Here is a 114,874-nt window from a genome sequence, read left to right on the forward strand (position 1 = left end):
GAAAACAGCCAAAACAAATACAACAATCCAACACAAAAATAAAACCGAGTTTAATGTTTGAAATGAACAACCAATTCAACTAAAAACAAAATAACATAAAGAAAAACAAAAACAGGTGCTCCAGTGGTCATTCTTCTCCTCCCTCGTCTTCCTCATCTTCCTCTTCTTCCTTGGAGCCCATCCACTCATCTGAGTCCCAATCAGCCTATTGGAATTCCATAGTGTCAACGTTGAGCTTGCCGAAACTGCTCTTCTGCATATCATACATCATCCGGTTCCGATCAGCCAACCAATCCTGCCATTTTGTCAAACATTTCATCATACCCATCATCTGCTGCATCATCTCTTTTTGTGTAGCTGTGGAGCTGGAGGATGTGGCAGGGCCTTGTGTGGTTCTCTGCCATTTTGTCCCCGCTCTTGGTTGCTCAGCTGCTGGACGATCAAGATGCTTTTGATAAAAATCTAAATCTAGGATGGGGGCAGCATGAATACGTTGCTCATCATCATTAACGTTGACTCCAGCTTGAATGCACAAAGCTATAATAAGATGTGGGAAAGCGTAACTTGTTCGCCTTGGTTTGGCGGCATGCTAAATGCTGTTCCAGATAATTTCTCCCACATCAGTAGTCTTTCCTGTGGCAATGGAATAAAGCAATACTACCTTCTCTTTAGTTATTGTGCTATAGTGTGTTTCTGGCATCATCTTCGCACTAAAAAATACTGCCACAGTCGAGCCATTGGTGTCAAATCTGTTCCCTTGAGGGTTTTCTTTTGTTTCTTCGACACTGCCCAAGTTCCACCCGGTTTTGCAATGACCGGAAGAATGATATTATTCTCATATCTTGACGTCTTAAACCTCGTGTAATCATCCTGGTCAATCCTAGGCAGTTTAAAGAACTCATTGATTACCTTTTCTGAAAACGGCACATCAACCCCTCTCACAAATGTTGTACCCTCTTCACAATCCGAGAGGTTGGCATAAAACTCCCTCACTAGCGGCTCTACAGCCGGTTGTGCAGGAGCACTCATAAACACTTCCCACTGTCTCCCTCGACTCCAGTCCAAGGCCTGACTCGCGGTCAACCAGCGCTCAAGAACAAAGCCCTTATCCTTTCTTGTGATAGCCCCTTCATATCTTTTCTGGGCCTCCTCACTCATGAAGCAGTCATCAACTTTCTTTCCTTTTCCCTTGCCCTTGTATGGATGCTTGACTTTGACCAGCATTTTATCCAAAATTTAAGTTCAACTCAACCAACAATTCAAACCTAAGCATCCTACAACAACCAATTATATCCTGTAAAAATTGACAACACTTCCAAAAATTTGCACTTCAACCCCCAAACTACAAATTTTTCAAATTCAACCAAAACACTTCAAAACTCAAAACCCACACTCCTCAATATCACCACACGCACAAACAACCCTTCCTCAAACAAAATCGAACTCACAAGCACCACAAATTTCACAACTCAACCACAACCAATTTTTTTTCAGATCTACAAATTAAAACTCAAAATTGTGCGATAAAAAGTTTAGGGAACTTGAGATCTTACCAATATGAAGGAATATTTGACACTAATTCGACTAGAATTAGCCTAGATTGGAAAGCCCCAAATTTCTTGACCTAAAAATTTTGTAAAATTTTCGCAAAATTTGTTGTTGAAATGAGTTGTTTTGGTGTTTAGGAGGGTTAAGGAGTAAGAAATTTGGTTGGGAAAATACTGAGAATGCAATGGATTGAAGTTTGAAATTTTTTCTCTCAAGTGGATATGAAGAGTCGCGTGAAGAATGAAAAGAAAAGTGGGTATTTATCGAAAAGACTCGTCGCCGCAATGAAGAACAAGCTTCGCCGCGGCGAAGTTCTTCATTCAAGAACCCTAAAAAAAAAACCCAGGTTTCGCTGGGGCGAAAACACACAAAGGCTACACGCTCTTCTTTCAGCTTGCTTCGCCTCGGCGAAGAACAATCTTCGCCGCGGCGAATTTTGGGAGTTTCAAAAACATATTTCCTACAAAATGCTTCGCCACAGCGAAGAATACTTCTTCACGCCGGCAAAGTTTGGAGCATTTTCTGTCCTTTTCTTTACTGAAAACTTCACCTAAAACAACCAAAAACATACCAATCAAAAATCATTCAAACAAATTCAAACACAACAAAATGAAAAACAAATAATTAAAAACACTTGGGTTGCCTCCCAAGAAGAGCTTGTTTATAGTCGATAGCTGGACTCTCTCAATCCTTCAAGTTGGTATGTCAAGCCGGATTGGGACGGATTTGTAACTCAGCATCCTATCTATGTGGGGCTTCAATCTCTGTCCATTGACCGTAAAGGTGCCCTTTTCTTCATGTGACACTTCTACCGCTCTGTATGGGTGAATTCTTGTCACTGTGAATGGTCCGAACCATCTAGACTTAAGTTTTTCAGGAAAAAGCCTAAGTCTAGAATTGAACAGCAACACCTTCTATCCTACTTCAAAGTCCTTCTTCCGGATATGCTTGTCATGCCACCTTTTTGTCTTTTCCTTGTAAATCCAGGCATTCTCATATGCTTCGAGACGAAACTCATAGAGTTCGTTCAAAGTCAACATCCTTTCTTCTCCAGCAGCTTTCAAGTCCATGTTTAGCTGCTTGACTGCCCAGTATGCTTTATGCTCGAGTTCAACCGGCAAGTGGCATGCCTTCCCATAGACCATCCTGAATGGAGACATACCAATCGAAGTCTTAAAGGCGGTTCGATAGGCCCATAATGCATCATCTAGCTTCCGTGACCAATCTTTCCTAGATGCATTAACTGTCTTTTCTAAAATTCCTTTAAGTTCTCTGTTAGACAGTTCTACTTGCCCACTCGTTTGTAGATGTTAAGGTGTTGCAACCCTATGTGTCACTCCATACTTACTCAACAGCGCATCCAATTGCCTATTGCAAAAGTGGGATCCTCTATCACTAATGATTGCCCGTGGTACCCCAAACCTTGAGAAAATATTCTTTCTCACAAACTGAATCACTACCCTAGCATCATTAGTCGGTAATGCAACTGCTTCGACCCACTTCAACACGTAATCCACCGCAACCAATATAAATGTGTTCCCAAAAGAACCTGGGAAAGGACTCATTAAATCAATCCCCCACACGTCAAAAAGCTTAACCATCATGATGTTGTTCAATGGCATCTCATCTCTTTTTGAAATATTACCCATCCGTTGACATTGGTTACACTCCTGAATCATCCGGAAGGAATCCTTAAAGAGGGTTGGCCAATAAAACCCCGATTGTAAAACCTTGGTTGCTGTCCCAGCTCCTCCAAAGTGGCCACCTACTTCCTTCTCATGACAATGCCGTAGAATGCTTTCCATCTCTTCCTCCGGGATACATCTCTGTATTATTTGATTAGCACAGTGTCTGTATAGGAATGACTCTTCCCAAAAGTTGTACTTCAAACTTGAGAAAAAATTTCTCTTTTGTTGGAACTTCATACCACTTGGGAGCACCCTTGATGACAAATAATTTACAAAATCCGCATACCATGGTGCTTCTTCCACGCTCATCAATTTTTCATCAGAAACGTTTCTCTAATTGGCATTTCCTCCTCAGTTCCCTTGATTGGTCTCTCAATCTTTGACAAGTGATCTGCCACAACATTTTTCAACCCCTTCTTATCTCGAATTTCCAACTCGAACTCCTGAAGTAGTAAGATTCATCTTATCAGCCGAGGTTTTGCTTCTTGCTTTGCCAAAAGGTGCCCGAGTGCTGAATGGTCCGTGTAGATGATCACCTTTGCACATAAAAAATATGAACGAAACTTGTCAAAAGCAAAAACTACAGCCAATAATTCTTTGTCAGTGGTGGTGTAATTCAATTGTGCATCAATGAGTGTTTTGCTAGCATATTGAATTACGTGCAACACTTTGTTTTTCCTCTGTCCTAAAACTACCCCTAAAGCAAAATCACTAGCATCACACATTAAGTCAAATGGCAGTCCCTAATCGGGAACTACAATAATAAGTGCAGATACTAATAATTTTTTTAGAGTTAGAAAGGCATGCATGCATTCACCATTAAAGTAAAAAACAACATCTTTATTCAAAAAAATGCAAAGGGGTTTAGAAATCTTAGAAAAATCCTTGATGAAACGTCTGTAAAACACCACCTGGCCCAAGAAACTTCAGACCGCTTTGACATTTGATGGTGGTGGCAGCTTCTCAATCACTTCTGTCTTTGCTCGGTCAACTTCTATTTCGTCCTTTGAAATCCTATGCCCAAGCACTATTCCCTCTTGGACCATGAAGTGACACTTCTCCCAATTGAGTACCAAGTTCGTCTCCTTACATCGCTGCAAAACAAGAGAAAGATTAGTTAAACAATTATCAAAAGATGAACCAAAAACTGAGAAGTCATCCATAAAGACTTTTATGAACCGTTCCACCATGTCTCCAAAGATCGACATCATGCATCTCTGAAATGTCGCTGGTGCATTGCATAGCCCAAAAGGCATCCTTCGGTAAGCAAAGGTGCCATAGGGGCAAGTGAAAGTCGTCTTCTCTTGATCCTCAGGAGCAATGGCAATTTGGTTGTATCCTGAATACCCATCCAGGAAACAGTAATAGGCATGTCCTGCCAACCTTTCCAACATCTGATCAATGAAAGGTAGTAGAAAATGATCCTTCCTTGTTGCCTCATTCAATTTCCGGTAATCAATGCACACTCTCCAGCCCGTCACCATCCTCGTTGGTATCTACTCATTGCTCTCATTCCTTACTACCGTGATACCTCCTTTCTTTGGAACCACTTGTACCAGGCTCACCCATGGACTGTCGGAAATAGGATATATAATCCCCGCATCTAGGTGTTTCACCACCTCCTTTCTCACCACTTCCTTCATCGAAGGATTCAATCTCCATTGTGGTTGCACCCTAGGCTTAATATCTTCCTCCATGAGTATCTTCTGCATGTAAAATGATGGTGAGATACCTCTAATGTCTGAAATGGTCCATCCAATTGCTAGTCTATGTTCCCTCAATACCCTAATCAACTGCTCTTCCTCCAGTTTACTCAAACCTAAACTAATGATCACCGGGAAGGTTTTAGAGTCCCAAGATATACATATTTGAGGTAGGAAGGTAAAGGTTTCAACTCAAGCTTTGGAGGTTCTTCATTTTCTTCCTTCTCCCTCTCTTTGTCAAAATCAAACTCCTCAAATTCTACATCTTGACTCTCATCAATCGGTTAAAGTGCTTCTAACATCCTAGCACATTCATTACTAGTTGACTCATCTACTCTACTATTTTTTATTTGGCTATACACATTTCTAGAGGTAATTGTTGGGTGTTTTTTTCTAAAGATTCCTCAACCAATTTGTCCACTACATCAACACTAAAACATGAATCTGTTTCGGATGGAAACTTCATCGCCTCAAAGACATTGAAAGTTACTGTTTCATCTTGAACTCTCAACAGTAACTTCCCTTTCTACACATTTATAAGTGCTCTCCCCATGGCCAAGAATGGTCGGCCCAAAATCAGAGGAATTTCCTTATCCTCTTCCATGTTCAACACCACAAAATCTGCTGGAAAGATTATCTTGCCCACCTTCACCAACACATCTTCTACTATTCCCCTAGGGTGTTTTATGGACATATCTGCTAGTTGCAACGACATGGTCGTTGGCTTTACTTCACCAATTCCCAATCTCTTGAAAATAGAAAAGGGCATTAAATTAATACTAGCTCCTAAATCACACAAAACACGATCAAAAGTAATATCTCCTATAATGCAAGGAATAGTAAAACTCCCTAGATCTTTGAGCTTCGGGGGTAACTTCTTATGGAGAATGGCACTGCACTCCTCCATGAGCATCACTGTTTCCTCATCTTCTAACTTCCTTTTGTTCGATAGGATTTCCTTAAGGAACTTCGCGTAGCTCGACATCTGCTGCAATGCATCTGCAAAAGGAATGTTAATATGCAATTTTTTTAATATTTCAATAAACTTTGAAAATTGCTTATCCTGATTCTTTTTCTTCAATCTTTGAGGAAAAGGCATGGGTGGGGTGCGATGTGCCAACTCTGGTGGTATCTCGGGAAATGGCAATTTCTCCTTCTTCTTTTGCCTTTCTTCCTTCTTCTTGTTCTCTTTCTCTAAACTGCTTGGTTTCACCTCAACAATGATCTCTTCATCAACTTCCTCTTCAGAATCTTCCTTTCCAGCTTGCTCAACTTTTTTCAAAACTGTCCCACTTCTCAAAATTATGACGTTTGCTTGCTCACATGGGTTAGTCACCGTGTTGCTTGGTAAAGACCCCTGAGGTCTCTCATTTAGCTTCTCGGCCAATTGGCCCATCTGTACCTCAAGATTCCGAATGGACGGCCCTTGATTTCTAAAATTTGCCCTCGTCTCATTCATAAAACCCGTGGTCTCCTGCATGAATTTTCCAAACATGTCCTCCAACTTTGTCACTCTTGGATCTCCTGGTTGATTATTCACCCCTTGTTGGTTATTTGGAACTGTCCTCTGGTTCCATTGATTATTTTGCTGGTTCTGATTTCCCCAAGCCAGATTTGGATGATTTCTCCACCTCAGGTTGTATGTGTTGGAGTACAAGTTGTTTGGTTACCTCTGATTTCCTGCCAAGTAGTTCACTTGCTCTGATGATGAAGATGACGAAGCAAATGTGTTCTCCACTTGACACTCGCTGCTCACATGATTTCCTGCGCAAAAATCACAAGTTAGTTGAGGTACTTGTATAGAGTTTACCTGCATACTTCCCAACTGTTTCTGAAGTGCCGTGAGTTGGGCTGAGATGGCTGTGAAGGCATCAACTTCATGAAGACCCAAAGATTTTCTTGGTATTACTCTTTCATTTGGTATTTGATAGTTGTTGCTTGCCAAAACCTCAAGCAACTCATAAGCCTCTTCTGGTGTCTTATTCTGCAAGGCTCCCCCTAATGCTGCATCCACCATGGTTTGCACATTACCCATCAATCCATTGTAAAATGTTTGGACTTGAAGCCAAATTGGCAACCTATGATGTGGACATTTCCTCATTAACTCCTTGTACCTCTCCCAAGCCTCATACAATGACTCGGACTCATCTTGTAGAAATGATGTGATATCATTTTTGAGTTTTGCTGATTTAGCTGGAGGAAAGAACTTGGTAAGGAACTTCTGTGCTAGATCATTCCAAGTTATGATAGTTCCCAACGGTAGTGCCATTAACCACCCATTTGCTTTATCCCCCAATGAGAATGGGAATAACCTAAATCTAATGGCGTCATTTGATACTCCGTCCGATTTGAAGGTGTCACAAATTTCCAAGAAATTTGCAATATGTTGATTCGGATCTTTCTTTAAATCACCATTAAACCTTACCGACTGTTGGATCATCTGGATGATTGTCGGCTTAATCTCAAAGTTGTTGGCTTGCACCATAGGCCTAGTAATACTCGACCAACTGCCATTAACCATGGGAACTGAAAATTCCTTTAATGCCCTGTTCTCTGGTTCTGCCATCTCAACAACTATTTCTTCTACTTCAAGCACTATATCCTCTCTTTCTCTTCTCTCTCTGTTAAGTCGTCTGACGGTTCTCTCAATCTCAAGATCAACAGAAACCATTGATTGACGTCTCGCTCTTCGCATAAACTGCATGAAAAGAAATGAAGGAAAGTAAGATCACAAACCAATTGAAAATTAACAACGAGAATAAAATAGACAATGATAAAAACAAAAATAAAAACTCCAATCTAGCTAACTATAAAAAAACTCAATGTTAACTTAAAACAAAATCCCAGGCAACGGCGCCAAAAACTTGATGCTTTTTTTTCATAAACATGCAACGTGTAGCAAGTATACTAGTCGCACAAGTAATAGAGTGATGAGTGAGTATCGTTCCCACGAGGATTGTTCGCTAAGCACTAAGTTTCCTAATGTTCTCAAGTTGGAGCAACCGAATTCTTTTGGATTAATGGGAGCAATTTAACCTATTACTAAAACAAAATTACTAAACTATGATTTAACTATGAATGCAAGATGTAAAACACGGATAAAAATCAATTCAAACAAACGGGTAGGGTTTTGACTTCATTCGGACTCTATGGGTTAAACCTAAAGAATTAAGCTAAATTCATATTCACATGCATTGATTGTAAATCGAACTCCCTAAAGTGTCAAACATGCCTTCTCAGGCTATGTTTTCCTAATCTTCCCTATTAACCTTTGGCACCCAACAAAATGAAAGTTAATAATTCTAAGCTCATTAAGCACAAGAGTCCTAAAATGATTTCATTGGTTCTTGAATCTATCTCTAGCATCCAATACTACAATGGTGATTACCGAAGAAGCCTAACATGATTCATTTCTCAATCTCATCATGTTCATCACATAAAACCAGTAAATGCAGAGTAAACACACAATCAAAGCAAAATCATATGAAAAGAAAATAATCAATAACTTAACCCATAAAAATCCCAATTACAATCAAAACCCTAACGCAAAATGGGTTAGTTCATGGCTAAATCAACAACACAAATGAAAGAAACGAAAATACTAAAGTTGAACATAATGAAAAAAAAAAAAAAAAAGATAAGAAATCTCCCCAAATGACGAATCCCCTGGTTCGAAATTGAATCTTTACCCTTGTTCAATCTCAAAAATTCCTCAAAATGAAACTAAGGAAATGTAAAAAGCTGCTCTAACCCTATTCGAAGACCTCCCAAAAAGGCTAAGTGTTTTCATTTATACCTCGCCCCAAATTCCTTAGGAAAACACACAAAAGTAAAACTATGCGTTTTACAAAATGGAAATTACAACCGTCGCCGTGGCAAAGAAGAAATCACGTTGCGGCGAAGAAAGAAGTAGACTTGGTGCGTGACTGGCGCACTTCGCTGTGGCGAAGAACAACCTTCGCCACTGTGAATCTTCCTGACAAATTTGAATTTACATAATTACCCCTTTGCTTGCATCTTCGCTTGATTCTTCGATCTTCGGTGCTCTCCCTTGGGAACAAGCTTCATAGTGCTTTACCCTGCTTCAGAACTCTCCCAACTTCTGAGATCCGCTTACTTCTGAGTCCAGAATTTTCAATTCTGTCTTTATTAGCTCAAAATGTCCATTTTAACATGAAACATGAAATATAAAGAATTAAGCAACAATTCAGGTCAAAATGAACTAGAAAGTACCTGAAATCCGACTAAAAAGTCTAATAAAAACGGTATAACCCATGGATTATCATCGCTATCGATAGGATTTCTTGCGAGGGGCCCGTTGGGGGGTCCTGCACCAGTGAGCTCGTTCTCTCATCTGTTCGGGTTGCTGAAGGGTCCATTTCTTCTGCAATTTAAAAAAGAGCGATACACAAGAATCACTCAGTCGTCATATAAATTTTTGTACGATGACATGGAAGGACAGATAAACAGTGTCATCCTTGAACCCTAGAAAAACCCTAAGAATCCTTGGGGACCACTCCCAAAGATTCAAACCCTAGAGAAAAGCTTATTTTCTGATCAACCACCCGTAAATGTCCACCGTTGTCGCATGGTTATCATCAAAACAGAAAAAACAAAGTAATGAAAGAATCATCTTTACCTATTGAGTATGACGATTGAGCTTTTTGTTGAGAATGTCAAATGCGCACCAATCTAGGAGGTGGAAAATCTGGTCTCACGAATGCTTTTTGCTCTTTCTAAAAAGGGGAGTATTGTGGCATTGCTTGAGGAGAGCCTGAGATTTTATAGTGAAGGAAATGGCATTTGATTTTCCCAAAGCCAAGTGACGTTTGAACGAAAATCATCTCCAGCCATTGATCGCAACCACATGTAGTCAATCAATGGAAATGAGTAACTGTCACACTTTGAGAAACCAAATCGTTGCTTCCCTTCATTGAAATAATTGAGCGACTGCTCGTTTCCCTCCTTTACATTAAATGCGCTCTCATCTACATTTAATATTCTGATAAGGAATGTCGTTTCAGTATTGCTTACATTTAATGCTCATGGCTGGCACTTATTGCACATAGGATATGTTTGTCACAGCAAAAGGTATTTCATTAATGTATTAGCTACCAAAGCGCAACGGATAACATCTGAAGAGGTCATTAGATAAAACACTTTTCGTCGCATGTTGGTTGCAAAGCGATGTGACTCCTTAGCTTCAGAAAAAAATACGCTAAGTGTAATCAGGTCATGAACCTCGATCAAGATAAGAGGCTCATCAATACAACACTGAATAAGGTATGGTCCAGGTCATAGACCTTGCGGAAAGAGACCATTTTAGGTCGCCTATATAGAAATATCTTGCGACCTCCTTGCAGTCAGGTCGATTCGATCGAGCGTCATTCAGAACATACCAAATCAAGGCATAATTGTGTAGTTCTCAAGGTTCGATTCTCAAACCTTAAAAACTAGGGGACTTCTATTATGCTTGGAAGAGTAGGGCTGATGTGGAGTCTTGTCAGCATGGGTGGTCAGAACCTAAGAAAATTCTACAACCACTCAGATGTAGCCATGTCGCGTGATGACGTAAGTGGCATGCTCCTGCCAGTGTAGTGGGTGCACACCAGGTTGGCGAATGGTTGGAAATCGTCCACGTGTCCAATCCCTGCACAAGTCGAGCAAATCACTCGGGTAGGTGAGCAATAGGATGCAGAGAAGGATTTGCACGGTATCTACCCCACTTGCAGATTTATTAATCATTACCTTAACTCATCCCACTATAAATAGGGGACTTCTTTCCCATTTGTGGGATTGGCTACTTTCACTCTAGAATAGCATACTCTCTCTCTCTTGTAATCTCTAAGCTGTAATTCAGCTCGCTAAATGCAACTTGACTTTACTCATTAATACAATATCAGTGGACGTAGGATTCGCCTTTTGGGCATCCAAACCACTTTAAACATTGTTCTTCACCCTTTATCCAACAAAATACTTCCAAAATCACATGTGACTTTTGAGCCCGCTCAGCATTTCTCACGTGCGAATAGTTGGTGTTAAAATCAAGCATCATCAAAAGGTAATTGATGCAATGCGAAGAGACTTTGACATCTTTCACAATCATTTATTTTAAGTGCTATGAGATTTTTCAAGATGGAAAGCCAATTAGGAATCGTCACACCTAGAAAATAAAATATTCTAAGTTGCCTTAGATTTTGATATGGTTGAGTGCTTTCTAGCACATCCTCATTCATACTACGGTAATCATGAAAATCGAGAGCCACTTGTATTATTTGGCCAAGAAAGTCTACAGTACCATATAAGTATTGTTGACGTGGTACCACGAGACAATGCATATATGCTAAGAAGTTATTACATTTAATAACAACTAATCCCAATTAATTTAAAGATAAAAGAGACAGAAAAAATTCTCAAGTGGCATAACTTTATTGGATGGTGGTAATACATATATTGTATTCTAGATTTTTTCTATCCCGCATCGTCCAATTCAATTCTAGGAAGTTACATGTTGCTTAGCTTTTAAATTGCCCAACGTGGCTTCCGAGGTGATATTTTTCAATCCTTATGGTGCTTTTGGTTCAAGGAATGTTATATTAACAGAAAGTTAGATTACTAGGAATGTTTAGGAAAACGTATTTGGTTGATTGGAATAAATTGGTGGGTATGTTATATTGATATATTTGGTTGGGATGAATAAATTGTTGGGTATATTATATAAAGTACTAAATTGCTCTCCTTTTAAAATATTAATATAATATTATTTTTATTATTATTTTTTGAATAATTTTTTTAACCCTTTACATTTGAGATTTTCCTAAAACACCCCAACCACATAAAAGTTTAATTTTTGACAAAAACACCCCCACCCACCCAAGCCACTGTCGGGCCCCTAAACCACCGCCAGTTGTCGATTGAGAAGTGTAACAGAGATGTTCTTTGAGGTGTTTTGAAGAGGAGGTGAAGGGGAGTCAATCGTTGCAAGTAAGGGTGATTTTCGATAGAAACGCGACTGGAAAAGCACTGCGAGAAAAAAGAAAATCGCAAAAAAATAGTGGGCTTTGCTGGTGATTGGGTGTAGATCTGGTGATGGGGTTTGGTGGGATTTGAAGAGGAAAATGAGAGGAGTAAGATAGTGGTGGCTGGGGCCGACGGTGATACCAAAATCAGCCCAGATCGGGCTTCATACTGGTGGCTGCCCAACCCAAAAAATCCTAGATCCACGGCCATCGATATGGTCGGAAAAGGCCATATTGGTGCACGGTCAATAGATCGGGCCAGTCGCAAGCCATTCCGATGACGTTGGCCGTCGGTGGTGGTGGTAGTGGCGGCTAGCTGCAACAGTCCTCTTGGGTGACTTGTAAATTGTTTTAAAAACAAGGGCATTACTGTCCATAACTCTAATTATTTAGGGCTAAAATTGTAATGGTAGAGTTCATGTAAATTAATTTCAAAATAAGGGCATTATTGTCCAAAAATTTTAATAGTGAAGGGTAAAATTGCTGCAAAATTAAGATAACCAGGTAATCTTATAATACCTAAGAAAATGGAGATAATCAGATTACCTCCTATATTACCAACAGTAACTAGTATTAGTATTGGAAGATTACCAGAATCTTATATTACTTGACAACCAAATGTAGTAATCAAGTAATATAAGATGATATTACCATAGTAATCTGATATGACCCCAACCAAACACACCCTTAGAGTTTGTAATTTTCTGCTCAAGTTGTTTAGCTTATCCATTTCACTTAGGTTAACATTTTTCATACTTTTCTCATCTAATACAAACTTGGATAGAGTTCAAAGGCTAGTCAGCAACTTCAGTCCACGAGACACTCCAATCAAAGAAGTACATTCATTATTCATAATACATCTAAGGCTCACCGTTTTTTTAATAAAAAATGCTTGTTGGATCAATTGATCCAGATAAAATAGGGATATATTTGACTTTTTGTAGGGTGATCCATGTATAAAAAGACCTATTTGTCTTGCTGAATTAAAAAGTAAAGAATGTTTTAATGGTGAGAGAGAGAATGAAATAAAATTTGAAATATATTTTGAAAACATTGGATTTGTTACCAAGAACAAATCCAATATTTTAATTTAATTATGCTTCCAATACAGCGTTATGCTCTCCGAATTCCATAGTCCCCTTCCAAATCGAACAACGAATAATGCTTTCCTTCCAACAAGAAAATTAGCACTTATTAATAAACAAAACTAGACCAAAAGAAATATGAACACTTGGATTACAATGGTTGGCTTAATCAAATTTTAAGTTGTCTGTGCATAGACAAAAAAAATCTCTTATACAAAATCTATGAACATTCTCTGAATAGAGATTAATAAATATATGAACACTTGAATAATTCAATGGTGGAGCAACGCATAGCTCGTAGCCCACCATTCATTGCCTAGATACTCTTCCACTATCTATGCAAAAGGATGCGACACATTCTCTGAATAGAGATAAAAAAAAATATTAATATTTTTCATTCATTTTTAAAATTAATACAATCTAATTTTATTAAACAAATTCAAAGAAAATGACTTTTATCATAATGACATAACATACTCATTTTATACGAGACTTTATACTTGATTACCTATATAAATATATATTAAAACATTCTATACGAGACTTTATACACATGATATTGTATATATATATAGATATATATAATCATGATTTAAGGTGATTAAGAGTATTTAAGAAAAAAAAATACTTTGTTATCAATATTCAGAATTCATATACATAAAACATTGATATATGGAAAACATTTATTTTACAATTCTCTCTATTTTATCCACATAACATTCAAATCAATATACAGAAAACATTTTTTTATCTAGCTTTCTCTTTATTATCCACACAACATTCAGAGCAATATACATAAAACATTTTTTATCCACACAACATTTAGATCAATATACACAAAACATTTTTTATCTAACTCTATCTATTTTATCCACGCTACATTTAAATCAAGTACAAAAAACATTTTTCATCCGGCAGCTATTTTATCATGATATGAACTAGCATATTCATTTGTTTGCAAAAATGAGATAAAAGGGAGTAGCTTTGTATGAAAATGTGTTGAAAATCAATGTTTGGCAAACGATTCTTACACTTGCAATTTTGTGAGATAAAGGTTCTAACACAAGAAAAAAGCATGTACTTGCAATAAGGGATTAGACTCCCAACTTTGGGTGATAAAACGGTATACCTTTACATTTAAAAAAAAAAAAAAAAAAGCTATTTAGTTAAATTATTACAATAAATTAATTTCTACCTTCCAACTTTTCAATAAATTAATTCCTATTTTCCAACTTCTATTCTTGAAAACATTGAAGTAATAATTACTTCTCTCTCACCTTTTCATAATTTCAATGGGTGTAAATTGTTTTCCCTCCAAAAAGCAGGGTTTGGGAGCCAAAAATAATTTTATTTTACCAAATGGTATATTTGTAAATTATTTGTAAATCTACCTTCCTAAAAAATTTTTTGATCCGGATCCATTGATTCAAATAGCACTGTCCGTTTTTAATATTTCTTGGTAGCTTCTTCAGGAATTCACAATGATTAAGCATTAATATTTGCAAATTTTTTAGTATTTGTATTGAATTAGGGAGTCTTTCAAGACTCCTATTATTAGACAAGTTAAGAAAACGTACTTAGATGTTTCAATTTTCCGATTGAATTTGGTAACTTCTTGACATTTGAACTCTTCAAAATTAATGTACGCAAGATCTAAAATCTGATAATATTTTATAATAATTGGACCTATCAACTCATGTATGACATCTAAATTATCTAGCAATAAAAATGTTCTTCTATGATTGACCATAAGGAGTGTTGTTAGAATATTACATGATTGCTCCTACTGGGAATCAAATGAAATGTGACAAGCTCTAATGTCAACATTTATTGAATCCAATTTGCCAACATGCTCTCAGTTTTGGCAACTATGTTGCAAGGTCATGCATGAGATCATGTATTTTGAATTTGTTGCTTCCTTTCCACTCATCCAATTTTACATTTTGAAGAAATGATCCGAGAAACTAAAATGCTCTTTACCAACATCTTCTGGACATAGATTTGTGTTTGATGTCTGAAGAAAATCCTTGCGCCATCCAAAGTTTAATCAATGACTCTTTGTCAATCTCATAATCTTTGGGAAACAATGCATAATAAGCGAAACATTGTTTCAAGTATAAGGTGAGATGGTCATAACTCAATTTAAGAGTCGGTAGGATATCGTTTTCTGCTTGATCTATTTTTGAAAATTCATCTGCCATAAAGTATGACTTATATACCTCATAATTTATTGTAGTATGGTAAACATCTTGTTGATGTCAAAATTCGCACCAAACATGGGATTATAGTCTTGTTCATTGGTCTACCATAATCTTCCTATTTTGCCTTGGATTAATTTAGGCTACGGTCAAGTTTCATTTGGAATGCTTAGTAAAAGGCTTTTCCATATGAATTAGTGTATATCATTCCATGTCATTAGTCTCCTTTATATAGAGAAGTTGAGAGAGTTTTAGGAGAATGCTTCTTTTGGTGGAATAGGAGACTGAGTAGAGGAAGGAATGTGAGTGTTCTACGAGAATATGAGATCTTATTTCTCTTTGGAATTGGATCCTTGTCATATTAACTTTCTACTTTAACTTAACTTCTTATATTCCCTAGATTCATTCTTTAATATCGATTCTACTTCTTACAACTACAAGTATCTATCATGCCTAAAATAAGGGCTGACCTATGTTGATGTCATCGAGTACCAATCAGAATCTAGGAAAGCATTCCACTGACTAGACCATGACACGTCTCTACAAGCAAAAGGAATATAGCTGTCACAGACCCAAACCGACTCAAGAATTTGTGCCTAGGTGAATTTGGTTTGCACATTTGTCCAAGCCCTATTTAATTTAAGGATATTCTTTGAGTTCTCAACCAATGGGAAGGCAGGAGAGATCTTCACGACACCAGGTCACTTGCAAAAGTCTAATCATTACCTTGAGCTAAACAGGTATAAGTAGGTTTCTCTCCCTCATAAAATCAAATATGACATTCACACATTCAACAAAGATAATAGCAAAGACACACTACTAGAAATAGAATGACTTGATATTCTCTAAGAACACTTAGAACACCAAACATTTGTAATCCTAAATCGAAGCTCACGACCTCTTATAAGCTTGTCTAGCAATAAGAAAGTAATCCTTATATAAACGAACACATTAGATGTAGGATTTGCTTTAAGTATCTAAATCACTATAAAAATTATCTTCTCGGCTTCGTTTGGTTGGATTTTGGGAATACTACTTTTAGTATTCCCAAAAAAGTTAAACAGTAAAATACCCAAAAACTCACAATATTATTCAACTTTATTCAACATTTTTTAAACCCCCTAAATTTGTTAATTCAATTAAATACCCCTAAATATTTTTAATGTTTTTGTTACGGCGACTCCGACCACCCTCCGGCGGTGGTGGCTGACTGTCCGTATTTGAGGGTGGATTGGGGGTGTTTTTGTTAACTTTTAATGTTTTATTATAAGGGGTATTTTGTAAAAAAACAAACATAGGGGGTATTTTAGAATTTGTAAATCCTACATCGTAATACCCGCCCAATTCAACTTTTTTTTTAACTTTTTTCAAAAACATTTTCCCAAAAACACACAATCGTGAACCAAACAGAGCCCTCAACTTTATATTTTCGTCTTTGCATGCTACTGTGCCCACAGTACCTCATCCACTTGTTATAATCAAGCTCATGTGTGACTTCTTCGCACTTTACATGTACGAAGTCGTTAATGTCAAAATCAAGCATCAACAATATCAATGATAGGTATTTAAGTTTTTGCCTTTGGAGAAATTCGGGCACTACATGTCGTATAGTTCTTATGACAAGAGAAACTCCAACACACTTTTTTACAATGGACTTTCCCATTTCATCACGGCTTGGTTTCATTCAACTCTATTCATTTTCAAATGCCATTTGTGCAAACAAAAATCTTATATCAAAGCATAACGAATTGAAACAAAGGCTCATTTAAACTGGACATAGAAAATTCAGTATAAAATGAGATCAAGTTTTAATTTTCTTAGAATTTTAGTCATTAAAAGTGTTTTTTATCTAATATTTCAAAAATTGTATCATAATTTATGTGGAGAACATGTTCTTAAAATCATGAGTTTTTTTACTCTTTTTTTTCTTAATATCTAAATAGTGATTAGCTGTTACGTATAAATTTAAAAAAAAAAAAGTAATGATACACTTAAGTAATATTTACTTAGGTAAGTAATTTAAATAAAATCGTAAGAATAATATTTAATTTTTCTTCATACTTTTAATGATATTTTATGCATCAATTATAAAGATCTGAGCGAATAATTTCAAAACCTTTGGAAATGTTGGTATCTATTTTAATCATTAGTGTGAGATTTGGATGATTTTGAGATTTTGCTACTAACATTATTAGTTTATATTTCTTTTTAATATCATGCATCTTGGCGCTCATATTTTATTATTATTTTAAGGGTAGAGATACAAGAATTTAAATGCCAAAGTAAAAAACTGTTATGCCTAAAAAATCAAGGCTGACATGGGCTTACATCGGCGGGCACAATCAGAGTTTAGAAAGGCTTTGTGCCGCCCAGAATCTACCACATCACCCCAAGACAGAGAGAATATGGCTGTCACCAACTCAACAAGTTCAAGTTTTACCTATGAATGAATGTGGTCCACACACCGTCTAAGCCCCATATAATTTAAGGATATTTCCTAAGTTATCAACCAATTGGATGCAAGGAAGGACTTGCACAATAACTACGCACTTGCAGGCTTATAATCATTACCTTGAACTCAGCGGCTATAAATAGAGGACACCCCCTCACAAAATTAGGATCTTTGACTTCAACAAAACAAATAGCAAAGACAAACCTATGGGAAAGAGGCTAGCTTAATATTCTCTCAGAATACCAAGCTCTTGTATTTTTGTTCACTGTTTGTGACCCCTTTGTAATTAGGCTAATAACCAAGAACAATCATATAATAGATAACAGTGGATGTAGGAATTGCTTTAAGCATCTGAACCACTATAAAAATTCTCACTGTTTCCTTTATTATTAAGTCTTTGCATGAAACTGTGACCTTAATCCAAATCCCATATTAATCACTTATAATTTTTAAGACCTTCTTAGTACTTTGCACATGCGAGGTCGTTGGTGTCAAAATCACTCATCAATAGTTTGGCGCTAGAGGAAGGGAGAGATTTCACATCAGCTCTTCATCTAGTAATCTCAACTAATCAATCAGTTCTACCTGTAAACTCAAGGCTCGTGGTCTTGAAACCAAGCGTGCTAGTACCAACAACGAGGAGGTTCCCCGCACTTAGGAGACTACTCCTTCTGAAGTAGCTCCACCTCCCTAAAGTACTGCGGCAGACATCCCCTCGACTTCTCAGCCAAATCTGGTTGTGATGAACTATCTGGAGAGGTTCCATAACACCCTCCAAATGATGAGCCAAAGGCTAGATCGTTTGGACCAGGTCGTGCTGCCAAATTCTAACAAGGTGGTACCACCTCCAAAAACGCCTGTAGGTTGCACTAAAGCATGGAAACAAGCAAAAGTTCATATCAGATGCTCTACAACGTGTAAAGACAAGGGACAACGAGTGGCCGAGCATGGGTAGAAAGGTTCTAAAGGGCAAGTGAATACTGGTCATGAGCTAGAAAGAAAACTTATGGCTCTACAACTTGGCAGTATGTCGCATCAAGAACCTTCCCACACCGCATCGCAAGGGCACCCCTATAAGAGTGCTCAGTAGGGAGATTCCCACAATCGCCAAAATAATGGTCCCAACCATCACCACGAGGGATGTACCCACTGTTAGTGGGTCAGTTTTGACTACCGTAAAGGTAGGGAAAGCTCCCTAAGCCATTCAGTGCCTTTACAAGGCTCCGACCAGCATGTGTCAAGGCATGCTAAAGGCTCCGGCCAAGGCAAGGAAAGTTCCGACCTACGTCTTTCCTTAATCGCAATTGTAGGGAACATACCTACATTGTAAAAAATGATCCCCAAAGGGTTCTGCTTCCTCAAATAGAGGAGTTACAGTGAGCTCTAGATTAGCTTAGAGCTCAAAAAAATGAGCAAGGGCAGGTCGTTGAGGCATCTCCCTTTTCTCTAATAGTTTTGACTACTTCTCTCCCATCAAGATTTAGAATGCCCGATATGAGGGCATTTGATGGGAATTCTAATCTGTAAGATCACCTCTATGAGTTTAACGACCTAATGGAGCTTCACCAAGTTTCAAACTTGGTGAAATGTAAGTGCTTAGCAATGGCTCCAATTGCCCATGCAAAACTTTGGTTCAGATCTCTTCTACAAGGGTCTATCAACTCGTGGCAGCAGATAAGCTCGTTGTTCTTGAGACACTTCCAGGCTAATCGGAAGTTCTCAATGCCATTAAGCTACCTCAGCAACATATGGCAAGAGAAGAATGAGACTCTCCAGTACTATACAGACAGATTTCATAGGGAACTGGACAAGGTGGCTAATACACCCAAGGAATCAATTCGAACTCTGATTATTGTCAGAGTTTGCCGGCAAACCAACCTGTGGAAGAAACTACAATCAGAGGACGATATTTTCCTCATTGCTTCTACAATCTAACAAAGAAATATCTGCGGATAGAAAACTCAGTGGTAGCTTTAAATCGCCACAACCCCGAGCCTTTGACCAACACTCCCAATCGGAAGGGGAATACTGGGGAGAGAGTAGTAGAAGATGTGATCGTAAATGGGCTCATGACGATCAAAGAAAGGGAAAGAAACAATGGTTTAAGCCAAAGAAATCCTATGCTCTAGTTCCTCATCACGATCATGACCGAGATATGTTTACTCCACTCAATGCATCAGTTTTAGCCATTTTGGATAAGTTAGAAGAGTCTAACTTGCTCGGAGAGCCAAAACCCATGAAAAACTCTGCATCTAAAAGGAACGACAAGAAATATTGTCGTTACCACTAGGATAATGGGCACCACACCAATGAATGTCAAGCTCTTAAGTAGGCAATTGAAGACCTCATTCAAAAAGGGCACATAAAAGAGCATGTTGATGGTCCAACTCCCACTAGGGAGAAGAATCAAAATGGCAATGGGAAAAGGTGCCAAGGTTGCAAAGGTCTTTATTTGGTAGGGACCATCTTTGGGGGACCTCATATAGCCGAGAACTCTTCAAATGCACAAGAAAAATATGCTCGAGAGGCTCGGCATAAGCCTTTAAATGTTCTAAATTTGTAATTGTGACCTAGCAAAGTGAGCTAAGAATAGGAGATTACCTTCTCTGAGAAAGATGCAAAACGAGGGCACCACCCTCATGAGGATACACTTGTTGTCTTGGCTGCGCTAGGAAGGTGTGAAGTCCATAAGATGTTGGTGGATAATGGTAACACCGTGAATAGAGGTGGAACAAATAGGTTGGGTTAGGCAGGTCAACCCTAACCCAGACCATAATGAAAGGGGTTCAACCCGGCTCGCCAGTAACCCCCAGGCGGGCTCGCCAGCAACCCCCAGGCGGGTCGGGTTACAAAATGGCAACCCGACGGCTCGCGGGTTGCTATTTTGTCCTCTCTGCAAAAGGACCGCCAACCCGACGGGTTGGCTGTTAAACCAACGGCCAACCCGCCAGGTTGGCCCAAAAAAAAATAAAAAAAATTGTAAAATTTATTTATTTTTTCAAATTACCTTTTTACCCTTGAAATATAGCCGTTTTATAGCTGTTGGAGGGGTCTTTTTAGACATTTTCTTTCCCTATTTTTTTCTATAAATTGGCCCTAAACTCTCATATTTTTCTCACAACTCAAATTCTCTCATTCTCTCATATTCTGTAATCTCTATTCTCTCAATTATTCATTTATTCTCTTAATCTCTTTGTTATCAATTTGCTCTTATTTTAATTTTTATTACTTTTTGCAATTTTCAATTCATATTTCCAATTTTCCAAATTCCAATTTCCATATTCCAATTCTCTTTCTTTAATTTTTATTTCTTCTACATCAATTTTTTTTTTCAACTACAATGGATTAATTTTTATTAGTTTTTGCAATTTTTAATTTATATTTCCAATTTTCAAAATTCCAATTTCCATATTCCAATTCTCTTTCTTTAATTTTTATTTCTTCTACATCAATTTTTTTTTTTCAACTACAATGGATAGATATTTCTCTCCCATCAATTTCAATGATGAAGGAAACTCCTTTCCTAGTCCTAGTCCTGCTGATTTTACTATGAATGCAGGAGATTCAAATAGTCCTGTTGTCCCAATCTCAGAATCCAATACACCTCAAAATATGCCCTCGATTCCAACAGCCCCCGGTGGTTCTAGAAGTCGTCCTCATAATCGTCGTCCTCGTCCAACTCCATCTCAAGCTGAGGCGGGTTCATCAACTGCCGTCAAAACCGAGGACAGGCACACATCAAACGTTTGGGCCCATTTCGACAAGTTTTATGAGACAGAAAATGGCGTTCAAGTCAAGAAAGCAAGATGTAAATATTGTGGAAATGTTTATAAAGCTGATTCAGGTAATGGTACTATTACTTTAAAAAGGCATGCTAATAAACATATTAATCAACATGGAAATAGAGAAAGCAATCAAACTCAAATAACTAATATGGGTACTACTTGACGTTATAATTCTGATATATATAGGGAATAGTTAGCTTTATATATTGTTGCAGCTGATCAACCTATTAATATGGCTGAAGATAAATATTTTGAAACATTTGTTCAAAATTCATTTTTTCCAGGATTTAAAAGTTATTCTAAAATGCAACTAGAAATTATTTAATAAAATTGTTTAAAAAAATGAAATTAGAATTAAAAAATAAATTACATACTTGTCATGTTAGTATAGCTCTAACTACAGATATTTGGAGTGGTAGAGCTAAACAAGATTATATTTATGTGACTTGTCATTATTTTGATAATGAATTTAAATTAAATAAATCTTTATTAGGATTTAGATTAATGGATGTGGATCATAGTGGTCAACAAATTAATAATAAAATTGTTGAAGTTTTAGAAGATTATGATATTATTGATAAAGTGATAAGTTTAACTTTAGATAATGTAAGTTCTAATTATAAAGCTATAGATTTTTTTCAAATTAATTATCCTTTATATAACAATTTGAAGTTTTTTCACCAACGTTGTGCATGTCATGTTATTAATTTAATTGTGAAAAGTGGTATGAAAACAATTAAACAAAATATTGATAGAATTAGGGAATCTTTAGCTTTGATTACTAGTAGTAATAAAAGAAATGCTGAATTTCAAGAAGCTTGTATAAAATCAAATATATCTCCTAGAACTTTTGCATTAGATATGTCTGTTAGATGGAATAGTACTTATTTAATGCTTGATTCATGTTTACCTTATGCTAATATAATTAGTTATTTTGTAGCAAATAATAAAGGTCCTCATTATTTGGTAGAAAATGATTGGCAGATAGCTAAAATATTTCATTCTTTTCTTAAAAATTTTTACCAATCCACTTTACAACTTTCTTGTGTGTATTATCCTACTAGTCCATTGGTAATACATACAATTATAAAAATTTCCGAGTTATTTACAAAAAACAAAGACAATGAAATTTTAAATGCACCAATAAAGGCAATGCAATTTTTTTTTTTTGAAATATTGGGAACCCATTCCTTTTCTTTATTGTTTAGGTGCTATATTTGATCCTAAAATTAAATTAGCACATTTAGAAAATGGTTTTGACAGTTTAAGTGAAAATTTACAAACTGAAGCATATGTCAATCAAATAGGAGAGGTAAAAAATAGTCTTTTGGAAGTATATTTCCAATATGAAAACAGGTATGGGAACCCGCAAAGAGGCGAAATATCCAGAGAAGCTGCACTAGAAGAAACAACAAATGAAGACTTCTACTCTTGGAATGCACTAAATAGGTCGAAGAGGACCCGAATCCGAAGCACAACCTCCTCTTCAGAAGCACCACCACCAACAACAACAACAACTAATATACTATCCTCCATGGAGTCGCAGAGTAATGAACTTTAACAATATTTGGCAACCCCCGAAATGTTACCAGCAGATCACTTTGATATCTTAGAGTATTGGAGAGCCAGAAAATGTATTTTTCCGGTATTATCAAGACTTGCCTTGGATGTTTTTGCTGTTCCTGTCTCAACTGTCTCATCCGAACAAACATTTTGTGCAAGTGGAAGAATTTTAAATGAAAGGAGGACTAAACTTTCTCCAAAAATGATTGAAGTTCTCACATGTCTTCGAGATTGGGAACGATCGTGCCATCAAGATCAATATGAGGTTGTCGACAATACTTTGATAGAATCATTTCAATTTTGTAATATAGATGATACGGATGAGGGAGGTCCTAGTTAACCACCCCCAAATTAGTTGTTTTGTAAAATGTAATTTGTAAATTAATTGTCAATTATTGCACTCTTTTTTCTTTACCAAGTTTTTCTCCCATTGGGTTTTTGTTGGTGAGGTTTTTAACGAGGCAATAATTATTGTAATTTCTTATTTTATTTTTTGATAAATGAATAAGTCTAATTTTTCTTATATTACAATTTTATTGTCTTAAAATTTAATTAATATTTGAAATGTTAACAAAAAAAAAAATTAATTGAATTGAATTATTGATATTTGAAAAGTTAACTAAAAACAATTACATTTATAAATTGTTAATTATTTATTTCAAAAGTTAAATAAAAAAACAAAAAAAATAAAAAAACCGGGCTAACCTGGCCCGGATCGCCGCCTAACCTGGCGGGTTAGGGTTAGCGGGTCGGGCTGGGCCAGCCATTTCCCCCAAAATGGTGGGCCTAACCCGGCCTGCCTTTGTTGGTGGGCGGGTTGGGCCCGGCCCGCCAAAGTTCGTAACCCGCCGCGGGTCGGGCCAGGCGGGTTACTTTTCCACCTTTAGCCGTGAATATCCTATTTCAGTAGGCATTTGAGGAGATAAAATAGGAAGAGACAGATCCGAAGCCTATCGCCACTCTTCTTTGTGGTTTTACGGGGGACCGTCTAACTTCTTGAGGAATGATTTCCCTCCTAGTCACTTTGGGAGATACCCACAAAGTGACTAAAATGATAGAATTTCTTGTAGTGGACTGTCTATCAGCTTTTAATGACATCCTCAAATGACCTCTACTTTGAAATTTCAACGCTGTTACCTTAATTTACCATCAAAAGATGAAGTTTCCCACTCCAACAAGGTGTGGGAAGTTAGGGGATCACAACTTGAATATCGCAACTGCTATAATAAGGTAGTGCAAATGGCATGCAAAGGGAAATAGAAGCCTATGGGCATTCCCAAACAGGCAATAGCGATTAGCAGGATCGAGCCATAGCTTGGTCTATTGAAAGACAGTATTGATCCTCGTGTTCAAGAGGAGTATTCCCACAGTGGGCCATTGAGACTTTATCTAAGGTTTCTGTCGACAAAAATGAGATGACTCATGTGTTAAGAATCGGAAGCAATCTCAGCCATTAGCTCGCAACCAATTTAATGAGTTTCCTCAGACAATATATATATGTTTTTGTATAGACTCATGTTGACATGGTCGGGATCAACCCAAATATAATAAGTCATGCACTCAACATCAATAGTGCAATCAAGCCAGTTTGCCAAAAGAGAAGTGCTATGGACCTAGAGCGCTATGCAGCTCTTAAGGTTAAGGTGGATAAGCTCCTCTCAATCGGGTTCATTCAGGAAACTCATTACCCCAGTTGGGTCGCCAATCATGTTTTAATGAAAAAGCCCAATGATAAGTGGCAAACCTATGTTAATTTCACCGATCTCAACAAAACTTGCCCATTGATGTCTATTTGGGATATAATCAGATTTTGATGTTCACATTTGACGAGGAGCATACCTCGTTTATCATAGATCGAGAACTGTATTACTACAGAGTTATGCTCTTCGGTTTGAAAAATGTTGGGTGACCTATCAACGTTTGGTTAACTGTATGTTTTTCGAGCATATCAGGAAAACAATAGAGGTCTATGTTGATGACATGCTGGTCAAGTCGCATGTAACGACTCCATTCTTATAAAAACATGCATAGTAAAAATACACGTAACCATAATATAAAAAGTTGGGCCCAAAATTTTTCTTTTATTAAACATATGCATTCTTTATACAAATATATACAAGGCTTGTGACATATGCAAAACTATCAACATAGGGTGGACAGTGTAGCCATTTCTCTTCGTGTGCCGATGTCCATCCGACTGTGTCCTCATCTAGAACCTGCAAAAACATAGGGAACAACTGGATGAGCACAAACAAGGCTCAGTAAGTAAACTCCTGAACTCTAATATCACCGTAACTCTTTCTTTAATCATTATCTAATTCCTCTTTCTCATAACTCCTCGATACTAACTTCCCTTCTAGTAAGTCACGGCCCCATCTGACCGGAGGCACGGCTGGGACCCGCTCCCACTCCCGGTGACTTCTACTCATTCTAGCCGATCGGACTTGGTTATGCGTGGATTCGGAACCTTTGGCCATGTGAGTGCATAGAATCTCTCGGGTAAACTCGGGTATAGCCCTCATCCGCATGTACACTACGGGCTACACCACTTCTCTTTCTGATACTCTGGCCGCTTTATTGTTGCGGCGTACATGCGGGAATACTCTACCCGTACTCACAGGTTCCCCATCGCACAACTTACTCTATTCTATTATTAAGCACTACTTTAGCTTTACTCTATAGTGCTCATTCTCTCTTTCTTTCTACTCTTAGAGTAGTCTAAACTCAAAAGTCTCTACTCTTTCTCTACTCTCTTTTCTAATGCATAAGTAAAGCATAATTAATGCACATCAATGACTCATACTCATTAATGAATTTATGAAAAGTAACTATGACATGTAGCAACAATTAAGGCTTTCTACCCTTACTTATGATTCTCTTGAGCATTTCATCAAGCAACTCATGTGCATAAATAACTCTACTCTAACTCTAACTTTTCTGTTTTCTTTAATCAACCAAATGGGAGAAAACTCCCTCACAACAATCTAAATTCCCTGTCACAATAGAAACACTTCCATAAGCTTGCTCAAAACTTCCTCCAACTTCTATCAAACTCAACCCAACATCAAGCAATTAAAACACTTCTCATAACTCAATCATAACTACTAATCTCAACAATTAAAAGAATACACATATGTATATCAATCTACTCAAAAGAGTTCTTAAATCTCAACTTGGGTTGAGTTTACTTACCTTATGAGAAATTAGCTTCTTTAACACTTCTCCTTTCCTTTGGAAGCTTGCTTTTCCTCTACAACTTAACCAACAATCACAACATGAGATTCTAATCAAAATATAAGAAAACTCTCATCTAAAGCACAAATCCTTACCTTAGGAAGCTTTAGGTTAAAACCCTATTAAAAGTTTCTCAAAAAGGCTCTTGGAAATCCTTGAAAGATTGAAGGAAATTTGAGAGAGTTTAGAAGAATGAAGGAGGCGGTGGAAATGGGAAATGAAGAACTTTCAAAGGCTAAACCCTTTTTAATATCTCTTAATACTCATTCTTCCCATTTTGCCCTTGCTCTTTTATGGAAATTCCATCCATATCCTTTGATTCCTTACTAACACACCCCCATACTAACATATTCTCCTTGAAATTTCCTTACAATTTACTCCCCACTTTTCCTACTAATTAGGGGTAGAATGGTCAAATTGCCCTTAGTGAAGAGAATATCTAAAACTTAGTAAACATTTTGGTCGGACTGTCGCTGCGGCGAGGAAACTTCTGTCGCCGCGGCGAAACTGTCCAGAAAGTTTCCCGTGGTTTCAACACCTCTTCGCCGCGGCGAAGATTCTTCTTCACCCCGGCGAAGCTTGGCACACTACACTTATTCTATTTTTAACCAATTTCAAGGCAATTATTCAACACAACACTCATACTAATGTCAAACAAACAATATTACCACGATACCCTCTCAAATAAGAGCAAACAAAGGAACAATAACTACGTACCTCAAGTGGGGTGTTACATCGCATGTTGCTTCAGATCACATAGCCAACCTTGTAGAAATGTTTGATTTACTCCAAATATATAGAATGAAGCTTAATCCCCTTAAGTGTTTGTTCAGAGCATCCTTAGGAAAATTCCTAAGGTATATGATTAATCATCAAGGAATTGAAGTCAACCCCGAGAAGATCCAAGCTCTTCTAGATATGAAAAGTCCCACAAATCGCAAACAAGTTTAAAGCTCGAATAGGAGAATAGCAGCTCTTATTCGCTTCATATCGAGAGCAATAGATCGTTATTCGCTTCATATCGAGAGCAATAGATCGTTGTTTGCCGTTCTTTAATATACTCAGAGCCAATAAGAAATTTGAATGGACTCTAGAGTGTGAGCAAGCCTTCCCGAGCATAAAATAGCGTCTGGGAAAACCACCTCTTCTGTCTAAGCCACTTCCAAGGAAATATTGTTTCTTTACCCATCCGTCTCTCAGTATGCGGTCAGTGCAGCTCTTACTTGGGAAGAAGGTAGAATTCAATGGCCAGTGTATTACACGAGCAATAATGGTAAATGGATGTTGAGTCAAGGTATCTAGAGATGGAACAATTAGCCTTTGCCTTGTTGATCGCTTCCAGGAAGTTGCGACCTTACTTCCATGCCCACACCATCTATGTATTAACAAATTATCAACTCAGACAGGTCCTTCCAAAGCCAGAGGACTCAGGTAAATTGCTTAAATGGGTCATGGAACTAAGTTAGTTTGATCTACATTATAGACTAAAAGCAGTAATTAAAGGGCAAGTTGTAGCTAACTTTATATTAGAGTTCTTCTATCAGCCAGACCGAAAACTTGAACAACCAGCTAGTGAAGTCATCTAAGAAACTGTTTAAAACTTGTCAACTTAGAGTCTTCTAATAGAAAAAGATTCGAAGTTGGTCTTCTACTAGTCTTAAGGGAACTCACATTTATGGAGCCCTTAGGTTCGGATTCAAAGCTACAAATATGAAGCGCTATTTACTAGTTTGCAACTAGCAAGAAAGATGAGATTAGATATGATCGACATCAGCGACTCCCAGTTGGTGGTCAATCAGATTTTGGGAGAGTATCAAGTCAAAGAAGAGAATATGATCGGTTACTTGAAGAAAGCTAAAGTCACACTCGAGCCCTTTAAGCACTAAACAATCAAGCAAATCTCGAGAGATAGCAACTCTATCGCTGATGCTTTGGCAAAGATAGCTTTGTCACTAGACTCTGATGCATTGGATAATTTTCGGTCAAATACATTGAAGTTCCTAGCATCAATTCACCCAACCAGACAATGGCAACAATTGAATATGTATCTTGGATGACTCTAATCATTTAGTATCTAAAAGAAGGGGTTTTTCCTAATAGCAAGACTGAGGAAAGACTCCTACAGACCAGAGTTGCTCATTACACTCTAATTGGAGATCAGTTATATAAGCGATGGTTTAGCACTCCCCTCCTCTGATGTGTGATAGATGAAGATGCAGACTACATCATGAGAGAGATACATGAGGGGATTTGTGGTAATCACACTACCACACGACCTCTCGCTAATAAAATTATCCTTTATGGATATTATTAGCCTTTGCTTCATGAAGACACTTACAAATTTGTAAAGAAGTGTGATAAGTGCCAGAGATTCACGAACATCCCGTGAGCTCCTTCCCACCAATTAACAATGATGACAAGTCTTTGGCCATTCGATGTGTGGGGAATTGATCTCATTAGTCCCATGCCAACCAGTAAGGGTGGCGTCAAATATGCTCTAGTCGTAGTGGATTATTTCACTAAATGGATCGAGGTAGAACCTTTGGCCGTGATCACCACAAAAAATCTCAAAGACTTCATCTTCAAGAATATAGTGTGTAGTTATGGAATTCCCTATACACTCATCTTAGATAATGGGAAACAGTTTGACGATAAGGGGTTTAAGCAGTTTTGCGAAGAGCTAGGATTCATAAGAAATTTGTCATAGTAGCAAGACTGCAAGCTAATGGTCAAGTTGAAGCTATCAACAAAACCATTAAGCATATTTGAAGGTCAAGCTTGGCGCAACAAAAAGCAATTGGGCCGACGATCTCCTAGAAGTTCTATGGGCATATATAACTACTTCGAGGACCTCTACTTTAGAAACACCTTTCTCGCTAGCGTATGACTACGAGGCAATGGTCCCAGTTTAAGTAGGACCTGGTTCACTTCAGAAAGAATTTTACAATGAGGCATACAATGAAGCACTTATGCGTGCAAGTCTAGACTTGGTCGAAGAACACCGCAACAAAGCTCAGTTAAGGATAGCTTCCTACCAGTAGTAGGCTAAAAGATTCTTCGACTCTAAAGTCAAGAGAAAAGACTTCCAAGTCGATGAGCTGGTCCTCAAAGAAGTCTTTCTTGGTATAAAAGAACCAAGCGCGGGGGTATTAGGACCTAATTGGGAAGGTTCATATCAAGTTATTAAGGTGACATAACCTAGAACGTATCGTCTCAAAAGGCTTAATGGTTCTAAAGTACTACGAGCTTGGAATGTTGAACATTTACATCCCTATTATCAATAATTCCAAACTCTTGTACAGCTTATGCAATCTATTTTACTTTTAATTTTTGGCTTGTAAGTTTTACGATCAGAAGAGTTATATATATATATATATATATAGGCAAAATATGTACATGGACGACCAATAAGCTACAAAGAAAATGAACAGAAACAAAAGAGGCTATTCGAGGGCAGGCAAAAGGGAGGTTGATCATTTCTCCTGAACTTCAAAGTCCCTGACTTCAGCTGCTATAGCCTCGGGGTCAATCGCTTGGTCTTTAGGGTTCTCTGTTTCTTGTTGATCTTCCTTTAGGAAAATCTCTTGATCTTCTTGTTCATCAGCTTATTGCATCGATACAAGAGCTATCTAATACTCTTCAGGGAGGTTGGAAAAGTCCAAGGTCAGATTGTTCACTCGCAAACTATGGATAACTTGCAACGACCAATGACCAGATTTCCTTTCCACTTCGTTACTGAGCTGTTTCGTCTACTGAGTCAGCAAAGTGATCTGCCCCTGAGCCATCTCGAGATCGGTGTCTTTTGCTTTCATTTTCTTCTATATGTTCTACCACAAACCAGCTCGAGTCTTCTCGATCTCTTTCTTGCGATCTAGACTTTTGCAATTCCTTTTCTCTTTGTTGAAGCTCTTGCTCTCGTGAGCTCAGATCTCTATTGAGCTTCACTATTGTCATCTGAAGCTCTTTGGTCTGGTCGTCCTTCTTTTGAAGCTCTTACTTCTAGAACTCTATTATTCGCCAAGCAGAATCCTCTTCTGCTAGAAATCTGCTCACCTGAAGCTATGCATCACTTGCAAATTCGTTTGAAACCACAAGAGCTTGCTTCAGCTTGGTGATCTTCTCCTTTATCCCATGAAGTTGTCCCCCAATGTTCATCTTCAATTTGTTATGAGTAATGCTCAAGGCAAGCACATACTACAAAGGTAAAAGGATAAAATCCACGAAGGTTAATCAGCGTTAAAGAGTTTACAAAGAGAAAGGCTTGTTTTACCTGGTTTTGCATCTAGAGCGCAATGGTTAGGAGGTTGGAATGCCTGGAGGCTATGTATCTTTCAAAGGTCGACTCTAGTTTGCACTCAAGGAGAGTAAAGACGACTGACCTTAGGTGATATGGAATCTGCCCTATGAGCTCTAAAACGGATTGATCCCGACCTCTTATGGTAGGGATCTCGTCGGTCTATTCCTAGCCGGCTTCTCCTTGAATGGCCACACATTCCTTCCCTTCTAATGCCTTCGGAACATCTTTTGAAGTGACCTTCGAAGTAGGAAGTTGGGAAGGTTGAACCTACTCAATAGTATCCCGAAGTCATCAGACTTAGACTCAGATACTTTAGTTGCTATCACCTTCCTCCTCTTCATGCCTATAGTCTTCTTCTTCGTCAGATATGCTGCAATAAGCTAGGGAGCTTCTTCACGTCACTCCATATTTGTTTGCCTTTCGGCACTAGCTTGGGTCCCCGCTACGGGGACATTGCTTGAAGTTAGTCTAGGTTATGAATCTGGATTCAACCTAGGGAAGATGATTCCCCCAGATCACTTAGATTTCTTCGACTGCATGGCATACAAACGCGATCAGGAAAAAGAGTCTAAATATGCAAAAGACTTGGGTTTTTTTCTGTTTAGGAAAAACTTACAAGCTAAACATTCTAGCTACGCCTCAGGGGGAAAGAATTTGTACTTTCGAAGATTTTCAGTCATCATGAGCAGCTTCACATCACGACTTCTGTCAGGTAGTTGGTCGAATGCTTGAATGCGGCTACGATTAGTCAACTATTGCAATCTAATCGTTCTATTTTCCTACAAAGAAAAGAGTTCGTTAGCTTATACCCTGAAAAGGAATTAAGTACAAACAGACGAACGACTTGAAAATGGAAGGAAAAAATCCACTCGATTCTTGAAATTTACGATAATGTTGTACTTAAAGAAAAAATATTTGGTTTTATAAACTCCCACGTTACTAAGATAACCAAATATTCCACCCTCGATTATTGGTCGTTTGGAGAGGTAGTATGAGTCCTTATCTTTAGCTCTTCTTCAAGATATAGGTGCAAGCGAGATCTAGCGCCATTGGCTCCCTGAGTTCATGTTCGCATAACAATATATACATAGCAACAATGATTATATATGTGTTCAACGTCAGTTGGAATGGTGCGACTTGGAAGTGGTCGAGAATCAACCTAATATAGGGCTAGAAGGGTATTCTCACTCCGCATTTGAAAATAGCTTCTGAGATCGCAGTCATTCCCTCGAGAGGATCTTGGCAGTGTACGTCCTCTTTCGTTACACATCCATGTCAATTGCATATTGCTCTAATGCCTTTTTGATTTCATCCATTGAGACGGTTGACCTTATCACCTTCTCGGGCCCTGCAGAGGTACATGGTGGGTGTGAGCTTTCTCCATCAGCTATTCTCATTTTAGAGATTACATTGGCTTTAGAGTCTGTAAAGGTACGACATTTAGAGAAGACCCAAACCTTGAAAAATCTACTTCATACGATGACTCAAAAGACGTGTAAAAGAACCCTATGTTTTTTACCATGGCCGTCAAGCTTCTAAACCCCTAAGAAACTCCTAAAATAGTCATTTAGGACTCTTTACCCTAAGTTTTAAACCTTCGAGTGTTTCTTTCAAATACTACCTAGGAATGCTTCTTTCCTAAACCTACCAAATACCCATAACCACCATGACTGTAAAAGAAAGAATTGTTGCAGGAATGTGAAAAGGAGAAAAAGGAAGAAATTTTTGTACCTCTCGGTTGCTTGAAATGGGTGATCTGTTGTAGCGTTGGGTTCACATGAACTAGTGAAGGAAGAACAAATTTTTTGGAGGAAGAAAATACTATTTTCTCTCTAAAAAATTTGAGTTTTCTGAAAAATGAGGGTGAAGTTAGGGTTTTATAGTGAGGAAGATGACACTAAGCTTTTTTATAAGTGACGTTTAGGCGGGATTTCATTCTTAGCCATAGATCGCGACCACATGTCATCGATCCATGGGAAGAGTAACTCCCACGCCTCGAAGAAACCAACCAACATTTCTCTTTATCAAGAATGCCAATCACTGGCGTGATTATCTGTTCTGCATTTAATGCGCATTCATCTGCATTTAATGCACATTCATCTGGATTTAATGCACCAAAAAGGAATGTCGTTTCGACATGGCTTGCATTTAATCTTCATGGTTGACACTTATTGTGCGCAAAGACATGTCTATCAAATAAAAATTAATTTTTTGACCAAGCCAGTTGTCAAGCGCAACAAAAAACATCTAACAAGGTCATTCAAAGAAGACATTTATTCAACATGTTGAACACAAACACCAAACGAGATGATTCAAAATTTTCAATAACAAAATATTCTAAGTGTTTTTAGGTCGTGAATGACCATTAGAGTTCAAAACACCTTCCTATGACTCAAGACAAGATCAAGCTTAGGTCGCTAGATCTTAGTGAAAGATCAGTAAGGTCATCTGTGTTACTCTCAAGTCATAGTTCACAACCTGCATTCAATTCGCAAGTCAAATCAAGATAGCACTTCAGAAATCAGATCAAGTAGTCAACTTTAAGTCGTCTGCAACGATTGATTACAGTTAGCCCTTAGCTCGAGCAAGCATTTCTGAAGTCAAGTTAGATTATGACATAATCATGAAGTTCTCAAGATCCAATCCCTTGAATCTCAGGAACTAATGAACTTTTGTTATACCTAAAAAATCAGGGCTTATGTAAGCTTACATCAGTGAGCACCAATCAGAGTTCAAAAAGGCTTTGCGCCACCCAGAATCTGCCACGTTGGCCCAAGATAGAGAGAATACAATTGTCACCAACTCAGCAAGTTCAAGTTTTGTCTGTGAATGAATGTGGTCCGCACACTTGTCCAAGCCCCATATAATTTAAAGATATTTCCTAAGTTATCAGCCAATAGGACGCAAGGAAGGACTTCTATGACACCTACCCACTTGTAGACTTGTAATCATTACCTTGAACTCAGTGGCTATAAATAGAGGACTCCCCCTCACAAAATCGGGATCTCTGACTTCAATAAAACAAATAGCAAAGACAAACCTACGAGAAAGAGATTGGCTTAATATTCTCTCCGAATACTAAGCTCTTGTATTTTTGTTCACTGCTCACGACCCCTTTGTAACTTGACTAATAACTAAGAACACTCATATAATAGATAGAAGTGGATGTAGGAATCGCTTTAAGCATCCGAACCACTATAAAAATCTTCACTGTCTCCTTTAAATTGTGACCTTAATCCAAATCCCATATTAATCATGTGTAATTTTTAAGACCTTCTTAGCACTTTGCACGTGCAAGGTTGTTGGCATCAAAATCACGCATCAATAAAAACTTTAACAAAAATACTGATAATTCATATATTAAAATCTAACGGTTGTTAATAATAATAATAATAATAAAATTGTCTATGTACTCTTTCATTTCACATAGAATTTAAATATAGTTTTTGGTTTTTTCAAAAAAAAAAAAAATAGAGAAATAAGAAATTTCATGATAACGTATTTTATTAAGATGGGTTGAAATGTTTTTAAATATAATTTTTTTTAAACAATTTAAAAAACTGCTTTTCTCAAATTTTTGATAAGTTTTATTTTTTAAAATATCATGTCAAATATATTGTGAGATATTAAAAATAAAATTATTTTGCAATCACAAACGGCTAAATTTAAGGTTTTTTTCAAAGCTTTGGTGACTACATTAATTTATTAGTTATTTTCCTACCCCAACTATAAGACATGTAACTATGAACATGTTTGGCTGAGCTTATGAAATTTAGTTTACAAGCAGCTAATGCTTATAAGCTAATTTAAATTTATAAACATTTGAAATTTAAAGTAATTACGGGTGCATTTGGTTCATTATTCTGATACTTTTTAGAATAATATTTTGAAAAAAGTAAAATTGGGTGGGTTACGATGTAGGATTTGAAAATTAATAAAAATTAATAAAAATACCCCCTATGTTTGTTTATTTACTAAACACCCATATAATAAACTATTAAAAATTAACAAAAATACCCCCACCCGCCCATTAAATATCAACAGCCGGTTACCACCGTCGAAAAGTGGCCGGAGTCACCGTATCGGCGCACGATCGACTGGATCTAGTCGATCGTGCGTCGATATAGCCTTTTCCAGCCAGATCCATAGCTATATATTGTCATCGTTGACGGTCAAATCCGGCGGCATTTGGTTGTCAATGACAACAATATCTTGGCTGTAGATCTGGTCTATCGTGCGTCGATATAGCATTTTCCAGCCAGATCCATGGCTAGATATTGTCGTCGTTGACGGCCAAATCCGGCAGCATTTGGTTGTCAACGACAACAATATCTTAGCCGTAGATCTAGCCTTTTCCGACCAGATTCACCGTGGATTTGGCATTTTCCAACCAGATCTACTGTGGATCTGGTCAGAAAAGGCTAGATCGGTGCACTATCAATCAGATCCAACTGGCAGTGTACCATTATGCTAGATTCTGATCAGCTTCCAACAGTGATGGCTGAAATCTGGCAAATGTGGGTTGTTGAGGTGTTTTTGTCAATTTCTAAAAAAAAATTCGGGGGGTGTTTAGTTAAATTAACAAATCTAGTGAATTTAAAAAGAATTGAATAATATAAAATAATATTTTGAATTATTTGGATTGATATACCAATTCTACTGTTTAACTTTATTGTGAAAACCAGAATAAATATTTTAAAGAGTGAACCAAATTGGTCATACGTATTTGGTTAAAGTACTTATAATTGACTGATAAATAATTGACGTGTTTGGTAAAATGTGATTTATAAATATATTTTATTATTAAAATGACTAAAAATGATACTATATTATTTTATCAAAAAATAAATTATATGATCTCTTGTAATCGTTTTTCAAAAATAAAAAAATCTTAATAAGATCCACATATCTTTGTCTTTTTTCATTCACAGCCTTGATATTTTTAATTTCTCTTATCATTTTCTACCAAACAAAATCTCCACTCTCTCTTCCTCTTCCCTCCAATAATTAGACTTTATTTTCTCTCTATTCCCTCATCTCTTTCTTTGTAAATCATGACTCTTCCGTTATACGTTGCGGCATCGTTTTCTCCTTCTCCAAAATTCTCCAAATTTCCGCCGCCGTCGTCCTTGTCGTCGTGGTGTTTCCGAGTAGTGTGTCTGGGCGGATCCCACGCGCCGTACGCCGCGAGTGTGCTGAAGTTGGCGTTGCACGACGCTTTGGACGCTGCTGGAATCGATACAACCTATGCCTGAGTAATCATTCTCATTTCTTATTTTTTTTTTCAATTAATTTTGATTCTATTATTGATTTATGTTCATCCCCTACTGGTGATTTTTATAATTTAAGTGATTTCCCTATCTGGGTTTGTTGGTTTTTGGAGTTTTTCATTATGGATCTTGTTATATATATCATATTAATGTATCTGTTTTTTCATGAATTTGGATGCTTTTGTTGAGTGGTATTGAACTATTGATTGATCTTTTTTCGTATGTGTGTGTAATTTAAGTGGGTTTGTGGGGGTCTCATTTATATTTACCGTGTATCGTGTCTGTTTTTCACGAATTTTGATTCTTTTATTGAGTCACATTAATTTTTTTACTGTGATTTTGTGTAATTTTGGTGATTTTTTTATCTGGGTTTGTTGGTTTTTGGCGTTTTAAATTATGGGTCCTGTCATATATAATATTAGCATTTCTGTTATTTCTTGAATTTTGATGCCTTTGTTGAGTCAGATTGATGCTATTCATCTGAATTTCTTCACTTTAAGTCATTTTGCACTCTGGGTTTGTTGATTTTTGGTGTTTTGCATTGTTGGTCTTGTTATATTTATAATATCAGTATGTTTGTCGCATGTTTGTTTCTCTTAGGTTTTGAGCCATAGTGATGTTTTTTATGTGATTTTGCTATCTGGGTTTGTTTATTTTTCGTGTTTTATATTGCGGATCTTCATTGCAAAGTCATATTTATAACACTAAAATGTATGTTTTTCATGGATTTTTTATGCTTTTATTGAGTCAGATTAATGTTTATATTGTGCTTTTGCTATTCGGGTTTGTTGATTTTCGGTGCTTTACATTGTTGCTCCTGTTATATTTATAACCTTAGCATGTCTGCTTTTAAGGCACTTTGGTCCTCTTAATGAGCCAGATTGATACTCTCCATATGATTCTATGTAATCTAAGCGACTTTTTCCATCTAGGTTTGTTGATTTTTGGTCTTTTAGATTGTCGGTCTTGTGTATTTCTTTGGTGATATCATAGTGAAGTCGTGTTTATAGTATTAAAATGTCTGTTTATCATGAAGTTTGATGCTTTTCTTTTAGTCAGATTAATTTTAATCTTCTTATTTTGCAAAGTTTAAAAGCTTTTGTTATTTGGGTTTGTTGATTTTTCATGCATTATGTTGTTGGTCTTGTTTTGTATTTCAGTGGATGATAATATTGAAGCAACATCATATTTATAGTATTTAGTCTCAAATTAATAACAAAATAAGAATTGTAATGCCGGATCATTTTATTAATAAATAATTCATAACCCATAGACCATAACTGTTACTGTTTTCACATTGTCTGGGGCCTGGATCTTATTAAGCCAGTGTCAGAGTGGTCTTGTACTTCTGTAATTTCTAGTTTCCATATTATATTGCAGTATTTAAATCTGATCCTTGAAAAATGATAAGTGTCCCTATCGTTTCACAATTTCTACTTCTGGATTGGAATTGATTTGGAATCCTTATCAATAGAACCTTGGATATAAGCAAATTTGAATCTTATCTCTTTCACATGATCTTTTGTATTTAAGGGTTCTGGTTTCTGTGTCATTACAGAACTTTCATTATTGAATTTGGTTTATCTGTGGAAGTCTAGAATATCGGTTTATAAGTGCTTTTATGGTAAGAATTATGCATGAAAATGACATTCCTATATAAAAAAAGAGGCGAATCTTTAGAAGTTAAAATCTTTAGAAGTTAATTTTTTTTTTTAATTATTATTATTATTATTTTTTATATTTAAGTCATTTTAACTTTATTTTTAAGATTATTAAAAATTTTTATATAAGGTATTCTACTATTGTATGTTTAAAATATATTGTTCTCATTTTCACCAAAAAAAAAATAATAATAATAATAATTAAAAAAAAAAAAAACAACTCTGAATGCATTTCATTGTTTTCATTTTTTGAATTCATTTTGTCAAAACATTTTCTTAAAGCAATACCAACTGGCTCCTTATTTTTCCTGAATAAATTTTGGCAAAAGGAAATAAATGTGTTTTGGAGGACTGACAAGGACATTCCAATGAGACAATTAACTATAATCTGGTGAATCTTAATGACTGGTGTTAATGAAGGGTTTAAACCTAATTTACCCAGAAGGACTTGTTCATTGACTTAAGTATCATTTATCTACTACTAGGTTAATGGCTTGTTAATTAGTTTTCTTAGTGAACCGAGAAATATTACTGTTTGCTGAAATTGATGTGCATCATATCACCCACAAGGATGAAAGAAATAAAAACAAAAAAGTAAATATTTGTTATATTTTTGCACCAGGTGATTTGTGTTTTGCCATTGTTTTGACCAGAAAAACATGTTTGTGCTTTCTGATTATATCAGTGGGATGAGTAAATTGAATAATATGTTAACTACTTTACATCTCTTTATTCCATATGAAAGTTAAATTCTTTAATTTCAAATTTTTTTTTTATGTTTAAACAGGAGGCTAGGGAGGGTTTTTATTCTCAGATCAATAAATTATCCAATATTGAAAAGGAAACCAGTATTAGCATTTATAGATGTGTTGATTTGGGGAAAACAGCTCCTCATATAGCAGCAGAGGATGACTCCCTGATATCACATTCATCAGTTCCTCTCCCTGTGAATGCTTTCATCGACCGATTGGATGATCTTTCCGTGGGATATTGCCCTCATTATAACTCATCTTTGAAGTCATCATGAGAAATTTTTTTTGGATAGTATAGAGAGATATTTGTTTGATAAAAAGGTTGGAAGACATATTTACAGTGGTAAATTTAGTATTCTTGCTAATGTTTTCTAAGCTAATGTTTTCGTTTTACTCAAATAAAAGGAAATGCAGTGAAGGGGAGTACATTTTTGTATTTTTATGACCCTTAGAAGTTTATATAGTGTAAGTGGTCAGCAGGTTAGCATTATCATCCGTGTTTGTATAGTTCCAGATTCCCCTCTGCTGGGAGTCGTTTTGTAGTCTTGTGGAATCTGATCCAGTTTTTTAATTTCTATCGATATACATCTAATCAGCTTCCTATCGGAAAAAATGAATAAAATAAATTTGCAAACATGAGGAATGACATGAGCAGACTGCAGAACCTATGGAACTAGAATGTCCTAAAAAGTGTGTCAACTGCTATGTACTGAATGATGTAAACAGTTCTTCATAGTCTTCATGTGCTTCTGTTTTCTTTTATATCAAATCCAAAATGTGTTTAATAAAACTGTGTAGTGTATCTTCTGGCATTGAAGCTTTCTTATACCTGATTTGATGATTTCATGTTAGGGTTTTCAGAGAACTAGTGTGAGGAATCAAATAGATCCAAGAGCACTATATCTTCACTCAGTATGGAATTCTTCCTTCTCTCAACAATTCTATATTCCTCATTGGAGAAAACATTATCATAAGGGATTTTTTCTGTTATTTATCTTAACAGCATGAGCAGGTTTTGACACATCGCTCTGGCTCCGCTGTTGTGCTATTGCTTATATACTCAGAAATCCTGAAAATGCTTTGCTTAACATCATGAGTAGATTTTGACGTGGAGATAGCATTCCCTCTTGACCATGGTCTTCCTAGGGGATATCAGAAGCAGAAGAGCAGGGAATCTGATCAGTCATGCATCATGACTGTGCAAATATTGTTGGAGGAGGTACTTTTATATACTTGCTCACATTTGTATTATTTTTCTTTCCTGTATTTAGCAAACCTCAAGTCTGTTAAGCTAAGATACTAGATATATGTTATTCGGTGTTTTTGTTTTTAAAAAAAAAAAAAATGCATTCGAAAATAAAAATAAGAAGTTTGATTTTGTGTTCTCAGAATTTGAAATTGTGTAAATAAAAACAGTAAAAAATTTATTTTTTGAATACAGTATCTGAAAATAAAAACAGTAAAAATGTGTTCGCTATCATTTTCTTATGATAAATATAAAATTTAGAGAATGAAAGGACGGAAAACATCTTTTTTAAGTTTTGTGTTTTCAATTCTTAAATAAAGATTGAATTCTCCATTTTTCATATTTTCTTTTCACAAAGGGTAAATGGTAAGTGAACAAATATCTGTGTCATGATAATTATTTTCTGGAACTAATCAGCAAATCAATTGTGGACTTATTTGTGTTGGAAGATAAAGGGTTGTATTTTCTCTCCCACTTTCAGTTTGTTGCATTGCTAGATTTATTAGGTAGACCAATATGGTACTAAGGAACTAAAGTAAATAATTTGCAATTAGCATATGACCAATTGCATTTGGGAAATTAAGGAAAGAAGACCGAAGATCCATTTTGGTACTTGGATGTGTGCACTCTACCCGTGGAAATGTTAGAAATGATTTCTATTATGTTTTGTCATATATGAGTTAGTTGACTTTGGGAATGATTATTGATTTTTGTGTTTCCTTCTTTTTTTATTCCCATAGTTGGATCATCATACTTAGATCAGGAGTATTTCCCTGTGAGATTCAATCGAAGAAAAAATGCAATATGGTGCTGTTTTGGATCAATGTTTATGTAATAGTTTTTTTTATTCATAATTGTCAGTTAACTAATTTGATAATGCATATATTCTAATTTCTCAGAAAGACGGCATGTTAAATGTTCACAAGATTCATGAAATTCATATGCATTTATGAGACTGTAGTACGTAATTCAACTTTAATGCGTTTGAATTGAAGTTAAGCTTAGAGATTCATTTATATTTTGCAACATTAATAATATATGGTATATGCAGGGTTTATTTAATAAAAAAAATAGAATAGAAAAAGAACATCATTGAGGGACATATTGAAGGCTAGCATTAGATATACGAAGAGATTCAAATTAAAGTTTTCCCCGGAAATATGCATTTTGAGAAAGCATAGAAATGTGATTTCGTGTGAGTTTAGTATATCATTCCTGACATGATTTCTTCCGGAGTTTATTCTTAAGGACAGCACATGCTGCTAACTGCATTGATCAATTAAACAGTGAAGACAGGTAGTTGAACTATATTGCAAACTAACCTGTGATTATATGAAAACTCTTTGTAGTTTTTATAATCTCTACTGAGATTTCTTTCCCACACCCCCCCTCTCCTCTCCCTCCCCCTCNCTTAGCATGTAATTTCATGGCATTTTCCAGTTCGGCTTTGGGCACATTCCCTTCCAGTTTGGAACAATTGGCAAGGTTGATCTTTGCTCTCCTTAACAAAGGAACATGTAATGCCTCTAATGATGAGCAATTCTGTGCATTCAATATGGAAAGACCTGGAAGCTCTGGCCTCTGGCAAGGATCGAAGCCTCTAGCAATAGTTTACATCCAACTCAACCAAATTTGAAAGTTTTCTGATGCTTGGTGATATGAACTCAATATTGTTTCCACTAAGATATAATTTTCTTAGAATGGATGATGGGCTGAGATTGTCCAATGACTTAATGATTTGGCAATTAGAAAGATCTGTAAACTCAAGAGAGTTCAAACCTGATAAAAGAAGCAATACTAATTAGAAAGGTATATTCAAATGTATTCAGCACAATGACAGTATTATTAGATTTGAGTATGGTCAACTTACAACTAGTGCTAGGAAGACTCTCAAGGCCTTTGCAACCTCGACGACGATTGATTATAGCAAGCCTCTTGAGATATTTTTTAGATGAAAAAACCTCAATCAAACTTGTACAACCTTCTAGAATCAAACTCTGAACATTTGGGATCATTGAGAGGTCTTGGATTCTGGTTAGGAGCTTTGAGTTGCTGAGATTAATGTGTTTCAATTTATCATATTGCTACAAGAAAAAAAAAATTAATCGTATTATAATTTAAAAAAAAAAAAAAAAGAATATTCAAGGTATATATGTACCTGGACAAAATTCAAAATTTTAATCTTGCTACATGGCATGACAAGTGAAACAAGATTCTCTACATCTTATATTTTGTATTCAGTGTTTTGAGCTGAAATGCCCTCCATGTTCGTAGAAATATAACTTAAACCCAAATTTAATTCAAATTCCAAATTTCTCCATTGAAATCAAAATTAGCATGATTACAATATCTGACATTAGACTGTAGCTCCTATATTTATACTCTGTTCTAACCTATTGAACAACAGAATTCCCATTGCCCAGATGTTTCCCTTCCTCGGTTCCTCCTCTTCTTTGGTGCTGAAACTAACGTGGATTCTTCCTCCTCAGCTTTTTCATACAATACATTAACCCCACACCTTTTCACCTCGAAGTGATTATTACTTGGAAAATCCACAACAACGGAGCCGTTCCCTTGTTCATTCCACCCACGTTCAAATCCCCTACCGGAGTAAGTCGTCATCATGAATACATGATCACATGTTAGAAAGGCATGTACAGGTTCATGATCCGCATAGCGAGGCGGTTGCACCTGCATCATCTTACCATGTTTGTCTTCGAACGAGATTTGACAAAAAAGGGGAAATTCGTTACCAAAAAGATAAGATTGTCGAGATTTTACAACAATGCACAATTGAAAGCATATCTCTTTATAGTTCATAAGATCTGGTAGTAGCTTGAGTGTTATGGAAGATCCCATATTTTGAAAGCTATACCAATTTGGAATTTCATTTCCAGGGAAACAGCCAAGATTTAATGGTCCTGTTCGTTCTAAAGGCTGCTGCCTCTGCACCAAGAAAGTCACTACTTTTTAAGAGAAGTAGGGCAACAATTAAATTATATAATACCCAAAATAAGAAAGAAAATTATTCCTCAACCTAAAACTACTTTAAAAATAAAGTTAATTTTTAAGCATAAATTTATACCTTCGGCTATTTATAGAGGGTGAAAATATTATTGGACTCACTAAACTATTCTTCTAAGTACAAATCTGCAAATTGTTAAATGTTTTTTAATAACTGAAGTTTTTCCTGAAACATTATTACTTTTTTTGAAAATAACATCTAACCACAATAGAAAATTAAAAGATCAATGCTTACCAAAAATAAAAAAAGAAAAAGGAGTTGAGATAGCAAATAATTGTAGTATTTTTTTTTTTTTTCACTTAGGATTTTTTCTCTAATCCAAAAATAATAAATATCAAATAGAATTTTGAATAGCACATTAAAATTACTTGTTAAATAATTTTAATTGTAGATTTAAAAATATATATTAAATGTAAAGGAGAGAGAAAGATCTATAGACCTCAACATATAATTTCAGAGCATTTTCCACGTTGGCTTTGAGCACATTCCTATCCAGTTTGGGACAATTAGCAAGGTTGATGATTGCACTCCTTAACAAAGGAATATGTAATGCCTCTAATGATGTGCAATTAGTTGTCAGCAACCTACAAAGACCTGGAAGCTCTGGCAAGGATCGAAGCCTCTGGCAATTCCTTACGTCCAAAACAACCAAATTTGAAAGCTCTTCGATGCCTAGTATTGACTCAAATTTTTTTCCGACCAGATATAATGCTCTTAGAAAGGATAATGGGGTGAGATTGTCCAATGACTTAGTCATTTGACAACCAGATAGATTTAGAGACTCAAGAGAGCTCAAAGCTGATAAAAAAAAAAAAAAAAAAAAAGCAATACAAATTAGAAAGGTCTATTCAAATGTATTCAGCATAATGGCAGTATCATTAGATTTGAGTATGGTCAACTTACAACTGGTGCTAGGAAAACTCTTAAGGCTTTTGCAACCTCGAAGATTGATTATAGCAAGCTTCTTGAGATATTTTTTAGATGAAAAAACCTTTATCAAACTTGTACAACCTTCTAGAATCAAACTCTGAACATTTGGGATCATTGAGAGGTCTTGGATTCTGGTTAGGAGCTTTGAGTTGCTGAGATTAATGTGTTTCAATTTATCATATTGCTACAAGAAAAAAAAAATTAATCGTATTATAATTTAAAAAAAAAAAAAAAAGAATATTCAAGGTATATATGTACCTGGACAAAATTCAAAATTTTAATCTTGCTACATGGCATGACAAGTGAAACAAGATTCTCTACATCAAAAGTTGATGGCAATGATGGCAACGGATATCCATACCAACAGAAGTACCTTAGTGCAAAAAGAACAAATTCAAGATCTTCAGAAGGATGAACCTTATTATCAGTCTGCCCTTCTTTGCATATGTAGCCACCTTTACAGTGTGAGTTGTAAAAGTTGCATGAGCAACCAATATCGCAATAAAAATCCAAGAATCTGAGGTTATGCATGTTTGAGAAAGCGTGGGGATGTAACTTGAAAGGTTTTGCTTTTGACATTTCCAAACGAATGCATTCAATTTCTCCAGTCCCCTAGTGATCAAGAAGTGAAAGTAAGTTAGCATCCCATGTGTAATAAGTCTCAATTACTTTTCTTTTCTCAACTTTCTTATGTTAATATTTAAATATAGACTACATCAATCAAACCTTATCCCTTTCCCAGTGAGCAATTGGATAAAAGTGTACATACATGCAAGAACAACACATAAAGCATATTAACAAATAATAATAACAAATAAAAAAACTAAGTGAACAAATATGTGTATGAAAAGTTAATGAGGTGATCTCTCAACATGTTTTTTTTTGGGTAAGTATCTCTCACCATGTTTGTCTTCAATACACGATAGATATCTTCACAACGCCATAACCTACTGCGCTTGTTAACATCTTTTGATTCTTTAGAGACAATATTCCTCCCCATTTCTTGTAATAAATCATGCATTATTATCTTGCCACTTTCTGATAGAGTTATGAGAGATTTATCAATGAGAACACTTACTCCTATCTTTGTAGCAAACCCATTGTCATTTAGGATTTTCTTCACAAAATTCTCATAATCCCCATTAAAGACACATGCAATATCTAGAAATATTTTTTGTTCTTCATCATCTAGTCCATCGTAACTTATTTTCAGCACATCTTGGATCTTTGGATTCAGAATTCTTTCAAGCTTTTTCAATGCACTTTTCCATTCTGAATCTGTCTTGCCAAATAGCATGTCACCAAAAATTTTAAGAGCTAATGGAATGCCTTTAGCAAATGTACGTGCCCATTGAGATAGGTCCTTGTAACCTGCAGTGGGTTGATTTTGTTTGAAGGCATGTCGGCAGAAAAGTTCAACAGCCTCATCAGTTGATAACTCCTTAACCTTGTATATGTTATCATGATTCACTCCACAAGTTTTAAGCACTTGTTTATCTCTTGATGTTATGATGATACGACTTCCAGAACCAAAACAATCACCAGTAAACTTTTCTATTTGCTCAAAACATGTTACATCATCAAAACAAATAAGAATCTTCATACTGCAAAGTCTCCTTTTTGTGAAGATGAAATCTAAATTGGCATCTTTATCATCTAATATTGCAAAAAGAACTTTCTGACTCAAATCAGTTAATTCACTTTTTTCACATTCTTTTCGGACATTATCTTGGAAGTGTGCCTTTTCAAATTGACTTGAGATTCTGTTGAATATTGCACGAGCAAGAGTTGTCTTGCCTATTCCACCCATTCCCCAAATCCCAACACTTCTTGAAACATCTTTTAACCCAAGACATAATAGCGATTCAACTTCCTCTATTTTTGATTCTACTCCAATGAGGTTCTCGTTGTCACTTGGGGACATTTGGTTCAGTTTATTCAAAATATAGCTGACAATTTCCTCTACCAATGTAGAGTCAGGCCTAGCAAGATATAAAACAGTTTATTCATAAGTTTAATTAAATCAAAGGAGAAACAATAATGCACTTTAATTACAATATCTATGCTAACAAAGTTTTCGTAATTAAGTGATTATTAAAATATAAAACGTCATTTTGACTTTGAAATGGAGTATCTCAAAGAAATTAGGTTCTTTAGTCTATTAGTAGATGTCATAGCTCTTTCAAAATTCATAATTCTTATGGTTTTGTTTTTTTTTTTTAACCAGTGTCCAACCCATTTACCACATACCTCCACTAACTTCTTAAAGGAGACTACCTACATTTTGTTCTTTAAACCTTGCTATGTGCTATTTCATTGGGCTTCTATCCAATACAAAATGGTTTAACCTTATTAATGTAATGGATATGAATAGGTATTCTTATGAATTTTAATATTAGTGTAAGCAATGTACATTTCAAGTATATCAAAAGTATTGTTTTTGCAAAATGTAACATTATAGTAGGAATAGCCCCACATACTTAGTATCTAGCAATCTTATAATTGTAAAAACCTTAATTTGGGATGGGGCAAATCCTACAAAACTTCTAGCCTTTTTTTTTTTTTTTTAATTTCTTATTTCTTATTGAAATAATGTTGTAGCTGTATAATGTTATCAACTAAGCGATCACATCATTTAAAGCACAAACAAAGTTTAATATTTTAAAAAATAAAATAAAAAGTTGATAGAGGATTGCTTAATTACAAGAAATGACTTTTCAACTTCTTTTGATGAGACAAAAATTTTATAACAAAACTCTTTCATTTTCTTCCGGGAAGCTATTAGATATTATTACAGATAATGAGTTTTTTTTTTTTTTTAAAGTATCACTATTCATCCTCAAATTTTATATCCCAATGAAGTCCATTATATGTGGTATTGCCAAATCTTCAATACTCATTTTTTTTTTTTTTTTTTTTGTTTACGTCGTCAATGCACACATATTTTTCACTTGATTTTTTTCTAATCCAAAAATAATTAAATATCACATTAAAATAACTTTAAAAAGATAATTAAATGGAGAAGAAGTTTTGCAATATGATATATCAAGTTATAGCATACAAATTATATGTTTTTATTGTTTCACTAAAATTTTATGTTATATTTCCTTCGAGTATTGGTAGCTTTTAACGCTATATATTTTTTGTGTTATCATATTGTATTTGTATTATGTTTTGAGATTATTTTTAAGGATTTGTAAGCTTTAATTTTTTTTTTTTTCTGATTTTTCAATTTAGTTATATACAATTTTATTTTAGCATAAGATGGTGGGGGTATATAGTACAGTGCGGAAATAAAGTTTATATCTTTAAATATCATATTAAAAAAAGAGACTACCATGGAATTTTTTTCTTTACCTGTTCTATTTCATTGGGCTTTATATCCGATACAAATGGGTTAAACCTTATTACTATAAATGGATATGAAATAGGTATTCTTATGAATGGTTTAATATTTTGTAAAGTAATATACATTTCAGTATATATCGAAAGTATTGTTTGCAAATATTTAACATTATAGTAGGAATAACGCCACACATACTTAGTATGTAGAATCTTATAATATGTAAAAACCATTAATTTGGGGATGGGGCAAATCATACCAACTTCTAGCTCTTTTTTTTTTTTTTCCTTAATTCTTATTAGAAATACATGTTGTAGCTGGTATAATGTTATCAAATACCACAATCATTGAAAACACACATAAAAGTTTAATATTTTAAAAAATAAAATCAAAAGGTTGATAGAGGATTGCAGTAATTACAAGATAATGACTTTCATCCTCTTTTGATGAGAAAAAAATTATAACAAAACTCTTTCATTTCTTTCCAGGAAGTTTTGGATGGCTATTTGTATTGATAGAGGAAAGATTGCATTTTATAATTAATATATTGAATAGTATATTATATATTCAGTGTTTTGAGCTGAAATGCCCTCCATGTTCGTAAAATATAACTTAAAACCCACTAAAATCAAAATTAGCGTGATTACATGATCTGACTAGACTGTAGCTCCTATATTTATACTCTGTTCAAACCTATTGAAATCAGAATTTCCATTGCTCAATTTTTTCAGATCCTTTAAGAATTTAAATATTAATGCACCTAACATAGACAAAATAGTGTTACAAACAACTTGATAAAAAAAATAATTAATGGAAAAAAAAAAACAAACCAAAAGCATGATATTTTATCATGAAATTGCAATTATTAGGTTCCAAACTGGAATCCTACTCTACGTACTCTGTATACAACAAAAGCATGATATTTTATAACAAGATTATTGTTATATTTTTCAATTTCTTGGACCTGCTTTTCCCTCTTTCCTTCCTCCTCTCTTTGGTGCTGAAACTACGTGGATTCTTCCTCCTCAGCTTTTTCATACATACATTAACCCCACACTTTTCACCTCCAGGATTATTACGAAGAAATCCACAACACGGAGCCATTCCCTTTTCATTTCCACCCACTCAAATCCCCTACGGAAGTAGTCTCATGAATACATGATCACATGTTAAAAAGGCATGACAGGTTCATGATCCGCATAGCGAGCGTTGAAACACTGCTCATCTTACCATGTTTGTCTTCGAACGAGATTTGACAAAAAGGGGAAATTCGTTACCAACAAGATAAGATTGTCGAGATTTTACAACAATGCACAATTGAAAGCATACTCTTTATAGTTCATAGACTGGTAGTAGCTTGAGTGTTATGGAAGATCCCATATTTTGAAAGCTATACCATTTGGATTTCATTTCCAGGGAAACAGCCAAGATTTAATGGTCCTGTTCGTTCTAAGGCTGCTGCCTCTGCACCAAGAAAGTCACTACTTTTTAAGAGAAGTAGGGCAACAATTAAATTATATAATACCCAAATAAGAAAGAAATATTCCTCAACCTAAAACTACCTTAAAATAAAGTTATTTTTAAGCATAAATTTATACCTTCGGCTATTTATAAGGGTAAAATATTATTGGACTCACTAACTCTTCTTCTAAGTACAATCTGCAAATTGTTAAATGTTTTTAATAACTGAAGTTTTTCCTGAAACATTATTACTTTTTTTCAAATAACATCTAACCACAATAGAAAATTAAAAGATCAATGCTTACCAAAAAAAAAAGAAAAGGAGTTGAGAAGCAAATATTTGTAGTATTTTTTTTTTTTTTTTCACTTAGATTTTTTCTCTAATCCAAAATAATAAATATCAAATAGAATTTTGAATAGCACATAAAATTACTTGTTAAATAATTTTAATTGTAGATTTAAAAATATATATTAAATGTAAGGAGAGAGAAAGATCTATAGACCTCACATATAATTTCAGAGCATTTTCCACGTTGGCTTTGAGCACATTCCTATCCATTTGGACAATTAGCAAGGTTGATGATTGCACTCCTTAACAAGGAATATGTAATCTTTATTCTTAAGGGCAGCACATGCTGCTAACTGTATTGAACAATTAGACAGTGAAGACAGGTAGTTGAGCTATATTGCAAACTAACCTGTGATTATATGAAAACTTTTTGTAGTTTTTATAATCTCAACTGAGATTTCTTTCTCCTCCCCTCCCCCCCTTGGGCTCTATTTATTCTGATTTCATTATTTTTCTACTGCAGTGGCTTGCAGCTTGCATCAGCGAAGGCTGCTAAACACAGGTTAGAGCGTGGTGTTTGGACCAGTGTACGCTCTGGGGATATGAGATGTGCATTAGCTGGTATGTAATTGTAAGATAATTGATGTGTTTAGCATATTCTTTTTTGTACTTATGCAAGAATGCGAGATAAAAAAACAAGATACATTTGGCATGCTGTTGTTGGCATGTTTTCATCTAAAGCCATAGAGATTGAAGTAAAAAAAATATAAAAAATTATCAAAATGTCAAAAGTTAGTTAAAAAAAAAAAGGTCTTAAATATCCCATCTTTGTCTTCACAACAACGAAATCTTCATCTTCCCCACAAACAAAACCAAACCCTCACTTTTCCGTCAAAATCTAAACAGTACAAACAATTCACCAAAATTGAATCAATCCAATTGTCATAAAAAACACAAATATCACAACTATAACCACAAACAATCATTGATTTCGTTTTTTTAATTTTTTATTATTATTATCTGAGTTGTGTTAAGGGTAAATGGATAAATTTGGAGGTGGATTGGGTTCGGTGGCGGAGCACGCTTGCAGGGCTGTTGAGCCTAGCCTTTCAGCTGCTGTTAGTGGCAGTTTGCGGCCTTGCAACTGCTGCCATGGCAACGCGCCTAGCAGTGACTGCTAAGGTGGCTTCGTGGCCTTGCTGGCGATGCCAGGTCGTGGCTTTGCGGCCTTGGATAGTAGCATCCATGGCCGTGTGGAGGCTGTCATTGGAATTAACTTGAATGTGAGGATATGAGTTTTTAAGTCGGGTTTGTTGATGTTAATAGATTTTAGGTGTTTTAAGTTTTTTTGACTTGATTGGAGTTTTTAGGGCCAGGGATTTGGATTACATTGAGGGTGTGGAAATTTCAGAGTGGAATTATTTAATTTGATTTTGATTTTAGGTTCAAAGTGAGGACCAGTTGACTTTCTTTTTTTATGGTTTTATTTTAGAATTAGGGGTAAGTAAGGAATTTCACTATTAAGTGTGTCAGATGACAGATATCATCAACTCTAACAAATGATAGGTGGTCAGGGCTATTTCCAATACCAGAGTTTATTAGAGTTAGGGCATACCTCAGGGGGTTTAAAGTAAGTTTCTCTTGGAAATATATATAATAATTTAGGGAGATGGTTGATTGAGAATAATAATACTAGACGTATAAAGAAATCTTACAAATATTTCTATATAAAGTGGTGTGGCACCTCTATTCATTTTTTGTCACATGACTTTGTATATAAATATTTTTAAGATTTCTTTATAGTGTAGAGTTATTTGAGTTAGGGCATACCTCAGGTTTAAATAATTCCTCTTTAGAATATATGTATATAGTCTTTAGTCTTGACACTAAGTAAGTGAACTTCACTAACAGAACTTGAGAATTTTGCTTCAAAGAGTCCAAATTTCACCAAGAAAAAGACGTGAAAACTTGGTGAAAAAGGACATGGCATTTATGAGCCACCATCTTTAGTCTTTACACCTTAAAATATAGAAGACTATGTAATCTATATTATTAGATAATTGTATTTAAATTAATTGTATTGATAGAGGAAGGAATTACGATTGCATTTTATAATTAATAAATATTGAGTAGTTATATAAGTATATTATATATTCAGTGTTTTGACCTGAAATGCCCTCCATGATCTAGTCACTAGATCATGTATACATGATAAGTGTGTTCTTCCACAAAAAAGAAGATGAACATAAGTGGAATGAACTAGGGAATGCCTCCGTTGTTTTGGATTTTTGTTGTGATTATTTAAGTGAAGGTAAAAAATGCTGCGAGGTGAAAAAATGCGGGGTTAATTTAGATTCTAGTGAGAGGTAGCGATGGCCAATTACAGGGTTCGGACTGAAACTGTAGAAACCCCAACTCGAGTCATGCCTCATCTTACCATGCTCGTCTTTGATCGTGAACCCACAAATAAAGGTAAATTCTCTGCTATCAACAGACTATTGATTTATAGTTCATAAGACTATTGAGTGTTATAGAAGATCCCATATTTACCAATTTGGAATTTCATTTCCAGGGAAGCAGCCAAGCCAGAATGGTTCTAAATGCTTCCGCCTCTGCACCAAGAAAGTCGCTACTTTTAAAAGAGAAGTAGGGCAACAATTAAATTATATAATACCCAAAATAAGAAAGAAAATTATTCCTCAACCTAAAACTACCTTAAAGTTAATAATGGAGTATCTCAAGAATTAAATTAGTGAAATTTATGGGGTGCAATAAAAAAAGTCATTTTAGAACTTTGAAATGGAGTATCTCAAGAAATTAGGTTTCTTTAGTCTATTAGTAGATGTCAATAGCTCTTTCAAAATTCATAATTCTTAATGGATTTTGTTTTTTTTTTTAACCAAGTTGTCCAACCCAATTTACACATACCTCCACTAATTCTTAAAGGAGACTACCATGCATTTTGTTCTTTAACCTGTGCTATGTGCTATTTCATTGGGCTTTCTATCCAATACAAAATGGTTTAACCATTATTAATATAAATGGATATGAAATAGGTAATTCTTATGAATGTGTTAATATATTTGTAAAGCAANTAATAAATATTGAGTAGTTATATAAGTATATTATATATTCAGTGTTTTGACCTGAAATGCCCTCCATGATCTAGTCACTGGATCATGTATACATGATAAGTGTGTTCTTCAACAAAAAAGAAGATGAACATAAGTGGAATGAACTAGGGAATGCCTCCGTTGTTTTGGATTTTTGTTGTGATTATTTAAGTGAAGGTAAAAAATGCTGTGAGGTGAAAAAATGCGGGGTTAATTTAGATTCCAGTGAGAGGTAGCGATGGCCAATTACAGGGTTCGGACTGAAACTGTAGAAACCCCAACTCGAGTCATGCCTCATCTAACCATGCTCGTCTTTGATCGTGAACACACAAATAAAGGTAAATTCTCTGCTATCAACAGACTATTGATTTATAGTTCATAAGACTATTGAGTGTTATAGAAGATCCCATATTTACCAATTTGGAATTTCATTTCCAGGGAAGCAGCCAAGCCAGAATGGTTCTAAATGCTTCCGCCTCTGCACCAAGAAAGTCGCTACTTTTAAAAGAGAAGTAGGGCAACAATTAAATTATATAATACCCAAAATAAGAAAGAAAATTATTCCTCAACCTAAAACTACCTTAAAGTTAATAATGGAGTATCTCAAGAATTAAATTAGTGAAATTTATGGGGTGCAATAAAAAAAGTCATTTTAGAACTTTGAAATGGAGTATCTCAAGAAATTAGGTTTCTTTAGTCTATTAGTAGATGTCAATAGCTCTTTCAAAATTCATAATTCTTAATGGATTTTGTTTTTTTTTTTAACCAAGTTGTCCAACCCAATTTACACATACCTCCACTAATTCTTAAAGGAGACTACCATGCATTTTGTTCTTTAACCTGTGCTATGTGCTATTTCATTGGGCTTTCTATCCAATACAAAATGGTTTAACCATTATTAATATAAATGGATATGAAATAGGTAATTCTTATGAATGTGTTAATATATTTGTAAAGCAATATACATTTCAAGTATATATCAAAAGTATTGTTTTGCAAATAATGTAACATTATAGTAGGAATAACGCCACACATACTTAGTATGTAGAATCTTATAATATGTAAAAACCATTAATTTGGGGATGGGGCAAATCATACAAACTTCTAGCCTTTTTTTTTTTTTCCTTAATTCTTATTAGAAAATAATGTTGTAGCTGGTATAATGTTATCAAATAAGCCATCACATCATTGAAAACACAAATAAAAGTTTAATATTTTAAAAAATAAAATAAAAAGGTTGATAGAGGATTGCATTAATTACAAGATAATGACTTTCATCCTCTTTTGATGAGAAAAAAATTATAACAAAACTCTTTCATTTTCTTCCAGGAAGTTATTGGATGGCTATTTGTATTGATAGAGGAAAGATTGCATTTTATAATTAATATATTGAATAGTATATTATATATTCAGTGTTTTGAGCTGAAATGCCCTCCATGTTCGTAGAAATATAACTTAAACCCACTAAAATCAAAATTAGCGTGATTACATGATCTGACATTAGACTGTAGCTCCTATATTTATACTCTGTTCAAACCTATTGAAATCAAGAATTTCCATTGCTCAATTTTTTCAGATCCTTTAAGAATTTAAAATATTAATGCACCTAACATAGACAAAATAGTGTTAAAACAAAATTGATAAAAAAAAATAATTAATGGAAAAAAAAAACAAACCAAAAGCATGATATTTTATCATGAAATTGCAATTAATTAGGTTCCAAACTTGGAATCCTACTCTACGTACTCTGTATAAACAAAAGCATGATATTTTATAACAAGATTATTGTTATATTTTCAATTTCTTGGACCTGCTTTTCCTCTTTCCCTTCCTCCTCTTCTTTGGTGCTGAAACTTACGTGGATTCTTCCTCCTCAGCTTTTTCATACAATACATTAACCCCACACTTTTTCACCTCCCAGCGATTATTACTAAGAAAATCCACAACAGCGGAGCCATTCCCTTGTTCATTCCACCCACGTTCAAATCCCCTACTGGAGTAAGTAGTCGTCATGAATACATGATCACATGTTAGAAAGGCATGTACAGGTTCATGATCCGCATAGCGAGGCGGAAAACACTGCCTCATCTTACCATGTTTGTCTTCGAACGAGATTTGACAAAAAAGGGGAAATTCGTTACCAACAAGATAAGATTGTCGAGATTTTAAGACACAATCAACAATGACTTGACAGCATATCTCTTTATAGTTCATAAGATCTGTGTGTAGCTTGAAGTGTTATGAAGATCCCATATTTTGAAAGCTATACCAATTTGGAATTTCATTTCCAGAAACAGCCAGATTTAATGGTCCTGTTCGTTCTAAAGGCTGCTGCCTCTGCACCAAGAAAGTCACTACTTTTTAAGAGAAGTGGGCAACAATTAAATTATATAATACCCAAAATAAGAAAGAAAATTATTCCTCAACCTAAAACTACTTTAAAATAATTTAATTTTTAAGCATAAATTTATACCTTCGGCTATTTATAGAGGGTGAAAATATTATTGGACTCACTAAACTATTCTTCTAAGTACAAATCTGCAAATTGTTAAATGTTTTTTAATAACTGAAGTTTTTCCTGAACATATTACTTTTTTTGAAAAAACATCTAACCACAATGAAAATTAAAAGATCAATGCTTACCAAAAAAAAAAAAGAAAAAGGATTAGATAGCAATAATTGTAGTATTTTTTTTTTTTTTTTTTTTTTTTGTCACTTAGGATTTTTTCTCTAATCCAAATAATAAATATCAAATAGAATTTTGAATAGCACATTAAAATTACTTGTTAAATAATTTTAATTGTAGATTTAAAAATATTATATGTAAAGGAGAGAGAAGATCTATACCTCAACATATAATTCAGAGCATTTTCCACGTTGGCTTTGAGCACATTCCTATCCAGTTTGGGACAATTAGCAAGGTTATGATTGCACTCCTTAACAGGAATATGTAATGCCTCTAATGATGTGCAATTAGTTGTCAGCAACTACGAAGACCTGGAACTCTGCAAGGATCGAAGCCTCTGGCAATTCCTTACGTCCAAACACCAAATAGAAAGCTCTTCGATTCCTGGTATTAACTCAAATTGTCCAACAAGATATATATTTCTTAGAAAGGATAATGGGGTGATATTGTCCAATGACTTAGTCATTGACAACCAGATAGATTTAGAGACTCAAGAGAGTTCAAACGCTGATAAAAAAAAAAAAAAAAAAAGCATACAAATTAGAAGGGTCTATTCAAATGTATTCAGCATAATGGCAGTATCATTGATTTGAGTATGGTCAACTTACAACTGGTGCTAGGAAAACTCTTAAGGCTTTTGCAACCTCGAAGATTGATTATAGCAGCTTCTTGAGATATTTTTGATGAAAAAACCTTATCAAACTTGTACAACCTTCTAGAATCAAACTCTAACATTTGGGATCATTGAGAGGTCTTGGATCTGGTTAGGAGCTTGAGTTGCTGAGATTAATGTGTTTCATTTTATCATATTGCTACAAGAAAAAAAAAATTAATCGTATTATATATTTAAAAAAAAAAAAAAGAATATCAAGGTATATAGTACCTGGACAAAATTCAAAATTTTAATCTTTGCTACATGGCATGACGTGAAACAAGATTCTCTACATCAAAGTTGATGGCAATGATGGCAACGGATATCCATACCAACAGAAGTACCTTATTCAAAAAGAACAAATTCATCTTCAGAAGGATAAACCTTTTATAATCTGCCCTTCTGCATATGTAGCCACCTTTACTGTGTGAGTTGTAAAGTTGCATGAGCAACAATATCGCAATAAAAATCCAAAATCTGAGGTTATGCATGTTTGGAAAGCGTGGGGATGTAACTTGAAAGGTTTTGCTTTTGACATTTCCAACGAATGCATTCAATTGCTCCAGTCCCCTAGTGATCAGAAGTGACAATAAGTTGCATCCCATATGTATAATTGTCGGTTACTTTTCTTTTCTCAACTTTCTTAGGTAATTTTTAAATATAGACACTCAATCAATCAATCCCTTTCCCAGTGGCAATTGGATAAAGTGTACATACATGCAAGAACAACCCCATAAAGCATATTAAAAAATAATATAACAAATAAAAAACTAAGTGAACAAATATGTGTATGAAAAGTTAATGAGGTGATCTCTCACCATGTGTCTTCAATACACGGTTGATTTTTCACGTTGCCATAACCTACTCCGCTGCCAGGATCTTTTGATTCTTCGGAGACAATATTCCTCCCCATTTCTTATATAAATCATGCATTATTATCTTGCAACCATATAGAGTTATAGAGATTTATCATGAGAACACTTACTCCATGTCTACAGCAACCCATTATCATCTAGGAGTTCTTCACAAAATCCTCATAATCCCCATTAAAGAACAGCAATATCTAGAAATATTTTTTGTTCTTCATCATCTAGTCCATCGTAACTTATTTTCAGCACATCTTGGATCTCTGGTTCGGAATTCTTTCAAGCTTTTTCAATGCACTTTTCCATTCTGAATTTGTCTTGCCAATAGCATGTCACCAAAAATTTTAAGAGCTATGGAATGCCTTTAGCAAATGTAGTGCCCATTGAGAAGCTCCTTGTAACCTGCAGTGGTTGATTTTTTTTGAAGCATGTCGACAGAAAAGTTCAACAGCCTCATCATGTATAACTCCTTAACCTTGTATATATTTATCATGATCACTCCACAAGTTTTAAGCACTTGTTTATCTCTTGATGTTATGATGACACAACTTCCAGAACCAAAACAATCCCCAGTAAACTTTTCTATTTGCTCAAAAATGTTACATCGTCAAAAACAATAAGAATCTTCATACTGCAAAGCCTCTTTTTTCGGAAGATAGAATCTAAACTGGCATGTTTATCATCTAATATTGCAAAAAGAACTTGTGACTCAAACGTTAATCCATTATTCTTTTTACATTCTTCCCTGACATTATCTTGAAAGTGGGCTTTTTAAATAGACTTGAGATTCGGTTGAATATTGCATGAGCAAGAGTTGTCTTGCCTATTCCACCCTTCCCAAATCCCAACACTGCTTGAAACATCTTTTAACCCAAGACGTATAGTGATTCAACTTTCTCTATTTTTGATTTTACTCCAATGAGGTTCTTGTTGTCACTTGGGGACATTTGATTCAGTTTTTTCGAAATATAGTTGACAATTTCCTCTACTAATGTGAGTCAGGCCTCAAAATATAACAGTTTTTCATAAGTTTAATTAAATCAAAGGGAAACAATAATGCACTTTAATTACAATATCTATGCTAAAAAGTTTTTGTAATTAAGTGATTAATTAATATATAACAGTTGCCTAATGTACTTAATCTTCGAGGGCGCCTTGTGAAACAAAAAAAAGAGTAAAACCCATAGTTCTAAAAAAATCAATAATAACTATAATCAAATGTGCAAATGCTTTACATCTGACCAAATCTCTAAGTTGTGCTCAAACCGTTCTTCATGCTTCACAAATTCTACTCCAGCATCTCAGTTGCTTCCTTGTATCTGATGGACTAATATTATTGTTTAATTCCTATATTATTTTCTAACTAATTGTTACCTTTTTTTTTTTTTTTTTTTTTCGTCACGCGCTGTATTATATTCTACAATATTTTTTAATTAAAATTACAATATCTTACTTCCAAGGAAACCTTGCTAATTAAAAGATATATATATATTACCAGGTTCATTTGATTAATTATACATATCAAATATCTAAAATTTATGGATATTTTTGTTAGTTCAGTATCTAATAGATAAATTTATTTTCTCCAAATTAAGAAGATAAGTCTCTTCATCTATTGAACCAAACTTATGTCCCTTTCAGTTTGACAACTATGAATAAATAAGCAAGTAAATTAATATGTGCAACAACAATTAATTTCAATTAACAATTACCTAATGTCACTTGAATCAAATCCGGATAGATTAGCTGCTTCTCTCAAAGCGTTCCTCCATCTCATCACCGTCTCTGAGCTTTGCTTTTCTTTATGCCTCACAAATGCTTCTCCAAATGACCCTTTTTGGTTTCTTATATCAGATGGATCCGCATGATAAAAAACTGGTAGGATCAAATCTTCTGCTTTCATGCCTTCAATAATTTTTGCAAGCTCTTTAAGGCACCATCTAGAATCGGCATACCCTTTCGAGAATATAATAACCGCAATCTTTGATTCTTCAATTGCATTCAAAAGTGCTTGTGAAATTTCATCTCCTCTTTTAAGATCATAACTATCAATAAACGTCTTAATTTTCTTTGAACACAAAGTTGCATAGAGATGGCTTGTAAAGTTTTCACGTGTATCCTCCCCCCTAAAACTAAGAAAAACATCATATTTTTCATAAACTCCAGAAGAAGAAGAAGCCATTAATAAACTTAACACTTTATGAAAGACTCCTCAAACTCTTGAAATGCAAGTAATGCAAAAGATACCGAGAACGCAACTCAAAATTCCAAGTTCGATGAACTTCACAAGAAGTTTTGTGCAAATTTTGAGTTATTTCTCTGTTTTTGTCCCCCCGATTTCTACTTTATTCTCCTGTTACCTTGAAGGTTCTTTGCGTATGAAAAGGGATTCAACAAGTCAAAGACACTTTAAAATATGTTATAATATACAATGGCCGGCATGCAATACACTAACAAAAATTCTCCGCTGAGGCTCCCTCTCACACCAGCAACTTGCAATTTCCCTAAACCTTAATAAAATCGCTCCTGAAAATAACACGCGACTATGACAAGCTGCTGACGTGGTACAATGTACATCGTCCGTTTCACTTTATTAACCATCGATTAGTAATGATTCAAGTGTACTTAATAGTCACAGCTCAGCCGTTGGTTGCAAATCCCTCCACCAGGAAAGTCCAAGGTTGGTTGGTAATGGTTGGATATGAGTAGATGCTGCGTCAGTGAGTCGAAGTTTGGATTTTAAAAAAATGCGATATCGGCGTACGGCTGAGTCGGTTCCTACTCCACATTTACTAGTTTTTGATTGGGTATAATGTTTCCATATACGCATCCCCATTCTCATCTCTTGTGATCTCAATTTTTAGATTATGTTTCACCTAATTAAGTAGGTTTTTATTTTAATTAACAAATATGAACGGACAATTACCCTTTTTTATGGAATTTGCTCTAATATTTTTAGATATTATCCAAAAAAATATAGAAATTAAATAATGGAATTGATGGAGTAATAATGCTGAATGGTAGATTAAAAATAAAAATATAACCAAAAGAAAACATAAAAGTAGTTCGATTCAAATGAAAGGACACAGATTTCCTCCAAGGTGGGTTTGTTTGTAAAAGATATTAAATAATTGAATGGCACTTTAACTTTATTAATTGGCACCGAAAGTTTGCCACTTCGATGAACCGTCTGAGAAGTTTAATATATAACTACGTCCACAAATCACCATTGCCAAGCTTGTAAGAGACTCTTCATGGTAGTCTCTATTTTGGTCTTTTCTTCACTCTGTCACTGGTTGGGTTGTTATTTAATTAATTACATTGTAAAGTTGAAGAAAAAGTGATAAGAAAGCAGAGGAAAGTGAGAGGATTATTAATGAGAAAAGTTAGAAACGGTTTAAAAGAGATCATTCATGATTTGATCATCAAGTTCTAATATATTATTGTAGACACAAAACAAAAACGTGTGGACCACCTATTCTATTTGAAACATAAATCTAATTTTGTAAGTATAATATATTATTGAATATTTTCTTAATGTTAATAATAGAAAATTTTAGAAAATTAGGAAGATAAACATCATTTACATCACAAATTAACATATTATTAGTTCACTTATCGTTGATTGAAAATTCTATGAAATTGCATTAATTTGACTATTTGTGTTTGTTATTCTATTTAATTATAGTTATTAATTTATAGATCTCTTTTGGATTGAGAGATTCTAAATAAATGATTTTGTTAAATCCATGGATTTGGTAAAATCCTTTGTTTGGTTTAAAAAAAAAAAAAGGGTTGAAATCCATGGATTTTGGCAATTCCATCACCCTCTAGAATCTTTCATTTTTTAGGGTTTTAAAATCTCACTTGGTAGGTGAGATTTTGCCAAATCCATCAATTTTAATAAAATGGGAGACTTTGTAATATTTTAATTTTCCAATAATACCATTATTAATAATTTAATATCCTAATATCTACCTTTTACCTTAATTAAAAGAAATATATTTGTCGTTTTCTCTTTTTGAGCTCTCCACCTTTACATGAAATTCTTTTTTTTTTTTTTTTTACTAAATCACAAAAAGTAATTTATTATAATTGGACTTCTCTATCAAATATAATTTAACTTGTATTTAATTAGATGAAAGTTGAATTTTTATTGGTTTTGGATATTGAAAGTAAAGTTGAAAATTATTTATCAAATCCATAGATTGTATCCATCTAACCAAACATAAATGTATGGAAATTTGAATCAACAATTCATGAATTTTATATTTAAAACAAACAATAAAAGTTATCAAATATCTGGATTTTGAATCCATAAATTGTACAAAATCCATGGATTTTAAAATCTTTCAATCTAAACAAGGTCATAATTCTTTGCTTAGATATACTAAAAGTACTATGCTGAAGAACCATTTTTATTTTATTTATAAATTTCTTCTTAATATATAAGTAAAACCAAATCTTAATGTTGGATTAATGGTGATTTTTAGGAAAAGTGCTTCTTGAATGAAAGCGCTTCCATAAAAGCTGAAACCCTAAAAAATGAAATGCTATATTCGTTTCTGGCAAAGTGAAAAAGCCGGCAAATATGAAGAAATAGATATTAAGGCGTGAGGCAATGACACGTGGTAGCCACTCATTTTTATTAGTTAGTATTAAATGATGTTAATGCTCTTCTTTCCACCCAACAACAGGTGCCCCATTCACAACTTCTTCCACCACCCATCTAATACACGGATCTTCATTCAAAAATTCAATCACTAATTAAACACTATCAAATTAAAGTAAAAACAAAAAAAAACCAATTTAAAAACAATCAAAATAATCATCATCAACAAACCCAAATATGCACAAACCTATAAACTAAACTCTAAGTACCATTACAGAAGGGAAAGAAAGGAAGCAACATCAGTCTAGGTGAATACGGTTGGAATCGTTTCATTTAGATTTCATCAGGATCATGTTTAATTATTATTAGATTCATTTTATTGAATTGATACGCTATTTTACAATTCAGATATAATAGTATATAGAGAGAAAATCACTTTGGCCCTACCCCCTAGTTTCAATTAATTTTAGTTTGTAGGGAGCTATGCAGATTTTCGTCAAAGTATCCCCGATAATTTCATAAATGCTTCAAACGAGGACCAAAACAGTGACGTCGTCTGAACTCTATTTGGCTATCAAGGGTAAAGTCGTCTTTTCAATTTTTTTGTTTTATTCAATATAAGATATAATTTTTTTCTTCCCCTCCCCTCCCTTTCTTTCTTCTTTTATTATTTTCTTCCCCACTCTACTTCCACACTTATTCCCTTTCTGCAATCCTCTTTTCGTTTTCATTTTCTGTACCAATGAACCTAATCAAAACTCTAATACAAATCAAATCAGAACCTAATCAAAGTACAAATCAAACCCCAGATCTAACACCCAATCACAAATCAAGCAAAAATCAAATTGTGTACCAAAAAATACCCAAAACAAATCCAAATCTTGAACCATGAGTGGTGGAAGAAGAAGAAGAAGTTGTGGAAGTGGAAAGAAATAAAGAAAACAAAACACAAAAAAAGAGGCTGCACAGAACAAGAAGATGAGATAGTGAAAAGAACTAGAGAAATAAAGAACTAAGAGATAATGGAAGGAAACAAAGAAAATAAAATAAAATAAAATAAAAGGTGCTTGATGTATTAATCCATTCACATAAAGACAAAGTAAGGTTAATTTGGTCTCTTACTCGATGCTGCATGAACAGTTAACGGAAGTTCAGACAGCATTACAGTTTTGGAACTCGTTTGATGCCTTTCTGAAATAATGGGGGGCACTTTGATGAAAATCTGCATTGTTTCTCACAAAGATTTACCAAAACTATAGGGGGCAAAGTGATTTTCTCTCATAATATATATAAGGTCTTGGCAAATTAATTCCAAAACTATAGGTGGCAAAGTGATTAGAGAAATATTTCATTAAGAGAGGGAAAGAATAGCGTGAAATTGTTAAGAAAGTTTCTCTAACCAATAAAGAGGCAGGCATTTCAAGGAAGGTAATTTACGCAATGCGAGAAGACTTTGACATCTTTCACAATCACTTATTTTAAGTTCTATGAGATTTTTCAAGACGGAAAGCCAATTAGGAATCGTCACGCCTAGAAAATAAAATATACCAAGTTGCCTTAGATTTTGAAATGGTTAAAGGCTTTCTAGCACCTGCTCATTCAGACTGTGGTAACCACCCTGATGAGACAATGGAGGGGCACTTGTATTATCTAGCCAAGAAAGTCTACATTGACACATAAGTATTATTGACGTGGTACCACGAGATAATACAATATCCCAACTGCTCCCACCGCATCTTAATGCTTCAATTTAATTACAACTGATATGTGGATGGCAAGTGATCACATAATTTGTCACCCAAAATCTTTTACCACTATTTCCACAACCTCATTCACTTCCGTTCATATGCCAAACAGGAATATAACACCAGCCACTCATATAGGAGTTGTCCAATTATTTGCAACTTTATCCCTTAAAAATGTGTTATATGTCCCTATATTTCATTTTAACCTCATCTCAGTATCCAAAATTTGTGAAGACAATAGTTGCACTGTAAAATTTTGTCTTAAAATATGTGAATTTTAGGACCCTTCGACTAGAAAACTGATGGGCTTGTGTAAAGTTAATAGAGGTTTATGCTAGTAGGCACCTGCTAAGTCTTCTAAAGTTTTTCTTACTTATATTAAAACCAATAAAATTTCCAATTGTAATACAATGATTAATAAAAATTCCTTTACTCTTCATCAAAGATTAGGTCATAATGCAACTATCCCTCAACCTCAATGTCCTATTTGTCCATTAGCTAAGCAAACCCAAATTACTTTTTCCACATAACACTTCCACTATGAACCAATCTTTTTGCGCTTATCCATCTTGATATTTGGGGTCCATATCACACCCCAAATTATGATGGATCCAGATTTTTCCTTACCATTGTTGATGACTTTTCCGAGGGTACATGGACATTCCTCATGCAATCCAAAACCCAAACACTTATCATATTAATTTTTTTTTATCCATGGTCACCACTCAATTTCGTACTTCCATCCAAAGGGTTAGAACCGACAATGCTAGAGATTTTTTCAATCATAATTGTTCATCTCTTTTTTTAATCACTTGGCATATTGCATGAAAGTTCTTGCACACATACTCCACAACAAAATGGGGTTGTCGAAAGAAAACTCTGTCATCTGCTTGAAGTCATGTGCCCTCAAACACCAAGCCCATATACCCATCTCCTTTTGGGGTGACTGTGTGATCACATCCACATACCTGATCAATCGCATGCCAACCAAAGTTCTTCATGGCAAAACTCCTTATGAGGCATTATTCAATAAACAACTAGCTCTTGACCACCTCCGACTATTTGGCTGTCTTTGTTATGCTGTCACCCTTGGCTCACATGACAAGTTTGGCACCCGAGCCACCCGTTGTATTTTAATAGGATACAACATGCTCTAGAAGGGTTACAGGCTATATGATCCAGTTAAAAACAGGTTCTTGATCTCTAGAGATGTTGTGTTTCATGAAGACATATTTCCATTTGCCACCAAAGATACTATTTCATCTACATCACCCAGGCTAGCTCTTGAAGATAATACACTACTAGATCTTCTTTTCACTATGATACTTGCGCCTCCCGTTTCTCAACCCGACCCTCCTACCTCTGATTCTAACACAACAACCACTAATGAACCTCCAGTAGAATCACCTATTCAGATTCCTACAGTTGTTTCCCTACCAGGATCCCGTGATCTAATTCCAATTGTCCCTACATGCCGCAACACTCGACAAACTCGACTACCAATCTGGACAGCAGACTATAAGCGTCCCACCATTTCAAATTCTTTAAGTACATTGCATCTTACCTCCAATTATGTGAGCTATGATCGTCTCTCTCTTGTAGACAGAGTTTGTATTAGTCACATCTCCCCCAACCGCAAACCAATTACTCAAATTATGTTCAACACTCTCACTAGTGTCAAGCAATGGCTGATGAACTTATTGCTTTGACTCAAAATCATACTTGGGGTCTAGTGTCTCGTCCCTCTCATCGAAAACACATTAGCTGTAAATAGGTCTACAAAATCAACCATCGTGCTAATGGCTCCATTGAATGTTACAAAGCCCTATTGGTAGCCAAGGGATTTACTTAACATGATAGATTTGAATATCAAGAGATTTTCTCCCTTGTAGCCAAACATGTCATTGTTCGTGCTTGCCTTATGTAACTTCTTTTCGTGACTGGTCTCTCTATTAAATGGATGTTCATAATGCCTTTCTTCATGGTGATCTACATGAGGAAATTTATATGGATCTTCCTCCTAAAATTTACAAACCGGGGGAGAACACAGTATGTCGTTTGCAAAAATCCCTCTATGGCCTAAAACAAGCATCCCGACAATGGAATGAGAAATTCAACAAAGCTCTCACCAGTACAGGATTTTTTTAGTCCAAACATGACTATGCATTATTTACCTGGTGTAAAGGTAAAACCTTCATTGCTTTAATCATCTAGTCGATGATATTCTTATTATAGGAAATAATGAAGCACGCATCAAATCCTTGAAAGAGCATCTCAACAGAACTTCCAAATAAAGGATCTAGAAAAGCCAAAATATTTCTTCATTGAAATTGTAAGATCCCTGACAGGAATATCTCTTGTTACAAATAGAGAACTGATTGTTTGTAAAAGACTGAGTGATCAGACTTGCTCTTTGTCATTCCGAACTTTGCAACTACCTCACTGAACTTTCCAAACCAAGCACGTGGACTCTGTTTCAAACCATACAACGATTTGCGAAGGTGACAAACTTTCCCATATATCTCTCAACCAACAGAAATATGTTCTAGAACTCATTTATGATTCTAGGCTATCAGGATGCAAGCCAAGTATTATTCCAGTAGAACAAAAACCCCAAATTGACTACTCAAGAATATGACAGTGGGATATTGTCCTTTGAAGATGATCTACCTCTGGAAGACCCCTCAAACTATTAGAGACTTGTTGGGTGATTGATCTACCTTACCATGACTTGTCCAGATATCAGTTATGCAGTCTACATTCTTAGTCAGTTCATGCATGGACCTAAATGATCTCACTTGGATGCAACGTTAAAGGTTCTGAAATACTTAAAAGGGTGTCCTAGTTTAGGACTTCTTCTTCCTCAAGACAAGGGTTTGGACATCACAACTCATTGTGACTCAGACTAGGCCACATGTCCGATGACAGAAAAATCAATTATAGGTTTCTGTATCAAGCTGAAGAGAGCTCTTATTTCTTATAAAACAAAGAAACAATCAACATTATATCTTTCCTTAGCAGAAGCCTAATATAGAGCCATGGGAAAGACAACATGTGAGATCATCTGGATTCTAGGGTTATTGGAAGATCTAGAAGTACAAATAAGAAAACTTTTTTTTTTATACTATGACAATAAGACTACAAATGGCATAACAGTAAACCCAGTATTCCATGAAAGAATGAAACATATAGAAATTGGTTGTGACTTTATCAGGAGCAAAATATAAGAAGGGGTAATTAAGACTTTACACATTCGTACTTCAGAACAACCAGTAGACATCTTCACAAAACCATTATGCAGCAAACAACATTCATATCTTCTTAGCAAGCTTGGAGTTTTTGATATCTACAAACCACAAGCTTAAGGGGGAGTGACGAAATATGTAATTCAATACATTTATTATTTATTTCCCTTGATCTCTGCTGGCTAAGATTAAGGAGTGATTAAGGCTTCAATCAATCACCTTAATTTATGTGATTGATTGAATTACATGGATTTGTATTTCTTTCTTTCCTATTTTACATTTACAAAACTTGTATAAATTAACCATTGTACAGGCTTACAATACAATATATACAGAAAATTTTCTCTCTTCTTTTCTTTCTCTTTGGCATACTCTGACAATATCATTGTCTTAAACTGCTTCTCGTTGCCTCTCTTTCTCGATTACTTCATAGACAACTGATGGAAACTAAGTGTGCAGACTTGAGAACCAAGAATAGTAGAGGCCTCACAACTCTAGACATCTGCGAGTCCGACTGGAATCTTTCTTATAGACAGGTTTCATATTAAATTTGAATTCGACTTTTTATTGTCTCTCACTTTCCATTTCACCCTCATGGATGGCTAAAATTATTTCTCTTATTCTTGATATTATTGCAGAATTCTCTCCATACATACCTAAGAGGCAAAAATGCACCACGAGGTAGACAACCCTATAATTATTGGAAGCGTGATCAAAAATCAAAGAATGCATTAAACCACCCTAACGCAGACTTAAAACAATTAGCCAACACAATGTCAGTGGTTGCTGCCCTTCTGGCAACTTTAACTTTCGCTGTGGCTGATGATAATGACAAACCTCCTGAAATAAAGCATTCAACAGTTGATAAAAATAAACCTGAACTAGGTACCACAATCCTCATAGAGAAATTATCACTTAAGGTATTTGTATTGGCTGATTCACTCGCAATGTGTTCTTCATGACTGTGGTGTTTCTCCTAATTCTAGCAATGGTTGGTGATCCTGCCTTCTTGCGCTCAGCAATTTTTTATAGCAAGAACTTGCTGAATATCGCCCTTTTCGGAACGTTGGTCGCCTTTATAACTGGATTGTACACTGTAATATCACCAGAGAGTGAATGGTTAGCCATCATTGTCGTCATCACAGGCTCCAGTGTTCCATTTCTCATCAAATTTTTGCACCGGAAGTCTTCCACTTCAAACCCTCTTGTTATAAAATATGTCAAGGGAACAATGAAGAAACCCGTAATCACCTACAGCCTTGGAAGAAGACGTTCAAATCTTAGTTATGGATACGTCAAGCCAAATCACTTCACTGGTACGATTCTATTTGATATAATAACTCAAGACCATTTTGTTTTCTTGTTTTAATGTCATGCACCCGTCTCTAATCTTTCTTTTAGGATCTTGTTTTAATAAGTTTTATTAGTTATATATTTGTAAAATATAATTTAGATTATAACATGATTGCTAATATGTATTTTTTTATTTGTTTTTATATGATCATTCAATATGTTAGCGTCTTGCTTTCATTGTAATCATTTAAACAATTTGTTAATTGGGATCCTTGTAGAATCCCGTTTTCATTAGTGTGAGATTTGGATAATTGTTTATGTACTCTTTCATTTCACAGAAAATTTAAATATAGTTTTTGGTTTTTTCGAAAAAAAAAAAGAAACGAGAAATTTTATGAATGAAATGTTTTCAATTATAATTTTTTTAAAACAATTTAAAAAAACTGCTTTTCTCAAATTTTGAAAACTATTTTTAAAATATCATGTCAGATATTAAAAATAAAATTATTTTGCAATCACAAACGGCTAATTTAAGTTTTTTTCAAAGCTATTTTCCTACTCCAACTAGGAGACATGCAAGTGATATGTTGTAACCGTTTTTAAAAAAAAAAAAAAAAAAAAAAATCTCAATAGATCCACATATCTTTGTCTTTTTCATTCACAGCCTTGATATTTTTAATTTCTCTTCCTATCAATCATTTTTTATCAAACAAAAATCTTCACTTTCTCCTCCTTCCTCCCTCCAATAATGAGACTTTATTTTCTCTCTATTCTCTCATCTCTTTCTTTGTAAATCATCTCTTTCGTTATACGTTGCAGCTTCGTTTTCTCCTTCTCCAAAATTCTCCAAATTTCCGCCGCCGTCGTCCTCGTCCTCGTCGTGTTTCCGAGTAGTGTGTCGTGGCGGATCCACGCGCCGTACGCCGCGAGTGAGCTGAAGTTGGCGTTGCACGACGCTTTGGACTCTACTGGAATCGATACAACCTATGCCCGAGTAATCATTCTCCTTTCTTTTTTCTTGTTTCAATCAATTTTGATTCTTTTATTGATTTATGTTCATCCTCTAATTGTGATTTTTATAATTTAAGTGATTTCCCTATCTGGGTTTGTTGGTTTTTCGATTTTTTCATAATGGGTCTTGTTATATTTATCATGTTAACGTGTCTGTGTTTTCATGAATTTGGATGCTTTTATTGAGTATTTATCCTCTGTCTCTGTGTGTGTAATTTTAGTGCTTATCTATCTAGGTTTATTGAGTCAGATTAATGTTTATATTGTGCTTTTGCGCAATTTAAGTGCTTTTGCTATCCGGGTTTGTTGATTTTTGGTGCTTTTCATTGTTGCTCCTGTTATATTTATAATCTTAGCATGTCTGCTTTTCAGCAACTTTGGTCCTCTTAATGAGCCAGATTGATACTCTTCATATGATTCTATATAATCTAAGTGACTTTTTCCATCTGGGTTTGTTGATTTTTGGTATTTTAGATTGTTGGTCTTGTGTATTTCTTTGGTGATATCATAGTGAAGTCATGTTTATAATATTAAAATGTCTGTTTATCATGAAGTTTGATGCTTTTCTTTTAGTCAGATTAATTTTTATCTTCTTATTTTGCAAAGTCTAAAAGTTTTTGTTATTTGGGTTTGTTGACTTTTCATGCATTACGTTGTTGGTCTTGTTCTGTATTTCTGTGGGTGATAATATTGAAGCAACATCGTATTTATAGTATTTAGTCTCAAATTAGCAACATCATTTTAGTAATATATAATGCATGACCCATAGGCCATAACTGCTACTGTTTTCAGATTGTCTGGGGGCTGGATCTTAATAAGCCAGTGTCAGAGTGGTCTTGTAGTTAGGTAATTTCTAGTTTCCATATTTTATTGTAGTATCCAAATCTAATCCTCGAAAAATGAAAAGGGCCTAGATCGTTTCACAATGTCTACTTCTAGAATGGAATTTATTTGGAATCTTTATCAATAGAATCTTGGATATAAGCAAATTTGGATATTATCTCTTTCACATGATCTTTTTTCATTTAAGGGTTCTGGTTTTATTGTCATTACAGAACTTTCATTATTGAATTTGGTTTATCTGTGGAAGTCTAGAATATTGGTTTATAAGTGCTTTTATGGTAAGAATTACACGTGAAAATGACATTCCGATATAACAAGTTACTAGGTAATATTCCATTTAGTCAAGAAAAGAGGCGAATCTTTAGAAGTTAAAATTTTTTATTAATGGATTTTTAATCTTATGCATGAAAGATCCTTGAATGACTGAAGAATTTGTTGAAGGTTAATGGCTAAGACTTCTACATGATGTTTTATTATATATATACACACACAGAGAGAGAAAATAAGAAAAACACATTTCAATTATATTTAGAGACTTTTTTTCATAAAATAGAAAATTCATTTTAATCTTTAACAAAGAAAAGACAAAGAGATAGCTTGTGCATTCACACACACGCGCAGAAGATAAGAAAAACACATTCAATTATTTTTAGAGACTTTTTTTCGTATAGTAGAAAATCTCATTTTCATCTTTAACAAAGAAAAGACAGAAAGCTTGTGCATTGTTTTCTCCAGGGTTCATTTCTCAAAACCATTAAGCACTTTTGAGTTCTAAATATTTTTAAGATTATTAAGAATTTTTATATAAGGTATTCCACAGTTGTATGTTTAAAATATATTGTTCTCATTTTCAAAAAAAAATAAAATAAAATAAAATAAAAAATCTTTGAATGCATTTCATTGTTTTCATTTTTTGAATTCATTTTGTCAAAACATTTTCTTAAAGCAATACCATCTGGCCCCTAATTTTCTTGAATAAATTTTGGCAAAAGGAAGCATTTTAGAGGACTGATAAGGACATTCCAATGAGACAATTAACTATAATCTGGTGAATCTTAATGACTGGGGTTAATGAAGGGTTCATTGACTTAAGTATCATTTATATACTACTAGGTTAAAGGCGTGTTAATTAATTTTCTTAGTGAACTGAGAAATATTACTGTTTGCTCAAATTGATGTGCATCGTATCACATTCATCAGTTCCTCTTCCTGTGGATGCTTTCATCGACCGATTGGATGATCTTTCCGTGGGATATTGCCCTCATTATAACTCATCTTTGAAGTCATCACGAGAAAATTTTTTTGGATAGTATTGAGAGATATTTGTTTGATAAAAAGGTTGGTAGACATGTTTGCAGTTGTTAATTTAGTATTCTTGCTAATGTTATCTAAGCTAATCTTTTTGTTTTACTCAAATAAAAGGAAATGCAGTGAAGGAAGGAGTACATTTTTGTATTTTTATGACACTTAGAAGTTTATATAGTGTAAGTGGTCAGCAGGTTAGCATTATCATGCGTGTTTGTGTTGTGTGTGTGATCTCAGTAATGCTTTTTCACTCATAGCTAACTAAGTCCATTTGAACTGGTCCTGAGATACACATTAAAGTACAAAACATGTAATGTAGTGGATTTGGAATGATTTTTGTATAGTTCCAGATTCCCCTCTGCTGGGAGTCGTTTTGTACTCTTGGGGAATCTGATCCAGTTTTCTAATTTCTATCAATATAAATCTAATCAGCATCCTATCGGAAGAAATGAATAAAATAAATTTGCAAACATGAGGAATGACGTGAGCAGACTGCAGAACTTATAGCACTAGAATGTCCTAATAAGTGTCTCCCCTTCTCTGTACTGAATGATGTAAAGAGTTCTTCATAATCTTCATATGCTTCTGTTTTCTTTTATATCAAATTCAAAATGTGTTTGAGAAACTGTATGGTGTATCTTCAGGCGGTGGAGCTTTCTTATACCTGATTTGATGATTTCATGTTAGGGTTTTGGGAGAACCAGTGTGAGGAATCAAATAGATCCTAGAGCGCTATATCTTCACTCAGTATGGAATTCTCCCTTCTCTCAACAATTCTATATTCCTCATTGGAGAAAACATTACCATAAGGAATTTTTCAGTTATTTATCTTAACATCATGAGCAGGTTTTGACACATCGCTCGGGCTCCACTGTTATGCTATGGCTTATATACTCAGAAATCCTGAAAATGATTTGCTTGTGGGGCCTTGTAGATTTTGACGGGAGATAGCATTTTGTCTTGAACCATCATCTTCCTAGGGGATAACAGAAGCAGAAGAGCAGGGAATCTGATCAGCCATACATTATGACTGTTCAAATATTGTTGGAGGAGGTACTTTTATGTACTTGCTCACATTTGTATTATTTTTCTTTCCTGTATTTAGCAAACCTCAAGTCTTTTAAGCTAAGATACTAGATATATGTTATTTGGTGTTTTAGTTTTAAAAAAATAAAAGAAAAAGGCATTCGAAAATAAAAAATAAGAAGTTTGTTTTTGTGTTCTCAGAATTTGAAATTGTGTGAATAAAAAGGGTAAAATATTTATTTTCTGAAAACAGTATCTGAAAATAAAAACAGTAAAAATGTGTTTGATATCATTTTCTTATGATAAATATAAAATTTGGAGAATGAAAGGACGGAGAACATTTTTTTCAAGTTTTGTGCTTTCAATTCTTAAATAAAGATTGAATTCTCCATTTTCCCTATTTTCTGTTTATAAAGGGTAAATGGTAAGTGAACAAATATCTGTGTCGTGATAACTTTTTTCTGGAACTAATGAGCAAATCAATTGTGGAATCTTTTGTGTTGGAAGATCAAGGGTTGTATTTTCTCTCTCACTTTCAGTTTGTTGCATTGCTAGATTATTAGGAAGACCAATATGGTACTAAGGAACTAAAGTGAATAATTTGCAATTAGCATATGACAAATTGCATCAGGGAAATTAAGGAAAGAAGACTGAAGATCCATTATGGTACTTCGATGTGTGCACTTTACCCATGGAAATGTTAGAAATGATTTCTATTATGTTTTGTCATATATGAGTTAGTTGAATTTGGCAATGATTATTGATTTTTGTGTTTCCTTCTTTTTTTATTCCCATAGTTGGATCATCATACTTAGATCAGGAGTATTTCCCTGTGAGATTCAATCGAAGAAAAAATGCAATATGGTGCTGTTTTAGATCAATGTTTATGTAATAGTTGCTTTTATTGATAATTGTCAGTTAACTAACCTGTGATTATATGAAAACTCTTTGTAGTTTTTATAATCTCCACTGAGATTTCTTTCTCCCCCACTTTGGGCTCTATTTATTCTGATTTCATTATTTTTCTACTGCAGTGGCTTGCAGCTTGCATCAGCGAAGGCTGCTAAACACAGGTTAGAGCGTGGTGTTTGGACCAGTGTACACTTTGGGGATATGAGATGTGCATTAGCTGGTGTGTAATTGTAAGATAATTGATGTGTTTAGCATATTCTTTTTTGTACTTATGCTGATTATGCAAGAATGTGAGATTTAAAAAAAAAAAAAAAAAAGATACATTTGGCATGCTGTTGTTGGCATGTTTTCATGTAAAGCCATAGAGATTGAAGTAAAAAAAAAAAATATATAAAAAATTATCATAAATATCCCATCTTTGTCTCCCCAGCAACGAAATCTTCATCTTCCCCACAAACAAAACCAAACCCTCACTTTTCCATCAAAATCTAAACAGTAGAAACAATTCGCCAAAATTGAATCAATCCAATTGTCTTAAACAACACAAATACCACAACTATAACCACAAACGATCATTGATTTCGGTTTTTTGTTATTATTATTATTATTATTATTATTTGAGTTGTGTCAAGGGTAAATGGATCAAGTCGGAGGTGGATTGGGTTTGTTGGCGGAGCACGCTTGCAGGGCTGTTGAGCCTAGCCTTTCAGCTGCTGTTAGTGGCAGTTTGCGGCCTTGCAATGGCTGTCATGGCAACACGCCTAGCAGTGATTGCCAAAACGGCTTCATGGCCTTGCCGGCGATGCCAGGCCGTGGCTTTGCAGCCTTGGATAGTGGCATCCATGGCCGCTTGGAGGCTGTCATTGGAATTAACTTGAATGTGAGGATATGAGTTTTTAAGACGGGTTTGTAGATGTTAATAGATTTTAGGTGTTTTTAAGTTTTTTTGACTTGATTGGAGTTTTTAGGGCCAGGGATTTGGATTACATTGAGGGTGTGGAAATTTCACAGTGGAATTATTTAATTTTATTTTGATTTTAGGTTTGAGGATCAGTGACTTTCTTTTTTAATGGTTTTATTTTAGCATTAGGGGTAAATAAGGAATTTCACTATCAAGTGTGTCAGATGGCAGATTTCATCAACTCTAACAAATGATAGGCGATCAGGGCTGTTTCCAATACCAGGGTTTATTAGAGTTAGGGCATACCTCAGGGGGTTTAAAGAAAATTTCTCTTGGGAATATATATATATATATATATATATATATATATAGAGGGAGATGGTTGATTGGAAATAATAATGTTAGATGTACAAAGAAATTTTACAAATATTTCTATATAAAATGATGTGACATCTCCATTCATTTTATTGATCTTTTACCGCATGGCTTTATATAGAAATATTTCTAAGATTTATTTATAGTGTTAAGAGTTATTAGAGCAAGGACATACCTCCGGCAGTTTAAATATCTTGACACTAGCTAAGTGAACTTGACTAACAAAACTTGAGAATTTTGCTTCAAAGAGTCCAAATTTTACCAAGAAAAAAGACGTGAAAACTTGGTGAAAAAGGACATGGCATTTATGAGCCACTATCTTTACAGCTTAAAATATAGAAGATTATGTAATCTATATAATTAGATAATTGTATTTAAATTAATTGTATTGATAGAGGAAGGAATTAAGATTGCATTTTATAATTAATATATTGAGTATTTATATAAGTATTTTATGTATTCAGTGTTTTGGCCTGAAATGCCCTCCATGTTCCTCGAAATATAACTTAAACCCAAACTTCATTCAAATTCCAAATTTCTCATCTGAGATAAAAAATTTAACATTTAACATGATTACATGATCTCACGTAGGACTGCAGCTCCTATATTTTATCCGTGTTCAAAGTTCAAACCTATTGAAATCAAGAATTTCCATTGCTGAATTTAAAATGTTAATGCATCTAACATAGACAAAATAAGTGTTAAACAAAATTGATAAAAAAGAATGGCATATAACAAACAAAGAACAAAACAAAAGCATGATATTTTATTACAAAATAATAATTAGGATCCAAAGTTGGAACTTCTGTTCCTCTTTCCCTTCCTCCTTTTCTTTGGTGCTGAAACTTATGTGGATTCTTCCTTCTCAGCTTTTTCATAGAATAAATTAACCCCGCACTTTTTCACCTTGCAGCATTTTTTACCTTTACAATTATAATCACAATGAAAAGTCAAAAAAACGGAGCCATTCCGTAGTTCATTCCGCGCATGTTCATATTTTTGTTTGTTGGAGGAGAAACACAACATGTATACATGATCTCGTAATATGTAGCGACTTCCAGTTTCAAGGTTTGAACTGAAAAGGGAGAAACGACAAGTCCACTTATTCCTTATCTTACCATGCTCGTCTTTGAACGTGAAACAACAAAGAAAGGGCAATGACCTGTCATCAAAATGATGTTGTCGAGATGTTATAACAGTGCACACATCAATTAATAAGTATTCATCGTTGATCAGAGCTGGTAGTAGCTTGACTGTTATAGAAGATCCCATATTTTGATAGCTATACCAATTTGGAATCTCATTTCCAGGGAAACAGCCAACAAACGCTGATCCTGACTGCTTCCGCCTCTGCACCAAGAAAGTCACTACTTTTAAAAGAGAAGTAGGGCAACAATTAAATTATATAATACCCAAAATAAGAAAGAAAATTATTCCTCAACCTAAAACTACCTTAAAGTTAATTTTTAAATAGCCTTTTTAACTTGGAACATAGACGGTGAAAAGCACTGTCTCCTTTAAGGAGTTTGTGTTTTTTTTTTTTTTTCCAGTAATACTATAAAATTTCATATCCCAAATGATGTTTCATTATATAGGTATTGCCAAATCATTCAATACATCATTTTTTTGTGTGCACGTGTCAATGCCACATAAATTGGCACATCACTTGGGATATGAATTTTTTAGTAGTATTATTGTATTTTTCACTTTAGGATTTTGTTTCTAATCCAAAAATAATAAAATATCAAATTAGATTAACTTTAAAAAAATTTTAAATATATATTATGTAAAGGAGAGAAAAAGATCTATAGACCTCAGCACATAATTCGATAGCATTTTCCAAGTTGGCTTTGAGCACATTCCTATCCAGTTTGTGACAATTGGCAAGACTGATAGTTGCTCGGCTTGAAAAAGTAACACATAATGCCTCTAATGATGTGCAATTCTCTGCATGCAAATTTAAAAGAACTGGAAGCTCTGCCAAGGATCGAAGACTCTGGCAATTACTTACGTCCAAAGCAACCAAATTAGAAAGCTCTTTGATGCCTGGTATTAACTCAAAATTTTTTTCGGCAAGACATAATTTTCTTAGAAAGGATAATGGGGTGAGATTGTCCAATGACATAGTCATTCCACAACCAGATAGATTTAGATACTCAAGAGAGTTCAAACCTGATAAAAAAAGCAATACAAATTAGAAATGTCTATTCAAATGTACTCAAGATAATGGCAGTATCATTAGATTTGAGTATGGTCAACTTACAACTGGTGTTAGGAAAACTCTTAAGGCTTTTGCAACCTCGAAGATTGATTATAGCAAGCTTCTTGAGATATTTTTTTGATGAAAACACCTTAATCAAACTTGTACAACCTTCTAGAATCAAACTCTCAACATTTTGGATCATTGAGAGGTCTTGGATTCTGGTTAGGAGCTTTGAGCTGCTGAGATTAATGTGTTTCAATTTATCACGTTGCTACAAGAAAAAAAATAATAAATTAATCATGTATTATAATTTTCAAAAAAAAAAAAAAAAGGAATATTCAAGCCATATATGTACCTGGACAAAATTCAAAGTTTTAATCTTGCTACATGGCATGACAAGTGAAACAAGATTCTCTACATCAAAAGTTGATGGCAATGATGGCAACGGATATCCATACCAACAGAAGTACCTTAATTCAAAAAGAACAAATTCAAGATCTTCAGAAGGATAAACCTTATTATTAATCTGCCCTTCTTTGCATATGTAGCCACCTTTACTGTGTGAGTTGTAAAAGTTGCATGAGCAACCAATATCGCAATAAAAATCCAAGAATCTGAGGTTATGCATGTTTGAGAAAGCGTGGGGATGTAACTTGAAAGGTTTTGCTTTTGACATTTCCAAACGAATGCATTCAATTGCTCCAGTCCCCTAGTGATCAAGAAGTGACAGTAAGTTAGCATCCCATATGTAATAAGTCTCAATTACTTTTCTTTTCTCAACTTTCTTATGCTAATATTTAAATATAGACAACATCAACCAAATCTTATCCCTTTCCCAGTGAGGAATTGGATAAAAGGGTATATACATGCAAGAACAACACATAATGCACATTAATTTTTTTTTTTTTTTTAAAGTAAAAAAAAAAAAAAGTGAACAAATATGTGTATGAAAAGTTAATGAGGTGATCTCTCACCATGTCTGTCTTCAATACACGATTGATATCTTCATGATGCCATAACCTACTGCGTTTGCCAAGATCTTTTGATTCTTCAGAGACAATTTTCCTCCCAATTTCTTGCAATAAATCATGCATTATTATCTTGCAACCAGATAGAGTTATGAGAGATTTATCAATGAGAACACTTACTCCTATGTCTGCAGCAAACCCAATATCATCTAGGATTTTCTTCACAAAATTCTTATCATCCCTATTAAAGAAACATGCAATATCTAGAAATATTTTTTGTTCTTCATTTTCTAGTCCATCGTAACTTATTTTCAGCACATCTAGGATCTTCGGATTCGGAATTCTTTCAAGCTTTTTCAATGCACTTTTCCATTCTGAATATGTCTTGCCAAATAGCATGTCACCAAAAATTTTAAGAGCTAATGGAATGCCTTTAGCAAATGTTAGTGCCCATTGAGATAGCTCCTTGTAACCTGCAGTGGGTTGATTTTGTTTGAAGGCATGTCGACAGAAAAGTTCAACAGCCTCATCAGTTGATAACTCCTTAACCTTGTATATGTTATCATGATTCACTCCACAAGTTTTAAGCACTTGTTTATCTCTTGATGTTATGATGACACAACTTCCAGAACCAAAACAATCACCAGTAAACTTTTCTATTTGCTCAAAACATGTTACATCGTCAAAAACAATAAGAATCTTCATACTGCAAAGCCTCTTTTTCGTGAAGATAGAATCTAAACTGGCATGTTTATCATCTAATATTGCAAAAAGAACTTGTTGACTCAAACGAGTTAATCCATTATTCTTTTTACATTCTTCCCTGACATTATCTTGAAAGTGGGCTTTTTTAAATTGACTTGAGATTCGGTTGAATATTGCATGAGCAAGAGTTGTCTTGCCTATTCCACCCATTCCCCAAATCCCAACACTGCTTGAAACATCTTTTAACCCAAGACGTAATAGTGATTCAACTTTCTCTATTTTTGATTTTACTCCAATGAGGTTCTTGTTGTCACTTGGGGACATTTGATTCAGGTTTTTCGAAATATAGTTGACAATTTCCTCTACTAATGTAGATTCAGGCCTAGCAAAATATAAAACAGTTTATTCATAAGTTTAATTAAATCAAAGGAGAAACAATAATGCACTTTAATTACAATATCTATGCTAAAAAAGTTTTTGTAATTAAGTGATTATTAAAATATATAACAGTTGCCTAATGTACTTAATCTTCGAGGGCGCCTTGTGAAACAACAAAAAAGAGTAAAACCCATAGTTGCTAATAAAAATCAATAATAACTATTAATCAAAATGTGCAAATGCTTTACATCTGAACAAATTCTCTAAGTTGTGCTCAAACCGTTCTTCATGCTTCACAAATTCTACATTTCTACTCCAAGCATCTCAGTTTGCTTCCTTGTATCTGATGGACTAATATTATTGTTTAATTCCTATATTAATTTCTAACTAATTGTTACCTGATTTTTTTTTTTTTTTTCGTCACGCGCTGTATTATATTCTACTAATATTTTTTTAATTAAAATTACAATATCTTACTCCAAGGAAACCTTGCTAATTAAAAGATATATATATATTACCAGGTTCATTTGATTAATTATACATATCAAATATCTAAAATTTATGGATATCTTTGTTAGTTCAGTATCTAATAGATAAATTTATTTTCTCCAAATTAAGAAGATAAGTCTCTTCATCTATTGAACCAAACTTACGTCCCTTTTAGTTTGACAACTATAAATAAATAAACAAGTAAATTAATAAGTGCAACAACAATTAATTTCAATCAACAATTACCTACTGTTACTTGAATCAAATCCAGACAAATTAGCTGCTTCTCTCAAAGCGTTCCTCCATCTCATCACCTTCTCTAAGCTCTGTATTTTTTCATGCCTCACAAATGCTTCTTCATATGTGCGTTTTTGGTTTTTTACATTAGACGGATCCACATGATAGAAAATTGGCACGATCAAATCTCCCGCTTTCTTGCCTTCAATGATTTTTGCAAGTTCTTCAAGGCACCATCTAGATGTGGCATATCCTTTCGAGAATATAATAACAACAATCTTTGATTCTTCAATTGCATTCAAAAGTGTTTGTGAAATTTCATCTCCTCTTTCGAGATCATAACTATCAATGAACGTCTTGATTTTCTTTGAACACAATGCTGCATAGAGATGGCTTGTAAAATTTTCACGTGTATCCTCCCCCCTAAAACTAAGAAAAACATCATATTTTTCATAAACTCTAGAAGAAGAAGAAGAAGATGATGATGATGATGCCATTAATAAACTTTAACACTTGATGAAAGACTCCTCAAACTCTTAAAATGTAAGCAATGCAAAAGATATCAAGAACCCAACTCAAAATTTCATGAACTTCACAAGAAGTTTTGTGCAAATTTTGAGTTATTTCTCTGCTTTTATCCCCCGATTTCTATTTTTTTCTCCTGTTTCCTTGAAGTTTCTTTGTGTATGAAAAGGGATTCAATAATTTAAAGACACTTTAAAATATATTATAACTGCGTTTTTACTGTTATAAACGTAAAACTATAAATTTTAGTTAATAGTATTAATATGAAAAATGTTTCTTTTCTTCAATAATGGAATTGATCGAGTAATAATACTGAATGGTAGATTATAAATAAAAATAACGAAAATAAAACATAAAAAAGTAATCCCATTCATACGAAAGGACACGCATTTGCACAAAACTTTTTGACTCTTGCTTTAGTAATTGGCACCGAAAGCTGGCCACTTTGATGAACCTTCCGAGAACTTATGGCACTTAAACTTTTTGACTTTTGACTAAAAAGAAATCATGGTGTCTCTTATAATGGTTTTCATTTTCTCATTTTCTCCAAAGTAGCTTGCCACTTTGATGAACCTTCGTGGCAGTCTCTATTTTGGTCTTTTGTTCACACCTTGTGCAGTCACTGGTTGGGAAGAAAATGCGAAAAGAAAGAAGAGGAAATTGAGAGGATTATCAGTGAGAAAAGTTAGAAACAAATTTGAAGGACTTTATCATAAAGCCTATTTGGCTTTATTTTCCCTTTTTCCAATCAATAAGATGATTGGATTGGTTGGATATGATCCAGAATCAGAATATGCTCCGTTTCATTGGCATTGACCAAAACAAATGCTAGTGATAAATTCAATCAAACGGTTTAAAAGAGATCATTCATCATTTGATCATCAAGTTCTAATATATTATTGTAGACACAAAACAAAAACGTGTGGACCACCTATTCTATTTGAAACATAAATCTGATTTTGTAAATATAATATATTATTGAATATTTTTTAATGTTAATAATAGAAAATTAGGAAGATAAACATCATTTATATCACAAATTAACATATTATTATTTCACTTATCATTGATTGAAAATTCTATGAAATTGCATTACTTTGACTATTTGTGTTTGTTATTCTATTTAATTATAGTTATTAATTTATAGATCTCTTTTGGATTGAGAGATTCTAAATAAATGATTTTGTTAAATCCATGGATTTGGTAAAATCCTTTGTTTGGTTTAAAAAAAAAAAAAGGGTTGAAATCCATGGATTTTGGCAATTCCATCACCCTCTAGAATCTTTCATTTTTTAGGGTTTTAAAATCCCATTTGGTAGGTGAGATTTTGCCAAATCCATCAATTTTAATAAAATGGGGGACTTAGTAATATTTTAATTTTCCAATAATACCATTATTAATAATTTAATATCCTAATATCTATCTTTTACCTTAATTAAAAAAAATATATTTATCGTTTTCTCGTTTTGAGCTCTCCACCTTTACATGGAATTCTTGTTTTTAACTTGGAATTCTTTTTTTTTTTTTTTTACCAAATCACAAAAAATAATTTATTATAATTGGATTTCTCTATCAAATAATATTAAAATTGTATTTAATTAGATGAAAGTTGAATTTTTATTGGTTTTGGATATTGAGAGTAAAGTTGAAAATTATTTATCAAATCCATGGATTGTATCCATCTAACCAAACATAAGTGTCTGGAAATTTGAATCAATAATTCATGAATTTAATATTTAAAACAAACAATAAAATTTATCAAATACCTGGATTTTGAATCCATGAATTGTACAAAATCCATGGATTTTAAAATCATTCAATCCAAAATGAGGTCATAATTTTTTGCTTAGATATACTAAAAGTACTATGTTGAAGAACCATTTTTATTTTATTTATAATTTTCTTCTTAATGTATAAGTAAAACTAAATCTTAATGTTGGATTAATGGTGATTTTTAGGAAAAGTGCTTCTTGAATGAAAGTGCTTCCATAAAAGCTGAAACCCTAAAAAATGAAATGCTATATTCGTTTTTGGCAAAGTGAAAAAGCCGACAAATATGAAGAAATAGATATTAAGGCGTGAGGCAATGACACGTGGTAGCCACTAATTTTTATCAATAATGCTATGCTTACTCATGAACTTACTAACCGTCTTACTCACCGTTGTAAATATAAAGCATAGTACGGGTACCATAAGAATAGTACGGGTACCATATGTAATTTAAACAAAGGTGAGTAAGACGATTAGTAAGCTCGTGAGTAAGCATAACATTATTAGATTTTTATTAGTTTTAACATAATAGTATTAAATGATGCTAATGCTCTTCTTTCCACCCAACAGGGGCCCCATTAACAACAACTTCCACCACCCATCGAATAAACGGATCTTCGTTCAAAAATTCAATCACTAATTAAACACTATTAAATTAAAATCAAGAAACCCAATTTAAAAACAACCAAAATAATCATCATCAACAAACCCAAATATGCACAAACCTATAAACTGAAATCCAAAACAAACTCTAAGTACCATAACAGAAGGGAAAGAAAGGAAGCAACATCAATCGAGGTGAACACGGTTGGAATCGTTTCATTTAGATTTCATCAGGATCATGTTTAATTACTATTAGATTCATCTTATTGAATTGATATGATATTTTACAATTCAAATGTAATATTATTTAATTACTATTAGATTCATCTTATTGAATTGATATGATATTTTACAATTCAATGTAATATTATATAGAGAGAAAATCACTTTGGCCCGCAGCCCCTAGTTTCGATTTATTTGAGTTTGTAGGGAACTATGCCGATTTTCGTCAAAGTATCCCCAATAATTTCATGAATGCTGGAAACGGGGACCAAAACAGTGACGTCGTCTGAACTCTACTAGGCTATCAAGGGTAAAGTCGTCTTTTCAATTTTTTTTGTTTTTATTCAATATAAGATATAATTTTTTTCTTCCCCTCCCCGCCCTTTCTTTCTTCTTTCTCATTTTCTTCCCCACTCTACATCCACACGTATTCCCTTTTTGCAATCCTCTTTTCGTTTTCATTTTCTGTACCAATAAACCTAATTAAAACTCTAATACAAATCAAATCAAAACCTAATCAAAGTACAAATCAAACCCTAGATCTAACACCCAATCACAAATCAAGCAAAAATCAAATTGTGTACCAAAAAATACACAAAACAAATCCAAATCTTGAACCATGAGCGGTGGAAGAAGAAGTTGTGGAAGTGGAAAGAAATAGAGAAAAGAAAACAAAGAAAAGGCAAGAAAAAAAAGAGGCTGCACAGAACAAGAAGATGAGATAGTGAAAAGAATTAAAGAAATAAAGAAATAAGAGATAATGGAAGGAAACAAAGAAAATAAAATAAAAGGTGCTTTATGTTTTAATCCATTCACATAAAGACAAAGTAAGGTTANTTTGTAATGCTTAAAACCATTGGCAATTATCTGTGGCTTCACATCAATTGACCATGCATCAACTGCATTTACAATTTCATCAATGACACTTATCTTTGCTTGTTCTAAGATACGATCTTCTATCGGTTTCAAAAGTAGGCAATTAAAGTGCTGAATTGAAATCCTAAAACTACTACAATATGAATTGAAATCCTAATACTATACTACTAAAGCATGAATTATAAAATAAAAAATCAAACCAATAATTTTTATAATTACACCTTTATTAAGTTATAACCTCCTTATAGTAATAAAATTGGTTAGTTCCACTATTATAACTATAGAGAAGTTTTACTATATATATATATATATATATAAGGTCTTGACAAATTAATTCTAAGACGTCTTGACTAAGAAATATTTCATTAAGAGATGGAAAGAATAGCATGAAAATATTAAGAAAGTTTCTCTAACCAATAAAGAGGCAAGCATTTCAAGGAAGGTAATTTACGCAATGCGAGGAGACTTTGACATCTTTCGCAATCACTTATTTTTAGTGCTATGAGATTTTTCAAGACGAAGAGCCAATTAGGAATAGTCACGCCTAGAAAATAAAATATACCAAGTTGCCTTAGATTTTGAAATTGTTAAAGCCTTTCTAGCACCTGCTCATTCAGACTGTGGTAACCACCCAGATGAGACAATGGAGGGGCACTTGTATTATCTAGCCAAGAAAGTCTACAGTAACACATAAGTATTATTGACGTGGTACTACGAGATAATACATGCATGTCAACCAATCACAAATAATTTGAAGTTAGAAGAAATTAAAAAAATTCACAAGTGGCATATTGGATGGTGGTAATACCTCTATTGTGTTCTAGATTTTTCAATCAAGCATCTTCCAATTCAATTCTAGGAAGTTACGTGTTGCTTAGCTTTTAAATTGGCCAACGTGGCTTCCAAGGTGATATTTTTCAATCCTTGAATTTGTAATTTTACCCTCAAGTTGTTTAGGTTATCCATTTCACTTAGATTAACATTTTTCCTACTCTTCTCATCTAATACAAACTTGGATAAAGTTCAAAGGCTAGTCAACAACTTCAATCCATCTTGCAATGGCCAATTATCATGCATCCCTTAGTCTTTGATTCTTACATCTTGCACCCCAAAATCCTTTAAATAAAATTAAGTTTTATCATGATCTCACCCCTGGAGAATTTTGCATGTACCCTTGCATGACACAATATTAAAAGGACCCCTCATCTTAATCAATTTCATAAAGTTGTTAAAAGATTTTCACACTTCCAATTTCGCACAAGTACTCTTGCAAAACTACCTAATAACCCACCATGCCTTATTTCTTACTAAAACATCTCTAAAAAGTTTCAATTCTTACATATTACCCCCTAGATTCACATAAATAAAATTAAGTAAAACCCACAAAGAAAATACGGAGTATTACAATTACAGTTTTGGTCCTCGTTTGATGCCTTTATGAAATAATGGGGGGCACTTTGAGATCTGCATAGTTTCTCACAAGATTTACCAAAATTATAGGGGGCAAAGAGATTTTCTCTCATAATATATATATATATATATATATATATATGTCTTGACAAATTAATTCCAAGACGTCTTGACTAAGAAATATTTCATCAAGAGATGGAAAGAATAGCATGAAAATGTTAAGAAAGTTTATCTAACCAATAAAGAGGCAAGCATTTCAAGGAACGTAATTTACGCAATGCAAGGAGACTTTGACATCTTTCACAATCACTTATTTTAAGTGCTATGAGATTTTTCAAGACACAAAGCCAATTAGGAACCGTCACGCCTAGAAAATAAAATATACCAAGTTGCCTTAGATTTTGAAATGGTTAAAGACTTTCTAGCACCTGCTCATTCAAACTGTGGTAACAACCCTGATGAGACAATGGAGGGGCACTTGTATTATCTAGCCAAGAAAGTCTACAGTAACACATAGGTATTATTAACGTGGTACTACGAGACAATACATGTATGTCAAGTAATAACAACCAATCACAATTAATTTGAAGCTAGAAGAAATTTAAAAAATTCACAAGTGGCATAAATCCATTGGATGGTGATAATACCTCTATTGTGTTCTAGATTTTTCTATCAAGCATCTTCCAATTTAATTCTAGGAAGTTACATGTTGCTTAGCTTTTAAATCGGCCAACGTGGCTTCCAAGGTGATATTTTTCAATCCTTGAATTTGTAATTTTACCCTCAAGTTGTTTAGGTTACCCATTTCACTTAGATTAACATTTTTCCTACTCTTCTCATCTAATACAAACTTGGATAAAGTTCAAAGGCTAGTCAACAACTTCAATCCACGTGATGTTCCAATCAAGGAATTACATTCATTATTCATAATACATCTAAGGCTCACAATTTTTTTAATATTTCTTGGTCGCTTCTTTGGGAACTCACAAATGATTAAGCATTAGTATTTGCAAATTTTTTAGTATTTTTACTGAATTAGGGAGTCTTTCAAGACTCCTATTATTAGATTTACGAAATATGAAAGACTCCTATTATTAGATTCAGGAAATATGGAATGCAATACATTTATTATTTTCCTTTATCTCTGCTGGTTGAGATTAAGGAGTGATTAAGGCTTCAATCAATCACCTTAATTTATGTGATTGATTGAACTACAGGGATTTGTATTTATGTCTTTCTTAATTTACATTTACAGAACTTGTGTAAATTAGCCATTGTACAAGTTACAATACAATATATATAGAAATATACATAACTTCTTCTCTCTTCTTTTCTTTCTCTTTGGCATACTCTGGCAGTATCATTGTCTTGAACAGCTCCTCTTTGCCTCTCTTTCTCGATTACTTACATGATATTAGAGCATTACTAAAAGCTTCCGCTTACAATTCAACCTAGCCTCTCATTCTGTTCCCGAAACCAGAAGGATACTCGGTTAGAGCCAATCACCTCAGCCCCTTATTTGTCCCTAAAGACAAACAACAAACATTTTATTAGAAATCCAAAATGGAGATCAACCCAACAAATACAGAAAACCCAGACGACCCAACCAATTCAATCAACCTACACAACTCAAGCCGGAACACTCAATCTAAGCCTACTACAACCCACACAACTCAAACTAGGCTTGACCTAGCCCTTTGCCCATATGGAATGTCAGGTTATAACCTAGATTCTTTTACCCACACAACTCAAACCAGACCTAACCCTACCTCATTTGGAATACCGGGTTTCAATCCAGATTCTTTTCCTCAATCAGGTTCGGATCCAAATACGAATCCCTACATATACCCTTTTTGCATTGTGCCAGCCATCGGCAACAATCGCCCTAAACCAGGCGACGTGCTCTTCTCACTAGTCTCTGATGAACCAGAATTCATCAAACAAACCCTCACAGGTTCCAATAATTATGCCTTCTGGTCTTGTGATTTCCAGCATGCCCTCATCACCAAAGACAAAGACCCTTTCCTTGGTGAAGCCTTCCAACCGCCACCACAACCACACCTTAAACACCACTGGAGCCATTGCAATATGTTGGTTCGGTCGTGGATCAACAACTACCTTTCAATAGAGGTGGCTGCGGGGCTCCCACTGAAAAAAATGGCCATCGAGATTTGGCCAACATCAATGAGATGTATGGGAAGCTAGATCTCACCAAAACATCTAACCTCCGACAACGCCTCATCGAACTCAAACAGGGAAAAACCTCGGTCACAACCTATTTCATTCGGCTCTCTGCCATTTGGAACGAGTTGGACGCTGTCAAGGAAACATTTGAACGGCCACCAGAAACCTTCTACCAGTATCAGAGAATCCGAGATCGTGACAAATTGTCGCATTTCTTACTCAGTTTGAATGAAGGTTTCCTTTCTTTCAAGACACAGATCCTGGCCACATCCCCACCACCCTCTCTCCGTCAGAGTTTTCAATTGGCGGTGCAAGGTTGAGAGAAAATGGAGAGAGGTTGCGACCATAGTTAGTAAAAACGCGTATTATATGCGAATTATACAGACAGCCATATAATTCACGTATAAAACGCACGTATACGAATTTTGCAAATTCTACCAAATTATAAGCGTATTTTAAGCCCTCCCGTATAATTCGCAAATTATTGAAAAAAAAAAAAAAAAAAAGTCACCCCCAAAACGACGTTGTTTAGTGGGTTTTTAACTAAAAATTAAAGCAGAACTCGGTCTTCAGTTCTTCAGTTCTTCTTCAGTTCTTCCTTACTTCAGTTCTTCTTCAGCTTTTCTTCCTCAAATCTTCACGTTTTCAGCTTTAAGCAACCGACTCGAGAAAATGAGTGATGGCACTAGTGTTTCGGTGTTGGCGTGTTGCAGAGACACAAAAAAAGAAAATTGTAGAAGCTTACAGAACTCTCTCCGTTTCTCTATTTGATAAAGATTTCCTAAGAAAGCCGTGAATGTACCAGACTCCTCTTTTGCTTGCTATATATAGCAAGGATAAAAATGGTAATTCTTCTTCTTTCCATGTTGATTCTCTTGCTTCTAGAAATCAGTCAACACCCATTCTCAATCCGAAACAATATAACCAGTTGCTTCAACTGCTGAACATTGTCCCGACTGCTCCCACCGCATCTTATTGCTTCAATTTAATTACAACTGATATGTGGCTTATTGATTCAGGGGCAAGTGATTACATAATTTGTCACCCAAAATCTTTTACCAGTATTTCCACTACCTCATTCACTTCCATTCATATGCCGAACAGGCATATAACACCAGCCACTCATATAGGGACTGTCCAATTATCTGCAACTTTATCCCTTAAAAATGTGCTATGTGTCCCTACATTTCATTTTAACCTCATCTCAGTATCCAAAATTTGTGAAGACAATAGTTGCACTGTAAAATTTTGTCTTAACATATGTGAATTTTAGGACCCTTCGACTGTGAAACTGACGGCTTGTGTAAAGTTAATAGAGGTCTATGCTACTAGGCACCTGCTGAGTCTTCTAAAGTTTTTCTTACTTGTATTACAACCAATAAAATTTCCAATTGTAATACAATGATTAATAAAAATTCCTTTACTCTTCATCAAAGATTAGGTCATCGTGCAACTATCCCTCAACCTCAGTATCCTATTTGTCCATTAGCTAAGCAAACCCAAATTACTTTTTCCACATAACACTTCCACTATGAGCCAACCTTTTGCCCTGATCCATCTTGATATTTGGGGCCCATATCACACCCCAAATCATGATGGATCCAGATTTTTCCTAACCATTGTTGATGACTTTTCCGAGGGTACATAGACATTCCTCATGCAATCGAAAACCCAAACACTCACTCATATTAATTTTTTTTATCCATGTTCACCACTCAATTTCGTACTTCCATCCAAAGGGTTAGAACCGACAATGCTAGAGATTTTTTTAATCATAATTGTTCATCTATTTTTTTATCACTTGGCATACTGCATTAAAGTTCTTGCACGCATACTCCACAACAAAATGGGGTTGTCGAAAGAAAACCCTATCATCTGCTTGAAGTCATGTGCCCTCAAACACCAAACCCATATACCCATCTCCTTTTGGGGTGACTATGTGATCACATCCACATACCTGATCAATCGCATGCCAACCAAAGTTTTTCATGGCAAGACTCCTTATGAGGCATTATTCAAGAAACAACTAGCTCTTGACCACCTCTGACTATTTGGCTGTCTTTGTTATGCTGTCACCCTTGGCTCACATGACAAGTTTGGCACCCGAGCCACCCGTTGTATTTTAATGGGATACAACATGCTCCAGAAGGGTTACAGGCTATATGATCCAGTTGAAAACAGGTTCTTGATCTCTAGAGATGTTGTGTTTCATGAAGACATATTTCCATTGCCACCAAAGATACTATTTCATCTACATCACCCAAGCTAGCTCTTGAAGATAATACACTACTACATCTTCTTTTCACTATGATACCTGCGCCTCCGGTTTCTCAACCCGACCCTCTTACCTTTGATTCTAACACAATAGCCACTAATGATCCTCCAATAGAATCACCTATTAAGATTCCTACAGTTGTTTCCCTACCAAGATCCCGTGATCCAATTCCAATTGTCCCTACATGCCGCAGCACTCGACAGACTCGACTACCAATCTGGACAACAGACTATAAGTGTCCCACCATTTCAAATTCTTCAGGTCCATTACATCCTACCTCCAATTATGTGAGCTATGATAGTCTCACTCTTGTACACAGAGCTTGTATTAGTCACATCTCCCCCAACCACGAACCAGTTACTCAAATGATGTTCAACACTCTCACTAGTGTCAAGCAATGGCTGATGAACTTATTGCTTTGACTCAAAATCATACTTGGGGTCTAGTGTCTCATCCCTCTCCTCAAAAACACATTGGTTGTAAATGGGTCTACAAAATCAACCATCGTGCTAATGGCTCCATTGAATGTTACAAAGCCCTATTGGTAGCCAAGGGATTTACTCAACTTGATAGATTTTATTATCAAGAGATTTCTCCGTTGTAGCCAAACATGTCATTGTTCGTGCTTTCCTTATAGTAGCTTCTTTTCGTGACTGGCCTCTCCATTAAATGGATGTTCATAATGCCTTTCTTCATGGTGATCTACATGAGGAAATTTATATGGATCTTCCTCCTGAAATTTACAAACAGGGAGAGAACACAGTATGTTGTTTGCAAAAATCCCTCTATGGCCTAAAACAAGCATCCCGGCAATGGAATGAGAAATTCAGCAAAGCTCTCATCAGCACAGGATTTTTTTAGTCCAAACATGACTATGCATTATTTATCTGGCACAAAGGTAAAACTTTCATTGCTCTAATCATCTAGTCGATGATATTCTTATTATAGGAAATAATGAAGCACGCATCAAATACTTGAAAGAGCATCTCAATAGAACTTCCGAATAAAGGATCTAGAAAAGCCAAAATATTTGTTCATTGAAATTGCAAGATCCCCGACAGGAATATCTCTCGACCAACAGAAATATGTTCTGGAACTCATTTCTGATTCTGGGCTTTCAAGATGCAAGCCAAGTATTATTCCAGTAGAACAAAAACACCAAATTGACTACTCAAGAATATGACAATGGGATATCGTCCCCTGAAGATGATCTACCTCTAGAAGACCCCTTAAACTATTATAGACTTGTTTGGCGATTAATCTACCTTACCATGACTTGTCCAGACATCAGTTATGCAGTCTACATTCTTAGTCAGTTCATGCATGGACCTAAATGATCTCACTTGGATGCAACGAAAGGTTTTGAAATACTTAAAAGGGTGTCCTGGTTTAGGACTTCTTCTTCCTCAAGACAAGGGTTTGGACATCACAACTCATTGTGACTCAGACTAGGCCACATGTCTGATGACAAAAAAATCAATTATAGGTTTCTGTATCAAGCTAAAGAGAGCTCTTATTTCTTATAAAACAAAGAAACAATCAACATTATCTCTTTCCTTAGCAGAAACCTAATTAGAGGTGGAACAAATGGGCCAGGTTAGACGAGTCAACCCTAACCCGGCCCACAATGAAGAGGGCTCAACCTGACCCACATTCATGGCGGATCAGGTTGAGCCTAACCCGCCAGCAACCCCCGGGCGGGCTGGGTTGCAAAATGGCAACCCGGCAGCCCGCGGGTTGCTATTTTGTCCTCTCTGCAGGAGGACTGCCAACCCGGCAGGTTGCATGCGATTTGGCCCGTCGGGTTGGCCGAAAAATAAATTAAAAAAAATTTTAAATTAATTTATTTTTTCAAATTACCCTTTTACCCTTGTAATATAGCCGTTGGAGGGGTCTTTTTCGTCATTTTCTTTCCCTTTTTTTTTTTCTATAAATTGGCCCTAAACTCTCATATTTTTCTCACAACTCAAATTCTCTTATTCTCTCATATTCTGTAATCTCTATTCTCTCAATTATTCATTTATTCTCTTAATCTTTTTGTTATCAATTTGCTCTTATTTTAATTTTTATTAGTTTTTGCAATTTTCAATTCATATTTCCAATTTTCCAAATTCCAAATTCCAATTCTCTTTCTTTAATTTTTATTTCTTCTACATCAATTTTTTTTTCAACTACAACGGATAGATATTTCTCTCCCATCAATTTCAATGATGAAGAAAACTACTATCCTAGTCCTAGTCTCGCTGATTTTACTATGAATGGGAGATTCAAATAGTCCCGCTGTCCCAATCCCAACTCAGAATCCAATACACCTCAAAATAGGCCCTCGATTCCAACAGCTCCCGGTGGTTCTAGAAGTCGTCCTCGTAATCGTCGTCCTCGTCCAACTCTATCTCAAGTTGAGGCGGGTTCACAACTGCCGTCGAAACGAAGACAGACACACATCAGACGTTTGGGCGCATTTCGACAAGTTTTACGAGACAGAAAATGGCGTTCAAGTCAAGAAAGCAAGATGCAAATATTGTGGAAATGTTATAAAGCTGATTCAGGTAATGGTATAGTACTTTAAAAAGGCATGCTAAAACATATTAATCAACATGGAAATAGAGAAAGCAATCAAACTTAAATAACTAATATGGGTACTACTTGGCGTTATAATTCTGATGTATATATGGAATAGTTAGCTTTATATATTGATGCAGCTGATCAACCTATTAAATGGCAGAAGATAAATATTTTGAAAGATTTGTTCAAAATTCATTTTTTCCAGGATTGAAAAGTTATTCTAAAACTGCAACTAGGAATGATTTAATAAAATTGTTTAAAAAAATGAAATTAGAATTAAAAATGAATTTCATACTTGTCATATTAGTGTGGCTCTAACTGCCGATATTTGGAGTGATAGAGCTAAACAAAGATTATTTGTGTGACTAGTCATTATTTTGATAATGAATTTTAACTAAATAATTTATTAGGATTTAGATTAATGGATGTGGATCATAGTGGTTAGAAATCTATAATAAAATTGTTGAAGTTTTAGAAGATTATGATATTATTGATAAAGTGATAAGTTTAACTTTAGATAATGCAAGTTCTAATAGTAAAGCTAGATTTTTTCAAATTAATTATCTATATACAATTTGAAGTTTTTTCACCAACATTGTGCATGTCGTGTATTAATTAATTGTGAAAAGTGGTATGAAAACAATTAAACAAAATATTGATAGATAGGGAATCTTTAGCTTGGATTACTGGTAGTAATAAAAGAAATGCTGAATTCAAGAAGCTTGTAAAAAATCAAATATGTTTCCTAGAACTTTTGCATTAGATGCCTGTTAGATGGAATAGTACTATTTAATGCTTGATTCATGTTTACCTTATGCTATGTAATTAGTTTATTTGTAGCAAATAAAGAGGTCCTCATTATTTGGTAGAAAATGATGGAAGATAGCTAAAGTATTTCATTCTTTTCTCAAACGTTTTATTTATCCACTTTACAACTTTCTGGTGTGTATTATCCTAATAGTCCATTGGTAATACATACATATAAAAATTTCTGAGTTATTTACAAGAAACAAAGACAATGAAATTTTACATGCACCAATAAAGGTAATGGAAATTTTTTTTGAAATATTGAGAACCCATTCCTTTTCTTTATATTAGGTGCTATATTTGATCTTAGAATTAAATTAGCACGTTTAGAAAAGGTTTTGACAGTTTAAGTGAAAATTTACAAACCGAAGCAATGTTAATCAAATAGGAGAGGTAAAAAATAGTCTTTTTGATGTATATTTCCAATATGAAAAAAGGTATAGGAACCCGCAGTCGCAAAGAGGCGAAATATCCAGAGAAGCTATATCAGAAGAAAAAACAAATGAAGACTTATACTCTTGGAATGCACTGAATAGGCCGAAGAGGACCCGAATTCGAAGCACAGCCTCCTCTTCAGAAGCACCACCACCACCACCAACAACAACACAACTAATACTATCCTCCATGGAGCGCAGAGTAATGAACTTCAACAAATTTGGCAACCCCGAATGTTTCCAACAGATCACTTTGATATCTACAGTATTGGAGAGCCAGAAAATGTATTTTTCCGGTATTATCAAGACTTGCCTTGGAGTTTTCGCATTCCTGTCTCAACTATCTCATCCGAACCATATTTAGTGCAAGTGGAAGGATTTTAAATGAAAGGAGGACTAAACTTGCTCTAAAAATGATTGAAGTCCTCACATGTCTTCGAGTTGGGAACGACGAGACCATCAATCAAATACGAGGTATCAACAATACTTTATAAAAATCATTTCAATTTGTAATATAGATGATATATAAGGGAGGTCCTAGGGAACCACCCAAAATAGTGTTTTGTAAAATGTAATTTGTAAATTAATTGTCAATTATTGCACTCTTTTTCTTTACCAAGTTTTTCTCCATTGGGGTTTTCTTGGTGAGGTTTTTAACGAAGCAATAATTGTTGTAATTTCTATTTTATTTTTTGATAAAGAATAGTCTAATTTTTCTTATATTACAATTTATTGTATTAAAATTGAATTAATATTTGAAATGTTAACAAAAAAAAAAATTGAATTGAATTGAATTATTGATATTTGAAAAGTTAACAAAAAACAATTATATTATAATTATTTATTTGAAAAGTTGAATAAAAAACAAAAAAAAACAAGAAAAAGGGCTAACCCGGCCCGAACCACTGCCTAACCCGGCCCAAAACGCCGCCTAACCCGGAGGTTAGGTGGCGGGCTGGGCTGGGCCAGCAATTTTCTCAAAATGGCGGGCCTAACTCGGCCTACCTTTGTTGGCGGGCGGGTTAGGCCCGGCCCGTCAAACTTAGCAAACCGCGCGGGGCCGAGCGGGTCGGGCCAAGCGGGTTGCTTTCCACCTTTAAGCCTAATATAGAGCCATGGGAAAGACAACATGGAGACATCTGGATTCTAAGGTTATTGGAAGATCTAGAAGTACAAATAAGAAAACTTGTTCTTTTATACTATGACAATAAGACTACAAATGACATAGCAGCAAATCCAGTATTCCATGAAATAATGAAACATATAGAAAGTGGTTGTGACTTTATCAGGAGCAAAATATAAGAGGGTAATTAAGACTTTACACATTCGTACTTTAAAACAACCAGCGACATCTTCACAAAGCTATTATACAGCAAACAACATTCATATTACTTAACAAGCTTGGGTTTATCTACAAACCGCAAGCTTGAGGGGGAGTGACGAAATATGGAATTCAATACATTTAATTTATTTCCTTGATCTCTGCTGGCTAAGATTAAGGAGTGATTAAGGCTTCAATCAATCAGCTTAATTTATGTGATTGATTGAATTACATGGATTTGTATTTCTTCTTCCTATTTTACATTTACAAAACTGTATAAATTAGTCATTGTACAGGTTACAATACAAATATAACAGAAAATTTCTCTCTCTTTTCTTCTCTTGGCATACTCTGACAGTATCATTGTCTTGAACTACTTTCTTTGCCTCTTTTCTCGGTTACTTACATAGACAAGTCAAGAAAACATACGTAGATGTTTCATTTCCAATTGAATTTCGTAACTTCTTAATACTTGAACTCTTCAAATCTAATGTGCGCAAGATCTAAAACCTAATAATATTTATAATAATTGGACCTATTCAAATATTTATGACATGTAAATTATCTAGCAATAAAATGTTTTTATATGACTAACTCTGACTAACTCTAAGCAGTGTTGTTAGAATATACATAATGGCTCTAATTGGGAATCAAATGAAATGTGACGAGCTCTAACGTCAAAAGTTGTTGAATCCAATTTGGCCAACATACTATCAGTTTTGGCAACTATGTTGCAAGGGCATGCATGAGATCATGTATTGCATTGGTACTTCCTTTCCATTCATTCAATTTTACATTGTGAAGAAATGACCGAGAAACTAAAATGTTCATTAGCAACATCTTCTAGACATAGATTTGTGTTTGATGGCTGAAGAAATCCTTGCGCCATCCAAAGTTTAATCAATGACTCTTTGTCAATCTCATAATCTTTGGGAAACAATGCACAATAAGCGAAAAATTGTTTCAAGTGTGACGAGAGATGGTCATAACTCAATTTAAGAGTTGGTAGGATATCACTTCCTTCTTGATCTATTTTTGAAAATTCTTCTTCCATAAAGCACAACCTATATGCTTCATAATTTATTGTAGTATAGCAAACAACTTGTTGATGCCAAAATTCGTACCAAACATGGGATTACAGTCTTGCCCTATGGTCTATGATAATCTTCCCATTTTGCCCTTGGATTGATGTCTCTAAGGGTTGAGGTTAGGTTTCACTTGGAATGCTTAGTAAGAGGCTCTTCTATATGAATTATTGTATATCATTCCTTGTCATTAGCCTCCTTTACATAGAGAAGTTGAGAGAGTTTTAGGAGAATACTTTCCGTAGCGGAATAGGAGATCAAGTAAAAAAAGGAATGTGAGTGTTTTATGAGAAGAAAAATGCTAGCCTTACTCACTTCTCTTACTCACCTTTGTTTGACATATGATACCCGTACTTTGCATATGATACCCGTATTATGCTTTATATTTATAAAAGTGAGTAAGAGAAGTGAGTAAGGCTAGTATTACTCTTATGAGTATATGTGAAAAATATCAAGAACGAGAACTACAAGTTGGTGAGAAAACTGATGGAAACTAAGTGTGCAGACTTGAGAACCAAGAACAATAGAGGCCTCACAACTCAAGACATCTGCGAGTCCGACTGGAATCTTTCTTATAGACAGGTTTCACATTAAATTTGAATTCGACTTTTTATTGTCTCTCAACTTTCCATTTCACCTTCATGGATTGCTGAAATTATTTCTCTCCTATTCTTGATATTATTGCAGAATTCTCTCCATACATACCTGAGAGGGAAAAATGCGCCACGAGGTAGACAGCCCTATAATTATTGGAAGCGTGATCAAAAATCAAAGAATGCATTAAACCACCCTAACGCAGACTTAAATTAGCCAACACAATGTCAATGGTTGCTGCCCTTCTAGCAACTTTAACTTTCGCTGCGGCTTTTACATTACCAGGAGGCTACCATACTGTTGATAGTGACAAACCTCCTTAAATAAAGCATTCAACAGATGATAAAAATAAACCCGAACTAGGTACCGCAATCCTCATAGAGAAATTATCACTTAAGGTATTTGTGTTGGCTGATTTACTTGCAATGTGTTCTTCCATGAAAGTAGTGTTTCTCTTAATTCTAGCAATGGTTGGCGATCCTGCCTTCTTGCGCTCAGCAATTTTTTATAGCAAGAACTTGCTGGATATCGCCCTTTCCGGAACGTTGGTCGCCTTTATAACTGGATTGTACACTGCAATATCACCAAAGAGTGAATGGTTTGCCATCATTGTCGTCGTCATAGGCTCCAGTGTTCCATTTCTCATCAAATTTTTGCACCGGAAGTCTTCCACTTCAAACCCTCTTGTTATAAAATATGTCAAGGGAACAATGAAGAAACCCGTAATCACCTACAGCCCTGGAAGAAGGCGTTCAAATCTTAGTTATGGATACGTCAAGCCAAATCACCTCACTGGTACCATTCTATTTGATATAATAACTCAAGGCCATTTTGTTTTCTTGTTTTAATGTCATGCACCCGTCTCTAATCTTTCTTTTAGGATCTTGTTTTATTAAGTTTTATTAGTTATATATTTGTAAAATATAATTTAGATTATAACATGATTGCTAATATGTATTTTTTTTATATGATCATTCAATGTGTTAGCGTCTTGCTTTCATTGTAATCATTTAAACAATTTGTTAATTGGGATCCTTGTAGAATCTCGTTTTCATTGTTGATTAAAAGCGTGAGATTTGGATAATTGTTTATGTACTCTTTCATTTCACAGAAAATTTAAATATAGTTTTTGGTTTTTTCGAAAAAAAAAAAAGAAATAAGAAATTTTATGAATGAAATGTTTTCAATTATAATTTTTTAAAACAATTTAAAAAAACTGCTTTTCTTAAATTTTGAAAACTATTTTTAAAATATCATGTCAGATATTAAAAATAAAATTATTTTGCAATCACAAACGGCTAATTTAAGTTTTTTTCAAAGCTTCAGTGACTTTATCTATTAGTTATTTTCCTACTCCAACTAGGAGACATGCAAGTGATATTCTGTAACCGTATTTCAAAATTTTAAAAAAAAAAAAATCTCAAGTAGATCCACATATCTTTGTCTTTTTCATTCACAGCCTTGATATTTTTTAATTTCTCTTACCTATCAATCATTTTCTACCAAACAAAAATATTCACTTTCTCTTCCTTCCTCCCTCCAATAATGAGGACTTTATTTACTCTCTATTCTCTCATCTCTTTCTTTGTAAATCGTCTCTTTCGTTATAAGTTGCAGCTTCGTTTTCTCCTTCTCCGAAATTCTCCAAATTTCCGCCGCCGTGGTCCTCGTCCTCGTCGTGTTCCGAGTAGTGTGTCGTGGCGGATCCCACGCGCCGTACGCCGCGAGTGAGCTGAAGTTGGCGTTGCACGACGCTTTGGACTCTACTGGAATCGATGCAACCTATGCCCGAGTAATCATTCTCCTTTCTTTTTTCTTTTTTCAATCAATTTTGATTCTTTTATTGATTTATGTTCATCCTCTAATTGTGATTTTTATAATTTAAGTGATTTCCCTATCTGGGTTTGTTGGTTTTTGGAGTTTTTCATAATGGGTCTTGTTTATTTATCATGTTAACGTGTCTGTGTTTTCATGAATTTGGATGCTTTTATTGAGTATTTATCCTCTCTGTGTGTGTGTGTGTGTGTAATTTTAGTGCTTATCTATCTGGGTTTATTGAGTCAGATTAATGTTTATATTGTGCTTTTGCTATCCGGGTTTGTTGATTTTTGGTGCTTTTCATTGTTGCTCCTGTTATATTTATAATCTTAGCATGTCTTCTTTTCAGCAACTTTGGTCCTCTTAATGAGCCAGATTGATACTCTTCATATGATTCTATATAATCTAAGTGACTTTTTCCATCTGGGTTTGTTGATTTTTGGTATTTTAGATTGTTGGTCTTGTGTATTTCTTTGGTGATATCATAGTGAAGTCATGTTTATAATATTAAAATGTCTGTTTATCATGAAGTTTGATGCTTTTCTTTTAGTCAGATTAATTTTTATCTTCTTATTTTGCAAAGTCTAAAAGTTTTTGTTATTTGGGTTTGTTGACTTTTCATGCTTTACGTTGTTGGTCTTGTTCTGTATTTCTGTGGGTGATAATATTGAAGCAACATCGTATTTATAGTATTTAGTCTCAAATTAGCAACATCATTTTAGTAATATATAATGCATGACCCATAGGCCATAACTGTTACTGTTTTCAGATTGTCTGGGGCCTGGATCTTAATAAGCTAGTGTCAGAGTGGTCTTGTACTTATGTAATTTCTAGTTTCCATATTATATTGTAGTAGCCAAATCTAATCCTCAAAAAATGAAATGGGCCCAGATCGTTTCACAATTTCTACTTCTGGAATGGAATTTATTTGGAATCTTTATCAATAGAACCTTGGATATAAGCAAATTTGGATATTATCTCTTTCACATGATCTTTTGTATTTAAGGGTTCTGGTTTCATTGTCATTACAGAACTTTCATTATTGAATTTGGTTTATCTGTGGAAGTCTAGAATATTGGTTTATAAGTGCTTTTATGGTAAGAATTACACGTGAAAATGACATTCCTATATAACAAATTACTAGGTAATATTCCGTTTAGTCAAGAAAAGAGGCGAATCTTTAGAAGTTAAAATCTTTTATTAATGGATTTTTAATCTTATTCATGAAAGATCCTTCAATGACTGAAGAATTTGTTGAAGGTTAACGGCTAAGACTTCTACACAATGTTTTATTATATACATACATACGCACACACACAGAGAAAATAAGAAAAACACATTTCAGTTATATTTAGAGACTTTTTTTTTTCATAAAATAGAAAATTTCATTTTCATCTTTAACAAAGAAAAGACAAAGAGATAGCTTGTGCATTCACACACACACACACACACACACACACACAGAGAGAAAATAAGAAAAACACATTCAATTATTTTTGGAGACTTTTTTTTCGTAAAGTAGAAAATCTCATTTTCATCTTTAACAAAGAAAAGACAGAGAAAGCTTGTGCATTGTTTTCTCCAGGGTTCATTTCTCAAAACCATTAGGCACTTTTGAGTTGTAAATATTTTTAAGATTATTAAGAATTTTTATATAAGGTATTCCACAGTTGTATGTTTAAAATATATTGTTCTCATTTTCAAAAAAAATAAAAAAACTTTGAATGCATTTCATTGTTTTCATTTTTTGAAGTCATTTTGTCAAAACATTTTCTTAAAGCAATACGAACTGGCCCCTAATTTTTTTGAATAAATTTCGGCAAAAGGAAACAAATGTGTTTTAGAGGACTCATAAGGACATTCCAATGAGACAATTAACTATAATCTGGCGAATCTTAATGACTGGGTTTAATGAAGGGTTTGAACCTAATTTACCCAGAAGGACTTGTTCATTGACTTAAGTATCATTTATCTACTACTGGGTTAAAGGCGTGTTAATTACTTTTCTTAGTGAACCAAGATTACTGTTTGCTCAAATTGATGTGCATCTAAAAGGATGAAAGAAACAAAAACAAAAAAGTAAATGTTTATTAAATTTGTGCACCAGTTAATTTGTGTTTTGCCATTGTTTTGACCAGAAAAACATGTTTGTGCTTTCTGATTATATCAGTGGGATGAGTAAATTGAATAATATGTTAACTACTTTACATCTCTTTATTCTATATGAAAGTTAAAATTCGTTAATTTTAATTCTTTTTTGATGTTTAAACAGGAGGCGAGAGAGGGTTTTTGCTCTCAGATCAATAAATTATCCAATATTGAAAGGCAAATTAGTATTAGCATTAATAGATGTGTTGATTTGGGGAAAACAGCTCTTCATATAGCAGCAGAGGATGACTCCCTGATATCACATTCATCAGCTCCTCTCCCTGATATAACTCATCTTTGAAATCATCACAAGAAATTTTTGTGGATATAGTATAGAGAGATATTTGTTTGATAAAAAGGTTGGTATACATGTTTACAGTGGTTAATTTAGTATTCTTGCTATTGTTTTCTAAGCTAATCTTTTTGTTTTACTCAAATAAAAGGAAATGCAGTGAAGGAAGGAGTACATTTTTGTATTTTTATGGCACTTAGAAGTTTACATAGTGTAAGTGGTCAGCAAGTTAGCATTATCATGCATGTTTGTGTTGTGTGTGTGATCTCAGTAATGCTTTTTCACTCATAGCTAACTAAGTCCATTTGAACTGGTCCTGAGATACACATTAAAGTACCAAACATGTAATGTAGTGGATTTGTAATGATTTTTGTATAGTTCCAGAATCCCTTCCGCTGGGAGTCATTTTGTACTCTTGTGGAATCTGATCTAGTAATTTAATTTCTATTGAAATACATCTAATCAGCATCCTATCGGAAAAATTGAATAAAATAAATTTGCAAACATGAGGAATGTCCTAATAAGTGTCTCCCCTGCTATGTACTGAATGATGTGAAGAGTTCTTCATAATCTTCATGTGCTTCTGTTTTCTTTTATATGAAATCCAAAATGTGTTTAATAAACTTTATAATGCATCTTCAGGCATTGGAGCTTTCTTATACCTGATTTGATGATTCATGTTAGGGTTCTTAGAGAACCAGTGTGAGGAATCAAATAGATCCAAGAGTGCTATATCTTCAGTTAGTATGGAATTCTTTCTTCTCTCAACAATTCTATATTCCTCATTGGAGAAAACATTATCATTAGGGTATTTTTCAGTTATTTATCTTAACATCATGAGCAGGTTTTGACACAGCGCTTGTGCTCTGCTGTTATGCTATCGCTTATATACTCAGAAATCCTGAAAATGCTTCACTTATGGGACCTTGTAGATTTTGATGTGGCGATAGCATTCCCTCTTGACCATGGTCTTCCTAGGGGATATCAGAAGCAGAAGAGCAGAGAATCTGATCAGCCACACATTATGACTCTGCAAATATTGTCGGAGGAGGTACTTTTGTATACTTGCTCACATTTGTATTTTTTTCTTTCCTGTATTTAGCAAACCTCAAGTCTGTTAAGCTGGGATACTAGATATATGTTATTTGGTATTTTTTTTTTTTTTTAAAAATGAATTCGAAAATAAAAATAAGAAGTTTGATTTTGTGTTCTCAGAATTTGAAATTGTGTTAATAAAATGGGTAAAATATTTATTTTCTGAAAACAGTACCTGAAAATAAAAACAGTAAAAATGTGTTTGATATCAATTTCTTATGATAAATATAAAATTTAGAGAATGAAAGGACGGAAAACATCTTTTTCAAGTTTTGTGTTTTCAATTCTTAAATAAAGATTGAATTCTCCATTTTTCCTATTTTCTTTTTACAAAGGGTAAATGGTAGGTGAACAAATATCTGTGTCATGATAGCTTTTTTCTGGAACCAATGAGCAAATCAATTGTGGAATCATTTGTGTTGGAAAATCAAGGGTTATATTTTCTCTCCCACTTTCAGTTTGTTGCATTGCTAGATTTTTTAGGAAGACCAATATGGTACTGTGGAACTAAAGTGAATAATTTGCAATTAGCATATGACAAATTGCATTTGGGAAATTAAGGAAAGAAGACTGAAGACCCATGATGGTACTTGAATGTGTACACTTTACCCGTGGAAATGTTACAAAGGATTTCTATTATGTTTTGTCATATATGAGTTAATTGACTTTGGGAATGATTATTGATTTTTGTGTTTCCTTCTTTTTTTTGTTCTCACAGTTGGATCATCATACTTAGATCAGGGATTCAATCAAAGAAAAAATGCAATATGGTGCTGTTTTAGATCAATGTTTGCGTAATAGTTTCTTTTACTGATAATTGTCAGTTAACTAATTTGATAATGCATATAATCTAATTTTTCAGAAAGACAGCATGTTAAATATTCACAAGATTCATGAAATTCATATGCATTTATGAGACTATTGTACGTAATTCCACTTTAATGCGTTTGAATTGAAGTTAAGCTTAGAGATTCATTTATATTTTGCAACATTAATAATGCAAGATATATGCAGGGGTTTATTTAAAAAAAAAAAAAAATTAAAATAGAGTAGAAAAAGAACATCATGAGGGACATATTCAAGGCTAGCACTAGATATACAAAGAGATTTAAATTAAAGTTTTCCCCGGAAATATGCATTTTGAGAAAGCATAGAATTGTGATTTCGTGTGAGTTTAGCATATCATTGCCGACATTCTCAAAATGTTTTCATATAAGAAAAAATATCAAATAAGCTCTATGCAATTGAGTCTTGTTTGGATTCTTTGTGAGATGTTCCTGTTTACATTCACTGCATTGCTGCCATCTTTCAGGTTCTTATTTGGTTTATGTGGCAGTGCCTGCTTCAGTTTATATTGCTTACAATGCTGTGCAGATTTTAAGGATTTAAAGAGAGCTTTCTGGCCATTTCAACATGATTTCTCCCGGAGTTTATTCTTAAGGGCAGCACTGCTGCTAGCTGCATTAGCGATCAAACAGTGAAGACAGGCAGTTAAACTATTGCAAACTGATCTGTGATTATATGAAAACTCTATGTAGTTTTTATAATCTCAACTGAGATTTCTTTCTCCCCTCCTTCCCCCTTTTGGGCTCTATTTATTCTGATTTCATTATTTTTCTAGTGCAGTGGCTTGCAGCTTGCATCAGCAAAGGCTGCCAAACATAGGTTAGACCGTGGTGTTTGGACCGGTGTACGCTTTGGATATGAGACGTGCATTAGCTGGTATGTAATTGTAAGTAATAGATGTGTTTAGCATATTCTTTTTGTACTTACGCTGATTATGCAAATGTGAGAAAAAAACAGATACATTTGGCTGCTGTTGTTGGCATGTTTTCATGTAAAGCCATAGCGATTGAAGTAAAAAAAATATAAAAATTTACAAAAGTCAAAAGTTAATAAATGAAAAAAAAAAAAAAAAAAGGGCCATAAATATCCCATCTTTGTCTTCACAGCAACAAATCTTCATCTTCCCCACAAACAAACCAATCCTCACTTTCCATCAAAATCTAAACATTACAAACAATTCACCAACATTGAATTATCTAATTGTCTTAAAAAACACAAATTAACAAGTAAACCACAAACAATAATTAATTTCAGGTTTTTTTTTTTTTTTTTTTTTTTTTTAATGAGTTGGTGTCAAGGGTAAATGGATCAATTTGGGAGTGAATTGGATTGGTGGCGGAGCACGCTTGCAGGCTGTTGAGCCTAGCCTTGCAGCAGTTCTTAGTGGTAGTTTGCGGCCTTGCAACAGCTGTTCATGGCAACGCACCCACAGTGCTGCTAGAGCGGCTTCATGGCCTTGTCGGCGATGCCAGGACATGGCTTTGCGGCCTTGGATAGTAGCATCCATGGCCGCTTGGAGGCTGTTATTGGAATTAACTTGAATGTGAGGTACGAGTTTTTAAGTAGGGTTTGGAGATGTTGATAGATTTCAGGTGTTTAAGGTTTATCGAGGCTAGGGATTGGATTACATTGAGGGTCTGGAATTCCACAGTGGAATTATTTAATTTTATTTTGATTTTAGGTTTAAAGTGAGGATCAATTGACTTTCTTTTTTATGGTTTTTTTTTATCGAATTATTTATTTTATATAAATTTAAATGAGTTGTAATTAATTGACAAATTTGGTTTTATTTTAGAATTAGGGGTAAATAAGAATTTCACTAAGGTGACAGATTTCATCAACTCTAACAAATGGTAGTAGTCAAGGCTATTTCTAGTACCAAAAGGGTTTATTAGAGTTAGGGCATACCTCAGGGGGGTTGGGTGTCATTTCGATTCATTTTCTGTCATATCACTTTGTTAAAAATATGTAGATTTTTTGTAAATAATTTTTTTGTAGTGTTGGAGTTATTAGAGTTAGGGCATCCCTCAGGCAGTTTAAATAATCCTCTTTGGAATATATATGTTTGGGGAGATGCTTGGAATATTCCTCGGATTTGGTATGACTAAAACAACTATGTTTTATTGATTCTAATCAGCTGTAACTTATCTTAGATGAACAGAAAATTTATTTCTGTAATTTTTTAAGTCTTTAGTCTTGACACTAGCTAAGTGAACTTGACTAACAAAACTTGAGAACTTTGCTTCAAAGAGTCCAAATTTCACCAAGAAAAGACTTGAAAAATGGACATGGCATTTATGTTCCTACAAATATAACTTAAACCCAAACTTCATTCAAATTCCAAATTTCTCATCTGAAATAAAAAATTAACATTTAACATGATTACATGATCTCTGTTCAAATATATTGAAACCTATTGAAATCGAGAATTTCCATTGCTCAAATTAAAATGTTAATGCATCTAACATAGACAAAATAAGTGTTAAACGAAAGAATAGCATATAATAAACAAAAGCATGATATTTTATCACAAAATAATTAGGATCCAAACTTGGAATCCTACTCTACGTACTCTCTATAAATTAATTACATAATAAGATTATTGTTAAATTTTCAATTTCTTGGACCTGCTGTTCCTCCTTCCCTTCCTCCTTTTCTTTGGTGCTGAAATATATGTGGATTCTTCCTTCTCAGCTTCTTCATAGAATAAATTAACCCCGTACTTATAATCACAATCAAAATCCAAAACAACAGAGCCATTCCCTAGTTCATTCCACTCACATTCATCTCTTTTCTGGAAGTCCATATTGATCATGACTAGATGATCTAATGTCAGATAGCAGTGTTCAAATATATTGAAACAGATGGGAGGCCACCGTGGATTATACCTCATCTTACCTTGTTTGTCTTCAATCACACACGTAAAACCAGTGGGAAATTGTTGAGAGTTTGCTACAATGCACAAATCAAAGGATATTGATTTATAGTTCGTAAGATCTGCTAGTAGCTTGAGTGTTATAGAAGATCCCATATTTTGAAAGCTATACCAATTCGGAATTTCATTTCCAGGGAAACAGCCAAGAAACAATGATTCTGAACATAGTTGTTAGTATTCTACGATACGATTCGATACAGGTCGTCAACGATATGTATCAGAGAGTATATCTTAAACCTTTCGATACGTTGATATGTATCTTACGATACGATACGTATCCGTTCGTATTCTTAAAAATATCAATATAGATCAATACAACTTTATTAATTTCAAAAAAAATTTCGGATCGAAACCGGGTCACCCAACCCGATTCACTAAAACCTATCCAAATTTACCCATTTTGCATGGAGAAAGTTAAGAGGAATATGTGTTACCCATTTTACATGATAATAATAATATAAGTGGAGATATAAATATTGACATTGATCTTGGAAATGATATGAATGATTGAGAGAAAATAATATAAATTCTTAATTTTGTGATTAATTTTGATTATGTAATACTATAATTTAAAGCCAATGATACCACAAAATTCTTTATTTAACTTGGGAATGATATTAATTTTTTAAAAATTTTGATTATTTTATTAATTTTTTTGAAAAGGGCATATCCTACTATACGATACGCGATACACGATTTAAAAAATTAGGTTTTCGATACATGATACGATACGTGATTTGACAACCATGATTCTGAATACTTTTACCTCTACACCAAGAAAGTCACTACTTTTTAAGAAGTAGGGCAACAATTAAATTATATACTACCCAAAATAACACTTCAAAATAAGATAGAAAATTATTCCTCAACCTAAAACTACCTTAAAAATAAAGTTAATTTTTACATATAAATATATACCTTCGGCTATTTATAGGCGGTGAAAATATTCTTGGACTCACACTCTTCATCTAAGTACCAATCTACCAATTGTTAAACATTTTTCTTTTTAAACTTGAGAATTTTGCTTCAAAGAGTCCAAATTGCAAATTTCTTCACTGAAATCTAAATTAACATTTAAGATGATCTCACAAAAGACTGCAGCTTCTATATTTATACTCTGTTCAAACCTATTGAAATAAAGAATTTCCATTGCTGAATTTAAAATGTTAATGCATCTAACATAGACAAAATAAGTGTTAAACAAAATTGATAAAAAAGAATGGCATATAATAAACAAAGAACAAAACAAAAGCATGATATTTTATTACAAAATAATAATTAGGATCCAAAGTTGGAACTGCTGCTCCTCTTTCCCTTCCTGCTTTTCTTTGGTGCTGAAACTTATGTGGATTCTTCCTTCTCCGCTTTTTCATAGAATAAATTAACCCCGCACTTTTTCACCTTGCAGCATCTTTTACCTTTACACTTATAATCACAATGAAAAGTCAAAACAACGGAGCCATTCCCTAGTTCATTCCACTTACAGTCACTTCTTTGTGGATGCGAGCATTGGTCATGAATACATGATATTAGATTGTAATGTCCAATTACATGGTTTGCTTTGAAACCGAAGAAAATCCATCCCGAATCACACCTCATCTTACCATGTTTGTCTTTGATCATGAACATACAATCAAAGGGAGTTTTTTTCCAACCAACATGATGTTGTCGAGATGTTACAACAATGCACAAATCAAAGAATATTGATTTATAGTTCATAAGATCTGGTAGTAGCTTGAGTGTTAGAGAAGATCCTATATTTTGAAAGCTTTACCAATTTGGAATCTCATTTCCAGGGAAACAGCCAAGAAACAATGATTCTGACTACTTCTGCCTCTGCACCAAGAAAGTCACTACTTTTTAAGTAGGGCAACAATTAAATTATATAATACCCAAAAAAATAACACTTCAAAACAAGATAGAAAATTATTCCTCAACCTAAAACTACCTTAAAAATAAAGTTAATTTTTACGCGTAAATATATACCTTCGGCTATTATAGCTAGGGGGTGAAAATGTTATTGGACTCACCAAACTCTTCTTTTAAGTACAAATCTACAAATTGTTAAATGTTTTTTAATAACTGAAGTTTTTCGTTTTCCTAAAACATTTACTTTTTTTCAAAATAACATCTACCTACAATAGAAAATTAAAAGATCAATGCTTACCAAAAAAGGAAGAAGAAGAAGAGAAGAATGACAACTAGAACAACTATTATAATAGTATTTTCATTTTTATAATAATTGATAAAATTCTAGTATTTCTTAGCAGGTTATCTAGTGACAAAATTCTTATTTTTTATAGTATTTTTATATTGATGGAAATATTAACCTACGAATTTATATTGGTTATATGCATTTATTTTTAGAATTATAAATATATATTGATATAAGATTCAATCTTTTAAATTTTAAATAGCCTTTTTTACTTGGAACATGGGGTGAAAAGTATTGTCTCCTTTACAATGATTTTTTTGTTTGAGTAATACTACTAATCACAAATACTTATGTCAAATTTCATATCCCAAATGATGTATCATTATATGGGTATTACCAAATCATTTAATGCATCATTATTTTGTGTGCCAATGCCACGTATTTTGACACATCATTTGGGATATGATTGTTGGCATAAATTTTGGGAAGAGTAATATTATTGTTTTTTTCACTTATGAATTTGAAGTTTTTTCTTTAAGTTAGGATGTTGTTTCTAATCTAAAAATAATAAATATCAAATTAGAATTTTGAATAGCACGTTAAAATTACTTTTTACATTTTTTAAATTGTAGATTTAAAAAAAATTAAAGTATATATTATGTAGAGGAGAGAGAAAAATCTATAGAGCTTAGCATGTAATTTCATGGCATTTTCCAGTTCGGCTTTGGGCACATTCCCTTCCAGTTTGGAACAATTGGCAAGGTTGATCTTTGCTCTCCTTAACAAAGGAACATGTAATGCCTCTAATGATGAGCAATTCTGTGCATTCAATATGGAAAGACCTGGAAGCTCTGGCCTCTGGCAAGGATCGAAGCCTCTAGCAATAGTTTACATCCAACTCAACCAAATTTGAAAGTTTTCTGATGCTTGGTGATATGAACTCAATATTGTTTCCACTAAGATATAATTTTCTTAGAATGGATAATGGGCTGAGATTGTCCAATGACTTAATGATTTGGCAATCAGATAGATCTAGAAACTCAAGAGAGTTCAAACCTGATAAAAGAAGCAATACAATTAGAAAGCTATATTCAAATGTGTTCAGCATAATGGCAGTATTATTAGATTTGAGTATGGTCAACTTACAACTGGTGCTAGGAAGACTCTCAAGGCTTTTGTAACCTCGAAGATTGATTATGGCAAGCTTAGTGAGATATTTTTTAGATGAAGAAACTTCAATCAAACTTGTACAACCTTCTAGAATCAAACTCTCAATATTTGGGATCAGTGAGAGGTCTGGGATTCTGGTTAGGAGTTTTGAGTTGCTGAGGTTAACGTGTTTCAATTTATTAGATTCCTACAAGAAAAAAATTAATTAATCAATCATGTATTATAATTTAAAAAAAAAACAAAAAAACAAAAAAAATACTGAAGGTATATATGTACCTGGATAACATTCAAAATTTTAATCTTGCTACATGGCATGACAAGTGAGACAAGATTCTCTAGATCATAAGTTGATGGCAACGGATATCCATACCAACAGAAGTACCTTAGTTCACAAAGGACAAATTCAAGGTCTTCAGAAGGATGCACCTTATTATCAATCTCCCCTTCTTGGCGTAAGTAGCCACCTTTACAGTGTGAGTTAAATAAGTTGCACGATCTATGGCAATAAAAATCCAAGAATCTGAGGTTATGCATGTTTAAGAAAGCATGGGGATGTAACTTGAAATGTTTAGCTTTATCCATGTCCAAACGAATGCATTCAATTGCTCCAGTCCCCTAGTGATCAAGAAGTGACAATAAGTTACCATCCCATATGTAATCTAATCCCTTTCCCAGGGAGCAATCGGATAAAAGCGTACATACATGCAAGAACAACACATAATGCATATTAAAAAAGAAAAATAAAAACTAGGAGAACAAATGTGTATGAAAAGTTAATGAGATGATCTCTCACCATGTTTGTCTTCAATATCTTCATGATGCCATAACCTACTGTGCAATTTTCCTCCCCATTTCTTGTAATAAATCATGCATTATTATCTTGTCATCTTTTGTTAGAGTTATGAGAGATTTATCAATGAGAACACTTACTCCTATGTCTGCACCAAACCCATTATCATCTAGGATTTTCATCACAAAATTCTTATCATCCCCATTAAAGAAACATGCAATATCCAGAAATATTTCTTGTTCTTCATTATCTAGTCCATCGTAACTTATTTTCAGCACATCCTGGATCTGCAAATTTGGATTTCTTTCAAATTTCTTCAATGCAATTTTCCACTCTGAATTTGCCTTGCCAAATAGCAAACCACCCAAAGTTTTAAGAGCTAACGGAATGCCTTTAGCAAAAGTTAATGCCCATTTAGATAGCTCCATGTAACTTGCAGTGCGTTGATTTCGTCTAAAGGCATATCAACTAAAAAGTTCAAGAGCCTTATTATTTGATAATTTCTTAACCTCAAATATGTTATTCTGATTCACTCCACAATTTTTAAGCACTTGCTTATATCTTATTGTTATACCGATACAACTTCCAGAACCAAAACATTCAAGATCTCTAGTAAGTTTTTTTGTTTGCTCTAAACATGTCACATCATCAAAGACAATAAGAATCTTCTTAATGCGAAGCCTACTTTTTGTGATGATGGACTCTAAAATGTCATGTTCATCATCTAATATTGCGAAAAGAGCTCGTTTTCATATTCTTCTCTTACGTTATTTTGGAAGTGGACACTTTCAAATTGACTTGAGATTTTGTCAAATATTTTATGAGCAAAAGTTGTTTTGTCTATACCACTCATTCCTCAAATCCTAACACTACTTTAAACATCTTTTAACCCAAGACGTAATCGTGATTCAATTTCCTCTATTTGTGATTCTACTCCAACAACGTCCTTGTTGTCACTCGGGACATTTGATTCAGTTTTTTGAAAATTTCCTCTATTAATGCAGATTCAGGCCTGGCAAAATATAAAAGAGTTTATTAATAAGTTTAATTAAATCAAAAGAGAAACAATAATGCTCTTTAATTACAATATCTATGTTAACGAAGTTTTTTTTTAATTTAAGTAATTATTAAAATATATAACAGTTGCCTAAAAGTTAGAATCTTTGTTTAATTTCAATTACCTTGCTCGGTGCAAATTCAAATCTAAATTTATATTTTTTTAAGTAAAATTAATGAAATAAAAATAAGTTAAATTATTTTTATTTGCTAATAAAATATAAATAATCTATAACTATTAATTAAAATGTGCAAATGCTTTACAATTGATTATTTAATATGCTTTTACTCCTTACTGACCAAATTCTCCAGGTTCCCAGTTTGGTTTATGGACTAATATTATTGTTTAATTTCTACTAATTTTTTTTTTTTTAATTACAATATCTTACTCCAAGGAAACCTTGCTAATTAAAAGATTGATCAAAGAAAATAATTCTGGAAACTTTGCAAAAGAATTTAGTAATCTTCGGTAAGCGTTGTAAAAATAAATAAATAAATTATTAGTTTTGTAATTTTTTTTTTTTTTTTTAAAGTTCAATTCAATTACCACTCACTCTGTACTAGTTTAACCCCACATTTAAACTTAATTAAATTTATTAAAATTAAAAAGAGTTATATTATGTTATTTACAAAAATATAAACAGATGGGTTTCGATTGGTGCAATACCTTAAAAAAAAAAAAAAAAAAAACATTTTCAGTCCGCTCTTCATTGTCTCATTCCCAGATACATATAAATAATCTATAATATCTTAAATTTTTTGTTCCTTAGGAATTTGTAAAATATTATATTGTAAGAATTTTTTATTTCACATTCAAATATATTACTAGATTTATTTGATTAATTATACATATCAAATATCTAAAATCTATGGATATTTTTGTCAATTCAATATATAATAGATAAATTTATCTATTGAACCAAACTTATGTTCGTTTCAGTTCGACAACTATAAATAAATAAACAGGTTCAATAATATGTGCAACAACAATGAAATTATTAAACAATTACCCAATGTTATTTGAATCAAATCCGAATAGATTAGCTGCTTCTGTCAAAGCATTCCTCCATCTCATCACCTCATTTGAGCTTTAGTTTTCTTCATACCTCACAAATGCTTCTCTAAATATCCCCTTTTGGTTTCTTACATCAGATGGATCCACATGATAGAAAATTGACACTATGATCAAATCTCTCACTTTCTTGCCTTGAATGATTTTTGCAAGTTCTTTAAGGCACCATTTGGATGTGGCATACCCTTTGGAGAATATAATAACCGCAATCTTTGATTCTTCAATTGCATTCAAAAGTGTTTGTGAAATGTGTTAATTTTCTTTGAACACAGAGTTGCATAGAAATGGTTTGTAAAGTTATCACGTGTATCCTCACCTTTAAAACTAAGAAAAATATGATATTTTCATAAACTCTTGAAGAAGAAGAAGAAAAAGAAGATTAAGCCATTAATAAACTTAACACTTGATGAAAGACTCCTCAAACTCTTGAAATGTAAATAATGCAAAAGATGTCAAGAACCCAACTCAAAATTCCAAATTCGCACAAGAAGTTTTATGCAAATTTTGAGTTATTTCTCTATTTTTGTCGCCCGATTTTTATTATAAAGGTTCTCGGTGTATAAAAGGGACTTAATAACTCAATGAAACTTTAAAATATATTATAACTGAGTTTTTACTGTTATAAATGTAAAACTATAAATTTTAGTTAATAGTATTAATATGAAAAAGGCATATTTTATGAAACTTTTTTTTTTTTTCTTAAATAATGGAATGTTGAATGCTAGATTAAAAATAAAAATAAAACATAAAAGTAATCCGAAGATGATTAAATAGTTGAATGGCACTTAACTTTTTGACTTTTGATTAAAAAGAAAGCATGGTGTCTCTTGGCACCGAAAGCTTGCCTCTTTGATGGTAGTCTCTATTTTGGTCATTTGTTTACACCTTGGCAAAGTGATTCTCAAAGCCGACAAATATGAAGAAATAGATATCAACGCGCGAGGCAATGACACGTGGTAGACACCAATTTTTGGTCCACGTTTGATGCATTTAATGAAACTATGGGGGCACTTTGATGAAAATCTGCTTCGTTTCGTGCAATCAGATTTAACGAAACTATAGGGGGACAAAGTATAGTCTTGACAAATTAAATCAGGACCACTTGATTAGGGAGATATTCATTAAGAGATGGAAAGAATAGCGTGAAATTGTTAAGAAGAATTGTGACTTTCTTTTTCTATTATGTACTCCAATTTCTGTAACTAAAATGCTCATTACCAACATCTTCTAGACATAGATTTGTGTTTGATGGCTGAAGAATTCCTTGCACCATCCAAAGTTTAATCTTTGGGAAACAATGCACAATAAGCGAAACATTGTCTCAAGTGTGAGGGGAAATGGTCATAACTCAATTTAAGAGTTGGTAGGATATCACTTTCTTCTTGATCTTGCATAAAGCAAGACCTATATGCTTCATAATTTATTGTAGTCCTGTTGACGCCAAAATCTGCACCAAACATGAGATTACAATCTTGCCTTTTGGTCTGCGATAATCTTCTCGTTCTGCCCCTGGATAGATGTCTCTGAGGTCATCGTCAACTACAGTGTTGCCCGTACAAAGATTAGCAAAGTTCCTGCAAGATTGCAAGGTTAGAACAAAAATCAGAGGCTAATTTAGGTGGTGGTCATGTTTCACTTGGAATGCTCAATAAGAGGATTTTCCATATGAATTATTATATATCATTCTATGCCATTAGCCTCCTTTCTATAGAGAAGTTGAGAGAGTTTTAGGAGAATACTTCCCTTAATGAAATAGGAGATACAGCGTAGAAAAATGAATGTGAGGGTTTTACGAGAATATGGGATCTTATTTCTCTTTGGGATTGGATCTAGACGTTAAAAATGGATGGGCTAGGTGGGTACGGATAAAACGGGTCAAGGTTCTAAATGGGTAATAAATATAAAACCTATATCTAGCCCTTGTGGCTATTTTGTAATATATTCTTCAATACAAAATCAAGTAAAACTAGAAAGAAAGCTATATAATATAAATGGCAAATCAACTTAAAAAACCATTAAAAAAATCGAAGTCAACTAAAAAACCAAATGGAAATTGTTAAAACAAATATACATTATATTAAATTACTAAATGATCACACAAATATAGAGTGATAGATACCACAAATCAAAATTATTTCACTATACAATTCGAAATACAATTTAAAAGAGAATATCACCATCTAAACAAACTAAACCCAATATCACCAACTGAATAAATTAAACCCACACATGGCCAGAATCTATTTCCTCTAATTTGTATACCAAAAGACCCATTTCTTCAAATCCATGCCCAGATCATCCGTTACTCAAGACCACACCATTTTCTCTTCATTTGTTGTCCTACATTTTACAACCCAAATATTTCATCAAATTGATGCCCACAAAATCTTTTCAATTCATTCCTCCTCAATATTTTAATATGCAGATCTAAGAGCTGAGAAAAAACTGAAATTGCAATTTAATAGTGGCTACCGCAATTGAAACTCACAGAAAAATAAACCCTAATTCCTTAATTTTTTTTAATAGAATTAGTCAATTGAGATGAGAAACTTATTTTAGTAGAATCAATCAATTAGAAACCCTAATTACTTAATTTTTAATTTTTTTTCTAATTACTTAATTTTTTAATTTTTTTTGTGGGTACTTGCGGGTATACCGAATCTACGAGCAACATATATATATATATTAACTCGTACCTGCTTAAAATACACGGATACAGTATCCGTTTTGCTAGGTCTAATTGTATCCGTGTAATATTTACTTTCTAATTTAACTTCTTCAATTCCCTAGATTCATTCTTTTATATTGATTCTACTTCCTAGTTGGGTGAATATCTCTTGAATTGTTTACTTAGGGTGCAAGTATATTCATGAAAGATATTCACATTTTTGCCCTTTGAGTAATTCGGGCACTACACGTCGTATAGTTCTTATGGCAAGTCAAAATTCATAATATCTAGTTATTATTGTTTATTTTATCTCTTGTTTTATCAAAAAGGGTGATATTATCAAGTTTTATCGATAAAAGAACAATTATCAAACATTCCCTAATCTCATCAATGAAAAGGTTAAGGGATTTTTCAATTTTTATTAACTTAAACATCGTGTCAAAATTGAGAAGGTAAGAGAGGCAATTGAAGGGAGCTAGAGTATGCTCAAGAATTGAGAGAGTAAGAGAGGCAATTGAAGAAAGCCGAAGTATGCCCAAGAGTTGAGAAGAAAGAATTTTATTCTATTGAATTGTATGGAATTGTGTTTTACATGTATTCATACCACCTATTTATACAAATGTGTTGTGACTATGTAAGGAAAAATAATCTCACAATAATGCTTGTAATCTCTCTAAGTAAGGTAATAGAATATCAACATTTCATATTTGCATGTCAACACTCCCCCTCAAGCTTGTGGATCGTATATGTCATAAACTCCAAACTTGCGTAGTAGATGCGAATGTTATCTGCTAGAAGAGTTAACAAGAAAATTCTAGTTGCGAGTTAATTCACAGCAAGTTGGTGGCTAGGCTTTGTTATCTAGCACCATAGCTCTTCCGATCTTTGATCACAATTGATCATAGAACATCACCAGTCAACTTACTCTTGTATGCATACCTATGATAACCATGCTCCATTTGTTTCACACCAGTCTCCACAATCTCTCTCAAAGAGCTTTCTTCGGTAACAAAATTCTCTTCATCCAATCTCTTCAAAGAAGCAATCATTTCATTGAACTCTTCCATACTAAGACATGGAGCATTTGGCCCACAAAATGGAGGAAAGTCTCTAATCACTAAAACTCTTCTCCTACGTGATACCTGGAGTAACAATTCACTGGTCACGTGGCAACAATGCATTCACACCGCTTTTCAAGGACATTTCTTTCTTCACAACTCCAACAACGGTATCTCTATTGGGTGTTTGCAAGAAAAACCATCCACAACTTGGAGGAAAATCCCGAACAACAGAAACTCTTTGTTACTTACACTTGGGTAAAATTTCATGGACAATTTTTTCTTGATTTTCGATTGCCAGCTTGAATAGAGAGTAGTGAGCTTTAGCTAGCGAAGAGTAGCAGTTGGGCGCGTAGGTCGAACACTGGTGTAATTGCACTCTGGTGTAGATCTCATGCAGATTAAGCAATAATTTATAGTTTATACTAAAAAAACGCATTGCTGGTGAAATCGCATGCAGCTGGGCATGTAGATCGTGCACTGGACCAAATCAGCGTAGTTAGAAGCAGCAACAGATGAAGACGCAAGCAGCGGTAGGCTTCACAATGAGATGCACGTGATGACAGGCCTCGCACCATGACAACACTGCGGGATTTTGCTAGCAAACTACAGCTTGAGTACAGGTGGTGCATATTGGAAGGGAGGTTGTGTTAGTGTAGGTGCCTTATAGCCAATCCTATTTGTATATTTGACTCTTTGTAACATCATGTTAATTATCAATAAAGGCACGTATTACTATATCATGTTATTCATATTATTTCATGTATTTATATATGTCGTTAAAATAGTAGAACCGTGATGAGTACTTGATTGTAAGGACACTATGATCACATGTGGTGGTCATTCTAGAAACGTTCATAGTCTCTGTATTATTCTAACCAAGGACACAAATAATACGATAAGACTATCATAGCATTGAAAGATTCTACCAAAAGGTAGTGATAGATCTCACATGTCAAAGTTGTTTAGTGACAAATCAGTGCAAC

General features: G+C 34.1%; 1 protein-coding gene, 2 long non-coding RNA genes and 1 other non-coding gene across 15 annotated transcripts; 3 read left to right on the forward strand and 1 right to left on the reverse strand.

The window, feature by feature from the left end:
- The first annotated feature begins 7,014 nt into the window (after positions 1 to 7,014).
- Positions 7,015 to 7,121, forward strand: LOC116105333. The gene has a single exon (XR_004124070.1). It is a non-coding gene; the product is annotated as a small nucleolar RNA R71 (small nucleolar RNA).
- A 28,396-nt stretch (positions 7,122 to 35,517) lies between these two features.
- Positions 35,518 to 51,529, forward strand: LOC116105319. 3 transcript variants are annotated; one of them, XR_004124068.1, is made up of 6 exons: positions 35,518 to 35,827; positions 38,291 to 38,598; positions 39,108 to 39,167; positions 39,259 to 39,474; positions 49,073 to 51,021; positions 51,122 to 51,529. It is a non-coding gene; the product is annotated as an uncharacterized LOC116105319 (long non-coding RNA). The 3 variants fall into 3 exon arrangements; XR_004124067.1 differs by having other exon boundaries at positions 38,291 to 38,576; positions 39,259 to 40,797; XR_004124066.1 differs by having other exon boundaries at positions 38,291 to 38,576.
- On the reverse strand, positions 41,839 to 78,790 carry LOC116105317 (TMV resistance protein N-like). 2 transcript variants are annotated; one of them, XM_031391752.1, is made up of 6 exons: positions 78,124 to 78,790; positions 76,312 to 77,392; positions 43,715 to 44,068; positions 43,430 to 43,640; positions 42,966 to 43,324; positions 41,839 to 42,447 (listed from the first exon to the last, which is right to left on the reverse strand). In XM_031391752.1, exons 1-6 carry the CDS (start codon positions 78,609 to 78,611, stop codon positions 41,890 to 41,892), a joined length of 3,051 nt encoding a protein of 1,016 aa, XP_031247612.1. In that variant the 5' UTR covers positions 78,612 to 78,790; the 3' UTR covers positions 41,839 to 41,889. The 2 variants fall into 2 exon arrangements, with proteins under 2 accessions (XP_031247612.1, XP_031247613.1); XM_031391753.1 differs by lacking the exons at positions 41,839 to 42,447; positions 42,966 to 43,324; positions 43,430 to 43,640; positions 43,715 to 44,068 and adding exons at positions 73,727 to 74,484; positions 74,948 to 75,306; positions 75,398 to 75,608; positions 75,693 to 76,046.
- LOC116105318 lies at positions 67,463 to 107,303 on the forward strand. 9 transcript variants are annotated; one of them, XR_004124059.1, is made up of 6 exons: positions 67,463 to 67,755; positions 98,876 to 99,110; positions 99,686 to 99,787; positions 99,888 to 100,094; positions 101,513 to 101,860; positions 106,792 to 107,303. It is a non-coding gene; the product is annotated as an uncharacterized LOC116105318 (long non-coding RNA). The 9 variants fall into 9 exon arrangements; XR_004124062.1 differs by lacking the exon at positions 106,792 to 107,303 and adding an exon at positions 99,195 to 99,256 and having other exon boundaries at positions 101,513 to 101,926; XR_004124064.1 differs by lacking the exon at positions 106,792 to 107,303 and having other exon boundaries at positions 101,513 to 101,672; positions 101,765 to 101,926.
- The last annotated feature ends 7,571 nt before the right edge of the window (positions 107,304 to 114,874 follow it).

The sequence above is a fragment of the Pistacia vera genome, unplaced genomic scaffold, assembly GCF_008641045.1.
Source record: "Pistacia vera cultivar Batoury unplaced genomic scaffold, PisVer_v2 Contig497, whole genome shotgun sequence".
NCBI classification, from domain to species: Eukaryota; Viridiplantae; Streptophyta; class Magnoliopsida; order Sapindales; family Anacardiaceae; genus Pistacia; species Pistacia vera.

Bases quoted from the DNA above. Each gene is read 5' to 3' on its own strand.
- LOC116105317 (XM_031391752.1), bottom strand. From the start codon at position 78,611: ATGGCATCATCATCATCATCTTCTTCTTCTTCTTCTAGAGTTTATGAA. The intron at 43,325-43,429 runs GTAAGTTGACCA...TTTTTTTATCAG, and splicing joins GAGTTTTCCTAGCACCAGTT to CTTTGAGCTCTCTTGAGTCT. The intron at 42,448-42,965 runs GTCTATAGATCT...TTCTTGGTGCAG, and splicing joins CTCTGAAATTATATGTTGAG to AGGCAGCAGCCTTTAGAACG.